Source organism: Mustela lutreola, chromosome 1, assembly GCF_030435805.1.
Source record: "Mustela lutreola isolate mMusLut2 chromosome 1, mMusLut2.pri, whole genome shotgun sequence".
Classification (NCBI taxonomy): domain Eukaryota; kingdom Metazoa; phylum Chordata; class Mammalia; order Carnivora; family Mustelidae; genus Mustela; species Mustela lutreola.
Window position 1 is genome coordinate 281,038,426 of NC_081290.1, and position 121,896 is coordinate 281,160,321.

Sequence of the window (121,896 nt, forward strand, 5' to 3'; positions counted from 1 at the left end):
GAAGAGGGTTGCCTTTGATGTAACATCAGGAAAGAATAAGGAGTTTCAACCCAGTGGGACTGAGGCAAGGACAGTGGCAAGGGGAGGCTACAGGGAGCAAAGTCCTCAGCAGAAAACTGGTGGCCTATGCAGTAATCCACCTGGAATTCACCAAGGACAGTCGTGTGAGTCAAGATCACAAGAATCCAGGTGAGCCATAGATGAAAGTCCGCAAGTGTCAAACAAGGAGATTGATAGTGTTGAGAGTGGTTTCTCAGCCAGAACATTTGGGTCCTTACCCTGCCTGCCACCCACAAACATGGTCTGAGGGTCGACTTACTTGACCTCTCTTGTCCCATTGTCTGCATCTGGGAAGAAATGATATGCCCATCTCATGGGGAGGTGCTGGGAGAGAGGACGTGACCAGTTGACCGTGAGCTGAACCCACGCAATTGGGTTCACCTTCCCTGTCCTTGGAGTGCAGGTTCCTCTTGCCGGCTCCACTCCCAGAAGCAGCCCCAAGCACAGTGCCCTGAGGTTAAGACCACCTGAACTGAGAATGTGACTGAACAAACTTGAGGCCCCTCTGTACACTTTCTAATTCTGGCACGTTGGTGTGGAGATTTACCCATCTTTTTTCTTACTCAAGACAAACTTCTTATGTAAGACCCCTTGCTCATTAAAACTGCCACATACCACCTGGAGGGGCCGGCCTTTTCTTCGGTTTCTCCCTACTTTCTGTATACAGGGGCTGCCTTCAGATTACACCCAGGAAGCTGCAGAGGAGGTTGCCAACCAAGGGAGTGCGACCACACATCTCAGATTTCTCAGGAGAATCCTGGTTTATGCTGCTCTCCTGGCAGTCCACTCATTTTGGGAACTCTTTCACACTCTAAATTACCCACTTCAGGCCAATAACTGTTATTATCACCTCACACACTGGGTTGTTGTTGACAAGATTAGAGGAGGTTTGACCAATGCCTTGCCTCCAGTGACCGCTCTACTATTGTGTGCCATTCATATTTTATTGCATTTTGAAAACAGATAAACATCCATGGCTGCTGGGCTTTGAAAAGATTAACAAACCAACAGTGTGTGGAATGTGTTTGACAGAGAAGTGCTATGTAAATTATACCTCAATAAAAACTCTTCCAAAAAGAAGTCAGAACAGTATAAGTAAGCAAGGATCAAAATATAGTGCTGTATATCACACACAGAACTTTTGCCTCAGATCTCAATGTGACTTTCTCTAGATCATTTAGAGAATGTAAAGTTCAACCAAGTTTGCTGTGGTCTCTGACAGTCCCAGTAGTCCCTCAAGGTATATTAGAAGAGCTTTCTCAATTGTATAAAGTGAGTCACAGGCGGCTGCCATGGACACAGCACCTGATCTGTGCCCAACCCAGTCCTAAGGACTTGTGACAATCCCAGGACTATTCCCAGGGTACAAAGAAATGCAATCTTGAAATCTCCATAGCTGGCTGGCCCAAGGCTGGTAGTGAGCCTGGTCTAGGGATGGCCTAGATACTGTGAACAACCAACATCTCACTGCCTTCGAGATGTCTCCAAGGCCAGGTCCTTTCTTAACACCGCCGGCCTGGGTAACTAACTCCCTCCCTTCCCAAGTTCTTTGACATGATCATAATGAGGAAGAGGTTCACTTCCAAAGAATATACCTGAGGTTAATGTACCAACAGCCCTGCAGGTAAGGGCGGAACTGGTTTTCCAGAATGAGTAAAAAAAAAATGTGGGGTATTTTGTCCCCAAATGTCCCCAATTCATATCAGTAACTTACAACTTAGGAATGTTTAAAGATCATCTAAATTTCCAAAAGAAAAAAAAAAAACTTCATAGGCTTTTGTGTCAATGCATGAATCATTGAGAAAAGATGGTTCTGACTGACTGTTATTACTTTTATGCAATACGGCAAGGGCTCAATGACCAAAGTCTTGATGTAAGTATATCTCAGGTCTTCTGTGAGACTGAGGGCAGTCCAAATATAACTCACTCTTGCTGCATTTTTTCTTTCTCCTAAGACACAAGTTGTTCGGGGCAAAACCTGTACAAATTCACCCATACACCATGGTCTGTCATAGTACGGGATCAATAAGTGTCACACCAACACCCAGACTGAAGACTCCTTCATTCCTCTACTTTCTGAGCATCATCTGGGGACCTGACTTAGAACCCCTTTTGGGGAAAGAAAACATCATGCTAGCTACACGTGCATCCTGACATTGGTTTCTTCTCTTTCTCCCTGTCAACACTGGCTTGACAATGTGTCATTTGCAGGCTGAGTGTACTGCTTGTTCATTCACCTGAGAATGATCATCATCTGCTCTGGAGAAAACATGAAAATAAAAAAATATATACAACTCTCTGTTGTGGGCACCATGTACATCATGTGGGATATTATTTTATTTTATTTTATTTTATTTTATTTCTTGATGAGGAAGAAACTTATGTCCCCACAGATCCTAGGGAAAGTCCATAGTATCTGAGGCACCAGGAATAGTCCCCATTAAGATCTAGCCAAAAAGTCTCTCATTTCATCACTAAAGTCCTTTGTTTGCCTTTGGAATGGAGATTGACAGCAATGGTCAAGTGGGGGAAAGTACACACATAAGAACATCACCTTCTTCCCTATCTCTAGCCTCTTCCTAAATTAGTATTGTTCTTAGCAACTTATGCCCCCAGCTGAATGATGGAGGGAAATGGGTCGCTAATAATCCAAACAGCAAATACTGCATTCGTGAGTAATTAACTCATCTCTCTGACTCTCTCATCAATTTCTTTTTCTTTTTCTTAACTTGAGTCAATATTGTTTTTCTTGTTGCTATTACCTCCTATTGTCCCTGCTTAAGCTGATGTGGTTTTTCTATTTCTGTAGTCTGAGGCTGTCCTGTGTCTCTCTTGACAGCCAGAGGCAACATGGTGTGTGCTTTCCTTATCTTGCCAAATAAAGTGCTCCAGAGCCTCTGTACCTACTGTTCTTTCTGCCAAGAACGCTCCTTCCCACACTTTCCCCTTCATATCATTGTCCACTCATCCAGGCTTTAAAGTCCGTCCTCCTGGAGCTGGCCTGGACCTCTGTACAGGACACGGCCCACCATGGTTGTTTTGTGGTTCTGTGCAGCAAACTCTTTCTGATGTCATTCATTCTGTTATGGGATTGTTTGTTGTCTCCCCTGTGAGAAGTAAGCTCCACAGGGTCAAAGTCCTGGTTGAACACCTGAATCTGGTTCACACAGCACAGCCCCAGTCATGGGGGAAGCTCATGGTTACTGTGGAACAGAGGATGGATGGATGGATGGTGGATGGATGAAACCTCCCATTTATTCCTAATTACCTTGTTTGAAGCCTGAATAAGCTCTTCACAGAATGTCTGTCATTCTTGCAAAACCAGGGGTGGTATTATTCCTGCTCATTTTAGAAATGAGGAAAAAGAAACTTGAAATGAACAGCACTTTCACTTGCCCGAGGACACTTCCTGATTAGGTGTTGCCTCCAAGATTTGAATTCACATCTGTTTATGCCCAAACCTGGTCACATTTCATCCACTCACACTGCCTTCTGCTGACCAACCACTTGCTCTATAGTTTGCATCATCCTTTGAATCGGTGGGAAAAAAATCCTGAACAGCTAAAAAAAATTCATAGATTTATAATAGACTGAATTTATGAAATTGAGTAAATTAGATGAGATACTCTTTTTTAAGTATTTTATTTCTTTATTTGAGAGAGAGAAAGACAGAACAAGCAGACCGGAAGAGAAGAGCAAAGGGGAGGAGAGGCAGAGTGAGAAGCAGGCTCCCCACTGATCAGGGAACATGCGGCAGAGCTCGATCCTGGGACCCTGAGATCATGACCTGAGCTGAAGGCAGACGCTTAACTGACTGAGCCAACCAGGCATCCCCAAATGAGATATTCTTTATAAAAACAGCCTCAGTGAAAATAAGGCACTCTGAGTATTCTCAAAGGTCAAGTGCCTTACTGAAGTCTGTGGATGAGGGAAGTCTGCCCTCTAGAGGAGGTACGTGGTATTCTTCTTTATACCGATGTGGTTTTATGATGTTTAATTGGGTTTTTACCCACATAGGCCAAAAGTACATAAGGCTCACAAAAGCCATAAGGACTCCCTCCCCTCTCCTTCTCCCAAACACCTCAGTGTCTGTGACGCCAAAGGGACCCTTGCCCAAGACCCACTTTTTTTTTTTTTTTTTTTTTAGTAGCATATAATGTATTATTTGCTTCAGGAGTACAGGTCTTACACAATTCACAGCACTCCCCATAACACATACCCTCCCAAGACCCACATCTTAAAAGATCCCAACTATTACACACACACACACACACACACACACACATTTATTGATTGATTGATTGATTGATTGATTGATTGTAATTTCCTTAACCCTTTTATTTTAAAATATAGTTTCACAGGAAGTTGCCACAAACATGTGCAGAGATGTTCTGTGCCTCCTTCAGCCTTGGTCTCTCAATGGTAACACGTTAAATACTTAGAGTACAATATTAAAGCCCAGAAATCGTCATTGATACAAAGCACTTACTCAGATTTCCACAGTTTCACTCCTGTTCATTTGCATGTCTGTATAGTTTTATGCAACTTTATTACATGTGTAGCTTCATGAAATCATCACCATAACCAAGATACAGAATCATTTCTTCACCGAAAGTCTACCTCGAGCCATTTCTCTTATAGTCACACCGGCTCTGTCAAACCCATTCCTAATCCCTGGCAAGCATTATAATTTTGAGATTTCTAGAATATTCTAGAACCTTATATTACCATTTTATAGTCTCTAATCGTTTGAAATTGACTTTTTTCATTCAGTAGAATTCCTTTCATGTGTGTGTATCAATAGTTAGCTCCTTTTTCTTACTGAGTAGTAGTTCTGAATGCACTGCAAATTGTTTAACTTTTTACCCATTGAAGGACACTGGGTTGTTTCCAGTGTATGGCGAATTTGAATGAAACTACTCTGAACATTCACGAACAGGCTTTCCCACAATTATTTGGTAAGACCACATGGACCATACTCAGTTCTCAGTGCTCTGGGTATATCCTCACTTGGGAGGGAAGTCGTACCATCTCTCTCTGTCTCTCAAAAATGGGGACCTCAGTCCACCCTCTCTCACTTTTGGACCATAAGAGAAGAGGAAAAGGAAGACATTCAGCTGCAGAACTGGAGATGGTCACACAGATTTGCAGGAATTTGCATCTGTAGAGATGAACACTGACCCATTTGTTGAAGGTGTCTACATAGGGAGGGGAGCAATTTTCAAGCAAGAATTGATAATAAAGGTAATTGAAGGAATGGAGCAATAAAAAGGGAAGATGAAGGATGTCCAATGATTGATTCTTTGAGAAGACAGGGCTGAGGGGAAAAAAAGAAAGAAAGGAAATTGTAGTGAAGTAAATGGAATAGCACATCAACAGAAGTTCCTACAGGTAAAAGTACGTGGGTGTTCTATCCAGTGCACATATCACTGCATCATTTCTGTAACTTTGAAGTTATTTTCAAGTACAAAGTTAAAAACTGTCTTCCTGAGGCAAAAAATGCATTGTGATGAACACAGCTTCTTTGTTCATCTCCGTGGTAATAAGAATACCGAGCACATTTTCATGTATCTGTTGGTCATCTGAACGTCTTCTGCCCATTGTTCAATTGGATTATTTGTTTTCTGCGTGGTGCCCCCAGAGAATATTCTCAATGTGTTTTCCTTCCTTTTTGTCTTTGATGAGTTTTTTAAGAGTAATTTTAGGTATATAGCAAAACCGAGCAGAAAGCGCAGAGAGTTCCCACAGATCTCCTACTCAACACGCACGCAGCCTCCCTCACAACAACATGCCCCACCAGGTAGTATGTAACTGTCCCTCAGAACAATGTATTACTTGCAATATAACCCATGGGAAATTTTACTAGTTACCAAGCACGTTTAGATATAACCTTAAAAAAAAACACATCCTGGGAACAGGCCTCTGGGGGAGAGGACGATAAACGGCCTTGAAGCTAAGCAACAGGAAATGCCGCCTGCTTCATTTTTCCCTTATCGCCCCCTGCCCCCTCGGAGAGCACCTGTGGCTAATTAGATAAGTCCTTTGAGTGTGCTTGTTCGACTATAAACTTTATACTGCTTGTCCAGACAGATTTCGCCTTCCTTCTTTTTATCTACAAGGCATATGACTAACGTTTGGCCTTCTTCGGCTCTTCTGTTGATTACTGTTTCTATCTAATAAAAGTGAGACTGAGGAGCTGTTCGGGGCAACAGTCTTTTCTACTGTTGTCCCCTGCTTCCTTTCTCTTGTAGCTGACTTGTTTGTGCCTCATTCGTCTCCCGTGCACCATCAGGAAGCGGCAGTAGTCCATCAGTTACACAGGATGAACCTCTGTGGACACACTCTTATCACACAAAGCCCATAGTTCACCTTAGGGTTCATTCTTGGTGTTTTACAGTCTACACCTTTTGTGAAATCTATGTGATGACCATCTTCCCCCCTCCCGTAGTACTGAGAGTTTCACCATCCTTAAAAATCATCTAAGCTCTATTCCTTCCCTCCTCTCCCAAGCTCTTAACAGCCACTGATTTTTTTAATGTCCCCATAGTTTTTACTTTTCCAGAATGTCTGCTACAGAATGCAGAGATCCAGCAGAGCCCTAAGCCCCTTAGACACAGGAGCCACTCAGTGGGAGGAGCCTGGACTCCTGAATGACCGGATATGGTCAGGATGTGTCATGGACAGGCCACCAGGAGCACCCTGTTCCAGGTCAATGTAACAATTATTTAGAATGTCCAGCCCAGGGGCGCCTGGGTGTCACAGTCAGTTAAATATCTGACTCTTCACTATTTGTTATGCTCCACAAATAAGAGAAATCATATGATGATTGACTCTCTCTGCTTGACTTATTTCACTCAGCATAATCTCTTCCAGTCCCATCCATGTTGCTACAAAAGTTGGGTATTGATCCTTTCTGATGGAGGCATCATACTCCATAATGTATATGGACCACATGCTTGCTCTCTCAAATAAATAAATAAAATCTTTAAAAAAAAAAAATCTAGAATGTCAAACAAGGATGGGGCATGTTATCCTTGATACTGTCTAGGAAAACTAGCTCATGATGATCAGTAAAGGCAGTTGACTTTTATTCCATTTCACTGTTGTTCTTAAATCCTCCACACACAGGCACCCATTCATTCTCCATACACTGTGGGAACACTCCCCCCACACCACCCTCCACCACCAGCATGTCACAGAGCTTCTCCCCTATACTGGCCAAGTGTGTTGCACTGAGATATTCTAATAATTATGAGCCATTATTTTTTTTAATTTTTTATTTTTTATAAACATATATTTTTATCACCAGGGGTACAGGTCTGTGAATCACCAGGTTTACACACTTCACAGCACTCACCAAAGCACATACCCTCCCCAGTGTCCATAATCCCACCCCCTTCTCCCAAACCCCCTCCCCCCAGCAACCCTCAGTTTGTTTTGTGAGATTAAGAGTCACTTATGGTTTGTCTCCCTCCCAATTCCATCTTGTTTCATTGATTCTTCTTCTACCCACTTAAGCCCCCATGTTGCATCACCACTTCCTCATATCAGGGAGATCATATGATAGTTTAATCCACTGAGATAATAAAAAAATAAGTAGAACTGGGTGTGGTGCATAAAAAATGAATTTTGGAACATTGAAAAAAATAAAATAAAATAAATTATGCTGACTTTGAATAGCATGGATTAGCTTTGCCAATTTTTATGCTTTATATTAATGCACTCATACAGTTTGCATTCTCTGAGTGTCTGGCTTTTTTCACTTAATATAAAGTTTGTGAGATTCATCTATACTCTGGCAAGTAATAGCAGGTCTTTTCATTGCTGTATAGCATGCTATTATGTGAATATACCAAAATTTATCTTTCTATTCTAATGTTAGGGGCATTTGAGGAGTTTTCATTTGGGGGCTACTATAATTGTATTACTGTGAACATTACACGCCTGTAAAATTACAATGAACTACCACATAAAACAATGATCCTTGGGAAATAATATGTTCACATTTTCAACTTAATAAATGTTTATGTGTTATTTTCTATGACGAAAAATAAGTAGAAAATGGAGATATATATATGTATTTTGGGGATAAAGGAAGAAGATCAGGAACTCAGAAAAGACTTCTGCAACCAAATGGAATCAATTGCCATTGGCCCTTCTCTGAGCAGTGTATTTTCCAAAAATACACAGTCCAACCACTGAATAATTGTTTTTTAAAAATTACTTTTAATTGCATTTTAAGGATTATTTGGAATTTTTTATATTTTTTTATTATGTTATGTTAGCTAACAAATAGAAATACGTAGTGTGCAGCAATTCTCTCTTTTTTGAGAGAGAGAAAGAGGCAGGGGAGGAGCAAAGAGAGAAGGAGAAAGAGAATCCTAACCAGGCTCCATCCCCTGCAGGGAGCCCAACGTAGAGCGAGCCCAATATGGGACTCAGTCTCACAACCCTGAGATTATGACCTGAGCAAAAACCAAGAGCTGGATGCTTAGCCGACTGAGCCACCCAGGTGCCGTATTGTGTGCAGCAATTCTTAAATCCTGTTTTTCTGGGGCACCTGGGTGGCTCAGTGGGTTAAAGCTTCTGCCTTCAGCTCAGGTCATGATCTCAGGATCCTGGGATCGAGCCCCGCATCAGACTCTCTGCTCCGCAGGGGGAGTCTGCTTCCTCCTCTCTCTCTCTGCCTGTCTCTCTGCCTACGTGTGATCTCTCTCTCTCTCTGTGTTCAAATAAATCAATAAAATATTTTTTTTAAATCCTGTTTTTCTTTCTCTTCAGTTCCTCTCCCCTCTTTGGTCTTTACTCAAATGTCTCTTTCTCAGAGAGAAGAATAGCATTTTTAGATTTTTCCTAGTCTCAATAGAAGACAGCCGGTTTTACATATTTACTTCAGTCTTAAATGTTGCCACATCACATGCCTGGAAGCCAGATTACATAGGGGTGAGGAGTAAATGGAAGGTTAAAAAGAGAAGTCAGTCACCCTCCAGGGCCTTGTGATGGTTGTTCCATATGTTGGTCAACAGAACCTAAATGTGCTATTTTCGGGAATGTGTTCTCTAGAATAATCGAGGACAACACATGTTTATATAAAAACGAAGAGAACTGTCTGACCAGACTCTGGAGAGTCCTTCCACCAAGAATGGTCATTCCTAGACACCTCACCCTCTCTCCCGCACCTCCCTCAGAGCTGGGCTGAAGCGTTATGCCCTCGGTGAGTCCTTCCTGGTCCTCCAGCTTTGTGTTTGTCTGAGCTTATCAATAGTGATGGTATCAGCTAGCAATGCCTTGGAGACTCCCTGAGCCAGTACCACCTGTATTGATCCCCCACATTCCAACTGGAGCTTACGTGGTGGCTAGACCAAGCCTGAGGTTCTTGTTATGACCGCAAGAAGCAGCTCAGCAACAACCATACGGGAGCTTCAAAAAACAAGGTTGATTACTCACAAGTCCTGGGAGGAATACTGCATGCAGGGGTCGCACTTGGAAGTAACCGGGAGAGAGAGATTGAGTTCTGACCTGGGCTTCTGCCTTTTTTGGAGCTGAGGGTGGGGTGCCTTAGGGTTTCCTAGCTTCACTCTTTGGTGGTGAATTGAAAACATACAGTGACAACTAGGGCGCAGGAGGGAAAAGCAGGGTCCGTCAAGCAGTCATCTTCCTTTCTGTGGTCTTGGCCTTAGGCTGATGCTGAAATTATCTATGTGCCCTGATTTGCGCTATCAAACTGGGCCCCCAAGAGGTATGCCAGCCATAAGGGAATGTTGGCTGGGATTCAAAGTCGTTGCAGATAAGCCACAGCATATGATACACTGATTCAACTACATGAATAAGAGGTAGGAAAATGTTTCTAGAATGCCTTTTGTGTACAATAGTCCAGTGAAAAAGCCTCCGTAGTTCTCTAAGGGAAATTTCATAACTAATATTCGCCAGGTGTGGGGCTATGTTAGCCAGAGTGGTCGAAAGTAAATAAAACTATTTTAGTTGCTGATACCATCCAGACCCTATCTCCATGGTCTAGACTCTAAGAAAAGGCAGCAGGGAAATGTGGTTCTCTCTATGCAATGCCTAATGCTTGTTTTGTCTCTGGATTCAAAGCTTCATGAGATGAGCTTCCAACAGAAGTAAAACATTGCAGTGTGGCAGTTCATGACTCCTGGAAAGGCAACATGAGAAGCTTCTATAAGATCTCCCAGCCCTGTACTGACAAGGAGCCCACCTGGATCCCAAGAGTGCAGAATCAGATGAGAGCTAGGTGGTTGTATTAGTGTCCTAGAGCTGCTGACGCAAAGTGTCACAACTCAGCCAGCTTAAATCAGTAGAAAGATAGTCCCTCCTATTTCTGGAGGCTAGAAGTCCAAAATCAAGATGTTGGTAGAGCCAGGTTCTCTCTGAAGACTCTAGGGGAAAACCCTCCCTTGCCTCCTCCTAGTTTTTGGACATTGCTGATAACCCTTGGGTTTCTTGGCTTGTAAATGCATCACTCCAACCTCCACCTCCACATGGTTTTCTCCCTCTTTGCATCCAAATTTCCTTCTAAAATCACATTGTTAGACCAGTTGTTGTGGCCCGAGTCCCCCAGATAAACAAAGACACCGTTATCAGATAGGATATGCCAGTGCTCCCAGAAGCAAAGGGCAAAGGCCAGATCCTTCTTCAAGTAAAATTAATTCTTTATTACACAGCTTCATTCCATAAACAGACTCTCCGCGTGGGAAAAATGACCACCAACAGCCCCGAATCAACAGTCTCTCTAATTAGCTACTGCAGGAGAAAAAACTTCTTTCTTTTTGTGTCCAAACTTCAATTCTAGAGAAGTTATATAATTGACCCTGCTTGGATCACACAGTTACTTTCTAGCCAACTGCTGTTGCCAAACAAATGGAATAACGTGATTGACCAGGTTGGGTTTTTGTGTCCATGTCTATGGTTATGGATTGAGGGTCCATAACCAGAAAAAAAGGGGATGGAAACGGCCAGGATTTGATCAATAAATGCCAGCCTCCCCAACAACTGTCCCAACTTCCAGCTTAGGACCAACCAGAGAAGACCAAATGTATCCCCCTAACTGATGACATAGGATGTCCACTTCTGATCAGCTAGCCCCCAGCTTTCCCACACCGATAAGTTCCAGTCAGAGCACACCTGAAGTTTCCTCCCTTCCTGTCATTGAGTCTCTCCCTTGTGCATTCATTTCCTGTACAGTGACTTTCAAACTTTTTCACTAAGAAATTCCTAATGATGAAAGAGAGGGAGCTAGTTATTCTCCTTCTCTGGGGCAGTGGAGGTAAGTGAACAATAAGTATATTAAAAATAATAATAGCATAAACAACATCAACCCTGTATTATGCATTTACTATGCACCAAGTTAGTGCTAAGGACTTTGCACACATTTTCTCATTTAATCTGTGCAACTAACATGGTTTTCTGGACTGGTTGCTGCAGAAGTTGTGGTTCAGAGTTCTATTTTTGTATAAGGTCTGGCCATTGCCCTTTTGAATTCAGTCTTTCAGGAAGAAGTTGTTATGGGTGGAAGAGTATGTGTTGTGTGGACAGAGGTCTCTGTTCTTGGATTCCCCAGGAAAGATTTATGTGAGGATCCATACTGGAATAAAGATAGAAGGAAAGTAGCCAGCACCAAGCAGTTTATTAAGCACAGTACACTCTCAAGAAGGGGGAGTGGGGGGGGGCGCCTGAGTGGCTCAGTGGGTTAAGCCTCTGCTTTATGCTCGGGTCATGATCTCAGGGTCCTGGGGTCGAGCCCCATATCGGACTCTCTGCTTGGCAGGGACCCTACTCCCCCCCCCCCCCCGCCGCCTGCCTCTCTGCCTACTTGTGATCTCTGCCTGTCAAATAAATTTAAAAAAAAAAAAAAAAGAAGAAGAAGAAGAAGAAGGAGAGTGGGCAGAACCAGATTTGGCAATTGCACTATGGTTAGAGAATGTCTCTTCTTTTTATGTTTGCAGAAGCAATGAGTCGTGGCTAGGGTAATCTCCCACAGAGGTTGTTTCCAATCACCTAGGGCACTCCTACTGGTTGGGAGGGAGAGTTTTGGGACCTATCAGGCTCTTGCTAGATTGTCAAGGCCATCTTCCTCCAGGGAGTGTGGGAATGGGGGGTGGGAGTGTTGAAGCCACCATATAAATATATTACAATGAAGTTATGGTTACCCTGGGGCAGAGGTTGATGAGGAGAGTGTTAAAAGCCACAGAGAGGGAGCAAACCAGGAGACAATTTTGACTCCAGGAAACAAACTGAGGGTTGTGGAAGGAGAGGTGGGTGGAAGGATGGGGTACCTAGGTGATAGACATTAAGGAGGGCATGCATAAACAATGAATCTTGGAACATTGAAAAAATAAAATAAAGTTTTTAAAAAAAAAGAAAAGAAAAACCAAAAGTGGGGGGCATGTGATGTGATGAGCACTGGTTGTTATATGCAACTAATGAGTCATTGAATAGTACATCGTTTTTGGTGTACTATATGTTGGCTAATTTAAATTTTTAAAAAGCCACAGTCAGACTTCAAATGTGTCATCTATTTATCACCACCTTTGTCTCCAGCTCTTAACTAAGAGTCTGCTCTCAGAATCAGGTCCTGCATTATCAGTGTCTTAAATTGGGGAGGCTGTGTGATGCTATTTGTTGGACACAGTGAAAACTTATTTTTGACATTGGCTCATCCAACCAACTAAACGTTTAAAGCAAATTACTATTGAAAATAAAATTATAATTCAAAAGGCTACTTTGCATATTAGAATAATGTATCCTTTGGTTCATGCCACTAATCTAGTATCAGATAGTTGTTTTACTGGATAGAAATTAAACTCCTCCCATTGGAAGGACACCATGACAATGAGAATGGGGGTTATGCAGATACAGGTGATTGGTCCAAGTCCAAGAGGGTCAGAGCCTTAAGGGAACTCTCTAGGGCAGGTTGAAAAAAATGTTCAACAACAACAACAAAAACTAAGGGCACAGTGGTTTAAAGAATTTAGAGGTGGGTTCCTGGAAACTCAGAGGAGTAGCCTAGGGTTTCAGATCCTTCAGAGCACTCCCGGCTCTGAAGAACCAGACCAATTAAGTTTATCTTTCTGTTCTTTACAAAAGGTTAAGGGAAAAGACGATTAAAAGGGAAAGATTTGAATTTAAACAATTACAAGAATGACAAATATTTCGAGCAGAGGAAATATATTAGTGCGCACAGCGTTGGGTTTTTTTTTTTTCTTTTTTTTTTTTTTTAAGATTTATTTATTCGACAGAAAGAGACACAGGGAAAGCGAGAACACAAGCAAGGGGAGTGGGAGAGGGAGAAGCAGGCCTCCCGCTGAGCAGGGAGCCATATTCGAGGCTCAATCCCAGAACCCTGGAATTCAACGACTGAGCCACCCAGGCACCCAGTCTTTCAAATTTTCAGTTACAAAACCTTGGCACATCACGCATTTCGTCCCCAAAGCCAACACCCCAGCCTCATAAAGAGGAAGAGGAAGTTCCCCCTTCCGCCAAGAAGCTCGGGTGAGTGGAGGAGCGGCACAGGGAGACAGCCTGCTGGGGTAAGGCCGGAGCTGACACGCCCGCAAAGGTGTGAGGTGTTGCTCGGCGGCCGGGACTTTACGGTAACTGAGCTGCGCGCCGGCCCCGCCCTCGTGCGCAAGCGCGGAGCCGTTGTCCGCGGAGCGGTTGCGAGCCCAGCGGTTTCCCGCACAGGCTCGCCCAGGCGCTGAACCGCGCAGGCTCGGAGGCCGGCTGGGCGGCTCGGCCCAGCCTGAATCCCCAGTGTCTGCCTCCCGCGGCGTCCTCAGTAAGTCGAGGGTCCAGCCGGAACAACCGCCGGAGACCGGGAAGCACCCTGCCCGGTGGCGGGGGTCCAGGATGGGGTGGGGGCCGGGGGTGGGGGTGGGGGGCCGCCGACGAACTGGCACTGCCTGAGAATGTCAAGGCTAAGGGATTCCAGTGAGATGTGGCACATCTCTTTTTGGGGGGCGGGAGAGGGGGACCTGGACCTCTGCAACTCGGGGTATCCCCCAGAAATCCGTGTGCGTGGCACAGTATGTCCCCACACGGCCTGGACTGGACGATCCCAGGGAGTTAGATACTGTCACTGGCAAGTGTATGCGCAGTTCACACCGGAGCACCTTCCCCTGGTTCTGCAGCCCTCCCGGCCTGTTAGGGGCCTGTTGGATAGGGCCTGTCTTTCCCCACCAGGAATAATCCCGAAGCCAGAGTTTCCTCCCACTGAGGTCGTGATGAGGAGGTTGGAATTGGTGGTTACCCTCAGACCCTCAGACTCTTCTTCCTTGCCTGGCGTTCATGATTCCCAGCTGTCTCCCATCCCTAAACTCTGACAGCCCCAGAATGGCTTCTGAGGTCCTGCGAGATCCGGCTTTAGAGGATTTAGTAACTTTGCTTTGAAGCGGGATGACCCTCAGCAGCCTGGTATCCTTCCCAGAGGCTCCACCTGTGTCCCTAACTATCCCTACATGGTCCAGACTCCAGACCAATCTCAGGGCTCTTGGTTGCCTAGTCGGTGTGGTACCTGCCTTCAAATATCCAGGACTTACAGGCTTGGAAAAGGGGCCATCATCCTAGGGGAAACCCAAGACCAGAAAGAGCCCAGGAGTAGGGCTCAAGCTCTGTCTCTGTCCTCCAATCCCAGACCCTCGGTCTCAGGAAAAATTTTGTGGCTGTAAACCTGGCCTCCCTCCCGGGGTAGAAACTGGACCTAGTCTCCGGTGGAATCTCCTCCAGGAGATTATGCCCAGGGTAGTTTTCTTGGACCTGTTCGAAGTGACACTTCCATCTTCCTGATCCCTAGGATCCGTCAACATGAATCCCGTCATCGTGGTCCACGGTGGCGGAGCCAGCAGTATCTCTAAGGACCGGAAAGAGCGGGTGCGCCAGGGCATCATCAAAGCCGCCGAGGTGGGTTACAAAATCCTGACGGAGGGAGGGAGCGCAGTTGACGCTGTGGAAGGAGCTGTGGCGTTCCTGGAAGATCATCCTGAGTTCAACGCAGGTATGTTTGCGGTGCAGTTAGTAACTGATGCCAAGTGAGGTTAAGCTTTCCCCCGAAACAAATAGAATCTAAAGTGCCAATGAATCTAGTAAGCTTTTTGGTAAAATGTGCTAAAATATTTAATTTTTCTCTTTTTACGTGTTGACCAAATTGCTTTAAGAATTTTTAAATCCATCAGTTCACTTTTTTTAACTTGCTTCAGAGAATTCACATACTGAGACGCTTTTTTAGTAGATCTTTTCATGAGGGTATGGGAATAGACTATATACTATAAAGCATACCCATATTGAGTTTTGAAAAATATATACATCTGTGTAACCACACCACAAGATTTAAAACATTGCCATCAGGGCACCTGGGTGGCTCAGTCGGTCAAGTGTCTGCCTTCCGCTCAGATCATGGCCCCAGGAACCCCGCATCCCGGGAGCCAATGCTTCTCCCTCTCTCTCTGCCTGCTGCTCCCCCTGCCTGTGCACTCTCGCTTTTTCTCTCTCTCTGTCAAATAAATAAATAAAATCCTTTTAAAAAAAATAAAAATAAAGCATTACCATCGTAACCCAGAATTTCCTTCATGCTGCTTTGCATTTAATCTGCCCTCATCCCCACTACCAGTTATCCACTGCTCTTCTGTCATTATAGATTAATTTGCCTTCTCCAGAATTCCATATAAATGGAATCATGCAGAGTGTAATCCTCTCTGTTTGGCTTCTTCTCTAAGTTGATCCCTTTCTAGTAATCATCGTAATTACTACAAGTATCTACTATGTATCAGCCAATGGTCTGAGAAATTTGCATGATTAACTCATTTAATCTGCATTATGAGTTAGGTATAATTCTTATGCTCATTGATCTTAAAATAGAGAACCTAAAATCTAGGGATTAAAATACTGCTTGGGGGTGCCTGGGTGGCTCAGTGGGTTAGGCCGCTGCCTCCTCTCTCTCTCTCTCTGCCTGCCTCTCTGCCTACTTGTGATCTCTCTCTGTCAAATAAATAAATAAAATCTTTTAAAAAAAATACTGCTTGGGATGATACCACCCACCCAACATCTGTCAGAGAAAAGAATTTCAGGACATCTGAACCAATTAGTTATGAAATACTGAGTATTTGTTCCAGCCTCTCACGTCTGAGACAACAACAACACAAAACTTTTGACCTGTAACTTAAAGATCATAAACTTCAGGCAATAATATTTTCTGTGTAAGCTTTTAAAATTATTTTGGGGGATCATAGCTTGTTTTATTTTGTGCTATAAAATTAACAGTATTAAATGACTTATATTCTTAGAACATCGAGTGTCTTTTCTTAACAGATTAGTGCCTTTTTATTTTTGTATTCATTTTACGTTACTGGTCCCGGCATCAGAACCCTTGTTTTCTTGGCCTGTTTGTACATTGTCTCAATAAAACTTGCTCAATAAAGCACTCTTTAACACTTAAATGCAAGATTTCATAGTCAGCCTGAACATAGAATAAGGCATAAGTGCATTGTTATGGCTATGTTGGTTGAGTTGGAATTTACTAGATGCTCCCCCACCATTGTGACCTGCCTCCCCTGTTGCCAGCAGAGGGAGGGGCCTGCTGTTTCAAGGGAGTCTTGTTCAAGGACATGCCATTAGCAGTTGGGACCCTCTGGCTGACAAACACCCACTTATTCCCAAAGGACTTTGATTTGGAACAGGTCTCCTGGTCTGCCACTCTCTAAACTACTGGGATCAGTCATTTGCATGACCTGGGGAGTATTGATTCAGAACTGGAGTGGCTAGTTCTCATCTTTGCTCTATACCAGAGCCTGCCTTCTAAGTGACCCACTTCTTCTGTCCCAGGTGTCTACTATGCAGCACATTGAGGGAGAAGAGAGTAGAATCGTACAATCTGTAGCTTTTCTGGATTCTTCATTTAGCATAATGCGTTGGAGGGCCACCCATGTTGACATGAGTATTAATAGTCCATCCGTGGGGCGCCTGGGTGGCTCAGTGGGTTAAAGTCTCTGCTTTCGGCTCAGGTCATGATCCTAGGGTCCTGGGATCAAGCCCCGCCTCGGGCTCTCTGCTCCGCAGGGAGCCTGCTTCCCTTCCTCTCTCTCTGCCTGCCTCTCTGCCTTACTTGTGATCTCTGTCTGTCAAATAAATAACAAAAATCTAAAAAAAAAAAAAAATAGTCCATCCGTTCCTACTGTTAAGTAGCATTCCATTGTATGAATATACTAATTCTTGGTCATTCACCAACCAGAAGACATGGCCAGTTGGGGGCCATTACAGATCACTAGAAACAATTGCATACAGGTTTTTGTGTAAACATAAGTTTTTCTTTCTCTTGGGTGAATACAAAGGTGTGGGATTGCTGGTTGTAGGGCAAGTGTGTATATCACTTTATTTGAAACTGCCGAACTGTCTTCCACAGTGACTCCCACTTTCCCTTCCCACCAGCAGTGTATGAAAGCTCTAGTTTCTCCACATCCTCACCAGCTCTTGGTGTTGTCAGTATTTGTGTTTTAGCCATTCTAACAGCTGTGTGGTGGGATCTCGTTCTAGTGTTAATTTGCATTTCCCTAACAGCAAATGTTTATTGTAATATCTTTTCAAGTATTTTGTCAATTTCGGTATTGTGATTTTATTTATTACTGAGTTTTAAGAATTCTTCATAAATTCTAGATGTTGGCCTTTTATCAGATATGTGATTTGCAAATAATTTCTTTCGGTCTGTGGCTTGTCTTTCTTTCTCTTAAGAGTGTCTTTCAATGCTTGACTTATTTCACTAAGCATGATACGCTCTAGTTCCATCCATGTTGTCGCAAATGGCAAGATTTCATTTCTTTTGATGGCTGCATAGTATTCCATTGTGTATATATACCACATCTTCTTGATCCATTCATCTGTTGATGGACATCTAGGTTCTTTCCATAGTTTGGCTATTGTGGACATTGCTGCTATAAACATTCGGGTACACGTGCCCCTTTGGATCACTACGTTTGTATCTTTAGGGTAAATACCCAATATCTCCCTGATATGAGGAAGTGGTGATGCAACATGGGGGCTTAAGTGGGTAGGAGAAGAACAAATGAAACAAGATGGGATTGGGAGGGAGACAAACCATAAGTGACTCTTAATCTCACAAAACAAACTGAGGGTTGCTGGGGGGAGGGGAGTTGGGAGAAGGGGGTGGGATTATGGACATTGGGGAGGGTATGTGCTTTGGTGAGTGCTGTGAAGTGTGTAAACCTGGTGATTCACAGACCTGTACCCCTGGGGATAAAAATATATGTTTATAAAAAATAAAAAATTTTTAAAAAAAGAGTGTCTTTCAATGAACAGAAGTTCTTAACTTTGTAGGAGTCCAATTTTATAATGGACTGTGCTTTTTGTGTCATACCTTAAGACCTATCTGTCTATGCTGAGTGGTTCAGTCATGTAAGCATCTGCCTTCAGCTGATGTACTGGAATTGAGCCCCAAGTTGGGCTCCTTGCTCAATGGGGAGTCTGCTTCTGCCTCTGCTCATACTCTCTGTCTCTCTCTTTTGCTCTCTCTCTCTTTTTCTCTCTCTCTCAAATAAATGAAATCTTTTAAATATATATATATATATTGATATCTATATCTATATATATCTCTGCCTAACGCAGGGTCACATATGTTTTCTTTTATGTGTTTTCTAGAAATTTTATAGTTTCGGGTTTTGTATTTACATCTCTGATCCATTGTTAATAATTTTTTGTATATGATGTGAGGTGTTTATCAAGGTTGTTTTTGCATAATTGTTCCAGCACCAATTATTGAAAAAGCAATTCTTTCTTCATGGAATGCCTTTCCACCTTTGTGAAAAATCACTTGACTTTGTATATATGGGTCTATTTCTGGACTCTAATCCATTGGCCTATGTGTGTAACCTTTCACCAATACCACACTGTCTGGATGACTGTAGTTTTATATTAAGTCTTAAAATCAGGTAGTAAGAGTCCTGCAACTCTTGGTGCATATGTGGGTAATTGTTTCGGCTATCCTAGTCCCTTTGTCTTTCCCACCAATTTGAGAATCAGCATGTCAGTTTCTACCAAAAAAAGTCCTGCTAGGATTTTGACTAGGGCTGTATTAACTCTATAGATCAGTTTGGGCGAATTGAAATCTGAGCAGTACTGAGTCTTTCAATCCAGTACTTCCAAAGCATGGTATATACTTGCATTTTTCTAAATCTTTGATCTCTCTCATCAGTGTTTTGTGGTTTTTAGCATGCATATCTTATAAATATTTTGTTAGATTTATACTTAGTTATTTCATGTCTTTTGGTACTATTTTAAATGTTACTTTTTACGATTGTCGCCAGTATAAAAGTACAATTGATCTTTTTCATACTTGCCATCTGTAGATCTTCTTTGGTAAGGTGTCTGTTCAGGTCTTTGTCTCATTTTGTTGTTATTTTTTGTTTTTTGTTTTTCCTTCTTTATCTCATTTTTTAATCAGATTTTTTGTTTTCTTATTGTTGAGTTATAAGAGTTCTTTGTGTATTTTAAATAATAGTCCTCTATCAGATGTGTCTTTTAAGAATGCTTTTTCCTAGTCTCTGGCTTGTCTTCGCATTCTCTTGACAGTGTCTTTCATATGGCAGAAATTTTTTGTTTTAATGACGTCTAGCATAACAATTTTTTTCTTTCACGGATCATGCCTTTGGTGTCGTATTTTAAAAGCCAATCCCAAGGTCATCTGGATTTTCTCCTATGTTATCTTCTAGGGGTTTTATAATTTCACATTTTACATTTAGGTGTGTGTTCCATTTTGAGTTAATTCTATGAAGAGGGTCTGATATGGGTTTAGATTTGGTTTTTTTGCCTATGGATATCCAATTGTTCCAGAACTGTTGTTGTAAAGACTTACCTTTGCTCCCCTGGATTGCCTTTGTCTGAAGATTCTGAACCCAATTCCAGTGCATGTGTAGGTTTTCCCACACCAAGCACTTTTCCTACACCAGCTGGGTATCCTATAATTTAGCTCATTTCTGACACTGTCCCCCTGGAGGTAACATCAGATTCCACAGGTGAGGGGGCCTCAGTGGCTCAATTGCTTAAGTGTCAGCTCAGGTCATGATTCCTGGGTGAGGGGTTCAGGTCTGGCATCAGGCTCCCTGCTCAGCAGGGAGCCTGCTTCTTCCTCTGTCCCTCCCCTTCCCTGACTTATGTGCCCGTGCTCGCTCTCTCTCTCTCTCTCTCTCTCTCTCAAATAAATAAATAAATAAAATCTTAAAGGTGAAGGGCTCAGTCCCACAAGACTACCCTCCACTTCAGATGCCAACTGTGAATCTAGGTTGTTCCTTGTGCTTCTGACCTACTGGCTGTAAATTAAGTAATTAATAAAGTCCTTTTTTTTTTTAAGATGTTACATTTATAGGGGCACCTGGATGGTACAGTCAGTTGGGCATCTAATCCTTGGTTTTGGCTGAGGGTCATGAGATCGAGCCCCACCTCAGGCTCCATGCTTAGCACAGAGTCTGCTTGTGTTTCTCTCTCCCTCTCCCTCTGCCTCTCCCCGCCTTGCTTGTGCTCTCTCATGCACATGAGTTCTCTCTCTAAAATAAATTAGTCTTGTTTTTTAAAGATTTTATTTATTGATTTGAGAATAAGAGAGAGTGTGCAAGAGAAAAAGCACAAGCAGGGGGTGCAGGAGAGGAAGGGAGAAACAGACTCCTCACCCAGCAGGGAGCCTGACATGGGGCTCCATCTCTGCACCATGAGATTGTGACCTGAGCTGAAGGCAGCCACTTAACCAACTGAGCAACCCAGGTGCCCCCAAAATAAATCTTTAAAAAAAAAAAAGAAAAGAAAAGATGTTGAATTAATTGGCGTAAGAGTTATTTACAATGTAGTTTATTATTTTTTTGATGTCTGTAAGGTCTCTAGAGAGGTCCCATCTTTCATTCTTGATATTTGAATTTTTGTCTTTTTTTCTTGGTTAGTCTAGCTAGAGTTTATCAAGTTTGGTTTTTGGGGTTTTTTGGTTTTTTGTTTTCAGAAAAACAGTAGCTTTTGGTTTGGGGAGGGTTTTGTGGATTTTTTTATTGTTTTTTTCTTTTACTATTTTTCTCTTCTGAATTTCATTGATTTATCTGTATTATTTCCTTTCTTCAACTTACTTTAGGAATAATTTACTATTATTTTTAGATCATTAATTTGAGACCAGTCTTTTCTAATACAAGCATTTAATACTTTAAATTTTCCTCTAAGCCCTGCTTTGATTATATCCTATAAGTTTTCATATGTTGTCTTCTCATTTTCATTCTGTTCAGAACATGTTATAATTTCATTTGTGACTTCCGCATTGAACAGTGGGTTATTTAAAAGTGGGATAATGTCCAAATATTTGTGGATTTGCCAAATATCTGTATGATTTTTATTTTAATTCTGTTAACAATCAAAGGACATACTCTGTGTTATTTATATTCTTTTGAACTTTGTAAGGTTTGAGTTTTGACCCAGAATATAGTGTCTCTTAGTATATATCCTACTTGCATTTAAAAATTTAGAATATATACTCTGCTATTGTTGTATGGAAGATTCTGTAAATCTCAGTAAGGTCAAGTTAGTTGATAGTGTTGTTCAGATCTTTTATCCCTTCATTTTCTGTCTATTTCTGTTGATTACTGAGAGAGGAGTGTTGAAGTCTTTCACTTTAATTGTGGATTTCTCTATTTCTCCTTTGACTTCTATCAGTTTTGCTTCATATGTTTAGAAGTTGTTGTTAGGTACATAGGCTGCTGTCTTTGTGTGAACTGACCCCTTTTATCAGTTCAAAGTGTCATTATTATTTAACATTCCTTGTTCTGAAGTCTACTTTGCTGGATGTTAATATAGCTTCTCCAGCTTTCATTTAATTCATTTTAGCATGGTATAACTTTTTCCATCCTTTTATTTTTAACCTATCTATATCTTTATGTTTAAAGTGGATTTCTTTTAGGTAGCACATAGTTGTAGCCTACCTTTTTATACAGTCTGACCATCTCTGCTTTTTATTGGGATGTTTATGCCATTTTCATTTAAGGTGATTATTGATATGGTCAGGTATTAATCTGTCATCTTGCTATTTGTCTTATATTTGTCCAATCCATTCATTGTTCCTTTTTTCTCTTTTTCTGTCATCTTTTGAGTTGAGTGTTGTTTATGATTCTGTCTTACCTCTTTTGTTGGCATAATAGCTAGACTTCTTTTTTTAGGGTTATTTTAGAGTTTATAGTATACGTCTCTCACTTGTCACAGTTTACCTTCAAGTCGTACTTCATACATAATGTCAGAACCTTGTAATGGCATACGTGTTTCACCTTTCCTTGCCTTTGTGCTATTGCTGTCATAAATTTCACTTCTGTGTATGTTATAAATTGCCCAATATGTTGCTATTATTTTTGCCTTAAATAGTTTTATAGAGAGATATAGATATACACACACATATATATACATTTTTTTTGAGAGAGAGAGATTGAGCATGAGTAGAAGGGAAGGGCAAAGGGAGAGGGAAAAGGCAAGAATCTTAAGCAGAACTTGCCGAGTGTAGAGCCCTACGTGGGGTTTGAACTCACAACCCTGAGATCATGACCTGAGCTGAAATCAAGAGTTGGACGCTTAGCCAACTGAACCATCCAGGCACCCCTAAACATTTATATTTTAAAGATATTGTTAAAATGAAGGGAAAAAATATTTCTGCTTATCCATTTACCAGCCACTTCCTGTGCTTTTCCTTCCTTTGTGTGGCTTATGATTGCTGTCCACTGTCCTTTGCCTTCTTCCTGAGAGACTTCCTGTACATTTTTTGTAATGCACATCTGCTATTGGCCATTTCTTTCAGCTTTTATGTAACTGACAAAGACTTTGTTTTCAGTTTTTGAAAGATACTTTCACTGGTTATTGAACTTACAAAGACTTTGTTTTCAGTTTTTGAAAGATACTTTCACTGGTTATTGAACTTCCAACTCGACAGGCTTTTGTGCTTATGTGTGTGTGCGTTGTCATTGTTGTTTTTAATTTCAGGGCTTTAAAGACATTGCTCCACTATCTTCCAGGCTGCATCATTTCTGACAAGAAACATATTCTCATTCTCATTTCTTTTCCTCTCTTCCTAATGCTTCTCTCTGGCTACTTTTAAGATTTTCTGTCTCATTAGCACCAAGCTGTTGGATCAAGATGTCCTTGCATGTAATTTTCTTCATGTTTCTTTTGCTTGGAGTTTACTGAGCTTCTCAGATCTGTGAATTTGTAGTTTTAATCAAATGTGAAAATTTTTTCTTGGTTTTTCTTTAAACATTTTGTTGCCCCTCTGTCTCACCTCTCCTTTTAGAGATTCTAATTACACATAGATTGGGTTGCTTGAAATTGTCCCTGAGCTCAATGGTCCTCTGTTAATTTGAGGTTTTTTAATCCTTTTTTATTTTTCATTTTGGATGGTTTCTATTGCTGTGTCATCGTGTTCATTAGTCTTTCCTGCTGCAGTGTCTAACCTTGTTTTAATCCCATCCAGCGTACTTTCCACTTCAGATGTTTTTTTTTTTCATCTCTAGAAGTTCTGTTTGGGTCCTTTTTATATTTTCCTGCATGTTCTGGTACATACAGAATATAGTTTTAACAGCTATTTTATTAACATCCTTGTCTACTTTCTATCATTATGTCATTTATGATCTGTTACTATTAAGGAATTGTCTATTATCTAATAGATAATTATCTAATAGATATCTAATAGATATCTATTATCTAATATATAATGTATCTATTATACATTATCTATTATGTCATTTATGATCTGTTACTATTAAGGTTTTTTTCCCCCTTCTCGTTATGGATCATATTTTCTTGCTTCTTTGTGTGCCTGGAAATTTCTTATTGCATGCCAAACATTGTGAATTTTATCTTATTAGGTACTGGGCAATTTTATAATCCTTTAAATATTCTTGAGCTTTGTTCTTATCCCATTTTACAGATGAGGAAACAGGCACAAAGAGGTTAAGCGTAGCTAGCCTTACAGCCATTATCTGGGCAAAAGCAGTTGGAGGAAGGATGCTGGTGGTAAAGAGAGCAGCATGCACAAGGGCACTGAGCAATGAGAACTCATGGTGCTTTCATGGAAACCTAATATCTCAGTAAAATGCAGCCAAGGAAGGGGGATACAGCTGGTAAAGGAGATCAGAAGCCAGATCGAGAAGGGCTTCATATTTTATATTTTGTAGGTCATGGGGTGCCGAGCTAGATGTGTGTTTCCAATTTTAGTATATGTGCTGCCGAAACGAGCACTAGATGTGTGTTTCCAAACCTATTTGTCTGGCAATGGAGTAGAGGATGAATTAAAGTCAGTGGCTTAAAGGAAACTTGGGAGCCATTTCTAAGTTCTGAATTCTTGCTTTTCAACTTCTCTTTGGTTTTAGGTTGTGGATCTGTCTTGAATGTAAATGGTGATGTTGAAATGGATGCCAGTATCATGAGTGGAAAAGATCTGTCTGCAGGAGCTGTGTCTGCAGTCCGCTGTATAGCAAATCCCATTAAACTTGCACGGCTTGTTATGGAAAAGGTATGTGACGAAAGCATCCTCTTCGTAAGAAATTATTACCGATGTACTTTAGCAACTAAAAGTTGTCTAACTGTAGGGAAATACTTGTGAGCACTGTCCTCCTAAAACCATATAAAAGAACAGAAGCAATGTTATTTAAATTTCTCAAATAAGCCGAGACTCACCGCTGTTGACTAGTGGAATTTGACTAGTAACCCCTTGTCCAGCAATTACTTTGTTTTCACGTTGTCTTCCTGTATTTTTTTAAGTCTTTTTCAACACGTATGACATAAGAGATACAAACTGAACAGACCAACTATTTAATAGCTTGTGTAAAATAAAGATGAATTATGTTCTCTAAACTTAAGATCGTACATGAATACCTTCCTAGTACCATTCCATCACTTTGGGAGTTTTTTAAAAATACAAGGTCTCAAGAGTGCCAGGCCCTGTTCAACATTCAGAAAAGCAAGCCAGTGGAATTTGCATCTTTGAGGCTTTGTACCCAGAGAGAAGTAATTATATCCACACAGTTGGAACGGTTAAAAAGATTTTAACTATTTCAAAAGACTAACCATGTTTCTGTTTCTTTCTGGCTCAAGACAACTCACTGCTTTCTGACTGACCAGGGCGCAGCAAAATTTGCAGCAGCCATGGGAGTTCCCACGATTCCTAAAGAGCAGCTGGTGACAGAGAGAAACATAAAACGTCTAGAAAAAGAGAAAAATGAGAAAGGTGCTCTGAAGCTAGGCTTCCAACAGTAAGTGTCACCTATGGCTCGCAGTTTGCGGACTTACTCAGATATATCAGACAAGGATCTGATTATCTACATTTCGTAGATAAGTCAGGAGTCACTTGGTAGTTTCCGTTTTTGTACAGAGCAATTGACACTATATCATGGAAAAACTGCTCTTTTGATTCTTACATTTAACCTCATTTATTAGTCCTATAATAGCAACTCAAATTCGGCCAAGAGTTCCTTCTCCAGTAGTAGAGTGCCTTATGTTATGGGATTAACTGCCGATGCCTCTTGATCAGTTTGTACCATAAGCAGACAAAACAAGCTGTCTGGGATCTCGTGTACCCTCTGAAGTTACTTGAGTGTGCTGCCCTAGTGCAGAGAAATCCGTACAGTTCGTAGAAGTTTGAATTAATCATTTGTTCTGAATTACGGTTTTCTGTGTTACAGATTTTAGAAGCCCAAAATAAAAGCCCCCTTATTCAAAGCAAAATTTGAAAAATAAAATTGGAATATGGGCTAGGAGTTTATAGTGGGATATAATTATTAACTCTGCACACTCCTTCTAAGATCTGTCATTTTGAACCAGCAGTATACTTTAATATTACCTAGGGAGCTTTTTCTAAATACACATGCCTGGTCCCCTTCCCTGAAGAATTTAATAGATTTGAGGTGAAGAGGCCAGGCAGATGTATCAGGAGAAAGTTTCCCAGGTAGTTCTGATGTGTCCCCAGATTAAGAATCTGTTTTACAAAATCAGCCATGTACTGGTAGCTTTTGATAAGCTTACCAAGTGTGTAGGCTAGAGTCACAGGAATGGGGCTGCTTTATCGATGGTTCTTGGGTGTTTTACCAGATGTTACCACATCACTTTCCAGAAATTCTGCAACAGCTCACATCTCTACCAGCCAGTATTCCCCTTAGATATAAGCGAGAGGGCCCCCGTCCTGGGTCCTGCGCTTCAGAGGAACACCACCCCCATCACAAATATACAAAACAGTTGGCTTATTACCGACACCTGGGGCACCTCTGTCACTCAGCAGTGGCATAGCATGACCCTTAACCCTCACCATCCACTCTTGTGATTAATACCACTCAGCCCCCAGGGAAATGCTTCTCTGCATCTCTTGCTCTATGTCTTGAAAGCGAAGGCCACCTAAATCTAAAGATTTATGGATTGTGCCACTGCTGATACCGGAAATGAACACTGCTTCGGAGTGGGGGGAAGAATTGAATAGCAGAAGGACTTAGGTAAGAGGAAAAGACAAGACAAATTAATAACTTGTCAAATAAATTCTTATATAACAAAGTAATTGTTTCCCAGTAGTGCCAAGTATCCATTTTCTTGCCTCCTTACATGTTCTATGCTATGGTTCTGGTGGGATTCGTGGATTAGTACAATATCTGCAAGACTTGCATATGAGGACAGATGCCCATGAGTCTAAAATATGTACATGCGTAGGTCTAGACCAGCACTGTCCAACAGGAAGACGAAATGCATTTGCAATTTAAAATATTTCTAGTGGCCACAGTAAAAAAGTAAAAAGAAACAGGTATGGGGCACCTGGGTGGCTCAGTCAGTTAAACATCTGACTCTTGATTTTGGCTCAGGTCATGATCCCAGGGTCATGAGATCAAGCCCCACATCAGGCTCCACACTCAGTGCTGGTCTGCTTGAGATTCTCTCCCACTGCTCCTCCCCACCCCACCTCACACTCTCTCTGTCTCTAACAAAAAATAATAATAATAATAATACACAGATGAAATTAATATATTTATCCCAATATAACCAAAATATTTTCATTTCACCATGTAATCAATATAAGAAATTATTTGAGATATTTTACAGTCTTCTTTCACACTAAATCTTCAGAAATCTGACCCATGTGCTAGGCTTGCAGCACACCTCCCCACCTCACCCTGGGGGCTGCCCACACTTCCAGTGGCCAGTGGTGCGGGTAGCTCATGCCAGCCATATTGGACAGTGTGGGTCTAGACAGAACCAGCTCTATGTTGGCAACTAAATGGACATTGTATGTTAGCTATGATTTTATTTGTAAAAATATGTTAAAATTTTTAGCTTTTAAGGAATTTTAAAATGTTATATTCACTAATTATAATTCATGTTTTACCTGTACTATTAATAGGTAATTCGGTATATTTTAGTAAAAAGCCTAACTTTTTGAATTTATATCTGCAATTCATTTGTATTTACTCAGTTATATTTGCTGTTCATTTTTGATGAAAATAATCCTAATTTTGTACACTTTCAAGACAATTACATCTTTTTAATCCCTAGATTATTGAAAAATGCATGTTAAGTCAAGATTTTGATAGAAAAAGAATACAAAAGTGAACAAAAGAAAACAAAAAACTGAGAGGTAAAAAGGAAAATAATCTTCCAGGATACAGTCCACATTCATTTTAAAAAGGAACGTAGTAAAGAGGCGTCTTTCAGGATGGTCCACCTAATGTTCACAAGCAGGACATTCCAAATTCTTGGTCCAGTGAAGATTTAATTACCTTTTGGAATGGTGGAAATTATTAAGAATATTATTCTTGCCACATCCTCAGTTTGTACAGTTCCAATGAAATCCCAGCGGTTCTCCGTCCTTTACTGCAGGAAGAGCTAATTGCTCATCACAAAGAATCACACACCAAAAGGACATGTGCAGGCAGTAGGATTGGGCAGTAGGATAGAGGAAAAAGAAAAAGACCATCTGAAACAAGGATGTAATGTTCTTGAAAGAATAATACAGTGTGCCCGATATTTAGCCATGGCAGTCCGTCATCAGCACTGTGTTTACAAAACACAGTGGGACATTTCTAGGCTTAATAAAAATTATTTCAGAATTCAATAATACATGTAATTAAGACAAAAAATAATAAAACCGACGATCGCTATCTAGGATAGAGAATTCAGACATTAATTTACTGGGTGATAAGCGAGAGAGGAAATCAAATACCTAAAATGTTTTAACAAAATATTCAGTTCAACTGGAAGGTACCATGGTCAGAAGACACGTAAAGCAACTAACATTTATTGAATGTATTGCTGTGTCACCCTGAGAAGAAAAACAAGTCTAACTCACCTGCTTTTTGGAAGTAGACATTTTGGATTTAGAGAAGAAGTGGGGAGAACTTTCCATCTTAGGCATCAATTTAAAAGACCCATCAAAGGTCATGTGGCACCTGGGTAGCTCAGTCGATTAAGTGACTAACTCTTGATTTTGATGCAGGTCATGATCTCAGGGCTGTGAGATCAAGCCCCGCATCAGGCTCCACACTCAGTGCAGAGTCTGCTTGAGATCCTCCCTCTGCCTCTCCCCTTTACCCATCTGCACATGCTCACTTTCTCTAAAATAAAGCTTTAAAAAAGTAAAAGACTGTCAAAGGCAAGCCTGGGATAATGGAGTGAACATGGTTGGTAAATAAAAGATAGATAAACATGAAGTTTAGCCAAGAGCCCAGAAGTCTTTGATGTAATGTGTAGTCTCACAGTTTGAAACTACTTCTAGGAGGTGTGCCCCCAGTGTGCACCAGCGCTGACGTGGTGGACAGAAGAAGGTCCAACATAGGATTCTCTAGACAGGCCCAAAATGGAACGGCGTGCTCAAACTCCTATCTGACCTTGGAACAAATCTCTGACAGATGGTGGCAATGACCAACTCAGTTCTGTTAAAGTAATTACATTGAATTTAGATTTTAAAATTCCATGAAATCACAGAAGATTCTCAAAGAGTAAATTACGGACTTAGTAAAATTAATTTTGTTGCTACCTACAGTCACTTAATATGAACTCTTAATTTCTATTGATAAGCTTAATAAAAGCTTTAAAAATATTTTTGGCTATTTCACTTTTAAAAAGATTGAAAACATATCATAAATATATTATTGAATATATATTATTGAATATATATTATTAAAATAAGTTTAGAGAAAAACAAAATCACACTGCATGGAAAATATGCAAGAAGAATACATTCCAGGGGCTCCTGGGTGGCTCAGTCTGTTACTTAAGTGTGTCCAACTCTTGATTTCAGCTCAGGTCATGATTCAGGGCCATGAGATCAAGCCCCAGGCTTCCGCACTGGGTGTGGCGCCTGATTGGGATTCTCTTTCCCTCTCCCTCTCTGCCTACCAGCCACTTGAGCACTCTGCACTCTCTAAAAAAAGAAGAAGGAAGAAGAAGAAGAATAGCATTCCGTAAAATAAAAGGAACCTGAAAGAAGTCAACAAAAATCCTTGCCTACCTTGAAGGAGAAGATTCACGTTCAAATAACCCCCAAATCAGCTCCCATAGAGGCTATCCTTCTGTCTGTTGTGTATCAAGAGTGTACTGCCACTTGAAGAGAGACTTGGCCAAAAACAACACAGCTGCTACTTTCAGTCTTTATAATACACTGGCAGTGAAATGTGAAAGAGCTGCATGGATCTAGGTGCCGCTGAAGAGATGGTATAAATGACTACATGTATGATCAAATTATGAAATAGTGTCTTCTGTTACAGAAATGTATCCTGCATGCCTGGTAGCATTTGAGCTGGTAATGTTCAAATCAGGAGTTCCTTTCCAAATCTGAGGATTGCGTTAAGAATTTTGTTGCGCATCCCAGTTGCTGCTGCCTCAGCAGAGGGAAGCTTCTCCAAATTAAAAACCTGCAAAGAACTACACAGACTCAAAAAAGATCTGTCTTATGTGGCAGTTTGTCAAGAGAATGCATGTTGTACAGACATACTATTATAAGAACTTACTGCTTCCTGAAATGAAAGCAGGAAAATCAACCTCATGGAGTAAACACTTAATAATTTATAGGGTGTGTGTGTGTGTGTGTGTGTCCCACTCATCCAGCCATCAATAGCTGATCAACAAAAGACCCAGATGGGCACAATAATAATTACATTAAGTCATTATTGGTAGTTTGTCCACTTTTGGTCATGTAAAAACCATGGCTTTACAATATTTTTGAAGACATATGCACCACACTAAGATAAAAGAACGTATCTACAGCTTCTAAAAAGTGAACAGATGGTGTAATGGCTACCGTTTGTACCTTGTAGCCCACACCTTATGAATGTTAGGGGTGCGCCTGCCACCAGCAGAGTCTGGGGGTGTCCCCCGCATGAGGAGGGTAACACTGTCACTTTAAGTTGTATCCCCTATCAACACATGTGAGCTTTTGGCATTTGTTGGTGGGCCATTTGTTTCTATGGATTTGCCTATTTTTGTCCTATGATCATTTTTTTCTCTTTCACTGTTAGGTCCCTTCTTCTCAGTCTTAAGGCTGTCTACTCTGTTTAAAAAAAAAAAAAATTCCAAATCTGTTATTTTTAGTCTTACTTTTGCTTTGCTTATGGTATTTTTGCCATACACAAGTTGTTAATTTTTTGTAATCAAATACACAGTCCACCTCTCTCGTATAGTTTGTAGGACTAGAAACATAGAAGGTATTTCCTACCCTGAGATGTCTGTAGTCCCCTAGACTTTCCTGAAGAATTCTGTTTTATGTTTTATATTCAGGCCTTGAACTCTCTGGAGTTGATTTTTGTGAATGCAGGAAGACAGGGTTCCTGTTTTCTTCCTAGTAGACTGCCAAATTTCTCTTTGTAGCCCCCTGAATGCCAGCCCACACCCAGCTGCAATTTGCTCCCTCCGTGTGATTGCCCAATAGGTACCTCAAGCTTGTGTCCACAACTGAGCCCAGCATTTCCCCCACCTAACCTTGCTCCCCATGCACTGTGAACCAACAGACACCAAAAAACCTATTCCTAATAGTCTGCATTTCAGTGAATGGCTCTGTACCCTTTTGGTTCTGGAAGCCAAAGCCTTAGAGCCATCCCTAATCTCTTTCTTACCCAGCACGCCCGCAAAGTCCGTCAGCTCTGCCTTGAGTGTCCTAAGCCAAGCCCACTTCTCTGTGTCCCAGGGGCACCCTAATGAGGCCAATGACCCTTCAAGCCTCCTGACAGTCTCTAGTTCCACTCTGGTCTCCCTCAGTCCACACACAATTGCCAGAGTAATTATTCTAAGAGAAACTTTTCGTATATGTACAGCCTACCTCTGGAAGTGCACAAGTCTTACATCACCTCTGATGACTTTTCACAGTGGACCCATATAACCAGCCTCCAGGTGGGGAAACAGATCATCACCCGATGCCCTCCCCACCCCTCACCCCCCAACCCCACCATGCTCCCTTCCATTCCCAGTCCTGCTCTAAAGGCAGCCACTTACCTGGCTTCTAACACTGTAGACGGCCATTGCCAGTTTTTGAACTTGATTTAAGTGCAATCATATAGTATGTACTTTATTTGGGCCTTCTTTCCTCATTGTATTTCTGAGACCCTTCCATGTGTCACATCCACAGTAGCTCATTCTCATGGCCATAGAGGATTCTGTTCCATGCCTACATCTCAGCCCACCCCCTCTGCCTTTGCTGGACATTTACATCACTTTCAGGTTTCTGTTACTACAAACAGTCCTGCTGTGAACATTTTGCTGTATGTTTTTTGGTGAATGGAGCTCCACATTTATGTTGGGAGAATGCAGAAATGTGGGAGTGTGATTGCCAAGTCAGCGTTGGTAGATTGTGCCAGATGGTTTTCCAAAGAATTGACCCAGTTTATGTTTCTAGCAGTAGTGACTGAGCGTTCCAGTTCTGCATATCCTGACCCACACCTGCTACTGGGTAGCAGTTTTCATTTTTAGCCATCCTGATGGATGGGTGTAGTGGTAAAGAATGATATTTTTAAAACTGAACTCATCTTGTGACACATCTCGGCTCAGGTTTGGCAATGTCTTCTCATCTCACTCAGGGCCTGTGTGTAGGAGGACCCTATAATTTAGTGTTCAGATCAGAACTTGACTTTGAGAGTGAAGGGGAAACTGTTACACAGGGATAAATCAGGACCGTTCTGGGTCACCAGGGTACAGTCACCCCACCCATCAGAGCCTCCATGGTCTGGCTGCTGGCCATTCCCTGAGGCCCCCTATCCTCTGTCCCTCACTTTATTCACTGCAACCACAGTGACCTCCAAATTCCATGAGTTTCACAACCATGTTCCAGCTTCAGGAGCATCCTCCCCAGCAAGCCTGGGGATTGCCCTCACCTCCTTCAGAGAGGCCCTGCATAAAGCCCTCTCCACACTGCTGGAGTCATCATTTTTACTGTTGTTCCATAAAAAATTTTTTATCACCCTGTTGGCCTCTGCCCCCAAATGCAAGCTGCACAGGAGAAGGGACTTTGTCCGTTCACTTCACTGCCATGCCCAGCACTTACTACATGCCTCGAATATAGTTCATTATAGAATCTGGGTGGTGGGTATTATAGCTGTTGTTCAGTTTCTTCCAATTCTTTTTACGTGAAATGTATAATACGTTACAGAAAACAGTCGCGTATTACATCTTTACAGCAAGCCCTGTGACACAGGCAAAGTGGGGTGTGACAGGCAGCATCAGCATTACCTGGGAGGCTCTGAGAAATGGAAGGTCTTGGGTCCCCCGTACTCACCAATTCAGGATCTCGGGGTGGGCCCAGGGATCCAAGGGATTTTTATGCACACAACATTTGAGATGCACTCAATTGTTTTTACCCCTGTTTTATAGGAGGGGAAAATGAGACACAGAAAAGAAAACTTAGTAATTAAGTCACACGGCTAGAGGACGGTGGTGCTGGGATGGGATGTGCTCTCAAGGCTGAGATCTAAAGGAATGTCTAGCAACCTATCTGACCTGCAGAATAAAAAGCTAACATGAGCTGTAAATGTTGGAATCAAAGCGTGTCCCGTTTGCCCTTAGCACCTAACGTGGGAACTTAAGGGCCGTTCAGCTACAATGTTAACTTGTGATGGTGTGTCTCGTCTCAGTCTGTCACTTTTTTCTTTATTCTTGGCAGAGACTTGGGAACAGTGGGGGCCGTCGCCTTGGACTGCAAAGGAAACGTAGCCTACGCAACCTCGACGGGTGGCATCGTTAATAAAATGGTCGGCCGGGTTGGGGACACTCCATGCGTAGGTAGGCTTCCTGGCTGGCTGCTGCCCCGCCCCTTCTGCTACCGTCCACTGGTCTCTCTTCCCTCCCCGCCTCTTCCGGCCGCTCCGGCATTTCCGGGAGTGCGGGGGTGGGGGTAGGGGGCACCTGTATCTAGCAAGGGAGGGCTTCTCCGAGGCTGGTGGCTCTGGGGACGACGTGGGGAGGCTCAGGTGGCCCCTAGCAAGCCCCCAAGGGCCTCTTTCTTCTCTCTACCTCCAGGTTCAGACTCTGCGGTCCTAGTCCGGAAGAGTTACATACACAAAGCCTCTTTGAGCCCAGGCATGGGCTCAAATTAACACACTGAGAAAAAGCTGAGAATTTAGGTTGATTTCATACCACTAGATTTGAGTGGTATGGAAGTGACGTAGTGCTGCTACAAATGGAAGTGTTTGCGTTGACATTGAAGTACATCCTCTAGTTCCCCGGGCGTGGGTCCGTGGCCTGGCTGGGAGTGGCGGAATGGGCTCTGAGGAGGAGAAGGAGCCTTCCTGGAGGAGCTGCTCCCTGAGAGCTCAGGCCAACCCCTTCCCCCCACCACCACCACCACTGATTTCAGGGTCATTACCTGGCCATTTCTACTCCACCTTTGCATCTCAAGGTCACGGCTACTGACCTTCCTTCATACTTTGGCACTCTGGGATTTAGCATTTAGGTAGCATTAGATTTGATACGTGTTTGAATTTCTTCACTGTTGCTGCTCAGTTAGAACCAGTCCACCTTTTTTGAGCAGGATCCGGAGGTTATGCTGACAATGACATTGGTGCCATTTCAACAACGGGGCACGGGGAGAGCATCCTGAAAGTGAATCTGGCCAGACTGACTCTCTTCCACGTAGAACAAGGTACATAGAGCAAGTTCATATGGTCTGAAGACAAGTGAATGGAAGCGCTTTATAAATAGGCTGTGAAGTATCTGAAACCCTTTCCCATTTGCTTTAGATGTTCCTTTCAGGTTGTTAACACTACTTTGACTTCTTCCCACCTTGTGTTAGGATCTGGAAAGAAGTGCACTTAGACTGCTGTCATGTTGGGCATCTCAGGGGCAGTAGAGAGACTTTGAGTCTGGGTGTGGAAGAGAAGGCAGCTCCACTTAGGCTGATGCTAAGTTCCATCTCCATGCAAAGAGGGCCTCTGTGGTGAGGACCCTTCTTTGAAGCATTCAAATAGAAATCATTTCCCCGGGGCACCTGGGTGGCTCAGTAGGTTAAGCCTTTGCCTTTGGCTCGGGTCGTGATCCCAGGGTCCTGCATCGGGCTCTCTGCTCAGCAGGGAGCCTGCTTCTTCCTCTCTCTCTCTCTCTACCTGCCTCTCTGCCTACTTGTGATTCCTGTCTGTCAAATAAATAAATAAAAATCTTAAAAAAATAAATTCTATTTTTAAAAAAAGAAAGAAAAAGAAATCATTTGCCCAAAACCTTTTGTTAACTCATTTGGGTTTTCAAACTGCAACTGATTCTCCCACCAGATTCCTTTCATTACAATGCGTGTTGTTTCTCAACCTTTCCTTGTTTTCAGGAAAGACCTTGGAAGAGGCAGCCGACATGTCGTTGGGTTATATGAAGTCAAAGCTGAAGGGTTTAGGCGGTGTCATCTTGGTCAGCAAAGCAGGAGACTGGGCGGTAAAGTGGACCTCCACCTCCATGCCCTGGGCAGCTGCCAAGGATGGCAAGCTGCACTCTGGAATCGATCTCCATGAGACCAGTGTCGCTGATCTGCCCTAGGGCCCCGAAGATTGTATTGTAGAAGCTAGCTTGGAGGGAGAGGCCGGTTTCCTGGTGTGGAGACTTGGCTTAATCAATTAGATCTAGAAATGGAAAATTCTGCAGTCTGTCACTCGTTTTGTCGCCTTGATCAATGAGTATCTGAGTGTTTGGTTGAGGGGCGGATCGGGAAGTGCCAAGAGAAACGCCCAACTAAGGTCAAAGTAAGACCAGTGTAGATGACCACGTCCTGAGTCTTTCTTATGAATTGTCCCCAGTATCTTAGATTAGAAAGGAGAAACGACATGATCTGAGCAGAACAGCAGCCACCTCAGTGCAGGGAGTTCCATATGGGATCAGAAGACCCGCCGCAGGGACAGAACTGCAGGCTCAAAAGTTGGGGAGAGGCCAACACCTCCCAGGGCTGTCTTGGTTGCAGAGTTCATGTTAAGTCAGAAGAATATCAGGGAAAAGAACCCATGAGAGGAGAAGCTGATTTTTCTTTCTAAGAAGGTTCATATCTCCTCTGACTTACTAATGTAGACATGTTTCTAGATCCTTTAAAAGTAGCCTCTGGTAACCCATAGCCCCCAGTCTGGAGGTGAAGGGTGTAACGGAGACTCTGCGGGGCTCCTGCAGGTCTCGTGGGCTCCCAGGTGAGTCTGCTAGCCTAGCATTTCCCACCAGCCTCTGCCTGCTGCAGGCCCTCCTGGTGCTCGTGCTGAGGAAGGGGGCTCATGAGCTCTCTCTCAGCCGCTGCTCTAACCAGAGCCCATGGGGATGCCCCTCGACCTACTGCATTCCCTCGCTGTCCAGGGCCGTGGGCCCCCACGTGACTGCAGGTGCCGCGTGTTCAGCATGGTCAGCGTGACAGAAAACGTAATTTCCTTGGCGGAAACTGTTCCTACCCATCTCTCTTTACACTGGAAATGATATTTCTGCTGTGACGGTTTTTTAGTCTGTCAGGTCTTACCTTCTCTCTGGAAAGAAATTGCTTAACTTTAAATTCCATGTGCTACTAATAAAATATATTTTGAAAGAATAACAGTGTGGTTAGGAGTCACTGTTGACAAAGACCAGAGTGTCCACAAGCTCCTGTTGTTTCAGTCAGTTCAGACGGGCGTACTAACTCCAGAGGACTTTCGAGTGGAGGGTGGTGTGGGGGTGTCCATACGTCCTGCCCCATGGAGTAGATTGGACAGGTTTTCAGAGAAATGGAGCTTTTCCTTGGTGGGTTAAAAGAGAAACCAGACCACCGTTTGCAAGGATCAGCAGGGAAAATGGTCAATGTTCTCGAAGTTTACCCAACAGCCAGCCCCTTCCTGATCCCTACCCATGACCTTCCCAGGCTGGCTGTCCGCTCTGAGCTACGGACAAGGAGGTGGCACTCAGGGGCCCAGCTGAGTCTGAATCCTGACTGTCCGCACCATTTGGGTGACCCTGGGCAAGTTAACTTCTAGGAATGTTTTCATCTGTGGAATGGATTGCCATAAAGACTAAACGAGATTAAAGGAAAACTGCTCCGAGTTTATCTTAAGGATCCTCTGGACAGATGGAGAAACTGTGGCTGGGCCCACAAGGGACTGGGTGTATTTCTATCCTTGAAAACCTCAAAATGTTGGGGCACCTGGGTGGCTCAGTCGGTTAAGCGTCCAACTCAGGGTCATGAGCTCAAGCCCTGCGCTGACCACACTCAGCAGGGAGTCGGCTTGAGATTCTCTTTCTCCCTCTCCCTCTGCCCCCTTCGGCGCTCGCCCGCTCTCTCTCTCTCTCTCTCTAAATTAAAGAAAAAGAGGGGGAAAAAAACTCAAAAATACAACCACTTCCCTGTAGAAATAAGTATTATGTTAGGGCTGTATTCGTTTGCTAGGGCTGTGCCAAGAACGAACACCACGGACATGGGCTTCAGCAATGGCCAGTTACGTTCTCACAGCTCTGGAGGCTGGAAGCCACGGTGTCTCCTGAGGCCTCTCCTTGGCTGGCCGATGGCCGCCTTCTCACTGGGTCCTCACGTGGTCTTTACACACGTCTGTAGCCAACTTCCCTCTTCTGATGGGGTCACCGGTCCGACTGGGTGAGGGCTCACCCTAGTGGCCCCATTAACTCGACCCCCTCTTCCAAGGCCCTGTCTCCAAATACGGTCACGTGTGGAAGTGACTTTCACATACCAGTTAGGACTTTCACATACCAGTTTTGAGGGGATACAATTCAGCCCCAAAAGGAGGCAAAGCAGGATGACATGAGAGGTTGGGGAAGGAGAAATGGAAGAAGGTAGCCGTCACTCAGAGGATAAGGGGCGGGGGGGGGGGCTGAGGCAGGAGGAAGCCCAGCTGAAGCTTCTCGTGCTGTGCCCATCACTTCCACCATTCCGAAGGAAAGCAACTCTAGTTGTCAAAGACCGCTGGAGGCTCTGGGGGCCTCTGACCTCTTGGGCCGGGCGCCCCAGTTAGGGAAGGGTATGTATGTCAGCCCCCTGTACAGCCCAAGGCGTGGACTGTTGCCCTCGGACCATGGTTCACCTCCACTAGCCTGGAAAATCCCTCAGCAGAGAACTCGTATAGGGGTTTTGTCCCGCACATTCTCCCCGGGGCCAGATGCTGTGGGAAAGAGGAGACTCTTGTCACCATTTCTGCACCACAAGAGGGCAGCAAACCATAAAACGTCCAGCGTTGCCCGGGGCGCACAAGGGAGACCAACTGATTTTTTTTTTTTTTAATTTTTTATTTCTTTTCAGCGCAACAGTATTCATTGTTTTTGCACCGCACCCAGTGCTCCATGCATCCGTGCCCTCTCTAATACCCACCACCTGGTTCCCCGAACATTCCACCCCCCACCCCTTCAAACCCCTCAGATGGTTTTTCAGAGTCCATAGTCTCTCATGGTTCACCTCCCCTTCCAATTTACCCCAACTCCCTTGTCCTCTGCATCTCCCCATGTCATCCATGCTATTTGTTATGCTCCACAAATAAGTGAAACCATATGATAATTGACTCTCTCTGCTTGACTTATTTCACTCAGCATCATCTCTGACCAACCGATCTTTGATTGCATCAGTATAACCTAGTCAGAAAATTTGGGACGAAAAGAGGGCTCCTGTCCCTGACCTTCATTTTCATCCAAACACTACAGTTTATTTTAGAGCAGCATTGTCCAGTGACCCATCAAGATCAATCATGTCTCTGACTCTTAAACCACATCTCTGACTCTTAAAACAACAGAAGCACATTCCACACCTGACGCCCAATGCCAGCAACCCCCGGGTGAGCACACTCAGACAGCCCCAGCCTCTGCCCTCGGTTGCTCCTTCCAGCCAGGAAGACTCTCTTTGGACTAAACTTGCTAAAATGGTGAGGTGAGAAGGAGCACAAGAGGGGCCCAGAGTCCAGAGCGGGCGTCTGCTCCAGCAGATGCCCTGGTCAGCAGTGGGCTGGAAGGAGCCTTAACCTCGTAGCTATGGCACAATAATTGTTTTTTTTTTTTTTTTTTCCCAAATGACATCCTTCCCGAACGTGTTCCTTTCTGGCATGAGAGATTACAGACTCTGAGTGCGAAGGAAGGTAGAATGAGACGTGTGCTTTGGTCCTTGTCGGGATTCCTCTCATTCGAAGTGGGTGGTGTTCGGAGAAGTTGGCAGGAGACATGGCCCTTCAGCCCCACACCTGCCCTGTGGTCCTCGGGCAGCCTCGATCTTGGCATAGACCAGCACTGCTTTCAGACTTCATACCAACCAGGGAGTAAGGAGGTGCCCAGAGAAGCTGGTCCAGCTTGGAGAAACCCAGGCGTCCTCCTCCTCCTCCTTGTGTAGCTCCCCAAGGCCATAGGGGCCAGACTGAAGGACGGAGGCGCACCAGGCCCGGGAAAGGGGTTAGGAGATCTGGGCCTGGACCACAGGTAGGCTTGGGGCCGGGAGTGGAGGTGGGTGCCCAGAGTGGTCCCAACCAGGGTGCGGGCTCCATTCAGTGGGCAAGTGCCTTTCTCCCATACCCTACCTCACTTCCATCCACCCCAGAACAACTGCCACGGTCATACATAGCTTGTGTCCTGCAGGGACCTAAAGATGGGGGGGACTCCCACAGGGACACCTTTTGAAAGATGACAAAAGGGCCGGAAAACTGGAGTTTCCTCAGATTAAACTGAGGTTGATCTCAGCCTCTCTGTTCCCTGCCCATCCTCGTGATCTCTCTCACGGCTCCCAGCGCTTTCCAAGACCCGCACAGAGCGTAGGGGCCGTCCCAAGAGCCTACAGGTGAGAACCAGGAGAGAACACCACGTTTTAACAACTTTATCCTTCGAACTCTGCTTTTCCTCCTAACCCTCTATTAGAGCGAAGTTGCGGGCGGGGGACACCTGCGTGGCTCAGTCCTTAAGTGTCTGACTTCTGCTCAGGTCATAATCCCAGGGTCCTGGGATCAAGCCCTGAATTGGGCTCCCTGCTCAGCAGGAAGCCTGCTTCTCTCTCTCCCACTCTGGCTTGTTTTTTCTCTCACCGTGTCTCTATCAAATAAATAAAATCTTTGAAAAAAAATAATAAAGTGAAGTTGGATTTTTCAAGCAGTGAGCAAGAAGGAGCAGGCATGTGTGGGGCTGACAGAGGACAGCAGACTGGGATTCTCAGTCTTTTTGCTTTTCCATTTCCTTTTTTTTTTTTTTTTTTTTAATCACTGATCATCTCAGAGTTAACTGTTTTTTGTTCCGCAAATATCACCACTTTCTGGATTCTGTGCAGAACTTGGACGGGGTTTTGGCTCTAAACTATAACTAGCAGAAAAGCAGAAAAGAGGTCAGTTCTTCCCAGTCTCTGAGGTGAGACTGAGGGTCCACCACCCAATGCTCTGGTTCAAACAGCCCCTGGATTGTTCCCTTCCAGGGTAGCAATTTTTAATCAACATTTTTAAGTTAAAAATAACCTTGTAATTAAGTAAAATAGCTATGTGTGCATTGTAAGACTTGGAAGAAATAGCAATTCTTAAATAAGTTACAAGAAAACATAGATCCTGCAAAACAAAAAAAATAGAGGGAACATTTCCTACCACCCGGTGACTACGCTATTAACACCTGTTGTATATTCGTGAGTCTATCTTCCAAAATGAAATCATACCATCCATGCTTTTTAAAACCTTTCTTCCGGAGTGCCTGGGTGGCTCAGTGGGTTAAAGCCTCTGCCTTTGGCTCAGGTCATGGTCTCAGGGTCCTGGGATCAAGCCCCGCATCGGGCTCTCTGCTCAGCGCCAGGCTCCCTGCCTCCCCTTCTCTCTCTGCCTGCCTCACTGCCTACTTGTGATCTCTAGCTCTGTCAAATAAATAAAATCTTTTTAAAAATTTTTAAATAATTTTAAAAACAATTTAAAAAAATAATAAAACCTTTTTTCAGTTAACAATCCACCTTTCCATGTCAATAAACTTTCACCAAATGTCTGCAGTTTTCTCAAGAAAAAACACCGCCAACAACAGGTGTATCCAAATCCCACAGTCAGTCTGGATGAGTGACGGGCCCCCGTGGCTATTCTCCGGAGTTCGGCCCCCGTGACTTGGCGAGGCACTCAGGACCTGGGGCCAGGCGGTGTCATACCTCCGCAGGAGGCCAGGTTGCCTCCTCATGACATCGGGTGAGCATTTGGCTAGAACGCATGACTGGGATGCTGGGGGCCGGGCTGGCCATTCCGAACACACACGTGGCCGTCCCTTCTGCACCAGAAGCCTCCAGAGCCGGGCTGTGGGAACAGGACTGGGCTCCAGGTTTGGGAAAGGGAAATGCAGGTTGTGCCAAGAGCACAAGGCCCCACCCAGAAGTTTGGCAAAGAACGACTTGGCGTCAGAAGAACAGGTGGGGATCGAGTTCCCCCTGTGTGGCCACCAGAAACCGTGGCCCCTTCCCAGGTCACTTTCCCTTCCCAGCTGTGCTCACCCTTCAACCTTTCCCAAGGCCAGCCCTGCCAGACAAGAGCTACCCCAAGTGCCTCTCCGGCAAAGAGCCCTTTCCCGAAGTATTTACCGACTAATTAGCACAGGTGGATGCTGGTTTCACCCCAAATCCCGGAATATTTACTGTGGACGTGGAATGAGAACAAAGGCTGGGGTTCTCTCGCCTTCGAGAACAATGTCCCACTGTCCATCCAGCCCCAGATCCCTGGGGGACTGAACTCCTGACCTCTCTCCCGCAACGTTCCATTCAGACACCAAGTACTTAATCTTTTACAAGTAAGAACGGCCAAAGCGAGTTCTTCCCTTCCTCCCTTCCATCTGCCTCCCTCCCTTCCCCTGGGCCCACTCAGCCCACAGTTCACTGTGGGCCCGCATGCTTCCCCAGTGACCTCACCCCGGATCTGGCCTCTCTGCCCCGGGGCCTTCCCAATCTTCCTGGCCATCTCTGTTCATCTCATCTCTGGGTTTTGCACAGATATCACACCCTGGATGCCTCATGGCTAAAAAACTCTGCCGCTTCCCCCAAGCCTCTTCTTACCCTGTCCCTGTCTTGGTTAGAAATTTCAGTGTGCTTGCCGACTGCCTCCAAGCAGAAATGGTCAGGACACAGGGTGAGGCGCCCTGCAGAATGGAATCTCCCCCCATGCACACCCCGCGTTCCCAGCCCCCGGTCCTCGCTCAGAGGTGCTGCAGAAAGCAGGCAGCCCGTCCCTGGGAGGGTGCCACACACCTGCCTTTACTTCCCCAGAGGGTCCTACTGATGTGTGGGCACCCGAATCGTCCGAATGGAAAGCCTCCACCGTGGCCAACTCTGCGGTGGCCTCTCCGGACTGCATTCTATTTGGGAGAAAATGTTCCAGCCCTGCTTCCTGTTTCTAATCACTGAGGCCCCATTGCCCTACCTCTCTGTCCCTAGCTGGCCCAGCCCCCATGACCGGGCGTGTGCAGGGGGCTCCGACCAGGAAGATTCCATTGTCCTGCCAGTGTGAGCAGAAAGCTCTAGGCTCCTCTGTAATCCAGCAGGCAAGGCCGCCTTGCCTTCCTGGGGTCAGACCCGCAATGGGGCGCAGTCTGGCCCGTGTAGGACCCGCTTCAGGCCACTTGGCTGCAAGCCTGGCCTCCCAGGGCTCTGAGAGCTCAGGCCCCCGGGCCTCCCAGCTTCTGAGAAGCCCAGCTTCTGAGCCCGTCTCGAAGTCAAGGCGTTCCCCTGGGGGCTCCCTGGGCGGCAGTTGGGCCTGTCCTCAAGTATGAAGACAGAAGAATGAGGAACCTCTCTCCTTGTTCCTGGACTCTACACCATGAAGCCAGCCCATTAAGGCCCTTGCCCCCCTCCAGGAGCCCCATCCCACCCACCCTCAAGGATTAGGTCACACAAGAGCCTGTAACATTCCCCGGCTTGCCATCTCAAACCTAACCCCCGGGGTGGGCTGCCAGGGCCCCACGAGGCCAACTCCTCCCGGCTGCAGGCAGGCGGCCCACTGCCCCCAGGATGGGAGATGCTCCCCAGACTCTGCACATCCAAAAATGCCTTTTTGCCCTTAACAACACGTTTACAAGACCAGTGCTCTAACCCCTGAGCTATGGAGCCACCTCAACAACACGTTTAAAGAGGGGGGTGATAGAAACCTCCTTCGGAGGGTCGTTGTCAACTACTTTTTCCTTTTTTTTTTTTTTAAGATTTTATTTATGTATTTGACAGAGATCACAAGTAGGCAGAGAGGCAAGCAGAGAGACAGAGAGAGGGAAACAAGCTCCCTGCTGAGCAGAGAGCCTGATTTGGGGCTCGATCCCAGGACCCTGAGATCATAACCTGAGCCGAAGGCAGAGGCTTTAACCCACTGAGCCACCCACGCGCCCCTTGTCAACTATTAAGTGGAAAGTTCTTAGACGTGTGCCTGGCGTATAGTAAGCCCACAGGAAATCTGACTGTCGTGCTCTTTTTCTCCCAAGCCACACCTACCGGAGCGAACTCTTCCTTTTCTGGGCCCGGCCGCTCTTCAAGACCACCAGCCAGCACCTCCTGAAATGTGCTTCTGTTCCAAGGACCCAATAGTTGGCTTTGACCATTCCGGACAAGGGTCTAGGCACTGGGCCTGCAGGCCTGGGGTGAGGTCCCTGGGCAGAGACCTCCATCCCACCCCCAATGGCAGGGGGACCCCCGTGTCATCTTTTCCGTGGTTTACCAAGCACTTTGACATGGATTTCTGCTTTGGGGAGTAGGCAGAGCAGAAATGATTACTCCCGTGTCCCAGTGGGCTCCTCAATGTTCAGAGGCAGTGGGTGCCTCACCCGAGTCTCACAACCAGTAAGTGGCCCAGGTAGCCTTCAGTCCCAGCTGACGGATTCCAAGCCCAGCGCCCGCCCGTGCCTCAGCACCAAGCTGGTCCACAACCGGTTAAGTGCATCTCCCTCCTCCTGACAAGCTGAGATGCCAAAGGAATTAGAGGCAGCCGCCCCCCCGATGAAAAGCAGACGCCCTCCCCCTGGTCTTTGGACCAGCTCCCAGGAAAGAGAGAACAACTGATATGTGGCCCCCGAGGCCCGCCCCACCCGTTGAGCTCAGGTCCTGGCAGAAAGACCTCACTGAGGGGAGCCTCTCACCAGAGCCAGGGCCAGACCGCAGGGCTCAGAACAAGGAGTGGTCAAGGCCAACTGTATTGCCACTAACCTCCTCGAACCCTAACAACCCAGCCAGCCAGGTGCTAGTCTGGTTTTTCAGACAGGAAACCGAGGCTTGGAGAGATGTGACTTGCCCAGCGAGCCAGCAGGGCAGCCCGGGACACCTGGGTCACATACAGCCTGGTCCTCAGCCCCACTCACAAGCCCCTCCCCACCCACAGCCAGAGGTTGGACCCACCAGGATGGCCCCCGGGGCCCCATTATCAGGCCCCCTGAGTTCAGGGTCCCCTTGCTGTTGGGGGAGAGGGATCACCTCCCAGCCACGGCGAAGGCCCTCTTGGCCGAGCCTCCAGCAAGTCAGGGGCCTCCGGATGGGAGTGGGGCAGGGGTGAGGCAGGACTGGCCGGGAGTGGCGATTCCCTGAGGAGGGAAGAGGCAGCTCCGGAGTCTCGGACGCTCCCACTCAGCAGCCCAGGATTCCCCGCTGGGGGCCGTTTTACCAGCCGCCTCTCCCACCTCAATGTCAGGAGGGACTGTGGGGCCCAGGGCAGAGCTGGGCTCAGGCCAAGTGAGGGTGTGAGTGTGGGGTAGTATCCGTCTGATCAAGCCCAAGTTCAGGGGTCCAGCCAAGGGGTCGTTCACACTCTTTTGACAAACATAACTGTGGAAACAGCATGAACATTCCTCAAAAAATACAGGCTTTGGGGATGCCTGGGTGGCTCAGCCAGTTAAGTATCTGCCTTTGGCTCAGGTCATGATCCCAGGGTCCTGGGATCGAGCCCCGCATCGGGCTGAGAAGCCTGCTTCTCCCTCTCCCACTCACCCTGCTGTGTTCTCCTGCTCACTCTCTCTCTGTGTCAGATAAATAAATAAAATCTTTTTTTAAAAAAAGTTCTCAACAAAAGAAAAAGATGTTTGAACTCCGTGCGGTGGCAAACGTTACCTAGACTTCTTGGGGAGATCATTTCACAACAGATACAAATACCGAATCATTTCGTTATATACCTGAATATGTACCATAGGTCAATTATACCTAAATCATCCACATATTTAATAAAAGATGGAGAAACTTAGGGTGCCTCCTCTACCACCACCCCAGGAAAGAGGCTAAAAGAGCAGGTGATTGGCGTGGAGTAAGAAGGGGCGGAATTAGGTTCTATCCCACGAATTAGGTTCGATCCCACCAGCAACGCTGTTGGGACTCACAGTGCACTGAGGTTCCAGGAACAGCCAGGAGGAGGCAGAGCTGCGAGAGAGGACAGTCTGCGAATTCTGGGGTCCCTGCAGACAGGTGATACGCCAGCATGGCAAGCAAGGGGAGAGGCAACTGGACGGGGCGTCAGCAGAGGGATGTACATCAAAGTGGGGTCAGCCTCCCTAGGTGGAGATCCCAACTCCTCCCACTGGCTGACTAGGAGACTTTGGCCTCAGTGTCCCCATCTTTGAAATGGGGATGGAATGAGCACCTACCTGGTGAGAAAGAGAGAACTTTCTTTCTCTCAACGTGAGAAGAGCTCGCGTTGCCTGGAGAAGGGACCTATTTTCCCCGAAGGGGTAAAGGGAGACCAGGGGATTCCAGCCCACGGAGATGGGGGAAGACAGCTGAGTGCATTTCAGGAACGGGAGGAGTTACCGAGGCTAGGCCTCTGGGTGAGCCTGGGATGCCAGTGTTGTCACAGAAAAACACTGAATATTTTCGTTTTGGTATATGTCCGATGTTCCACGTGCTACACACATCCTCCCCACTGGTGCTCGCAGAACACCTCGAAATGGGGCCACAGGCTAAAAGGCTCAGAGTCCCATTCATGCAGCCAACAAATATTTTTAAAGCACCTACTATGTGCTGGGCTGCAGAGACTCGCCGCTGAGCATGGAGCATGCCTTCTAGGGGTGGGGAGATAAGAAACAGATGGCCACAGAGGGTGGCAACAGCTCAGATGCCAGGACCCAGAGTGATGGGGGTGGGGAACTCAGTGATCGGAAGCCTTATCCACAGAGGAGCTGTGTGGGTTGACACCTCTGATGATGATAGAGGGTGTGATCAAGAAATAATTTGGGTGGAGTGTCCTGGCCGAGGAAACGCCAGAGCAAAGGTCGAGCAGTCAGCCGCACTCACTATCCTGTGGGTAAGGAGGCCAGGGTGTCACCAAGGGCTGAGTCACAGGGAAGCAACACACACCGGGATGGGAGGGACACGTGGGAACCAGTCACTCTGGGTCGTATGGACCAGGGGTGATTTGGGATTTCATTCTAAGTGTTGTGTGAAGCCAAGAAGGGTTTACACAGAGATTTAACATGATCCCTGATTGATGTTTTTAAAAGGTCACTCTGGCTGCTCTGGGGAGAATGGGAACAGGCCGCTTGCAACCCGTGCCTCGCCAACTCCAGCCTCCCTCTGGGACCAAGGGATGCATGCGCTCTCTAGTTATCCCATTTCCTGGCATTCGGGATCTACCCTCAAAAGACCTACCAGTGACCAGAGGAAGGTCAGTTACAGCCCATGGTGCTGGTTTGCCAGCATTTTTGCAGAGCCCGAGGGTCCGTGAGATTCAGAGCATAAATGCATGGACCGTGTTTGCCCGTAGGAGCCTGGGTGCATTTACACCTGGAGCCGTGAACTGCAGGGGCCCAGCTCTGCTCTGCAGCCCAGCACATCAAGGCACCCCCTGTCCCACCCCCTCGCAAGCATCACAGGACCTGGGTTCAAGTCCTGCCTCTGCCCCACACTTTTGCAACCTCTCACAACTCACAGCATCTCTCCCGTCCAGAGACCCCCGTCTCCAGAGCACAGAGGGTGGAGCAGAGGTTCCCTGCAGCCCTTCCAGATCCCAGAGGCAAGAACAAGCCAGAGGCAGCTACAGAGAACCATCTGGAATCTCTGAGTCCAGGCCCTGCGCCTCAGCCGGGGCTCACCACCAGGGCAGGGATGCAGCAGCCCTGAGCCCGCCCCGCTCTCCCAGGGCACAAGCCAGCCATTTCGAGGCGGAGAGGTTTGGAAACACTCACCTGTGTTATTTTTCTTATTTTTCTTTCCTTGTTTTCCTTTTTCCCTGATCAGACAACCCCAGGAAAGGCTAAGAAAGAGGAAGGCAGAAGACGGGGGAGTCTTTTTCCTGGCTGTTGAAGTTCAAAAGGCTAGGCCTCCAGAAGAAAGGAAAGACCTCCAGGCACCCATTCCGGGTAAAGAGCCAAGCTTCCAGAGCCCCCACCCAGCACGGATGGCGGCTGCTGAAACCAGAGGCTGTGGCCCGCTCCAGGTTCAGGCAGGAGGAGGATTTATGAACAATGGTAAAGGATGCCTGGGTGGCTCAGTCGGTTAAGGGTCTGCCTTTGGCTCAGGTCACGATCCCAGCATCCTGGGATCCAGCCCCATATCAGGCTCCCTGCTCATTGGAGAGTCTGCTTCTCCCTCTCCCTCTACCCCTCTGCCCCTTTTCCCACGTCTCTCCCCTCCTCTCCCCCTGCTCCTGCTCGGTGCTCGCTCGCTCTCTCTTTCTCAAATAAATAAACACTCTTTTTTAAAATTTTAAAAAATAAAACAACAATAAGCCCACTACAAACAACAGTACCATCACAGGCTGGTGATGGGGGACATCAAGCTCCAGGCGCCCTCGCCAGCACAAAGCCCTCCGCCATCTCGGTCCCGCACAAGCCCCTGGAAGTTAGGCACAACCCTAGGGAGGAGGGATCCCCAACATGACTGTGACTAAATTTTCATCCCTATAACAGAAAGAAAACTTTAGGCTGAAATTACATGCTAATTTAGTTACAGTATAAATATTGTATATTATGTATTATATGCAATATGTATGTTACATACATCTATGAGATAAATATGCATTATATAATATATATTACATAAAATGTATAAACACAAATATAAACCGTAACTATTTTATTTATAAAAATAGAGGGGCGCCTGGGTGGCTCAGTCGGTTAAGCATCTGCTTTCAGCTCAGGTCGTGATCCCAGGGTCCTGGGATCAAGCCCCCAAGACAGTCTCCCTGCTCAGCAGGGAGTCCGCTTCTCCCTCTGCCTGCCGCTCCCCGTGCTTGAGCTCGCTCCCTCTCTCTCTCTCTCTGTCAAATAAAAAAATAAAATCTTTAAAAATAAAAATAGAAAAAGACAATGATGATGGATAGAGAAAGGGAAGCCCCACTGCACTGTGTGGACACCCGGGCTTGAGAGCCTGCCTTGCCCCACTGGAGCAGAAGTGACGTGGTGCCCAGAGGGGACAGCACAGCGCTTGGTCTGGGGGACAGACAGAGACCCAGGGGCCCAGCAGGCTCCTCTTGGGTAGGACACCCCTTGCCTCAGACTAAAAGCCAGAGGGAGCTCGAGGCGGTCTTCCCCACAGCCCGTCATCCCTGTGCATCTAGGACAGCTTCAGCCCTGAAGAGCCACAAGGCCGGCCAACCTGCATCTGCTGACCACGGCGACTCCTGTCCCCAGGACGGCTGAGAGCAGAGCCGTACGACCCACCCAGAGGGTGACCTGCCTGAGAGGTGACCTGCCACGTCTGTGGGTGGAAAGAAGCCCAGGGCAGCGAAGGTGAAAGAGGACAGACACAAAAGGTAGGATCTGGGTGACTCACCACTGAACAAAGAACCTGCAGAGTTAAGCAAGCTTCCTGGGAAAGGGCAAGAAGTGTTATGTCAACCCCCCAGCCTGCTGCCCAAATCCCCAAAGCTGGCCTGTCAAGTGAAGGGGAACCAGTTTCCACTCGCAGAACAGGGACTTCATCAAATGGATTGTCCCCACCCCTCAAGAGAGCTGGTCCCAGGCAAAGAACCAGCGGGCTCTGCCAGGCTCCACGGGGACCTGCCCCGCTTCCCAGGCCTGATCCGCCCTCTCACCCTCCGAGTTTCAGCTCATCCACCTGCCCGGCTGGGGAGCGAAGAAAGGGCTCTGATCCTCTACAGGTCATGGCCTGACTCACCCCCACCCCTCCCTGAAACTCTCAGGTTCAGCCTCCAGAAACAGCTAACACCAGGGTCACTTCCCACCTGGGTTCGACGTCCAGCCCGGGTGGGCAGTGGGTACCAGAGGGTGCTCTCAGCAGCCCCAGAACCATCTCTGCCGGCTCCTGCCCTGGTCTGGGGCTGAGGGACAACTTGCTCTGGGAAAATGACCAAGATCCCCGTGGGAAATCAGAGCAGTGGCCGCGGACATGCCACCTCCTTCTCCCACCTTCCCACCCCCGACCCCCACCCCTGCAGACGGAACAGACAGACTTCAGCCTGGAGAATCAGCACCGCCAGACCGCCGCAGCAGGTCTGAATCCGGGCATCTCTCCTACAGGGCAAGTCCCCAGAGCAAGAGGCACCGTGTGTGGCTTCTAATGGCAGAAAAACTGGGAAAAATACAGACGCCCATCCCTAAGGTACTGGTAACTCCAATTATATGACATCCTACAAGGGATATTCTGGAATTGGAAAAAAAAAAAAAATCAAGTACATCTCTAAGTGCCAAAGTTTCAAAAGATATCCCAGACATAATATAAAGTGAAAAAGGCAAGATCCAGAGCTCTGTGTATCGAATGATACAATTATGTGCGGGTTCTTCTATATTTGACACTCATCCCGCCCGTCTGTTCTCTCCCTTTCTCTGAACTACTCTGTGCCCCCAGGAAGCTGACCTCTACGAAACCCTCCTAATTGATGTTCCCTCCCCACGTCATATCGAACATTGAAATATACCTACTTCTCAGGCGCCTGGGTAGCTCAGTGGATTGAAGCCTCTGCCTTTGGCTCAGGTCATGATCCCAGGGTCCTGGGATCGAGCCCCGCATCGGGCTCTCTGCTCAGCAGGGAGCCTGCTTCCTCCTCTCTCTCTGTCTGCCTCTCTGCCTACTTGTGATCTCTGTCTGTCAAATAAATAAATAGAATATTTTTTTAAAAATTATAAAAAATATATATATACCCACTTCTCACACTATGCATAATTTTGGCTATACATTTTTGAAGGGGCTTATATAAACTTAATAATTCTGATCCTGAAACATATGCATTTTGTTCATACAATTGAAACTTCATGGCTTCTTACAGAAAGCTAGGCCATAGCTGAACCGAGTTGCAGTAAGCAAGGTGAAATGATGTTACCTAGATAAATATTCATTACTTACAATTTTGAGGATTTCTTTTCCTATTCTGGAGCCTGTAAATACATGATCACTAGGGGAGGGGGGCATTCTCAAAAATTCACAGGACCTGGGCCTCATGGCTGGTGGCCCAAATGGCTGGACCGTCCAAAAGTTGCCAGGCGCTCCTGGGTCAGTACAGGGATCAGCCCTAGGAGACGCCAGGGGAGAAGAGAGTAAGCCAAACCCACAGGGGAAAATCCACTCTGCTCAGGGGTTGCTTCCAGAGCAAACACAGAGCCAGAAGCCCAGGGTAGAAGGAGGCTGAATTCTGCAGCTTGCCCAGTGAGCTGACCCCATGAGCTGCTCTCATGAACCTGTGGCCGGACCGCCTGACCAGTCCCTGTTCAGCAACCCAGCCAGATGGGCAGGATCAGAATGGCCCACCCACGCCTCCAGCCTGTTTCCTGGGCCATGCTGGGACTCGCAGCAAGCCGGATGCCCACACTGGCTGCCCCCCAGCTTCCTGCTCACTGGGATACACTGAGCCCTGAGCCCAAGGGCTGAACGTCCGGCCCGAGTCGATAGCTCTGGCCCTAGGGGATGGGAGCTGCTGCTGGCTCATGCCCTCCCGCCCACCATTGCTACCTGACCCTTAAGTGGGTTCTGCAGAGGCTCCCCAAGGGGCAGTGAACGTGACTCACCAACCTGGCACACGTGCCCACACACACACACACACACCTGAATGCTCAGGGGAGACCGGCAGGCCTTAGGCCTTACAGTCCAAGTTCCCAAGGGAGACTTCTGGATCCCCTGGGACCCTCAGGCTCTGGCTGAGGCTCCTTCTCCGGCTCCTCTCATGGGCCAGAACCAGGCATACCCTCCAAGGCAGACTTCCTGGCCACTCCCCCAGCCCAGTCCCTGAAGCTCTAGCAACCCGGGGTCAGGGCTCACACAGACCCTGGCACGGTGAACACAGAGTAGAGTTCTGGTTGGGGGCGGGGGTGGGGGGGCGCTGCTGTCAGGAACCAGGCAAATTCACTGCCGTACCTACAGTGCCAATAACCAAGCAGCTTGTCTTCCCTTGGACAGTTTATCTTTACACAGTGACCGGGTCACTGCCCAGCGTAGCCAGAAATGGTGGCTCCAAGCCCTCCCCCTGTGCTAAGGCAGGCTCGATGGTTCTGGCCTGGAGTTCACAGTGTGTGGGGTTTCAGGATTTGAGAAGCAAGTGTTCGAGTCTAAAAATGTCCCCCAGCCTCATACCTGGAAGGACCCTGCCCCGGGAACAGCAGGGGTTGACTGTCCCTGAGGCTGTCACATCCGAGCCTCCCTAATGGCAGGAGAGATGTTAGATGTCAGGTTCCCCAGTGACCCAAAAGCCAGCTCTTCTGTTCCCAGGACCTCGAACCAGGAAGGTGGGATGGATGCAGGGAACAGGGTCTAAGGCTGTGGGTGACATGCTGGGAGAGCCACAGGCTTCAGCCACTCCCGCCACCAGCTCACAGAGGAACCGACCCACTCGGGGCAACACTGAGAGGGCTTCAGGGTACCCTGGGGTATCCAGCATGCTACTCACACTCCTGAGACTGAGCCCGAAAGATGGGCTGGCCTCAAGAGACCAACCAGGTCACTGGATCGTGGATTCAGACCCAGAAGGAAGAGGGTATTTATATCATGGGGGTTTTGTTTTCTTTTCTTTTAATAATGAAAAGCTTCTTATTTTCAGCTTTCAGTGGGTTTTTTTTTAACCTCTTAGATAAGTAGCCCCTCAAATAAACCTACCATGAATCAGTGATATTCCCAAAGTAGAGGGAAATAATCAGACTAAACCTCAGGGCCTTACTCTGATGCCCAGAGCTGATGGCCCCAGAAGGAGCTGAACAAGGAAGAGAAGGACCTGGGTGGTTGACTGACAGGCCTGGGGTGACCCTCAGAGAACACCAAGGGGGGAGCGCCCTCAGAGTTGTGTCTATGCCCATGCACTTGGTGGTGGGCATGGGGCTGGGTCAAGATGACCCTGGGGAAGGTGAGGCATTAAAGACGTGTCTCCAGTTTATGTAACCAGTTGGTTGGTGAGATCATTTGCTGAGATATGGAATCCTGGGGAAAGATCTACCAGGCATAGGAGCAAAGATCATGAGGTTGACTTTGTACAAAGTGAGTCTGACGGCCTTTGAAAAATTTAGGTGAGGATGTCTAGCGAGCATTGGATGGTCAAGGCTACAGTTCTAAGAACGCTGCGGTGGAGATAAAAAGGAGTTGTCTTATCGTAGGAGGTAACCGAAACTGAGCAGGGATGAGTTGCCCAGGGAGAGAGTACAGAGGAGCGGGGGAAGGGGGAGGAAGAAGGAACATGGAGGAACAGAGGAACCAGAAAAGGAGCCTCCAGAGAGAGATGGTGGGAACAAGAACAGGACATGCACAGTTCCCCCTGCTGCCAACAAACCATGGGGAATATCATAGGTGGCCCTCAATGGCACGGACAGAAGTCTTTCACAAAGGCAGCATTTTTAAGATGCTTGACCTGATGAACTATCTTGCTGACACTCATCGGGCCATTCTCTGCACAGCCACCGGGCTGTGTCCTCAAGTGGTCACGTCGTGTGTCCAGGAAACCCTCCCTGGTTCAGGGAGAACACATGGAGAGACCCTCGCTCTACGAGTCTACAACACAGGGGACATGAAAATACTCCTGGGCATTCCAAGCTTCTTGACACGGCTTACATACAGGTGGACCTCCGAGCTCCTCTTTCTTCGTAGAAGCCCACCTACCACTTCCAGCCCCGGGATCAGGTCAGGAACATGGGTGTCAGCTAAGCTTTCGCTAAGCCATGACAGCTCAGCATGTCGTGGACACAGCATGGGAGCTGGAAAAAAAGAAAAGCTCATCCTGATGGCTTAGGCTAAGTACTGAGCATGGAAGTGGATCCTCTCTGCCCTGGTCATGCACAAGTAGACTTGGACAAATTGAAAGATTTGTAGACTTCCAAATTGAAAGGCCTTCCCAGCAGGGACAGGCAAATACGGTAGTCGGCAAGGTTCATTCACAGAGCACGCTCTCCACCCCAGCACCACTTACGTGCAACAGATCATAGTATCAGGCTCCCTGTACAAACATGGAACTCAAGGCAGAGGGATTACCTGCTTCACACACGATAATACAGCTAGTATTAACCATGGATCCGAGATTCAACTCAGCCCAATTCTAAAACCTATTCCGCACTTAATTATTTTATTATTTATTGTATTTTATTTTATTATTATCTATCCTTTTTATTACATTTTAAATTGTGGTAAAATGCATGTAACAAAATTTATTATCTTAATTATTTTGCAATGCTAAGTTCAGTGGCAGCAAGACTTTCCCCGTGCCGTGTAACCACCATCCTCCTGCAGAACATTCTCACCTCCCCAAGCTGAGACTGTCCCATCAGACAAAGACAACTGCCCATTCTCCTCCCCTGGTAGCCTCCGACAAGCCTATTCGATTCTCTGTCTGCACAAATCTGATACTTCTAAGGACTTCATCTAAGTGGGGTCATGCCACGTTTGTCTTCTGTGACTGGCTTGTCGCTTAGCATAATGTCCCAAGGGGTCATCCATGCTGTGGCAGGTGTCATATCTGTTCTATCTTTAAAAACTTGTTTTGAGGGGTGCCTGGGTGGCTCAGTGGGTTAAACTGCTGCCTTTGGCTCAGGTCATGATCCCAGGGTCCTGGAATCAAGTCCCATATCGTGCTCCATGCTCAGCGGGGAGCCTGCTTCTCTCTCTCTGCCTCTCCCTGCCACTCTGCCTGCTTATGTGCTCGCTCTCTCTCTCTCTCTGACAAATAAATAAATAAAATCTTTTTTAAAAAATTTGTTTTGCCGGGCCTCTGGGTGACCCAGTCATTTAATCCTAGTCACTAGACCACCAGGGAGCTTGACCCAGTCATTTAAGCCTCTGACTCTAGGTTTCAGCTCAGGTCATGATCTTGAGGTGGTGAGATTGAGCCTCGAATCAGTGCTCCATGATCAGTGAGGGTCTCCTTCAGGGTCTCTCTCTCCCTCCCCAGATTGTGCTCGCTTTCTCTCTCTCTCTCTCTCTCTCTCTCTCACAAATAAATAAATAAATATTTTTTAAAAATTCGTTTTGACGAAATCTTGCCATTTGCAACAACATGGATGGAACGAGAGGGTATCATGCTAAGTAAAATCAGTCCATCAGAGAAAGACGATTATCACTGATCTCACTGATATGAGGAATTTGAGAAACAGGACAGAGGATCACAGGGGCAGGGAGGGGAAAATGAAACAAGATGAAACCGGAGAGGAAGATAAACCATAAGAGACTCTTAATCTCAGGAAACAAACCGAGGGTTGCTGGAGGGGAGGGGGTGGGAGGGGAGAGGGATGAGGGACGGCTGAGTGATGGACGTGGGGGAGGGTAGGTGCTATGGGGAGCGCTGTGAATTATGTAAGACTGATGATTCACAGACCTGTACCCCTGAAACAAATAACACATTATATGTTGATTTTTAAAAATTTGTTTTGAAGGGCCCCTGGGTGGCTCAGTCGGTTAAGTATCCCCTTCTTCATTTTGGCTCCGGTCTTCATCTCTGGGTTGTGAGTTCGAACCCTGTGTCAGGCTCCACGCTGGGTGAGGAGCCTACTTTAAAAAAAAAAAAAAAAATGTGTTTCGAATCAAGAGCATATTTACACAATTCCAAATTGCAAGGGCACCAAAGTGTTGAAATTGAAAATCTTCCTTTCTCAGTCTCCCTCCCGTGTGGTTCTTCCTTCTGGAAGCAGCCAGTACCATCAGTTTCAGAGGGCTTTTATGCATACGCAAGCAGTTACCTTCGTGGATTCCTTTTTGCTCTTTTTCATTCTGGTATTTTTTTCCTCTGCTCTGCCTCCTGGTTGTTTCTCTCCCCTCCGCAGTCTGCAGGGAGTCTTTCCACTGTTCGTTCAGAGGCTCTCCCTCTCCTGATCTGTCGGCTGCATTGTCTGGACACACAGCGGCTTGCTCAGCAAGTTCTCTTGGCTGGATAGTTTGGAATTTGCGGTCTGAGTCATGTTTAGGCACCTCTGAGCCTCATCGTGGCCTCCAGAGACCACAGGGCGAGCGGGGCTCCTGTACTACTTCACGCCATGGCTCCCTGTTTAGCGACTATGACATGACAGAGTCAAGTGAACAACCACACAGTTAAAACCCTCTGTGGGGAGCCTGTAGCAGAGGAGTATAGAAATGAGAGATCAGCCACGGGAACTGCAGGTTGAGAAGCTCCATCTCTCCCCATCCTCAACCCTCTCCTACCTGGCATCTTCTCTCGCTCAGGAAATAGCACCCCTGGGTCATCATCTCACCTCCCTCTGCTTCACCCGCCCTGTTCTAGCCAGCACAGAGCCTGTCCCGGTGTCTCTCAGACCCTCACCCCAGTGCCTTCAGTGGCTCCAAAGCCCACAGTCCCTTCTGCCAAGCTGCTCTGCCACCCCCTCCCGCAGAGTAGTCTGGGGCAGCCCATCAAAAGGGAAATCAGACCCCACCTCCCCAGATTAAAACCTTCCAGACTGTGCACCCCTGTCCACAGCAGCCTTGTTCGCAATAGCTAGAAGGCGGACACAACCCAACTGCCCGACAAATGGATAAGCAAAATGTGGTCTGCACATACGATGGAACATTATTTGGCCTTAAAAGTAAAAGAAATTCTGCAACACACCCCATGGATGAAGCTTGAGGACACCACGCTAAGTGAAACGAGCCGGTAGGGAGGACAAAGACGACAGGATTGCACAGAGAGGAGGCACTTAGTGATCAAAATCCTAGGGCCAGATGGTAGAAGGGGGACTGCCAGGGACTGGAGACGGAAGGGAGTTCATGTCTAATGGGGACAGTTTCTGTTTTATATGATAAAAAGAGCCACAGGGAGGGATGGTGGGGACAGCTGCACAACGTGAATGGATTTAACACACTCAGTGGTACTAGTGAAAGTGGTAAAGATGGGAGACTTTGTGTTACCTGTATTTTAGCACATTTTTTAAAGCATTAAAAAGAGAAACTCCTTCCAGGGCTTCCCAGGACTGTGAGCATAGAGACCTTACTTAGCAGGAGGCCGTGCGAGATCCGGGTCCCCGCTTCCTTCCCAGTGCAGGCACTACAGGCCCCCTGTGTCCCTGGGGCACACCCTGGTTCTTCCAATTGGAGGGCCAGGGTGCTGGGCATCCCTGCACCCAGACCCCATGCTGGGGGTCTCAGTAGGAAGTCACCTGCTCAGAGCAACTGCCCACTGATGCCCCCACCTACTTTCTACCCCATGTCCGGCTTCGTGTCCCCCAGCACCTAGGACCCCTTCAGTTAGGTCCCTGGCTTCACGGCCCGCTTGCCGCTCTCTGCCCCCAGCACAAAGCTCCTCAGCATCGGGGACCCAGGCCTGCTTCATCCATCACGGCCAGCTGCCATGGGCCGATGCCGCCAAGGAAGCCCATGCTAAGATGGAGTCTGGAGGGCAAGACCGCCATTACAGGTAGTAACCGTGTGGGGAAGGGGCCTCAGGAGGCTTGGGCAGAGGGAAAGGCAGCTGGCAATGCTGGTCTGGTGAAATCTCAGCCGGCCAAGCCAGAGGTTCTAGAGTAGGCGTCGCCCCCTGGATTGGTTCTGGGCTGGGCAGAAGCACAGTCCTTGCTTGGTTGCCAGAGGGGAGTGGCCCCAGGAAGGGCGCGACCTTGAGCCAAGCAGCGTTCTGCGCCCCGGGCAGACCCCAAAGTGACAGGCATCTAGTGGCTCTCTGTTGACCATGCTCCTTGCTACCAGGTGACAAGCTCTACTTGGGGCTCCAGCCAATGCTTCTGCATATTTACCCCAACCCCCAACCCCTAGTAGGTGCTCAGAATGAATGAAGGAGTGGATGAATGAATGAACGAATAAACGTTTGCTTGGGTCTTGAAGTACAAACAGGATTTGAAGGAGACAACGCGGGAGACACGTATTCCGGGCATGAGGCATCCTTTGTACAAGGGTAGAAAGTCATGAAGAAACACATGGGATGTTCCTGAATCCACAAACACAAAGATAGGGTCAAGTCACTATGTGGGGAAGTCAGGGAACGGGGCTCAAATGATAAGCAAAGGCCAGTGGACAAGAGCCTTGTAGGTCACACTAGAATTTTACCGTCAGCAAAAGGATGCTTTCGAAGGGTTCGAAGAAGAAGAATTGACATGCTCAGCTGGGTTTAGAAAGATCGTTCTGCTGGCCTTCCTGAGGACGGCCAAAGAGGGCAACCGAGGGATGGGAGGCCGTCCAGGAGTTGGCTTTGAGCAGGTGGCCTGTGTCCTGAGGCACAGGTACTGGGGGAGGACAGGAGAAGCCATAGCTGTACTGTGGGGGCTGAGAAGGGGCTACAGCCAAAGCCTGGAACAGCCAACAGGGAGGCACAGTCAGTGAAGAGTAAACATCTGAAGAACAAGGATGGTCGGTCGGCAAGGAAATCAGGAAAGAATGCGGCCATGGGAGCGCAGGAGAGAGAACAGTTCAAGAACGAAAAAGTCAAGAGGGTCAAGGCCGTTAAGAGGTCAAGCGAGATAAGGCCTGAAGTGCCCATGGATTTGGCTACCAGGAGGGCAGGACTCCAGAGCAGCTTCGGGTGGGAGCAGACCCAGCCCAGGCCAGTGCATTCTCCAGTCTGATCTGAGGCTTGTGTTTCTCATGGGCTTTCTAGAGAAAGTCTTTATTTGTCAACATGCCTCGGTCCAGGGTCTCCCTTAAGTCTGGCCACGGAGATGTTCTAGTCCAAGCGGCCTCCGGCTGCCATCTTTGGAAAGGCGATGGGAGGAACCCAATGGAGCATCAGGAGTCCCAAGCCTTCTTCCTGTGACGAGATGTGTAAGGGGCCTTAGGCCTCGGTTTCTCCTGGGGTTATGGGTCCTGGAGGACTCTGCAGTTGCCTCTGTTGATCTGGACTGTCCCAGCGCTCAGGTTCAATGAGAGGGTAGCCAGGTGCCCACACCCTCTAACTTGAGTCCCCTTGTGGCCACCACATAGGACTCTGAGTTTCCCCATCCAAGTGCCCCATTGTGTGAACTCAGTTCCAATGAGGAAAGAAACCGGGTTGCGAAAAGAGAATATTTACTTTTCCCACCAAGCTGATACCCAGGTAAATAGTGTGGTCCCATCAGTGGAGCCCAGCCCTGCCCTCTTCCCTCCCTCCAGGTACAGCCTGGAGCATTTAAGAAGGCACCCCAATGGGCATGTCTCACACAGGACCCCAACCCCAATCCAGAGACAGACCAGCGCCTCACTCGCCAGACTCCTGCCCACCATGAAGCTCGCTGTCATCTTCACCCTGGCCTTCCTCGCTCTCTGCTGCAGCCTTGGTGAGTTCCCAGAGCCCTTCTCCCCCAAGCCAGGCTCAGGAACCCTTCCTGCTCCCCAGTTCTGCTTAGAACAGGGGGCAGCTATTTAGCTGAAATGCAGACCCCCTGGCCGGGAAGCCGGGTCTGTGAACAGACCCATCTTGGGAACTTGGGGAGCACCCTGAGCCTGTGAGGAAACCTAGAAGGGGTCTGATCTTCCATGGCCAACCACCTCAGAATTGCAGCTTTGGAACAGACTAGAGGCAGGGATGGAAGAGATCTCATAATGGATGTGTGTTCCATGACCAACAGAATAGGAACAATGAGCTCCTCAGAGCCCAGTCTTGGAGAGACCCCAAGATGGCAAGAGACCTTGGTACAGTGCCGCCTTCAGGTCTGGGGTCTCCACACCACTCTGCAACCAAGGGGGCTAGAAGGAGCTGCAGAGCATCATGCCTCCAAAAGAAATCCAAGCTAAGGCAAGGTCTCCCATGCTGGATGGAGAGGAATATTCTAGAAAGGGATCTTCCCTTTGGGAGACTGCCAACCCAGAGTGGAGTTTTCTAAACATTTTTGTCCTCTGCCAAAAGGATTAGGAGTCTCTGAATAGTTGCAGCTGTCACTAAAAGGAAAGGAATGAGGGGTGGGGGGAGAGGCAGGGAGGGAAGGAGAGAGGAGGATCCCACCTCGATCCAAGCCCCCTGTTCTTTTGGGAACTGAGTTACGTGGTTTTTACTCTGTATCCACTTCTTCTACTTTTAGCAAGCAAACAAAAAGTTTTTTAGCAAACTTCAATTAGTTCACTTTGAAAGTCTCATGACACCCATGGCCATAAGTCTATGACCCTGGGGAGTGGCAGGGGAGTTGGAAAACCAAAACCAAGAGGCAACGCGGACAACTATTACGTAGAGATATTTGTTTTTAAGGAGAAATAACATCATTTTGGACCGACATCTACAGTTGACATACAATGACCAGCACAGGGCTTGGGAGGGCTGACTGCCCCACACACAGTCAAAAATCTGCCTGTAACTTTTGACTTTTAACTACTCACAGCCTGCTGTTGACCAGAAGCCCTACCGATAATATGAACCACCAGGGAACACACATTTTGTACATCGTGTGTATTATATACTGTGTTCTGACAATCATACCCAACTTTTTCTGAATTCTTTCATTTTCTCTAGGCTACTCAGTTCATCCGTGAGTCTTTTCAAATCGTCACAAATCTCAAAAAAACAAAAAAAAAAATCCAATACATTCATTGAAAACAATGTAAGGAGCCCCACGCAGTTCAGTCCGTGTTGTTCAAAGGTCAACTGTATGTTAATTACACCTCAGCGCCGTCAACAGACAGGGCGGCTCAGCAAGACAGAGCTGAAAGATGGGAAGGGGTGCACCTGGGATGCCTTTGTATATTTGTGCGTGCGCACATGGCATAATAAGAATAGTAATGTCCCCCATTTATTTGGCACTATGTGCCAGTCGCTGTTCTGAACCCCTTTACACCCTTACAATAACCCTATCCAATAGGGATCTTATTCCCATTTTACAGATCAGAAATGGAACTACACAAAGAGAAAGTAACTTGCCAGATGACATAGTAGAACAGGGCCCTACGTTCCGCAGAGGGGTTGACTTGGGGTGGCCACTTTGGGAGTCGCTAGAGTTCAGACAGGGAAGCGGAACTTGCACACAAGGCAAAGAATTCAAGGATGGGGACCAAGACGCAGGGTGTGGAAACCAGTGGCTCTCCCCCATGTTCCTGGGGCAGGGGCTTGAAAGGGGAGCACAGTCTGGGGAGTACTGCGGGTGAAGGGAACATAGTGGGGTCGGGCATGGACATAAGGGGCATGTGGGCAGCTGAGTCCACCACAAGGGTCCAGAGCTTGTGGTGCACACCTCTTCCCGGGGCTTGCACTTGGCCCGGACAAGTCCTTCTTCCCAACAGAGCCTGAATCTGCCACATACCCGTCTCCCGCCCCGTGGCAAGTGGCCTAGACCACCACTAACCATTGGAAGAGGTATGTTTCTGGTGGGACAACATCCAGAAACCCTCGGTAGCCTCTTCCCAAACCCCCACTGTTGCATAAAAGATCAGATCAGCAACAACTTTTATCACTCCCCTGCTTGAAACTCTAACAGAAAGAACAAATAGCAAATGGCCCTGCCCCAACCCAGGAAGCGCAAGGAGGGCTCAGGCAGGCCAGGAAAAGTTGGCTGCAACCCCGGGAAGTCTTCCCACAGTTGACCAAAGAACCAACTGCTTGGAGCACCACCAGATCTCACGTTCAACGCCATCCTATCCACCAAAAGGCAGCTATCTCTTGCTGACAGGCCCGCCCGCTTGCCTCTGGGACAGGCCCAGCCCGGGGAGGGGGGGGGCCAGCCAGCTTGGAAAAGGGCCTGGACACGTGTCCTCTCTCTTTCCTGTGCTTCAGCTTCAGCAGAGATCTGCCCAGCCTTTCTGAATGTCATGAAAACCCTCTTCGTGGGCACACTCTCCAGTTACGAGGCTGCACTTGAGTTTTTCGCCCCAGACGCAGACATGAGAGATGGGATGATCCAGCTGAGGAATCTGGTGGACACCCTCCCCTCAAACACCACACAGAACATCCTAAAGTTCACGGTAAAAAGCTCCTTTCCCCCTGTGCCTCTTAGCAGCGGATCCCCCCAGTCCCTGGCCTACAACCTCGCCCCATTTTTTTGGAGCCGTTTCTAATCCAGGAAGGAAAATCCCAGTGCGAATAGTCCTTCCGGAAGCAGACTCGGTCCTCTTACCCTTTTTAAGAGGTTTCTGAGACATAATCAAAACTCTTACAAGCTTAGTTCTTTCTCGAGCTACTGACCCTCTTAATGGACATTGAGGTCTCTACATGCAGACATCTTGGTCTAACTTGGAGTTTCGCTCACTATTGTCTTGGTTTTTTCTTTTGTTTGTCTTGTTTTGTTTTGTCTGTTTTAGGGCAAAGTCTTAAAAACTCCAGCGTGTGCTTAGGAATTAGAAGCGGAAGATTGCCAACTGCTGGAGCTCCTGCGGCTCCCGGGACATTTCCTTCACTCTGTCCCCAGCCTGGCTCCTTTTAATAAATTTTAAGCATCTCACTTTTGTGCCCTGCACCCCTGCCTCTTTTTTGTTCACCTGCTAGAGTGAGGAGGTCGGCCACTACGAGGGTAAGGTCAGCAGGTGCAGAGAAAGGCCGTGGCCGTGCAAACATGTCTCCAAGGGACCCAGGGGTCTCACTTCCAGACCCCCAACACACACCAGTCTAGCCACACATGGCAAGACATACACTCCTTCTCCTCCGCAGAAAGTCACCCAGGGACCTGCTCAAACTTAACCTATAGGATAACAAAATGGGGTCCGTATAGGGTGGCGGCTGACCTCAGACAGACTCCTCAACCTCCGGCCATTTAGTGATGAAATTAACTAGTCTGTAAATATTTAAGCTGATTATGCTACCCAGACACACCTGCAAGCAAAGACGGAGCCTTCCAGAGAGTCCCATCTCCCAATGATCTACGGAAAAGTCCGTTTCTAGCATGTGGACAGAGCAGTTGGGATCCCTTAAGGGCCGGTAGCTCGGCCTCAGCACACCTCACGTCACACACAGCGCACAATCACTCCCAGAAGGAATCAGATTCCTGTAAGACACTTCAGCAACAAAGGCTTCAGGGGGAATAGGTTCAGTTCCTTGATTAGGGATCCAGGGGGTATGGGATGCCGTTGAGAGTGACAGACCCTGACTCCTTAGGGCCATCAGGGCAGTTTACACGGGGTCGGTCCCCAGAGATGGTAGGTTAAGTATTTTGTTCACTTCATATATGCTACATGAAATTATTTATCAAACTGTTTTTTAAAGGGGGTGAAGAATAGGGGAAAAAAAACCCTCCTTATGCATTTTCTAGATCATTTATCTGTCCCCATTGTTAGGACATTATATTTCCAGGTTGGTTGGTTTGGCTTAAGTAGCCTCCCTAACCTGTGTGGAGCCCAACGCGGGGCTTGAACTCATGACCCTGAGATCAAGACCTGCACTGAGATCAAGAGTAGGACGCTTCAACGACCTTGCCACCCAGGCGCCCCTCTATTTCCAGGTTTAAATCACAAAAGCCTACAAGTCAAACCATCCATTCATATCAGTCTTCCTTTAAGGACGTCTCTGCCCAGAAGAGAATCCGGGGGCGGCGGGGGGCAGTGTCACAGACGCAGGGCAGGTCAGCACTGGGTTACTGCTGTCCACCGTCCATGGGGTAATGCTCTCGCGTTCTGCCTCGCACCCATAACCCATTCCCTGAGTCCCTGTTCAGCCAACTTTCCTGCAGAAAGAGACTGCCTTCTATGATAAAGGAGTCTTCAGGCATGAAGTCAATCCCTAGATGTTTACTGGCACTTTCGATGTGCGCATAGTGGCACTGGGCATGATGAGGACCCGGGAGCAGATTTCATAACCCAACAAGTATGGGTAAAGCACTTGCTCTGGGCCAGGAGCAGGTGGAGGCCCGAGTATGGCGGTGTGAATGGACTGGGGCTCCAGTTCTCCGCGGGCTGTAATCCCACGGGAAAGCTCACTCGCTCTGGCAAATAAATAAATAAATAAGTCGGCAAACAGGTACATGAAACAACGATAAACACCGTAAAAGAAATCCATGGAGTGATGCGACCCGGAGTAGCTTGGAAAGGCCAACTGTAGCTCGGGAGGCCCCCTTCTTAGGATTTGAGAGGAGATTTAAAGGGGGGACAAGAGCCAGCCACCAGGGGAGGACAGAGTGTTCCAGGCAGAGGGTAAAGCAAGGGGTGAGGGGGATGCCTGGGACACCCCACTCCCTTCTCGAAGCCCCCCTGAACCCAGCCCTGGACCCCCAGGAGAAAATTCAGAACCTGTCTAAAGAAACTCTCCTCTAGGTTCTGTTACCTGTCCCCAAAAGAGCCCAGACCTCCTCCCCAGACCATCTACCCCCGCCTCTCAAAGGGCACTTGTCCCACCAAACTCACGCTCCACCCCTCACCCCAGGCTGTGTCTAATCTCAGTCAATTCTGCATCCGGCCTCCCAGCTGCTCCAGCCAGAAGGACGGGTGTCCCTGACCCTGCCCTGGGCTGTGCCCATTGCATCCAGCCAAGCAGGTCAGCCTCCAAAGCCGTCTGGGAACTCCCTCCATGTCCATAGGCCCACCCCTGTCCGGGCCACACCAGCCACCTGTCACTTCACAACCCGGGGGCCTCCTAGCTCACACTCGGTGCCCCTGAAGTCCATTCTCTTCCCAACTAACAAAGTTATTTTAATCACATGAAAACCCCCTTCCACCCCCTCTTCTCCGCGGAGTAAAACCTTCGAAGGTTTTCCAGGGCTCTTAAGAAACTTAAATGCAGAACCTGCCCATCACGGGCTCTCACCTCCTCCGGCTTATTCCTCTGCTGAAGCCACCACCCACCCGCCCTCCCTCCCTGCTTTCAGGTCCCTGCTTTTCTAAGAGCAAAGCCCCTTCCCACCTCAGGGCCTTTGCACGAGCCCCAAGCACCAACAGCTCCGAAGTACTGTTGATTGGTTTACAAAATGGCCCTAGAACAAAATGTGTAAAGTATAGAACTTGTCATAAAGGTTGTGTCCCTTGTGGATATAAAAACCCAAAAAAAATCACCCCCTCCCCGTTCCGTGGCAAGCGGTCCCGGCCTGGCCACACCATCCGCGGACACTGAATGAAAGTGGAGGACGTGCAGAGGGGAGGCGGGCCGGAAAGGGCACCTGTGGAGCACAGGGAGGGAGGGGGCTGTGGAGAGAGAGAGCCCTTCAGTCGGAATTTCCCAGCCAGCACCGCGGGCGGGCGGGGACGCGCCTTCCCCGCCCTTAGCGCCCCGGGGCTGCCGCGGCCTCTAGGGGGCGGTGTCGGCCAAGGTGTCGGGGAGCGGAGCGGGGGTGGGGGGGGAGGTGGCGGGGGGGGGGGCGGTACTCGGACCTTGGGGCTCCCACACCCTGCACACCGCAGCGCTGGACAGATGATGAAACACAGCGCCTTCCTCGGACCCTTTTATCGTCTTTATGACAGCTTTAATTTGATTTCTGAATTTTTTTTTAAATCAGAATTCTGAGAAATCACAGGGACAGTTCCACAAACAAAGCTGCCGCCGGCCCAAGGGTGCCAGCGATGTGTCATCCCTTTGGGAATTAGTATTAATTCCATTCCCAGACGATTCCGAGGGCGAGTCCAACAGAATCTACAACCCGAGAGGGCCAAGGTGGGGAGGGGGGTGCTGGAGCTGACCTTCGACCTCATTCTGCCCCATTTTTCAAGTCTGGCTGCAGAAAGCACAACCTAGTCATTATCTTTCTAGATGGCTTACTTGCTAGGGGGCATTCTTGCCATTTCTGACTTAGTCTTCACACAACCCAGATTCCAGAGCCCAGGCCCCCACCCCTGCATTGCAGAGAAGGAGATTTCAGATGCAGGAATCTGCCAAACCAATGAAGATTGATGAGCATCGTCCTCCCGCCCCCAAACATGTCCATACACACGTCCACACACAGGTCCTAAGGCCACCAGGCCCCACCCTTCATTGTGGGACAATGCTGAGGGACTGTGGGACAATGCTGAGGGACTGTGAGACAAAGGAGGGGCTCCGGTGGTAAAAATTCCAGAGCAGGTCATCAAGATTGGCCGTTCCCAATGAGATTCCTGACAGAAAGTGGGAGCCTGGTGGGGGGCCTCCTGACTCTCCCAGCTCCTACACTCACTCCCTCACGGCTCAGGCCCTGGGTTCTTCGGCATCCAGGCCATCATCAGCTCACATACCTTCACCGCCTCCCGTGAGCCATCCACCTGGGTGAGTATCGTCCAAACGGATAAGAATCCAGGGCCATAAAAGGTTCAGAATTTTAATTACCTATTCGCCAGGGAAGTGTTTACCTAGGGCAGATACGACACAGGTACCTCGAGATGAAAGGAAACACAATTACACTGCAGCAAGTGTCCGCCTCGAGGGGCCTCAAGACGTAGGTGGTCCACGAGGATAGGAGAAGTCAACACGGAAATGTGTGTTCGATTTTAAGAGAGTAGAATGCAAGATGAACTGGCTCCAGCCACAGAAAGAGCACGAGTCTGTGGGGTGCACGTTGCCAGAAGCAGAAGGAAGTGGGAGAATTGCAGGAATGTTCGTTGGGTTCTTTTCTGTCTGCATGTGCTTATGCATAAGTTAGAGCTCAGGTCTGCACACTCTGGCCAGCCGCCCACATTCAAGCCATGGCCTGTTTTGGAAGATCTTATTTATGTATGTATTTATTTGACAGAAAGAGAGAGAGTAAGAGCACAGAGGGTGAGGGAGAAGCAGGATTCCTGCTGAGCAGGGAGCCCGATGTGGGGCTCGATCCCGGGACCCTGGGATCATGACCTGAGTCGAAGGCAGATGCTTCACCGACTGAGCTACCCAGGTGCCCCATCCATGGCCTGTTTTTTGAATGGACCTCAAGCTAAGAACGGTTTCTACATTTGAAGAAGGAAGAGGAGAGGTAGAGGGAAAGTTTGTCCACCCTTGTATCATATAAAAAAAAAAATTATAGAATCAGCCATTTTCACTATAAATATGCCAAACACTAAAACACAGGGAGGCCCGTGAATGACTGTAAGCCTCCTGCATTTGAGAAGCATTACACACAAAGTTTCTAAAGAAAAAACTTATGATGCATCCCAACAAAGCAAAAACACAAAAAATAAATTAAAACCCAAGAAAGTGTATTTTTAGCACTGTGTTCCTTTTGGTCTTCATACCTCTAAGGAGCCCAGAGGAAAGACCACATTCCTCGACCACACTATCCACTACAGTGTGAATGTGGGTGAACGTGGTCTCTGAAAATAGTCTGTCGCCCCCACCATCTGCCAACAAAGGAACATTTACTCTAGAAGGAAAGAAGGCTGAGAGTCTCAGACACCGCCGGCCGTCACATTGCAAAATCCCCACTTGCCATTGCTCTAAGTCAACGTGTCCCCTGAAGTGACTGATCACCAGGCGAGCTAGCTTTCCACCCTCAACACATGAGACAGTTGAGGTTAGGCTGGCAGAAAAAAAAAATCTCTAAATGACTCACAAGGCAGGAAGAGGAAGCAAAACCAGCCCTTATCAACTTTATCAAGATGGTGTGGATAAAATTATGCCTAGTTTATGGCTGAGGCAAGGCCTGCTGTTTGGGAAAGTCAGGGGACGGGTGGGTAGTAATCCTCCGTAGGGTGACCGCCCCTCACAGTGGCTTCAGATGCACGATAAAGCACACCTGGATGGATGCCGGCGGGGCCCCACAAACAATGCACCCCGAAACATGTAATCAGGGAACGCTCCTCCCAAGCACTTACAGAACACACCAATGGGCACATGGGACATCGTGAGAATGAATCATCTGTAGGAAGCCACCCTACATCTTTCCATGAGCAAACTAAAATTATAAAACTATAGTGCACGCAAAGAAAAAAAAAATCTAAAAATAGATTCATGCACAGTAGCCAGTGTCGGGGTTTGGAACTTAGATCTGTTCCCCACCAAATGAAGAGATTCATGGCCCTTCACAAAAGTCTAGTTACTAACTCAACGTATCTGTGGTTGTGGGTCTGCGGTGCCCGACCATCCTGTGTTAACTGAGATGCTCGTAACTACGGCGTGTCCTTTAGGATTCCCTCCCGTGGTTTTAGTGGCCCGAGAGGTATTTCCTCAACCCTGGGACAGGGGGGAGGCTCAGTCAGGGGCTGCCGGGCGGGACAGATGAGATGAGAAGCGAGCCTCCGAGTACTGGGCGGGAGAAGGGTCTTCGGGCTCCCACCCCAACCCCATGTGTCCAATCAGTCTCTAAGTCTGTGTCTTCAGTGTCACTTGACCTTGTCCCCTTCCTGGGGCTCCTTTGCCATGGAACCTAACATAGGCACAGGTTCTGGGGATTCCGACGTGGGCCTCTTTGGGAGTCATTATTCAGCCCCGAAATCGTCTCTGAGATGCCAGTCGTGCTCCCCTTCCACAATACTCTACCCATGACTGCCAGAAATCAAACAGAAATGCCAGGCTTTTGTTTAAAATCCTTCTGGGCTACCGATCTCCTGTAGGATAAAGACTCCTCACCCGGCACCGCAGGCCCTCCTCGGAGACGGGCCCTGCCTGTGGCTCTGGCCTCCAAGGCTTCTGCTTCCCCCACCTATCCTGGGGGTGCAAGCAGTGGACGAGGCTTGGGAATAAGGCTGCCCTCCAAATGAGGCTGGAGAATTCCCAGACCGGGGATGTAGTGAGCCGTCTGCGGGGATGAACCAAGAGACCAACCCTAATGAAGAGAGAAGATTGCTGCTACATCCCGCCCTCCGCCAGGGAGCTGCGGGAGTCACGTGAAGAACCTGGGTGGCATCGAGTAAGCGGAAACCGAACCTGTACCCCCGCTGATCCAACAGAAAGGGCTGGCATGCCGGAGAGGAGGGCTGGACAGTGCCCGAGAGATGAGGTGGTCTTGAGCAGGAAGGAGAAGCACCACAGCATCCATTGGCCGGGAGCCTTGACTGGGTGTCCCCTCAGCCAGGCCCTACAGGTGCTCACCCACCAACCTCCAGGATTTCTCCCTCCAGGGGAGAATATGCTCGTCTAGTCTACTAGACTTTCCTCACAGCAGATTAATAAATGGGCTCCTGGGACCTCGCGGGTGGCGCAGGCGGTTGGGTGTCCAACTCTTGGTTTCTGCTCATGTCATGATCTCAGGTGGTGGCACTGAGCCTCGCTTCTCGGGCTCTGCACTCAGCACAGGATCTGTCTGAGATTCTTTCCCTCCCCTCTCCCTTCTCTCTGCCCCTCCCCAACTCTCTCTCTTAAATAAATAAAACCTTTAAAAATAAAGGTGATCCGGCGGCAGCTACAGGTCTGGAGGCTTAGTGTGCAAACTCCTCTGCAAGATGTCCCCTCACACAGGTTCTCTGGTGACGAAGACCGAGGTCCCACTGCTCATCTGTTCCCCCAGAGAGCCCCAAGTGTGTGGTCTATGGAAGACAGACAGATGGAAGGAAGGGCGAGCAGACAGGAAATCGGATGCCACCAGCGCAGGACAGAGGATCCTCCCGGTGGGCAGACCGCCTTCCTCAGGGGGCACTTACCTGTGTTACTGTGAGACACACAGGTTTACACCCGAAAGAGGCAACACGTCCCTGCTGTCCACATCTCCACACCTTTGCAGGAAGTTCCCACGGACTGAAGGACCCCCTCTTGTCAAAGTCACCTGAAGACCCACACTCCACCCTTCATGATCCGTGCACTATGTGGGATACAGCTACACTTAAAAAAAAAATCCATCTCTGATCTCAAATTCAAATGTAACTAACTGGGCATCCTGTCTATTTATCTGCTACATCTAGCAAAATTTGTAGTTCCTTCAAGACTCAGCTGTTGGGTTCTTCCCACCCTGCCCCGGCAGCCCCAAGAGCCCCGGGGGCTCTCCCTACCACCAACGCGCCTCATCTAGGCTCTGTGGCAAACTTATCTCCCTGGAGCATGTTCCCTTTTATCTGCTTTCCTCTCGAACATGAGCCCCACAAGGATGTGTTCTAAATTTGTGTTATCTTGCCAGTCATTGAAGAAAAGTTAGAAAATCCAGGTAAGCAGGGCACCTGGGTGGCTCAGTGGGTTAAACCTCTGTCTTCAGCTCAGGTCATGGTCTTGGGGTCCTGGGATCGAGCCCTGCATCAGGCTCTCTGCTCAGTGGGGAGCTGTTTCCCCCTCTCTCTCTGCCTACCTCTCTGGCTACTTATGATCTCTGTGTATGTGTGTGTGTCTCTGTCAAATAAGTAAATAAATAAATAAAATATTAAAAAAGAAAATCTGAGTAAGCAAAAGGGGCCGAGGCTGGGGGTGGGGGCTGGTGAGGAAGCCCTCAAAGACAAATCCAGCACAGCGTCCTACTTTTGAGCCTCTGGTGAACAAGTTGAGACCAAAGTGGAAACCAAGACAGTAAACGAAACGTTACACACCCTTTTTATCCCCATCTCTCTTCTTCCAGGCAGGACCACATCAGTCACCAAGTGGTCCCCAGAGAGATAACCCTGACTCCCAAGAAAGATCTGCCCTCACTCTCTGGCCAACCCCTTGAAGGAAGGCACATGTTCCTGGGCAGGAAGTTCTAACCAAAGTCAACGCATTCCAAAAAGTTGGACATTCGCTGTTTCCCCCTTGCTCCTGTCTTTCTTGCTCCCAACAAAAATGAGATCAGCTTATACAGCTGGATTCTCCCTAAACCACAAATTGACCTGAAATGTATTCATTTCACCCTTGATGAGTTTCAAGACCTGATTATTTTGCAATGATAGCAAGGTTGATAAGTGTTAACAATTAACCAGATAACCAAAAAATTACCTTTTGATGTCTCACAGCACAGAACGAGAACTTCTGTATGTAGCCCCATAACGGGAAACCGTGAAAAATCATACACTTAAAGAAACATATTGAGTGACGTGTTAAAAAATAACATTTTTATTTTTGTAGTTGAATAAAGAGGAAAGAGAGAGGAGGAAGAGAAGGTGCTGGGGCTCCGTCTGGTTCCCCAATATAGGGAGGCAGAAGTCATGCATTGATTTCTGAAAATGACAAGTGGTGACTGGAAGCCAACTTTACCTGTGATTTTTTTTAACATTTTTTAAAGGTTTTATTTATTTATTTGACAGAGAGAGAGAGATCACAAGTAGGCAGAGCAACAGGCAGAAAAAAGGGGGAAGCAGGATCCCCATTGAACAGAGAGCCCGATGCGGGGCTCCATCCCAGGACCCCGAGATCACAACCCAACCCAAAGGCAGAGGCTTAACCCACTGAGCCACCCAGGTACACCTTTTTTTTAAACATTTCTATTTGTTTGTTTGCTTGCTTGTTTTAGAGAGGGAGAGAGAGAGAATGGGGGAGGGGTAGAAGGAGAGGGAGAGAATCTTGAGCAGGCTCCTCGACCAGCTCGGAGCCCAACACGGGGTTCGACCTCACCACCCTGACTTCATGACCAGAGTTGAAATCAAGAGCTGGAACCCACTGAGCCACCCACGTGGCCCACTCTCCTGAACTTTGGTGCCAGGGAAGGGAGTAGTGAAAACCAACACAGACCCAGCAGAGATGCTCGATAGATGTTTATTGGATGAAGGAGTAAAAGACAATCACCAGAGCCCGGTAGTTGCCCAAGCCCACCCTGGTTACAAATATAAGCCCACGCCCGATCCCCGTAGAAAAGAAGAGATGCACCAAGTGGAACTCCTGCGGCAGCCCTACACCCAGAACGGGCTGGGCTCTAAAAGCCACCTCGAGGAAGGTATGCCTTTAACTGCAGGTGTTTGTTTCCTTTGGCTCGGCAGTATGTAATTTCCCATTTTTAGAACAATGCTCCAAAGAACAGTCACCAAAACAACTTTCAGAGGGGGCGGTTTTCTTCCTGGCCGCTGCTACAGCCCTGTAAAACAACAATAACAAAGGGAATTTTATTCAAAACACCGTTTGCATCTCTCCATAAAACGGGGAGACCTCTCGTTAGCTTTGCGCCGGCTGAGAGAAGATCCCTGAGAACCCCTTGGTACAGCATCTAAACAAAGTCTTGTCTTGCGGAGGATAGGTCTGGACACTGCTCTGCTGTTGGATCTGTTTTGGTCTTGAAACACCACCCTCTGTGCGGTTCCTAGGCTGTGAGGATGGAAAGGATGTTTGTAGAGAGCCTGTGTCTGTTCTTAGGGTGCCCCGCGCAAGCCCAAAACCGGAAGAGGAGACGGTGCTCTTGAGGACATGCCAATAGCAGACTGAAGGGGAGGACCCAGGAAGGGATGAGGCGTGCCCCCTCCAGTCTTAGCCTTGACGAAATCCCTTTCATGACCATCTCCACACAGACTTTCTCTCTGCTTTGTAAACTCAAGAAATTGACTCCAAGACTTCAGGAGTCCTCCCCCACGCTCCCCAGATCACACCGAACTCCTTCCCACCGGACCCTGCATTTTTTCTCTCCTCGCTGGCTTCCTGGCCCAGTTTCTTTGACGCCCCCATGTGGGTCTGCCCACCCTGGATTCATCTTACCCCCTCCCTGCTCAACCATGGTCAGTGACTCCTCCTCCTGCAGACGGAGTCCAGCATCCTTAGTGGGACCTCATCCGGAGCCAGTCTTCCCTTCTAAGCTTATCTTCCAGTAGTTCCTACATAAATCTTTGGCGCCCTCCAAACCGGTCGGCTTAACCACTCCAGACGCACCCCCTGCGCTCGAGGTACCCCTCCCTCCCTCACCTTCCTGGTCCCTTCTCTGTGACAAGATCTTATCCATTTCTGAAAGTCCTACCCAGCTAATACCTCTGTCGTACCAGTCTAGCTGAAAGGGACCTCCCCCCCCAACCTCTAACTAAAGCACTGAGACTCTGCCCCACCCGAAGTGTCTCCACTCTAGAGAAATCATTCCCGTAACTTTTTTTTAATATGTGTGCTGAACTGTTTGAAGGAGAAAGGTGCTAAGCTTTAAGAGCCCTGGGTGGAACCAACTCAGTATCAGCTCCAACATTTTTTTAAAGATTTTATTTACGTATCTGACAGAGAGAGAGAGACAGAGAGAGGGGGAACACAAGCAGGGGGATGGGAGAGGGAGAAAGAGGCTTCCTGCCGAGCAGGGAGTTCAGTGCGGGACTCGAACCCAGGACCCTGGGATCATGACCTGAGCCGAAGGCAGACGCTTAATGACTGAGCCACCCAGGTGCCCCAGCTCCGACATCTCTATACTACCCTTTACTGAGCACTTGCTATGACCCTGCTGCTGGGCTGAGGGCTTCTTAGGTATGACCTCATTCAACCCTTGCGGTGAAACTATAAGGTAGGTACCAAGTCCCCTCTTCACAGACAAGGAAACAAAGGCTTTGAGAAGCTAAATAACTTCCTGAGAGCCTCGCGGTTTAAGAGGAGTGAACTGGAGCTCAAGCTTGGCTTCCAGTATTGACTTCTGTAGCCAATGCTTTCTCCTCAGAAAATTTACAACACGGAACAGTTAGGATGAGCAGGGCGGGTAGGAAACCACAGGATCTTCTCCCAATTAGAACAAATTCATGGAAAGTTTCCCCATTCAATGCCGGGGGGGTTTTTCTTCTTCTTTTTAAGACAGTAGAGGGATTTAATCCTGGAATGTCAGGAGACATGATGTTTTCTTTAAAAATGCTATCAGGGTGGGCGCCTATGTGGCTCAGTGGGTTAAAGCCTCTGCCTTTGGCTCAGGTCATGATCCCAGGGTTCTGGGACCGAGCCCCGAATTGGGCTCTCTGCTCAGCAGGGAACCTGCTTCCTCCTCTATCTCTGCCTGCCTCTCTGTCTACTTGTGATCTCTGTCTGTCAAATAAATAAATAATCTTTAAAAAAAAAAAAAAACAAATTTTTTTAAAAATGGTATCAGGGTTCCTGGGTGGCTCAGACAGTTGAGCATCCGTCTCTTGGTTTCAGCTCAGGTCATGATCCTGGGGTCGTGAGATCGAGCCCTGCATCAGGCTCCACATTCAGCATGGCGTCTGCTTGAGATTCTCTTTCTCCCTCTCCCTCTGCCCCTCCCCCCCAGACCCTCTCTCTTGCTGTCGCTCGCTCTCTCTCTTTCAAATACAAATAAATAAATCTTTTCATTTTTTTTAATGGTATCAAAGGCTTTGATGCTTGGAGGGGAAGCTTTGATGCAGCACCTACATCACCCTAAGATCCCAAGCCAAGTAGCAAGAACAGAGATTGCGGTGCCCAGGTTCCAGTTCTTCCGTTTCACAGCGGTGAGGCTCTCCAAGCTATTTACCTTCTGAAGTTCCAGTTTCATCTTCTTTAAAATGAGAATAATACCTAGCTGACAGGGTGGTTTGGATAAAGTCAATGAAATAATCTATATAAAACACCTAGCATACATTGAGTGTTCAGTAAATTACTGTTGTCACTACTTCCCTTGGACATAGGGATCTGCATTTCTTTTCATGTTCTTCAATCAAAGTCTACCACATACACGGTCAAGCACACAGGAGTGCACCTGGTGTGAGGAGCACAGAGGGATGTACGGAAGGATTGCATTACACTATTGTACCCCTGAAACTAATATGACACTATACATTAACTAAGTGCTATTAAAATAACATAAAATAATAAAATAAAATTAAATTAATTAAAATAAAATAAAATAATTGGGGCACCTGTGTGGCTCAGTCTGCTGAGCTCTTGATTTCAGCTCAGGTCATGGTCTCAGGACCTTGCGATCAAGCCCGGGGGCCCTCAGCAGGGAGTCTGCTTGAGGATTTCTCTCGCTCTCCCTCTGTGCCTTCCCACCCTCCCAGCACCCCCCACCCCCTCACCCTCTCAAATACATAAATAAATTCTTGAGATAGAATAAAATGCATAAATGGACAGCCTGATCATCATTTACATATATGCACTTATACAAACACCACCCCAGTCCAGACACAGAACATTTCTAGCACCCCAAAAAGTTCTCTCATGTGCCCTCTCAGTCCATTGCTCCACCAGACAGAACTAAGATTTGACCTCTCCTATGTCAGCTTTGCCTCTTCTCGACCTTCATAGTAATGAAATCCTATAACATGTCATCTTTCACTCCCATGTCATACTCTACTGTAGGAATATGCCACCGTTTGTTTACTGCTTCAACCTGCCATTGATGGGAACTTCAAGTTTGGAGACAATGCTTTTGAACATTCTTGTACATATCTCTGTGCGGTCGTATCTCTTAGATACATATACCCGGAGAGGAATGACTGAGTGAAGGAGTAGGCGTATCTTTAACTTGAACAGAAACTACCAAACAAGTTTCCTACGGGATTGTACATTTCTACGGTCCACACAGCGATGTATGCTAGTTCCAGTGGCTCTGTATCACCAGTGACCCCTGGTCTTGTCACTTTTTCATTCTAGCCGCTCTGGTGGGTGTGTAGTGCTATGTCCTCATGGTTAATTTTAACGTGCATCTTCCTCATGAGTAAAGATGTCGAGCACCTTCTCATAGTTCATTTGGCCATCTGGATATGATCTCTTGTGAGTATTTTTTTTTAAGATTTTATTTATTTATTTGATAGACAGAGATCACAAGTAGGCAGAGGGGCAGGTAGAGAGAGAGAGGACGAAGCAGCAGAGAGCCCGATGGGGGACTCGATCCCAGGACCCTGGGATCATGACCTGAGCCGAGGCAGAGGCTTTAACCCCCTGAGCCACCCAGGTGCCCCGATCTCTTGTGAATATTAAGTCTTTTGCCCAATTTCTATTGTGTCATCATCTTTTGCTTACTGATTTATTTTAAGGACTTTTTACAGATTTTATTTATTTACTTATTTATTTATTTGAGAGAGAGTGAGAGACAGAGAAAACCAAGCAGAGGGAAGGGAAGAAGCAGAGGGAGAGGGACAAGCAGATTCACTGCTGAACAGGGAGCCTGATGCAGGGCTCCATCCCAGGACCCTGAGATCACTACCTGAGCCCAAGGCAGACGCTTAACCCACTGAGCCACCCAGGTCCCCTTCTTATTGATTTATGATGGTTCTTCATAGATCCTGAAAGTGAACACTTGGTCGAATGTATGTATTGCAGATTTCTTCTGAGACAGAGGCTTGCCTTTTCATGTTTTGAATGGTGCTTTTTGTTGAGTTATACTTCTGATAAAGCTCAATTTACCAGTTTCTCTTCTATAGTCAGTGTTTTCGGTGTTGTTTTAGAAAATCTTGTCCACCCCCAAGGTCATGAAGACATCCACTCTATGTTAATTTCCTTTAATCTCATTTTCCCTGTATCTTCCTCTGGAGTTGGAGATTAGCAGCTTTTTCAATAAGGAGCGAAGTTCGAACAGAAAACCTCACCATGGGGCACCTGGGTGGCTCAGGGGGTTAAAGCCTCTGCCTTCGGCTCAGGTCATGATCCCAGGCCCACATCCTCTCTCTGCTCAGCGGAAAGCCTGCTTCCTCCTTTCTCTCTGCCTGCCTCTCTGCCTACTTGTGATCTCTATCTGTCAAATAAATAAATAAATAAATTTAATTTTACAAAAAGAAAGAAAGAAAACCTCACCATGACTGGTTTGCCTGGTGTTGCTCACAGGACAATGACTGCTTGTCTTGGGACCCACCAGTCTGTCATCCTAAAGCCAACCTAGAGCATCAAAGAGGACCCCTGCGGACTGGCTATACTTCTGGAATTCCAGAGACCCTAATTTGGGGGTGCTGGGGAACACGTCTTCCAAAATGAGCCAGAAAGGAGCAGGGACATTTGGGGAGGATATCAGTCCCCCTCAGGACTGTTTACACTCTCAGCCCAGCAGCTTACTCCGACACCCTAACTGGGATCACTGGGCAGACACATTCTTCCCATCCTAGCACGCTCGCTGCTCCCCTTTATAAAACTTTTGCCCACACATGTTCCCCCCCCCGGATTTGCCCTTTTATCATCATTCATCTACCCACTTGTCATTTCTAGGGCACTTACAATGTCTTTGCTCTTTCCTCCCTTCAACCCCTCTCCTTTAATGCAAGGTTTCCCAGCCTCCCTTGTCATAGATATTTGGGGCTAGAAACTCCTGTGCTACGGGGCCCGCCCCTTACGCTGTAGGACGCACAGCTCTTCTGGGTCCGCCCATTTCCTTCCCACCTTCCTCTGTCAATCAAGAGGCCTGAGGGAACAGCAAGAGGGTGGGAGGCAAATCATAGCTTTTTCAAGCTGAAGAGAGCCTTAGATACGATCTAGTGCAACCCCCTCATTTTACAGATGAGGAAACGGATCCCGAGAGGGGGAGGGAGAGGATACACCACAGCCAAATATGTGGGGGAACAAAGCCAGGCCAAACAGGAAGTCAAAATTCCAGGGCTGGAGGCAGAATTTCCAGTCCCACCAGGGAACCTGGGACTGCTTCCCACAGCAACTTTCTCCCTCCAAGCCACAGGTCCTGTTCCAGAAACAACCAGGGCTGCTCAGATCGAACAGCAGACTGGGATCGGACAAGCCCCCCGCGTGTGCATGGGAGCGTTGATCCCTGAGAGTCCGTTCCAGAGCCTCCAGTGGGCACCGATGACCACCCATGCCAACGGGAGTGTTTTGAGGTGACTAACGCCATGACCACATCTTAGTTTTAATTCTGTCATCGTGAGGGAAATGACGGACATACCACCTGGGTGCACCTGTCGGAGCCGAGGAGTTGGAGAGGAACAGAGGTGGGTGGAGAGCCGGAGGGAGCCTGGAGATCAGGTCTGTTCTGGCCCTGTCACCAAACAGGCAGGTGATGGGATCACCAGGGCAGCCCCCAAGTTAAGGCTGGAGCCTCCTAAGTTATGGTGGCTATTAACCCCTACTGAGCACTTACTAGACCCTAGACCCTGTTCTGAACACCTTATACATACATGAATTGGGTCCGTCCTCACCCAGCCTCTGAAGGAGACCCTGTCATTCTCCCACATTGAAGATGCTGACATGGAGCCGGTAGCCTCAGGTCAAGCAGCAGGGTGCCTTCCTGAACCATCTTCGATGACTTCTCGCCAGCACCAAGCTCACCCCCAATATCATCATCAGACGCCCTTCTGTGTGAAAGTGCACACCAAGAACTCACACAAGGCTCAAGATCTTAGCAGGTCCATGATGAATATTTTCATTTTAACAGTAATGAACTTGTGCTGACCATTATTAGAAAAATGCCAGATTTTATTTATGATAGTGACAAAGCTTTCTTTGTAATTAAATGTGGGCTTTTAAAAATAAATCTATTTCAAGAGGACCATTAAACAAACAGCATACAGAGTGGGTATGGGGGTGCAGAGGGGATGATGGTGGCCCCCGATGGACTTAAGTGTGGGACCCCCACTTAGAGGCAGTTGCCCAGCTCTAGTCCTTGCGCATCGGGTTCCCCCCTGCCGCTCCCATGGCCTCTCCCTCAGTACAGCCCTGTGGATTTGCAAGACCCTAGCCAGCCCCTTGATCTTCTCCTGCCCTGCTTCCCCTTGAGGGTCACTCATTCTGATTTCCCGTGGTAAAAGAGAAACCCAGCAAAGCTGATGAATGTACAGAGATCCACAAACAAGAGGACAAGTATGAAGACAGAAAGGGGTATGGAAATCGTGCCCTTTCCTTGGTCCCAGTCCTGGGCCTTCTGCTCCCATCAGACTTACAAGACATGGGCTGGGGAAATGCCCAGCCCAAGGCCCTCTGAGGATCCCTCCCGTACTGGTCCGGGCGCTGGCCCTGGCCAGAGCCATGCTGTCAAGGACCCAGCACCACTTCCTCCTGCCGGGGTTATGGTGGCGGGAGAACATGGCGCAACCTAGTGGCTCTAGAATCTAGGTGCCATGGGAGGTCCAGCCTCAGATGAACTTTCCTGTATCAGTACCTGTAGCTGGCAGTACAGGAAAGACTGTCCTTCCTCGGCAAACAGGGACAGTTTATAAATAACACTCATAAATGAGATGGGGGGAGTTGCTCAAAGCCCCAGGGATATAACAGCAAACAATAGGCTGGGATTCGAACCAGCCACCAATCCCGCCCGTCCCCAGCGCTCTCAGAGGACAGGAGTCAAACGCCATCTGCCCTTGGAGTGCCGGCCATTGCATTCTCTCGGGCACCCCCACCCCCACAGCTGGGCGGGTGCCTGGACAAGGAAGCCCGAGCCTTGTTCAGGGCATTGTTCTCCCTCAGAAGAGGATCTCGAAAGCAGAAGGAAATTAGAAACAACCACACAATGAATACCAGATTCTCCTTTCTCCCGGCTTTGGCGGCCAGGAGATGAAGCAGGGCCGGGTGACGGCGCGCCCCACCCAGCAGCTGCTGGCCCTCCAGGAAGTCCTCCATGCCACCGGGAAGGGCTGGTCTTGGAGGCTGCTCTGGTTCTCTATCCATTTCTACAAGGTCCATGTTCTTTCTTCAGCTAGATGCTGACTCCGTGAGGGCAGAGATGCACCTGGGGCTTCCTTCCCACAAGGTGTAACGGACAAGTTGCCGGGCCTCTGTGATGGTGGGTTGAGTAACTGATTCCATCCGGGCACTTTCCTAGACACTGCCCAAGTGTAAACTCATCGAATCCCCATAGCCACCCCATGAGGGCAAAACTATCATTAGTCACGTTTTGGTCATGAGGAAGTGGAGTCCAAGCGATGCAGAGATGAGCAGGACTGATCTGACTGCAGTAGCTTTGATGGGACTCCGGGATCCCAGCCCCCCCACTCCTTACCAACATCGGAATCCCCCAGCGAAGCCATGAGACATGCACAGAACCCTCCTGAGGTCAACGTCCAACCCCACATGCCAGCTAAACAGGGTGACCTAAGAGAAGACATGTCCCCTTTAGAACTCTCACCCCGAGAGATAGCACAGGGTGTGGATGGACATTAACAAGCCCTTGAGAAGAAGACAATCTGACCAACTTAGCATCTGAACATGCCTCCTAAGTATTTTTTCTTAAAAAATAACCTCTTTTTTTCTGTTGGGGCCATTATTCATTTTAACATAATGTTGTGTTTTATGCCTCCTACGTAAGTAGGCACCGGCTTTGAATGTTGTGGAATATTGAGCCCATATATCTAGTCAAACTTCTGTTTGCTTTTTGCTGCATCCATAGCTACGATCTGAATAAATAGAGGAGAAAGGTTTGGCTCCCAATCCCACTAGCTGGGCCTTATGCCATCATTCCCCAAAACAAAGGGGAGAAGATGCCAGAAGTGAGGGACCAGGGTTAATGGTGAAAGAAAACACTGTCCTGTTCCAAGGGGTACTGAGCAGAGTCAAAACTCCCCAGACAGGGATGTGGAGGGGGCAGGAAGGCCCTCCCCTAGCTCCCAGTAAGGAGCATCCACATTTTTAAAGCTGTGGGCAGAGGAGAGAGGAGTGGAGCTGTCAACAGCCCAGCCCCCTGCAGATGAGGTCACAGGCCTGGAGGATAACAGCAAACCCCAGCTTGTAAGTGGTGCATCTGGACCTAGGACCCAAGTCCTCTCTGACCAATTCAGGGCATGCACCCCTCCACCTTGTTGCCCATCGGCGGCAGGATCTGGAAGCTCTTGCTGTCTGTTAAGTGTCCTGCATGCTCTAGACAGTATAACAGCCACGCCCCTGACCATGTGCTGAGAGGCTCTGTTCCGCTGAAACAAGAAAACCCAAGGATCAGTCTTTGTCCTTGGACTTTGGGAGTGCAGCCACGCAGATGGACCTGGGGTGGTTTTGTTGTTGTTGTTGTTAGTCTGTTATATCAGAATGTTAAAACAAATGTTCTAACCTTTGGAAAGGTCAAGGTCACCCATTCACTCTCTGCATGAGCCCATTGTCACACAAAGGAAAGGGAGGGGAATCTTCATCCCTGGGCACCTTCACCATCCTGCGACCCTTCTCCCATCTCAGAAGGCATCTGAGTCTCCAGAAAAGCCTCCCCACCCTGTCCAGTAATAGCCACCCGTCTGGTGCACTTCAGCCCATCCCCATGCCTCTTTCAAGGCGAGGGACTCAACTACCCCATCCTGCTTCCCCCTCTCTCCTGCTGGCTTCTTTGGCTCATCCAGTAAACATCTTCAAGTCTGCCCCAAACTGGAAAGATCTCTTTGCATCTGCCTCCTGCGGCCAGAGATTGCCCCATCTCTCCTCTTACCTTCAACATCAAATTTCCTGGTCATCTACCTTCCTCTCCTAAATCTCTCCCACTAATTCGTAAGCTTGTAGTGGACAGCCCGGCCCAACCACTTTATGGGAACTACTCTCTCAAGAGCCACACACAGTCTACGGGCAGCAACTCCAGCAGCCTCCGCTCTATACCCATCCTATGTGACCAACAGAAAAAACGCTTCCTTGTGCAATGTGCCTAGAGCAAGGACGGTGCATCGCTTACTCAAAAGCCATTCCCCTTCTCCTTAGCTGGCACAATCCCAACTTTGTTCAAAGACAGGAAAGTGATTCTTGTATTTCAGCAAGGTGGGCCCAGTCCCTGGTCCAAGGGCAGGCATGTGTCCTTTCTAACCAGTGGAATATGGAGGAACACCTGTTGGAGTCTTCTGGGGGCAGCACTCTCACCATCTCACCCCCCACCAAGAAGAGAGAAACATGTGAGGAGGATGTCTGCCCCACCCTGCTCCTGGTTTCCTGTCTTTGAACTCAGTTGTGTGACGATGTGATGCTTGAGGCTGAGGGAAGGCTAAGAGCACCTGAGCAACACTGGCCCAGAGCATTGCCACCAAACATTTTGACTACGAGAAGAATCATCTCTTGTCTTCATCACCATGGGACAGGTTTGCCATGACCTGGAGCCAGTAGCATCCCCAACCAATGTCCTTCCCCTCTTGGTTACTGACACTTCTCTCCTGTCCCTCATTCTCAAGTCTCCATGACCCTTTGACAGCCCCTCTGCTCACCCCTTGAATATCGGGGTTCTCCTGGCCCTCCGTGCTGCCTCAGTGTGTTCCCTCTTCATCCACTGGCTACTAACTCAACAAATGTCTTCTATATGCCTGGCTAGCCTCATAGAGTTGACACTCTAGGTGGGGGAGACAAACAATACACAAGATGAACAGGTAACAGATCTCAGCTGGTGATCAGTCCATGCTCTGAATGAAGATAAACTAAAGAGGATGTTGAGAAAGATGTGTTACTTCCTCAGGCTGTAGGCAGTGACCCAAGGGGGAGCATTTAGGCTGGAGTTTGAAGGGTGAGAAGGAAAAGCGATGGCAGTGATGGGGCACTGCATCCCAGACAGTGGGAACAGCATGAACCATGGGTGAGTGCCCCAGGAAGGAAAGACACGGCATGTTATGGGGACTGCCAGGAAACCAGTGAGGATGGAGAAGAGTGAAGGGAAGGGGGGAGTCTGATGAAGCTGAGATCTGTGTAGGACTTTGGAAGTCCCTGGAAGGTGGTGGTTGCTATGCTAAGTGCAGCTGGAATTCATGAGGGAAGATGAAACAGTCCAGTGGAATCTGTGCTCCTACAAGATCACCGTGGCTGGAATTTGGAGCCAAAGTAGAAGAGGGGAGGCAGTGTGGACTCACAGTCACCTCAGTGAGAAATGGGGGTGGCTTGGCCCTGGACAGCGGCAGTGCAGATGGTGACGTGTTTCCCTTGTGATGTATTTCCGAGGAAGCAATTAGGGAACTAGCCGATGAGGGGGAGCCCAGCGGTAAGGAAGCGGGAGGCATCAAGGGTGATCCCCATATTTTCTAGCTTCAACACAAGGAAGAGTTGTACCATTGATTGAAATGGAGAAGCAAGTTTAGGGGTAAGGCAGACAAATCATTTTTGGAGTTCTGTTTTGGAGATGGACTTCATCCAAGTGAAGAGAGCAAGAGACAGCTAGGTACTCAAGGCTGAAGCTCAGGGAATTGGGAATTTGTCTAGATTGTCATCCTAGAAATGTATTAAAAGCCATAGGAATGGATAAGATCCACTGAAGGAAGCACAGAAAGGGAAACACTAGGGTCCTCAGGCCACTGAAGTGAGAGATATTATTTATTTTTCACATCTCCCTTTGTCTTCTCCTTGTGATGTCAGAATGCCACATCTTATCAGTTTAAATCCAAAATATCCCAAAAGCTGTCTTCTCTCTCCATTCCCATGATTGTGCCCTTCCAGCCTTGACCTTGTCTCCTCTGGACACTTTCAACAGCCTCCTGGACTTCGGTCCCTCCAGTGCATCCACCATTCTGCCACCGGTGGGGTGAGCCTCCGCTCAGCTGTAGCAAAACTGAAACCAGAGGGTGCAGCAGGAAGCATCAGAGAAGGAGCTGTGAGAATGGGGTCACCCAGACCAGAGCTGGAGAGGCACCCAGGACAGAGAGAACGAGGTGCCCAAGTCGGAAACCACAGCAACTGGGGTGGGTGCAGGCAGACTCCTGCCGTGCACCCTAGTCAGCACCCTGCTCTGGCAGGATTGGTTTATTAGCACAGTTTACTCCCACCAGCTCATGTGGTTTCAAATTTCAAGGTACCCAACACCTGGCACACCAGCAAGCACTCTCTACAACAGATGACAACAACAATGCTAAAAATAACAGTGACTAACGTTTGTTGGGTGCCAGGCACTGTACCAAGTGCCCAAGTACCCCCCCCCCAAGTTCATAAAACAACCCCATGAGGGAGACGTTCTAGACGGGGCTCTGAGGTGCAGGGAGATGGAGGAGCCGTGGATAGCAAGGACTTTGGTTGTTGGAGAGACGGAGGTTCATCTGCCGCTACACGATTGGGCTCCATGGGCTCTCCCAGCCTCCTCTGTAAGAAGCTTAAATAGGATAACCTGGGGGATGCCTAGGGGGCTCAGTTGGTTAAGCAGGAGGCCCTTGATTTTGGCTCAGGTCATGATCTCAGGAGTCCTGGGATCAAGCCCCACGTTGGGCTCCACACTCAGCAGGGAGACTGCCTCAGGATTCTCTCCCTCTCCCTCTGCCCCTCCCCACCACTCACTTGCCTGCCCACTCACTCTCTAAAATAAATAAATCCTGAAAAAGAAAAAGAGAACTTGGTAAAGCCTTTAGTTAATGCCTATCACAAGAAATGTTCAATACCCATCACTGTGATAACTAAGAAAAACAAAAGCCAGCTGGTGTCATTTCCCCATATTAAAAGCCTCCAGTGGCTCCCACTCCCCAAAGATAAGGACTCCCAGGTGGCACTCTGACCCGCCCACGCGACCTGCTCCTCCATCTGAGGCCACTCACTTCCTGAATGAACCGCATTGTTACACCTCCTCGGAGCCTCTGCTTTTGCTGCCTGCAGGAGGAGAACGCCCTCCTGGCCCTTCTCCAGCAGGGAGGGGACAAGAAGTTGTCAGCAGGGAGCTCCAAGAGCCCCCAGCCCTCGCCTCGCTGGACTTACAGACTGGGATCTCTCTCACCTATTTGCATTCTGGGGGCCTCGCACAGCAGCAGCCATTCAGCAGATGCTGACTGAAGTAAGTATCAAAAACTCATGACATTTTCAAAAAACAGTCATGGGAAGGTTGGTGGAGAGATCAGTTCAGGATTCCAGGAAGGGCCGGCATCTCAGCCAGCCCTTCTATCTGTGGGCCAGCGGTATCACCTCCACATGCCAAGGACAGGTCTCAACTCATCTCTTCTCCACCAAGACTTCAGAACAATCCTGGGGCGAGACTTCAGTTCAAATACCACGGGTGGTTTGGGGAATGCAGCCCAGGGCAAAAGGTCGGGTCAGAGAACGGTTGTCATCTGGTCCAGTGTTCTTCCGGGTCCCTCTGCAACCCCGGACGCTCACCCTGTGCCCATCCCAGGTCCTTGCCCAGCAAGCCACCCGGAAGGCCAATTGCTGGAATGCTTCGAATGACTGCTTACTAAGAAGACTCTCGAGGGGCACCTGGCTGGCCATCGGTGGGGCATGCGACTCTTGATCTTGGGGTTGGGAGTTCAAGACACATTGAGTGTAGAGATTACTTAAAATTAAAATCCTTAAAAAAAAAAAGAAGAAGAAGAAGAGGCCTCTAGAAGACCAAAAGCCTTTAGTCTCAAAATAATAATAATAATGGTCTCAAAGGACAGATAGTACTTCATGACAATTAGCAAAATATTCCCAAGAAGCCTACCGGCAAATCACATATCCCATCCCAAAGAGAGTAATCACAGTAAGAGATAACACTGCTTCCTACATGCCCAGGATTTCACATCTATAGTCTCATTGTATCTGTACAACACAACTATGATGTGCATGGTTACTATCACCCCCTTTTCAGCAAGGGGGAGGCAGAGGCTATTTAAGAACAGCTTGTGAGGCTATTTAAGAACAGTCTCTTAAGCATCAGACTCTCGATTTCAGCTCAGGTCATGATCTCAGGGTCATGAGAACGAGCCCCACATCAGGGTCCACGCTCAGGAGGGAGTCTGCTTGAGATTCTCTCCCTCTCCCTCTGTCCTGCCTGCCTATCTCTCTTTCTCAACTAAATAAATTAATTTCAAAAGAAAAGAAGAACAGCTTGTAAGTGGGGACCCAGACCTGGAGGCACCCCCCACTCTGGAGCCTGGGATTCTACCCACCATGCCCCAGAGCCTGTGCCATTGCACTGTCTGCAAGAAGGAGCTCTGATCCCACGTGACAGTGGATTAGGAGGATCGGTTGAATTCCTGTAGTTTCTTACCAGCTGCTTTCACTTGGAGGGTGGAGAAGGCAGACAAGCACTTCCATGGTTTTATTTGACTTCTGTCTAAAACTTCCCAACTGAAGGGGTGATGGAGATCAAAGCCAGGAAGTGTCTTCCTCAACCCTTGTCCCCTGAGTCTGAGCTCTTCCTGGGCTCACACAAGGGAACCCGTGAAGTTGCAAGAGGGGTTTCTGCAAGTTTTGCAAGGATAATAGGAGGATCCTATGGCCCTCTGCTCCCCGAAACAAAGTCAGATGTCCCAGGAGCATCCCATCTCTGAACCAAATCCATAGCTAGGTGCTGCATTTCCAGAAGGGTAAACAGCATTATCTTGACATGTCAGAAGGCGTACTTCAGATATTTTAAACCTGTCTTGGCTTTCTCCCACAATTGAGGTTGTTCTTCCCCCGAGCAGAATCTTCCAGCTGGCTGTTATCACTCTTGTCCAACTTGTCACTCATCAGCTTCCCTGAGGACCAGCGTGGCTCCAGGGTTATTTCTTCCACCTTATCCTCACTCCAGGGGAAACCACTATACCCAACACCATTTGGGCTGAGGAAGTTGAATTCATGATAACAATAAGAATAAAATCAGGGGACGCCTGGGTGGCTCAGTCAGTTAAGCGTCTGCCTTTGGCTCAGGTTGTGATCTCAGGGTCCTGGGATCATGCCCCAGGTCAGCTTCCTTGCTCAGTGGGGAGTCGGCTTCTCCCTTCCCTCTTCCCCTCCCCCTACTCATTCGCTCTCTCTCAAAGAATTTTTTTTAAAGAAAGAATAAAATCAGCTATGATTTTTTGAGTACTTCATATGTATCACGCATGACTCAGAAATGAGGAAACTAAGACTCAGAAACACCCCAGAAGACCCAACTCGTCAACAGCAGAGCCAGGATTTGAACCCAGAACTTGCATTTGGCACTTCACGACTATCTTCCAAGAAGGTTACAACCTGGTGTCCATAGGAGCTGAGCAAGTTCTCCAGAGTGTTTTGGCTCCCCTAGAAGGAGGGCTGGCTTGAGGAGACCCTCTAAGTAGGAGATATAGTTTGAATTCTAGTCTGGATTTGGGGGTTCTGTCCCAGGAACACATCTCCCCATAAAAGGACTGTGTCTAAATACATTCTGCCATGGGCTCAGTCAGAAACTCTAAGTTAATTCTGACACAGCTCAAGGGTTTGAAAAGAATGCCCTCTTCCATTTCTAGCACCCTCAGAATGACTATGAACAGAAAGACTATCAAATCCCCAAACCGTTTAGCTAACTGATGTGAATAAAAGGCTGAAAAGACAGCCTTGAGATCAAGGTGAGGGAGCTGGAATGTTCGTGGCGACAGCATGTACTGCCCACCCTCACTCCAGCAATAAGAGCCAGGATGCCATCCTTGGGACCCCGCCTTCTGCCAAAAATCAAAGCTGAATGGCAGGTAAAGAGATGCTGAGTCCAGGAACCCAAGCAGGGACAGATCTTCCCGGATGTTGGGGAAGTCCACAAAGTAGCTCAGGAGGACCCTCATGGAAGAGAAGAATGGGAAGGGGAGAAGAGGGCGCTTGACAAGTGACCTTCACGAGCTCATCCTGGGGTTGAAAGTTAGTGGACTGGCACACCTGCTCCCACGCCGGGCTCTAGGCCTGTCCTTGAAAGCCTCCAAGATGTTGAGGACCTATACCCCAGCTACCTGGTTGTCTGCTAAAGCCCAGATTTGCATTTCCTAAAGAAATGCGTGGACCAGAGCCAGGAGAAGGCCCTAAACGGCCAGAACACCCATCACTGTCTTCCTTAAAAGGGTTTCCTGACCCAATGAAAGAAAGCGAGAGTTTTGTGAACCCAAGAGAGCTGGGCTGGGGGCCCAGAGATCCCCAAACTTGCCTTTGTTTTGTCCCCCTAATGGCCAAGGATGCAATCCTCCTGTTTCTTCTAGAGCTACCGTCTGCTCTCCCTTCCGTATCTTGCACACTCACCTCCTCATGCCACCTGTGGAGCTGATGTCAACCCCACGGGCCAGGCTGGGCCCCCTGCAAACCCAGCCATCAACCATAACCCTAGATGTGTGGCAGTTGGCAGCACAGTCCCAAGGGATGGGCCGCCCAGGCAGCCACAGCGTGGCCCCCATGCAAGCTTGTGCCCCACTTTCGCATCAGGCTCCCTATAGGGGGGGCCTCTTCTGTCTGATCCTCAGAGATCCTGGCCCAGAGACCGGCCCCTGTTACAAGCTGACTTGTGTCCCTAAACCCATAAGTGGAGCCCTAACCCTCATCACCTCAAAATGTGACTTTATTTGGAGACAGGATCTATAAAGAAGTGATTAAGTTAAAATAAGCCCATAGGGTGGGTCTTAATCCAGTCTGACGGTGTCTTCAGAAGAAGAGGAAATTTGCAGCCACAAACAGACTCAGGGACACACGTGCGTGCGGAGGACCAATGAGGACAAGGTGGGAAGGCTGCCGTCAACGACAGAGGCCTCAGAGGAAAGCAAACCCGCCAACACCTTTGTCTGGGACTTCCGAACTGTGACGGAATGATTTTCTGGTGTTGAAGCTCCCTGGTCTGTTTTGGTCTATTTTGCTATGGTAGCCTGAGCAAATTAATACAGACCTCATTTCGGGGCTCTGCCATTTTCTGTGACTAATAATAATAAAGTCTAACCTTTATTCTGCATCCAGCACTGTGCTAAAGCAGTTTGCCTGCCTAGCTCATTCAATCTTCTCAACAACATAAGGAACGTTACCCCATTTTACAGATGGGAAAACTGATGCTCAGAGAAGTTACCGCCTTACCCAAGCTGATACATGACTGCGACGGGATTCAACCTGCAGCCATCACAACATGCCCCTGGGGATGCCCAGGGCACCAGTTCCCAGAAGCACCTGCAACATGAATGCTGGTGCCCCCCTAGGATCCATCAGCTGAAATCCCCCCCCACACACTGGTGGTTTCAGGAGGAGGGGCTGATTAGCAGTAAGGGGGGAACCCTAGTGATGGAATTAGTGCTCGTATAGAAGGGACCTCAGAGAATGCCCTCACCTCTTTCCACCATGTGAGGACACAGTGAGAAGTTGGTAGGCCCCAACCCGGAAGAGAACCAGAACCTGACCATGCTGGCTCCCTGACCTCAGACTTCCAGGGCTTCGAGAAATACGTTTCTATCATTAATAAGCCACCCAGGCTTCTTGGCCTTTTCTCTAAGATCAAGTGTTAATAAGCCGCCCAGTCTATGGTACCGTGTCGCAGCAGCCCCAACTAAGACAGCACCCCTAAGTCCAGCTCTCAGACCAGATTGATGAGCCCGATGGGTAGAGCCAACATGGCCAGTGGTGACACATGGCCCCAGAGCGTCTTCCTGGAACCCCACGGGTGGCATGTCCTGCCAGGAGCCCATGAACCTCACGTTCCTCCTCTGAAGTCCTGTGGAGCCGTGACTTCGCTCCTCTCCCCTCTGAGGGATGCCTCTGCCACATTGTTCTTCGGCAGCGGGCGCTGAGCAAGCCCCCTGGAACCACCATAAGCTCACCCTTCACAAGCCGCCTCTTCAAATCATTCCCGTAGCGAAGCGCCCTTGCGCACTCAAGTTCATCGATTGACCTTAGAAAAAGGGATAGCTCAGAAGCAACAGAAATGACAACTACCTACCTAGAATAAGATGAGGACAGTTCCTCGTCCCCTCCCCCCATGCCAGAAGGTCAGAGCTTCAACGGGCCTTAGAGACCGCCCCCTTGTCCTTCACCAGTGGGTCCTCAGATGCAGCAGACCGAGCCGGGGCGGTGGTGAGCCCGGGGAGCCCGACATCTCTTGCCGCTAACTTTAACTCACTGTCCCTGCAGGCCTCCTGCAGAAAAATGCCACAGTCAAACCCTCTTAATGAACAAAGCCAAGCTTTGTAAGCACGAGGAGGAATAAAATCTGTCGGTCCTGGGACTCATGTTACTGCGCTCATGTCAAGGTAAGCGTTATTAGCTCCCCACCGGGCTTCTCCTGAGCAACGTGAGAGCAGGAGTGGGCTCTGACCCCCCCCCATCGCCCCAAGCCCCACGTGTGTCTCTCAAGGTGCAGCACCCAAACCCCCTGCCTCAGACTCACCCAGAGGCCTTGATAAATGCAATTTCGATCTACGGACTCAGGATCTCCAGAGTGGGGCCCAGGAATCTGCATTCCTCAGGCACCCCAGCTGATTCTGAGTCTCACCGCTCTGCCGGCTCCTTAGCCCACTCGGGAAGTGGGCCAGGCCCTGATGTGGGACATCAGGAGGGGAACTGACTGTCCTGGTGTGGTGCAGAGGGTTCCTGGGACATGGGACAGGCACCATCCTAGCCCCCTTCAAATCACACACAAGGACAAGGAGCAGGGGTTCCCAAGCTCCCAGGTGAGATGTCATCTCCAAATGTCTCTTACTTGGTGTTGGAATGCGCTCCAAATGTACTCAGTGTTGAGAGTGGGCGTGGGTGATGTTCTGGGATTTCACAACACTCCGGATGAAAAAATGAAGTCAGGGCATGAGGAGCTGACTCAGGGACTCTAGAAGAGGGGCCGGCTCCCCCAGCGGGTCCCCTGCCCAGAATCTACCATCTCCACCCTGTGCTGAAAGCAGCAAAAACCTGCCCCGAGCCACTGTCCAATTAGGATCAGAGGAGTGACCCTTGGATAGGAGAATCAAGGGGTGTCAGAACCAGAAAGTCTCCTGGAGATCAGACAGTCCTGGTCCCTCACTTCTCAGATGAGGAAACTAGAGTCCCAAAGGGCCACATGATTGGTAGTGTCGCAGAGGGAGCCAGCCAGAAGGTGACTCCAGCTCTCTCATCTCTGCACAGCGACACAAGCCCTTCTGCGGGGCAAAAAAAGAAAATGATAATAGCAGAAAAAGGAACCAGAAATCTCAGTTGAGGGGGAGAAGCCTAGACACATAGATGGGGTAGAGCAACAGGTGCTTAAGGACCATGGTGTCCTAACCCCCCCACACGCATTACAGATAAGAAACAGAGCGACACAGAGGTCACATATATTCCTCAAGGTCATACACAGGAAACGTCCTTTGCAGGTCACTGAAGCACTGTCCACAGTGGGACCTGCCAACGAATCCAAAGATTTACTGTATTTGAAATGAGACACTGTGCCGCAGAAGGGAGGGACCAGTGCTCCAGAAGACAGAACTGGAGCCCTGGGTCCACGGACACAGTCCCGAAGCCTTCATCCTGGGGGACTTTCTCCCAGAGGATAGGGGCTATTCTGGGAAGAGCAATGGGGGTGACTTTCGCTTTTCACTTTGAACAGTTTTGAGGGGGCGCCTGGGTGGCTCAGTCAATTAAGCGTCTGCCTTCTGCTCAGGTCATGATCTCAGGCTCTTGGGATCAAGCCCCCCATCAGGCTCCCCCACTCAGTGGGGAGTCTGCTTCTCCCTCTCCCAGTCCCCCTCCCCCTGCTTGCTCTCTCCTCCCCACAAATAAATAAAATCTTTAAAATAATAAAATAAATAAATAAGATTAAGCAGGGAGGCGGAGCTCTTTGGTGGCTTGAGAGAGAGGAGCGGGAGACCAAGCCCTGAGCCGCAGAAAGCAGAGAGATGAGAACAGGGGATTTTAAGGCAGAGGCTGAAATCAAGGCAAGAAGACCAAAGGACCCCTCGGTAACTGGAGGTAAGGTGGGTTTCCTGGAGGGGAGATGCCAGTGTGGTGGCAGAATTGGACTCCAAGTTGCCTTTTTAAGTACCTTAAAAGTAGCTAATCTGGAGATCGTCAAGCATTTCTACTTGTCATAGTCACAGGAGAAAGAGAGCACCTAAGGATTTTAGAACTAATTTCTTTAAAGTATTTTGAGTTCTCCACAACTGAGCATTCAAAAATATTACCTCCAAGTTATAGTCCATGACAAAATGGAAACAATATTCCAGGAATTGGTGCCTCTGTGGTTGACCCAGTAAAACCCTGGCTATGCGGAACCCTTAGGGAATGAATGAGTCACTTTATAGAGTAGAATTTCCTGAATAGCTTGAAGGCGAAAACCTTAAGTGGCAAACAAGTCAACTTTTAAATAGAGGTTTCTAAACTTTCTAAACTGGCCTCCTCGCCCCCTGCTTTCTAAAACAGAGGACCCAGGACATAACCTCATTTTAAGGCAGTCCTTAGGGGCTCACCAATGCCTGGAAGGACTCCACTCTTAGGTCCAGAATTTTCCCTCTCTTGCCATCATCCCCACCCCACACCGGTGCCTCACTCCCGCCACCCCCGCCCTGCACTCACTTCATCCCTGGTCCCCACTCCAGGGCCTCATTACTGTGGGTCATCCAGGCATCCCGGAGCTCAACAGCCATGCCCAGCGGATCAGCAGTTCTCTCTGTCTCTCTTATTATAGCTGCAGAATTGGAATCTATCAAAGAAAGGCACAGAACCACATGGCCAGCCGCCACAGATATAGGCAGCCTGTGTTTGACACAGGACACTGCCCTTTATAGAGTTTCTAAAGCAGCCACACAGGTAGTTTTAGCTCCATTTCGACGACAAAACTAAGATTTGCAGGTTCTGTGAGCTTCGTAAGGTCCCCAGACCAAACACCAGTGTTCTAACCCCAAATCCTTCCACCTTGCTACCGTTTCAATTACCTACTTTGATCACGTGTCTTAAAATCTGCCAAGAGAACAGGCAGAAGGAGCCAAAATCAGCAACCCAGCTAAACCCCTTTAACTTGAAGATTCTTGGAATCAAGCTGGGCGGTAACTGTTTATTTCCGTTATTGTTATAAAGTGTAGCTTGTGCGAATCATCGAATCATTGAAATTGCAAATGGCAAAGAAGTATTCCAGAGCCAGCCCACCGAGGTGTTTCTGAGAGAGGGGGTATGGACCACGTGACCAGGTCGGCCCTGTAATTGTGAACATCCCCTAAGGGAAGAAATCAAGGGGTTGGGGGGGAGTGAAAGTATCTGTGATTAAACTACTCTCAGGAGAGCTGGCTTCTGCTCTATTTTTATCTGGAAGTCCTACAGACCGGGAATGTGTTTCTAACGATGGATCCATTTCCACCATATCCCAGGACAACACCCTTAGTGCCCTGTGTTATGACGGAATGCCAGCCGTTTGGATTTCTGTGGAAAGTACACCCCACTGTCACTCTGACTGTTATCCCTTTAAGTTTATGACCACAGATCTCAAGTTACCAGCCAGTACTGTTCGGAAAGGCTACTCGGTTTCTTAGCAAGTTCCCTCTGCCCCTGCCCACGACGGCCATTCCGTGCCCTCCGCGCTCCCCTCGAGCCTCTTCCCCGTCTCTGCTCTCCGTCCATGACCTCGCCCCTTATGTCACCCAGAAAAAATAGAAGCCAGGATCAAAGGCTACTTCATCTCCCCTCCATCAAGCCCTCGGCCCCTCAGTATCCAACTCTCCCTTCAGGCCAGTTCTGTTGATACAGTGACCACCTGTCCCAGTCTGCCTGGGCCTGGCAGCGGGGAGTGGCCCTAGGACATGGAACTTTCCGTTTTAAAGCTTTCCCAGGATGTGGGACTTTCGGTGCTAAAACTGGGGGAGTCACTCTAAACACAGATGTGCTCCCCCTCCCCCACTCCTTCCCATCGGAGGCCCACCCTCCGGAGGACATGGGGTGCCATCCCCGAGGGCTCCAGTCCAACATCACTCTCTCTTCTGCCTCAACCACCTCTCCCTGTCCACGGACTCCTTCCCCTGACCATGTAGACAAGGCCTAAGATCTTCCTCCCTAAAGAATAAGGAACATCTCCCTGGACCCCACTCTTCTCTCCTCCTGCCAACTCGATTTGCTGTCCTCCCGAGCAAAGCTCTCCCCATGCTCACTGCCTCCTTTCACACCTGCCATTCTTGGTCAACCGCTTCCACTCGGGCCCCCTCCTCTTCCCTCCAACAAAACCTCCGTGGTCAAGGTCACCCACACGGCCAAATCCAAAGTGAATTCTGAGTTCCCGTCTTATTCAACCTGGTAAGGTTGGTAAGGGATCAAGATTTTTGCATCTTTATTTCCTACTGATTACAGACCAACACTTTTGAGAAGGAGAACACGAAGGAACGGCTAGTTACAAGAATGAGGACGCGCTTGGGTAAAACGGCTATGAACATAGCTGAATGCCTACTCTCAATTTCTAGAACATGTCCCCCTGACCCAGGCTCTGCTCTAGATCCCATACTCTCCAGCTTAGAAAGGGCCAGTGGTTGGGGGCCTTCTAAGAGGGAAATTTGGACAAAGAGACGCAGATGTGTACAGAAGGAAGATGGCCATGGGTGTGAAGAGGCAGAAATGGAGGCTCCAGCCGTAAACCAAGGAATGCCAAGGCTTGCCAGCAACCGGCAGAAGCCAGGAAGAGGCAAGGCAAGAGGCTTAGGCTTCCCTAGAACCTTCAGAGGGCACGTGGCCCCGACAACACTTTCTTTCTGGACTTGCTGTCTCCAGACCGAGAGAGAATAAATTTCTGTTATCTTAAGCCACCTGGAGAAACCAATACGACCCGCAGTTTGGATTTCCAGCCTGGACTGCCTCCCTGAACACCAGAACTCTCTTCGCACATCCGTGTCCTTGACATTGTCCTCTAGCAGTCTCAAACGTGACATGTCCCTAACTGAACTTTGGGGTTTTCTTCCCCAGACCGTTTTCTCCCGGTACACGGCAGAGGCCTTTTGTTAGCTGTTCAGGCCAAAAACGTAGGCGTCATCGTGCATCCCTCTCTCGCCACTGCGCCTACATATCCAGTCCCTCAGCAGTTTCTGTCAGCTCTGCGTTCTAGATGTTTCCTCCCCTTCTGCCAACCATCATCACCTCTTGCCTCACTAGACTGTTCCAAAAGGGCAAGGACTTAGTCTGTTCATGGCTCTCCATGGGACCTGGAACGTAATGGGCATTCCATAAATGCTTGTTAGATCAATGAATGAAATGAAACCTTATTAATTCAAACATTCCCCTGACTAAGAGTTTGGATCGCACGGATTGCATGGAGCACTGGGTGTGGTGCAAAAATAATGAATACTGTTATGCTGAAAATAAATAAAAAATACATTTAAAAAAAAAAAAGAGAGTTTGGATCATGTAAACAAAGGCTACCAAGCCCAGCAACAGTAAAATGAAGATAAGGAAGCATTTTAACTATGTGGGGCAATAAACCGTTTACAAGCAATATGTTAACCCTGAATCATTGCATACTCACAAGGGTCCCCAGGTTTCCCTATTAAATGACCTGGTTTACTTGGTGGTTATACAGAGCCTGGGTCCTTCCTAGTTCAATCCATTCGAAGCATAGCCTTCAAAGTAGTATCAGTACATTTCCTTAAAAGAAAAGGCATTATCTACAACTCAAACTTTTTTTTAAATATGTTATTTATTTATTTGACAAACAGCGATCACAAGTAGGTGGAGAGGCAGGCAGAGAGAGAGGAGGAAGCAAGCTCCCTGCTGAGCAGAGAACCTGACACGGGACTCGATCCCAGGACCCTGGGATCATGCCCTGAGCTGAAGGCAGAGGCTTTAACCCACTGAGCCACCCAGGCGCCCCTACAACTCAAACTTTTGCAGTGACCTTTGAGAGCATACACATGCTAGAAACACCAGAGCTCTTCGATGTTTCTCGTCTCCACCATGGCTCGCCTAGCATTCCAAAAATGCATCTTGAAATACTCAAGCCTTTTGACACTGAGGAAAGCATGCTAGAAGCTGGGATTGGTTTGAAGAAGAGAGATAGCCACTCTCTCAAGCAGTTCTCAGCACACCCCATTGAGCCCGCAGCAGCGCCTTCCTCTCCTAGACGATGTGATCCGTACAATGGGTGGCCCACATTTGGCCATCTTCTCTGTGAAGTTGTTGCATACGGTTCATACCTCTGAAGTTCAATTCAGTTCAGCAAACACTTCCTGCAGCCTGATCTCGGGTCAGACACAGGGCCAGTGCCAAGGGCTCAAAGATGAGTAAACAACACATAGTCCCTAACTTCCAGAATCTTCCACTGGGGGATAAGTATATTAGTTATATTAATTATATTGGGATTATGTTCACATACCCAGACCATAACAAAAGCTTGGTTGAGGCGGGTTTAAGGCGCCTTGTCGAGCAAGGTAAAGGAACAGGTAATTCCCCGAGGGAGAGAGATGGAGGCATGAGGGATGACCTGAGTCCACAAAGTGGACAACACAGGGAAAGCAGGAAGCCCGGCTCATCCACGCCATACGAGTGCTAGATCACAAACCAAAAATTACATGGAAAAAAAAAATCATATAATCTAGAGAATAACTCCTGTAGCTAGAATTCTGACTCCTAGCCACCAAAACCACACAAGTTCCAAGGTTCAAAAACCAACTAATTGTCCCTAGTGCAGAAGATCTCAACAGCGACACCTGAAACATTTTGTGCTGGATAATCCCTTGTCTCAGGGGGCTGTCCTGTGAGCCCTGGGATGTTTGACAGCCCCCCTGGTGTCTTAGCTCAGGCTGTTAGGGCAAAAATACTCGACATGGGTGGCTTAAACTACAGAGATGTATCCCACAGTTCTGGAAGCTGGAAATCTGCCATCAGAGTGACAGAGCACGGGGATTTCTGGTGACAGTCCTCATCCTGGTTTGCCGATAGCCACTCTCTCGCTATATCCTTTTTTTTTTTTAATTTTTTTAATTTCTTTTCAACATTTTTTTTACCAATTTTATTTATATTTATTTATTTTTAAAGATTTTACTTCTTTGAGAGAGAAAGAGCAGATAAGGACAAGCCGACTCCTCCCTGAGCCCAACACTCCAGACCCTGAGATCTAGACGGAGCTGGGCTGGGGGCGGGGCTGCCCTTTGAGCCACTCCCGGGAGCCCCCATGGGGTCACACTGCCCATAAGCTGGCCCGTCCTCAAGAGGAAGTATGAGCAATCTCCTGATTGAGGCAAAGGGTTGGCACCACGTCAGATCTCCCTCCTGGGCCCACAGGCCCGCTTTCCCTCAGCGTATGACCCCACTCGCCTACTCGGACTTCCCTCCATCTGCCTCTAGGCCTCGGGTGGGATCTGCCCCCTGTTTCTCACAGGCGCCCCCACGTGGGCTGACCCCTGTGGCTCTGACACCCCCCAGCCCCCTCCCCCTCCGGTTTATCTCCCCTTCTGTGGCCCTCACCCAGCGGTCATCCACCGGTCCCCACTCCTTCCCTGCGCCGACCTCCACTTGTCCGCACTTCCCCCTGGCCTGTGACCCACAGCTCGTGGACCCTCCCTGGACCGAGTGGGCCACACACTGCTCCCTCCACTGCCCCTCTACCCTGAGCTCCCAGGCTTTGGCCAAGACCCTGCCCTGAGGAGTACTTGTCAGAAACCAGCAGCTGCCCACCCGAGGGCCCCACTGTCGCCGCCACCCTCCCCTCGGCCCCTGGGCCTCTCTGTCCACACTGCCTGACTCCCTCCTGCCTCACCATCCCGGTCAACACAGCCCTCAAACCCTGTGCCAGGCTTTCCCCCCTTCTCCCACTCCCAGCCACTACCAGAATGTCTCAGAGGGATCCAGACCCCTACATGAGGATTACTGGGGGGCCCTTGTTTAAAATGCTGTGACAGAGACAGAAGCCAGACACGCAGGAGGACGGACACACACTGTGTGATTCCGCCTATCAGAGGTCTCCGGAGCGGTCAATCCACAGAGACAGAAATGGAAGGTGGATGCCAGGGCCTGGGGGAGGGGGAGCGGGCCGTGAGGGCTAAATGGGGACAGAGTTTCTGTTCGGAAGAGGTGAAAAAGTTCCAAAGGTGGCTGGAGGTGATGGCTGCACACAGTGTGACTGTCCTTAATGACGCCAGACTGTGCACTGGAAAAATGATTAAAATACTCAAGTCTCGATTATGCATATTTTGCCGCAACAACAGCAACAACAAAAATGCTATGGGGCGCTTGGGGGGCTCAGTGGGTTAAGCATCTGCCTTGGGCTCAGGTCATGATCCCAGGGTCTGGGATCGAACCCTGCATCACATCGGGCTCCCCACTCGGCAGGGAGCCTGCTTCTCCCTCTCCCTCTGCCTGCCGCTCCCCCTGCTTGTCTTCATGTTCTCTCTCTCTCTCTCTCTCTCTCTCTCTCTGACAAATAAATAAATAAAATCTTTAAAAATTAAAAAAAAAAAAAAGCTACGACACAGCATCTTAGGAGTCCTGCAAGGAAGCCCTGTTTTTAAGCAGCTCCCCCCTACCCCGGGAAGATCTTCTGTGAGAACCAGGAGCTGCCACCCCCTCCAGTCCCAGGGCTGCTGAGCTTGGCCTTCCTGATCTGGACCGTCCCTTGGCCCAGGAGAGGTGGCAGGCCTCTGTCGCACCTGCCAAGAGCTGCTTGCCAGGACCAGCCCGAGGGCCACATGAAAGCATGTGAGGAGGCTGCTGACTTCCAAGGGGCTCTCACCTGGTGAAGGAGACAAGTTACGGAGCCGAGGGCAGGGAGCCCACGGAGACCCCGATCCCCGGAGACCCCGATCCCCAGATCCCGGACCCCATCCCTCAAGGCTTTCCTGAGGGGCGAGAGCTGTATCAGACCCTGAGGAATAACTGGCCTGGAGGAGCTTGGGGGTGCTGGGGTGCTGCTGGCCGAGGAATTACACACCCAAAGGCCTCTGGTCCGTGTGAAAAGGACCAGAAGGGAGGGCTGGGGGGTGTGTACCAAGAACAAAGGGAAGCCTGGTCAGAGCCCCCCTCCCCCACCCCCATCCCCCCACCCCTCCCCACCCCTCCCCACCCCCGGGGTGCGGGGGCGCGGGGTGCACAAAGGCCTAGAATCTGGGTTGCTGGGCTGGGAGGAACTCCCCGCCACAGGAGCACAAAGCTCTCGGCCTCCTTATCTCCTCACACTAGTCCCTGTGGTTCTTGGGATGGTCTCCTGCCTCCCACCGCCTCAGCCAGGCAGGTCTGGTCAGCGGGAACATTCCTTTCTTCCAGTTCTTCCAGCTACAGCTGGGGCTGGGGGGGGGGGGGGGGGGGGGGGGACAGGGGCAGGGGGAGGGGGCACCTGGCCCTGAGACCTTCAAACCAAAACTGACTCCCCAGCCCCCTTCCCCCACCCCCATCTCCCGCCCCTGCCACTGCCCCCCTGACTCAACTTCAGATCTGTCGACGGGTTTCCCAGCCTGCTCTCCCCATTTCTAGCGGGAGGGCAGGAGACAGGACTCGGGGAAGCCTCGAGCTCACAGACCCTGCTTCCTGGCAGGCAGGGCAGCCCTTAGCCCACTGCCCGTGACCGCTGGGGGAAGAGTTGGGGGGGGGGGGCCGGCAGGACCCAGTGGACTGTTGTCCTGCACAGTGAGAGCCACGGAACCCTCATCCTTGCTCTGCTTGTCTCTGCCCCTTCCTACGTGTGCCCTCCCTGCCGCTGAGAGCTTAGGGACGGGAGAAAACAAAGCACAAGGGTTAAATTGCATTCGGGACTTGTGTTCCAGTTCATTCTAGATACATCAATTCAGAATCTAATCCAGCAAACTTGGGATCAGCGGAGGAGGGCCTGACCCTTTCTGGAAGGCCCTGAACTCTGAAGGCCTGACCTCTGTCCCCGAACAGGGCCTTCCTTCCCGAGCTCTCCGCTATGCGAGGAATTCTGCATGCAATAAAAATTGAAAAAAAAAAAAAAAAATCCCCCCTGGATTTGCTGCTTTGGGATCTGACCAAGTCGGAATGTGTGTCGCGGAGGAATGCTCGCTGCCTGGGCAAGGTCAGCGACGCGCAGGAAAGCAGATCTCAGAAAATCACGTCCTCCACCTTCCCCAAAAAGCCCAGGAGCTGCCTTCCACGAGAGCCAGACGGAAGAGCGGAGCAGCTGGCAGAAGGCGGGCCTGATCCTTCACCACGAGGTAACGAGGGTGAGAAAGAGTTAAAGGCTGAACCCTGTCCTCGAAGAATTCAGACGGAGAAACCCTAACCTCCAGCACCTCGGAATGGGACTGTGTCTGAAGACAGGTCCTTCAAGAAGTGGCTGAGGTAAAGGAAGGTCATCAGAGGGGGCCGAGTCAGTAGGACTCGTGTCCTACCCGCAAGAGGCCGTAAGGACACAGGCAGAGAAGGAAGATGCTGAGGAGACATTATCCAGAAGCCGAGGAGAGAGGCCTTGACCTTGGGCTTCTGGCCTCCAGAACTGTGAGAAAATAAGATTCTGTTGTTTCAGCCACCTGGTCTGTGGCACCCTGTTAGCACGGCCCTCACAGGTGAAGGCCGAAGACCTGCCGACCACCTCCTGCCACCTGCCTGAAGAGAAGAACAGAAGAGCTAAAGGAAAGTGAACCTGCTGTGAGTGTGAACAGTCGTGATGGCTGGGGGCTGGGTCCACGCAGCTGCATTTCCCAGGATTCCCGTCCTTCTAGGGTCCCGGGTCAGCGAGGGCCCTAGAGGAATGTATGGCATTCGGAAGGTTTGGAAGGCACAGGAGAAGCACTGCCATCTTGTTCTGCTCTGAAGGAGGCTCAGGGCCCACCTTGCTGGCATGGGGCAGCCGCTGGGCCTGCAGCAAACCCAGCTCCCAGGCCAGGTGAATGCGGCTCTGGGATGAGGGCCGCAGCTTGCCCCTCGGGTCTCCCCTCCAGGTCATCGTGGAGAAGGCAGGCAGTGAGGGCCAGACATGGTTCCAGGCTGTCTCCCCACTGTCCCTCCCTGATCCGGCCCAGATGAGACACAGGACGGCACCTTACACAGACCGCAGACTGACCTCCCACTGGCACGGGCGCTCGGACCCAGGGATAGAGCCCCTCTTCTCTCTATAGCTCACGGACATTCCACTTCTCTCATCAAATCTTGACTGATATAATAATCAACAGGAAAAAAAAATCAGTCTTAGCAGCTAGCCGAACAGGTGCGCGTTTAAGACACATAACCTGATGATGTCTTGTATGTTTAATTCCCTGAGATAGCGGTGTCGGCGAGTAAGCCTGATGGAGTCAACATTGGGCCTCTCACCAGACGCAGAATCCCAAAGCCTGTTCTTTTCCCAGCGGCTGTTCCGGGCCATGCATCCTCCCACACGGCTCTTCGCTTCCATTCCTCTTGCGTCATCTAGGCTAGAGCCTCGGGGCTTCCTCCTGCCTCCACACCTCCTTCCCACTACCTGCCACTGGTCCCAAGCCCCTGCTTCTAGAAAGCCACGCTGCAGCACACTTCAAAGTCGAAAGACCAAGACCAAACCCTCTGCCTGGATGTTTAGACCTTTTATAATCTGTCCCCACCCTACTGCCCCCGCCATCCTCCCCCACTGCTCCTCAATGCGTACCCTCTACAGACTGAGGTCAGTCTCACCTTCCCTGCTGGGGGCCTGCCAGGTCTCTCCATCCCTCGGCCACCCCTCGGGTTGTCTCCGTGTTGCAGGACCTCTCATCGTGCGAGGCTCAAATCTTGCCTCCTTCACAAAAGCTTCCTTCAACAAGGCCATCAGGGGTAGCATTCTAGAGAAAGGCCTCTGGAGCTAGCCAGCCTGCATTCAAACCCTGCCTTTGCCGTTACGAGCCCTCCGTCACTCAATCTTTCTGCCCCTCAGATGCCTTCATTGTAAAACAGGCATGTAACTGTACCCGCCTCACAGGGTTTTCCTGAGGATCCATGAGTGAAGTTACCCAAAGCCTTTCCATCATGCCTGACATCTAAAAAGTGCCTGATAAGGGTTAGTCCTTATTTTAGTTTTATTTTCATTATTGTCTGACCCTTCTGCCCATCTCCAACCCTCTTCTCCCCTGAGTTTCTACACCTAGTAATAGCAGAGACCACATCACTCAAGCACATTATGCATAGTTGATCTTGTACCGTTCGGTGCAATTTCGTGTGTAACAAAGAGGAACAAGAACAGTCTATCTGTAATCAGAACATCAAAAAGCAATAGCTTATGCATGAGCATAAAATATTCCTCATTCCTAATGTGCAGAATAAGCAGGAGAACGTTCCCTGCTTCTTCCTGATAGCATTTAACCCCTAAAAAGCCTAGGAGGAAAAAGATGAAAACAACCTTCAGAAACGTAAAGACAGGAGAATGCCTGTCCAACCCCACCCCCCATCCCCTGGCACCACAACGGTCCTGAAACTCATCCTCCTGGTGCATCTGAACACCAAAATGTGACATTTTTGAAGACGTGGTTGTCCCATGAAGAACTACCTGGAAGATGGTCTGATCAGAGGAGGGGACCTCAAGTCTGCATCGGCTCCTCCTGAAATTGAACTGCATTCAAGTTAGGGGAGACCCTAGGGGGCCACTAGATGGTGACAGCATCAGGTGGGGAGGGGGGGCAGTCCCTGGTGCCGTGCAGGCTCTCCGCACTCCCTCCCCAGGACTTCTGGTTTACTGCCCAGACTGATAAAGGTTCATGAATTAGCCAGTTCCTAGTTCAAGATAATGTAGAAGTCACACAACACTCCACTTTTACAGGACTCCCTTCCTTCAGCTTTAAAATGAGGGCATTAGCGGAACCAGAGGGGAGATAACGAAGCACCCAGCTCTGAAATTTTGCACAGTGTTTTCTTTTTTTTTTTTTAAGATTATATTTATTTATTTACTTACTTATTTATTTGAGGGAGTATGGGGAGGAGGAGCAGAGGGAGAGGGACAAGCAGACTCCAAGCTGAGCCCAGAGCCCAGCTGGAAGGGTGGTTCCCACAACCCTGAGATCATGACCTGAGCCAAAATCAAAAATCAGATGCTTAACAAACTAAGCCCCCCAGGCACCCCAGCACGGTGCTTTCTGGACAGTCAGAGCAGGCAAAAGCAGCCAAGGAGGGCTCTAAGGGTTTAGTTTTTGCCCCAGGCAATCTACAGATTCCGTGCAATCCCGATCAAAATTCCAACGGCATTTTTCAGAGAAACGGAAACAATAATCCTAACATTTGTAAAGAGCCACAAAAGAGTCAAAGCAATCTTGAGAAAGGCGAACCATGCTGATTTCACTTCCTGATTTCCAGCTACATTACAAAGCCACAATAATCAGAACGGTAGGATATTGGCTTAACAGCAGACACGCATATCAAAGGGAACAGAACAGAGAGTCCAGAAACAAACCCATGCACTTATGGACAATTTACGACAAAGGAGCCAGGGATATACAACCGGGAAGGTGTAGTCTCTTCCCTAGGTGAGAGTCTGATCTCCCCTTTCCCTGTGAGCAGAGCAGTATCAGAAAGAAGGGAGGAAAAAAAACAAACAAACAGAGCTTTAACTTAGCCTTGAAGCCTCTGGTACCTGAGTTCTCCTGGCTGAAAGGTGCCAAAGCCAAGGATGGATATGGCAAGCTACAGGGCTTACCTGGGTTCAAGGCCCAGCTGTGACACTTAGGGCAAGCCTCTGCTTTCCCAGCCATTGCATAAGGCTAATAATCACGCTTACTTTACACACGTATTGATTAAATTGTAAAGCACTTTGCCCAGAACCCAAAGCGAAGTAGGTGCTCAAATCATTGGGCTATTCAGCAACTGTGGACCGGTGTCTACAAAATGATAGACGATTCCAAGGCACTGGGGCACAATCTTAAAAAAGACTCCACCTGGGGCGCCTGGGTGGCTCAGTGGATTAAGCCGCTGCCTTCGGCTCAGGTCATGATCTCAGGGTCCTGGGATCGAGTCCCGCATCGGGCTCTCTGCTCAGCAGGGAGCTTGCTTCCCTCTCTCTCTCTCTCTGGCTGCCTCTCTGTCTACTTGTGATTTCTCTCTGTCAAATAAATAAATCTTTAAAAAAAAAAAAAAAAAAAGACTCCACCTTACAGACTTGGCCTTTGGGAGGAAAAGACAGATAAGAAGAAATAACCAAAATAAAGTAAGATTTTCTCAAAAGCACAGGAGAAGAATATGAAGAAGAATCAAGCAGGACAAATGAGACAGGAAGGGGGCTGTGGTTTTAGGTAAAGTCCTCGGAAAAGGCCATTTCTCCATTAGAAGAAAGCACCCTGGAAGGGACACCCTAATCCTCATTGCCCGTGCTCTGGACATGGTACCAACAGAGTATTTCTCTTGGTGTTCAAATGGACATTTCTGCTCAACCATACCTCCCAAAATCGAACGTCCTAGCTGGAAGAGAACTTGGAGAGTCTCTATTTCACTTTGTTGATGAAGGACTGAGACCCAGGAAGGTGGGCTGACAAACCCAGGGCCACCCAGTTCAGAGACAGAGGTTGACCCTGCCTCTACGGCCAATGTTCTTGCCTCTCTTGTAGTCCATTGTCTCTGACCATATAAACCTGCCGCCTGGAGCCTGGAAGCCTTTGCTCTAGTTCACAGTTCATTCAGACACGTCCGACAGGGAAAAAAAAAAAAAATTATCATAGATTTGCAAGAAGACATTCATGAACCAGTGACCCTCATTTCAAGAATTAAGAGTGAGGGGCGCCTGAGTGGCTCAGTGGGTTAAGCCTCTGCCTTCAGCTCAGGTCATAATCTTAGGGTCCTGGGATCGAGCCCCGCATCAGGCTCTCTGCTCCGCAGGGAGCCTGCTTCCCCAGGCTCTCTCTCTCTGCCTGCTGCTCTTCCTACTTGTGATCGCTCTCTCTGTGTGTCAAATAAATAAATAAAATATTTTTAAACAATTAGAATTAAGAGTGAGAGGCCATTGCTTCCAGTGATCACTGGGTACCAAGAATCCCATCACAAGCAAAGGCAAACACCACCCGCAAACCACGTATACAGCACTCCTTGGCTGTAAGACCGTCATCAAAAAAACCAAAAACCTGTTTCCATTCTTTTTTTTTCTCCTTAGATTGTCACCAAAATGTGAAAACAAAACTGTGGATTGTGCTGAATCCTTGAACCCCTCAGAAGAGCCCGCAGAGCCCAGTGCTCTCACCGGGACGTTCCTAAAGGGCTGTTTCTCTTAGGAGAGAATTCCTTGCCTCCATCAGGGACATTTCTAAGAGCCACCAAGGCTAACGGGACCAGCGAGAGCTGATCAACCAGTTGTCCCTTGGCAGCCTAGCTGCCCTGGGCTGGAAGGACCACAGCGGGGGCCGAACACGTCGGCGCAGCTGTCGGGGACACGGGAACATCAGTGGGCCCTTAAGGTGGGGACTTCAACTCTCCACCCATCCATTCAGCAGACACGAACTGAGGGCCTGCTATGGGCCAGGCACTGAGGGATGACAGGAAACCAGACAGAGCCCCTGACAACACGGCACTTCTAATGAGGAAGAAGGAAGTGAGGGAATTGGGGAGTTAAGAAGCGTGGGAGAGCGATAAGGAAATGCATAAGAGACAGAGACAGTGCCTGAGGTTGGGGGAAGGAAGCTTCGGTGCTTCAGGTAAGATCTCAGAGACGATCTCTCTGGTCAAGCAACACTGGAGGGCAAAGAGTCCGTCAAGGAAAGAACATTCCAGGCACAGTTCACAGCAAATGCAGAAGCCCTTAGATGGAAGAGCAAGGAGCCCCTGGTGGCCCGAGCTCAGTTGCGGAGGAGAGTTGGGGTCAGAAGAGCAGGGAGGGCCAACAGACCTTTGCAACCCCTTGAGATCTCCCTCGAGTGAGACAGAGAGCCAGGGAAGGTCGTGAGTGAGGCGGGACATGAACTGACTAATGCTTTAAAAGGATGGAGCCTGATGCTGTGCTAAGTGACCAGAGAGTACCCAGGGCAGAAACAGGGAAAGCGGTTTGGAAACAGCTGCCATCCTCCCGATGATGGAGACAAGGCGGCCATGATCAGGGCAGTAAGGACAGAGATGCGGAGAAGGGACTAGATTGCGGATCTGGAAGATGGAGCCGATGGAAATTGGTAATCACCTGTGTACAGGCTGTAAAAGAGTTAGGGGAGTCCACGGGACGCCTGGGTGGCTCAGTCGGTTAAGCATCTGCCTTCAGCTCAGGTCATGATCCCAGAGTCCTGAGACCCATATGGCGCTTCTTGCTCAACAGAGAGCCTGCTTCTCCCTCTGCCTGCTGCTCTCCCTGCTTGTGCTCTCTCTCTCTCTCTCTCTGTCTTGTCTCTCTCTCTGTCTCTCTGACAAATAAATAAATGGAAACTTTAAAAAAAAAAAAAAAAGAAAGAAAGAAAGAAAGAAAAGAAAGGAATTAAAGGAGTCCAGGGTGATGTCCAAGTTTCAGCCTGACCAAGCTGGGGGTAACACTGACGTTCGCAGAGAGAAATACCGTGGGAGGCACCCGGTGGAGGTGGGGAGAAGGGTAAGGAAGAGAGAATTTTCCCAGCAGGTGTTTAAGTTCTGTTTCTTTTTCTTTTTCTTTTTTTAAGATTTTATTCATGTATTTGACACAGAGAGAGAGATCACAAGCAGGCAGAGAGGCAGGCAGAGAGAGAGGGGGAAGCAGGCTCCCCGCTGAGCAGGCAGCTTGATGAGGGACTCGATCCCAGGACCCTGGGATTATGACCTGAGCCGAAGGCAGAGGCTTAACCCACTGAGCCACCCAGGCGCCTCCAGGCTCTGTTTCTAATTGGTAAAGTCAGCCTTGCACAGGAGATGGGCCACATGATCCAGCAGTCCCCCTACTGGCTATACACTCACAAGAATTAAAAGTGGGTACTCGTGCAGGTGCATTGTACACGGTCCACGTTTTGAAAAGCCTCATTCACAACAGCCAAAATGTGGAAGCCACACAAACATCCAGCAACAGATAAATGGGTAACTGGGCGTGTGTATCCAATGGAGTATGCTTCAGCTTGCTACAGCGTGCAGAAACCTTGCAGACCTCACGCTTAGTGAAATCAAGCCAGATCCAAAGGACAAATGTAGGATTCCACTGAGGGACCCAAAGTGGTTAAATTCAGAGAGGCAGAAAATGAAACGGGGGTTGCCAGGGGCTGGAGGGAGGAGGGAAGGGAAAAGTAGTGTTCAGTGGGTCCAGAGTTTCTGTCGGGGAAGATGGAGATGTTCTGGAGATAGACGGTAGCAACGGCTGCACAGCGGTGTGTGTGCCCTTGATGCCACCAACCGAACACCTCCAGTGGTTAAAATGGGAAGCTCTATGTTATGTATACTTTATGATTTAAAAAAAAAAAAAATAGATGGTGATCTCACAGCTTAGTCCACTGACAAGGGCTCTAGAAGGTGTGCACACACACAAACGCAAATGAAAAATGATTCTCGAGTTGTCCCATGGTGAACTGTGGGGCCAGGAGTACCGCATCCATTCCTCCAAGTGGCTTCGGAGTAAGGGGAGGGAGGCCTCGCAGGAGAGGCAGGGGCCGAACGGGAGCTTGTCCCAGGCAGAAAGGACCGTGTGAAAGAAGACAGGACTGGGGCGCCTGGGTGGCTCAGTCAGTTAAGTGTCCGACTTTTGATTTCAACTCAGGTCGTGATCTTAGGATCATGAGACACGAGCCCGGCGTTGGGCTCCTCACTACGCACAGAGCCTGCTTGGGATTCTCTCTCTCTCTCTCCTTCTACCCTCTCCCCTGCTCTCTGCGCGTGCTCTCTCTCTCTCCCACTCTCTCTCTCAAATAAATAAATAAATAAAATCTTTAAAAAAGAAGAAAAAGAAAAAGGAAGAAAGAGGACAGGACTGGAGTAAGACATTCAGAGAAGCAAAGTGAGCAAAGAAGACGAAACAGCAGGAACGGGCATGACCTGGCACGGAGCGCGGGAGACCTGACGACAGCCTTGGTGACCAAGGGCAAGAGCCCGTGGCAAGCAGTCCCACTTGAGGCTGATGAAGGGCCACACCGGCGACAGCTCAGACTGAGCACTTACTATGCGTCTAAGCCGCGGACAGGGACTAAGTGACTCACACAGCCAACGACCCTGTAAGGGGAGTCCCCCAGTCATTCCCAGGTCACAAAGGAGGACACTGGAAACCTCCCAAGGTCAGAGCGGCAGAAACAGGATTCAGTGCAGCCCTGCAGCCGGGCTCTCAGCCTCTAATCTGCGCACCTCCTGATGGCGGGCAGCCCCGAGGTCAGCTTCCCTGGACTCTACCCTTCCAAACTCACTGGAGCATTTAGGACACTGTGTGACTGGGTCGATGTCTTGATTCAAGACCCCCGCTGGGGGGCGCCTGGGGGGCTCAGTCTTTAAGCATCTGTCTTTGGCTCAGGTCATGAGCCTAGGGTTCTGGGATCAAGCCCCACATGGGGCTCCCTGCTCAGTGGGAAGCCTCCCTCTCCCTCTGTGCTCTCGCTCTCTCTCGATCTCAGTCTCTCTCAAGTAAAATAAATAAAATATTTTTAAAAAGAAGACGAAGAAAAAGATTGGGGGGTGGGGAAGAGAGCCCCTTGGTCCAAACTTCACAGTCTTACCTCAAAGTGCAACAACGTCTTTCTGATCAAACCTCCTGATCTGCTTATTTACCAGAACGACTCTCGATGACAACAGCTGACAGCCGTGTTGCCATGACAAATGCGAGTTGTGTGCCGTTCAAACGCGTTTCTAACAATCAAGGGAAATGGCAGAATCCTTCTGAGAAGTTGATGTAGAGATAACTGGAGGTTCGTGGCGGGGGCAGGAAAGGGTCGTTTCTGGCATCCCAGGGAGGTCACGTTGATACAAAACGCAGCCTCAAAGTCCACACAAGTGTGGGACGTGGAAGTGGGTTTGCAAGGAGACGTCAGGGTCAGGGGAGAACCTACGACGCGGTCGGTCAAGGAGTCTCCACCAGGGAGAACCGTGCTCTCCCCTCTAGTGTGAACCGAGACCCACGAAGCCACAGCAAGTCCCTCCCAGCCGCACAGATTTTATCTGAATCCCTGGGCTGGGCAGCTTTGCTTCTGCCTTCAGGGCTGGCTCTCAGTAAAGGCTCCTTGACGGGAAGCAACACCATAATCTCAGAGTGTACCAGGCCCTTTGAGGAAGGGGGTCAAATCCCAAATACCTTTCAGTCTCAAGACATTTAATAAGAGGCCAACAAAGTATATTGCAGAGCAAGACCTGCCGCACTGGGAAGGCAAACACTGCAACAAGCTAGAAGCCGCTTCCAGAAGGCGAGAGATGACTGCCCAGCCCTGTGTGAGTACTAGGAAGCCTGCCAGAGGCTCCTGCCATCATTTGTTTCATGTGCTTGCCACAGTGTGCCCGGGGACCTCCCCGGTCTCCACTGGACGTGAAGCCTAGTAGAACCCCAGCCTCCAGGGAGCTGACGCAGGGAGGCCCAGGCACCCCAAGACAGCAAGGGACACTGAACCCAGACTCAGAGGCTCAGGGGCGGCTGGGGGGCCTGATTCAAACGCTCAGAAAAACTGGGAGCGAGGTGCCTGGGTGGCTCAGCCGGTTAAGCAGTTAAGCGCCTGCCTTCGGCTCAGGTCACGTCAGGGTCGTGGGATGGAGTCCTGCAAACACAGGCTCCCTGCTCGGGGGGAGTCCGCTTCCCTCTCCTTCTGCCCCTCACAGCCATCGCTTTTGGTTTTGCTTTCTCTGTCTCTCAAATAAATTTTAAAAATCTTTGTGGGTTTTTTTTTTTTTTTTTACGATTTTATCTATTTATTTGACAGAGAGAGAGAGACAGCGAGAGAGGGAACACAAGCAGGGGGAGAGGGAGAGGGAAAAGCAGGCTTCTGCTAAGCAGGGAGCCTGATGTGGGGCTCGATCCCAGGATTCTGGGATCGTGACCTGAGCTGAGGCAGCCACCCAACAGCTGAGCCACCCAGGCGCCCTTCAAATAAATAAATAAAATCTTTAAAAGAAAGAAGGAAAGAGGGAGGGAGGAAGAGACCAGGGAGCCCAAGGCACGGGGAAGAGCCCCTCAGATACACCGCAGCAGGGGGACCAGCATCAGGGAAGGGAAGGGAAAGGCGCCCATGGGAAGCTGGGGGGGTCGAAATGGCAGCCGGGTCAGGGCAGCACCCTGGGGTTAAGCCAAAGGTGTGAACCGCACCCTGAGAGAAAAGAGGAGCCACTGCAGAATGTGAAGTGGTAGTAACGTGATCTGGTTTTTATTTTATTTTTTTTTAAGACTTTTATTTATTTGATAGACAGAGAGAGATCACAAGAAGGCAGAGAGGCAGGCAGAGAGAGAGGGGGAAGCAGTCTCCCCGCTGAGCGGAGAGCCCGATGCGGGGCTCGATCCCAGGACCCTGGGATCATGACCTGAGCTGAAAGCAGAGGCTTAAACCACTGAACCACCCAGGTGCCCCTGGTTTTTATTTTATTTTAGACGGGCCTCTACTTACAGCTGCCTCCACCTGCGGCAGAAAAATCCACGCGGGGCAGACGCGTGAGGAGGTGGTTGCCGTCACAAATGAAAATCAGAGTCAGCAGCCGTGGAGCTTGGAAAAGTAGGCTGGAATCCGCAGGCCCCCAGAGGTGACCCCGAGAGAGAGTCTAGTGTCAGAAAAATAAAGACGGCGGGACAGGTCCGTGGGAAATGCTGCAGTTTGTGAGCTTTCGGGAAGAGAAGCACCCACGAAGGGCCTGGGAAGGGAGGGAAGAAGCCTCCCTAAGCACTGTGGACACAAGAGGACAAGAGATGTCACTTGGTGGAGGGCAGGGAAGCTTCCAGGAGGGAGGGTGCACTGCGCCAAGCACCCAGACACTGCCATGGGCGGGGTAAGGATTAACCAGAACGGCATGGGAGTGGGGGGGGGGGAGCCCAGGGGCGATGGGGGGGGCACTAGGGTGAGTGGCAGGCAAGGAAAGAGCCCCCTTTCTAGCATGTTGGCTCCACAGGAACAACCCCACAGATAGCCAGAGGGGGAGGGGTTCTTTAAACTGGGGAAGAAGGGGTGCACAGAGGTATTAGGAAGGGGATGCCAAGGTAGAGGTGGGGTGCTGGCGAGAGAAGGGGTGAGTGAAGGCGACTCACAGAACCCCTGGTGGGATCCCACATGGTGCTGGGATGGGGGAGGGGGTTCCTGGGACAAGGTGAGGGGAGAGCTGATGAGCTCGGACTGCCCAGGGACAGGCTGTCCCCAGGCTCCCGCTGACAGGCTCCACAAAGATTTTCCACATTTCTAGAAAGGCCATACATTCCCTATTTTCCGTGAAATCTCCGGATTTTTTTTTAAAGATTTTATTTATTTATTTAACAGAGAGAGATCACAAGTAGACAGAGAGGCAGGCAGAGAGAGAGGAGGAAGCAGGCTCCCTGCTGAGCAGAGAGCCCGATGCGGGACTCGATCCCAGGACTCTGAGATCATGACCTGAGCCGAAGGCAGTGGCTTAACCCACTGAGCCACCCAGGCACCCCGAAATCTCCGGATTTTTAAATGTGGTGAGCTACCTTAAAAAAAAAAACACAGTTTAAGTCTTATGCAGGCCCAGATCATGGCTAGGGCCTGGACTGAGCCAAGAGCCCCCCACCCCCACCCCCGCGCCGCCCGCTTAGTGCCCTGTGACCCTGTGATCCAGAACCTTCACTCTCCAGTTACTTCTTCCTCTCTCTCACCCTTCACGTGGGTGTCTTCCCTCAGGAAGGCCTCAGGGCGCCTGGAAGACACGGTCCTATGTGGACGCTATCATTGCCCTGGTCTCCAGATGGGATGTGTCCTTACCAAGACCCAAGACCATTCTTTTAGTCCCACCACCTTCTCTCACCTGCATTTGGGGTGGAAACTGAGACTGCTTGGCTCGGTTGGAGGTTTCCTCAGGTTTACTCTGGTCTTTGCATTCCAGGGCTGATGGTTGTGATGTGCTCTAACAACAACGACAAGGATTATTAAAGGGTCAATTTTAAAGTCGTCCAATTGATTAACATTTCTCGACGGGTATATAAACAACCCAGAGGCCCCAACTTTCCCCACCACCACTTCTCAGCCCAGCCCCTCCTCTCTCACTTGGAAGCTCTGCCTGTAGGAGAAAGAGCAGAATCTTAAGAAAGGAGTTGACAAAAACTGAAAGACATCCTGTGGCGAAAGTCTGGTGAACCTTGTACAAGGGGAATGATGCTATCTCAGGTTCATAGATTCAGCAAGCAAGCCCTGTTCCCGTCCTCAAGGATTTTGCAATGGCGGAAGGAGAAAGATAAGGTCCAGTGTAACACTGTGAACAAGGGGCCGTCGAGCAAAGAATGTGTAGAAAGGAGGGTTGTGAGTTACTGTCCACTGAGCATCTCCTCTCTGTCCAGCACTAAGCTGGATGCCATGGGATGGAGTCTGAAGTCTACTGGGAGGAGTTCCTGAAACTTTATGTGAGAGCTCTCCAATCCTGGGTGACCACCATCTTGGATGGGGACTCCCAACAGGAAGGAAAGCCCACCTGGCCATGGGATTCCCTGGTCAAGGCCAAGACTCCGTCTGACAACAACATAGAAACCAGGTCGTAGAGAACATGATTGCAACCAACAGCTCCAGTGAGATGTTCTTTTCATGTGTTTGCACACGTTGAACATCATCCCAAGAAATTACTCTTCTCCAAGACAAAGAAACTTGGAACTTAATCAGTAGAATGAGCCTGGATCTTCAACTTCAAACTGTTGAATTTTCTTATTCATGCTTCCTTCTCACAGTTGGCTGATCTCTCCTGCCCCAAGCTTTCAAAGGGATGTTGGAGGCACTTAAATTTTTCTTCACCATAAAAGTAAGAAAATCCCCTATTAGACCTTCCTAAGGGCTGGACCCATGGATCATTTGTCTCTATGTCCCTGTTTATAGAGCCTCGCAGAGCTTCCCAGGCACTCTGGAAATGTCTGTGGCATGTCTGTGGAAGGAAGAGAGGAAGGAAGGAAGGAGGCAAAGAGGAAGGGGGAAAATAAGATTCTTTTAGCTGAATGATGCTTGTGTTTCTTTAAAAAACCAATGGCGTGAAGACTTCCAAGGCTCCTAAAAGCTGCACATACATTAACCCCATTAATCGAAGCTGATTCTTCTTAGTCCACAGATTTTTAAAATTCTAATAGATTAATCAAGTGTGAATCATTCTAGAGAAACAATCTTGCCTTTTCCAGAAAGGGCTTGGTTGAGTAACTCTCCTCTGTTTCATTTTGTTCAGTTTTCAATTATAAAATGAGACTCAGAAGAAGTTCAAATAACCACAGAAGAAAGGAATGTTTTTTTTCTTTCAGAAAGAACTGAATAATAATAGCAAACACATCAGCACTTACCATGGGCCAAAAGCTATTTTATCTTGTGTGTTAACTCCTTATGGCAACTCTAGAGACAGTAGCTTCACTTATTTTGTTCTACACAACAGAAAACTGAGGCCCAGAGAGTTTGAGTAACTTGCCCAAGATCACACAACTAGGACGTGGCAGTGCTAGGATCTGAAACCAAGCCCTCTGGTTCATGAACCCACACTCTAAACCGTTAAACCAACCACTCAGGTCCAGCAGCATATATTAGAAAATGAGAAAAGTCTGAGCCAAAGTTACTACAATGCCCCAAATAAGAAGTCACCCTGAAGAAAGTATGGCTCTTAGCTACAAGTGTATCTCCTCACAGTGTCCTCTCTTGGAGTAGCTTGTGGCCAAAACTTGAGTGCTTTAAAATAACAAAGTAGGAGCACTTGGGTGGCTCAGTCAGTTAAGCGTCAACTCTTGGTTTCTGCTCAGGTCATGATCTCAGGATAGTGAGATCGAGCCCCACGTTGGAACGCTTGAGAGATTCTCTCTCCTTCTCCCTGTGTCTCCCCACCCCAGTCCATGCTCTCTCTCTTTCTCAAATAAATAAACAAATAAAACCTTTTTTAAAAGTGGGGAGTTGGGGGAGGCACCAGGGTGGTTCAGTGGGTTAAAGCCTCTGCCTTCAGCTCAGGTCATGATCCCAGGGTCCTGGGATCGAGTTCCACATCAGGCTCTCTGCTCAGCAGGGAGCCTGCTTCCTCCTCTCTCTCTGCCTGCCTCTCTGCCTACTTGTGATCTCTGTCAAATAAATAAAATCTTAAAAAGAGAGAGAGAGAAATAACAGAGTAATATTTCTAAAACTAGCAAAACTAACATTCCGTAGTAGCTGGACTGGACAAAGGGGTAGGAAGGGAATTCAGTTCCAAGTCTTTAGAAAACGAAACAATCATGCTTTCAAGCAAATGGCTTTCTGATCCAAATACAAAATTCATCTGAAACCACCAAAACAAGTCACAAGCCTTAAAAATCCTACCTCAACCGGAGGAGGAACCCACTGTTCAATGCAGCCATACTGGAGGCACGAGAGATTAACATTAAGTCCTACATGACCCTAAACTAGATGCTGTCAGTGACAAAGAACCAGACCGAGAGAAAGCTGGCAGTGGGGGGAGGGGCGGGGTAGAATTCTTTCCCAGTGCCATTTTGGTTTTATCCTGAATACCGAGGTTGAAAAACATAGAGGAAGGAAGGAATGGCATCGGGAGGAAAAGAGCCACAAAATTAAACAATGTACGATCCTAAATGCCCTTAAAGCTTTTCCTCTTAAAATGCACTTCTCGGGACGCCTGGGTGGCTCAGTTGGTTAAGCAGCTGCCTTCGGCTCAGGTCATGATCCCAGCGTCCTGGGATCGAGTCCCACATCGGGCTCCTTGCTCTGCAGGGAGCCTGCTTCTCCCTCTGACTCTGCCTTCCACTCTGTCTGCCTGTGCTCGCTCTCGCTCGCTCTCTCTGACAAATAAATAAAATCTTTAAAAAAAATAAAATAAAATAAAATAAAATAAAATAAAATGCACTTCTCAGTGTGGAAAACATTGTCCTAGGTGGCGTGAGGGCTTGGAAAAGATTAAGGCGGGATCCAGCCCATGACATAGCTTCTATTGTGCTCCAAGGTGGGCCTGATGATAACCTCAAAGCCCAGCAAAGGACCAAACACACAAGTTCAGCTGACATGTTCTGAGCTGATCAAAGGAGAACCCCAGGGGCTGGATGGCAGAGAACACACTGTTGGCTTGAGACTGGACAACCTGGCATCGTCATTCCAGGGCACGGCCACTGTGGGACAGGAAGGGATGTGACGGAAGGACAGGCTGCAGCCATGGAGGTCATCCTCCCCCACCTCCACACACTCCAAGACCCCACAGTCCTGTGTTTCACATCTAAAGGTCATGGTGAAATATGTGGAGAAAACAGATTTGTCACTATTCCTGATTATTACTCACTTTGTGCAAAATAATTACCAAGTACAGAACACATAGCCGTTAAATGGGATTATCACTGTACGTGTGGCTATGTCGCTAATGGGAATCACTGACAAGTTCCTGGCCAAGTAGAATGAGCTGAACGTTATTATTCAATCATGAGATCATGGTTTTTGGCCAATAGTAAAAGAGATCTCTAAGAGCCAACAAAGGTGTGGAAAAAGCGGAGGTTTTCACACCCAAAAGTGGGAATGTGTGTGAATACAGCCTTTTGGGAGTGCAATTTAGAGTAGCTTTAAAATGTTCAATGCCCGTGCTCCTTCAGCCAGCAATGACGTCTCTAAGAATTCAGGGGAAGTATTTGAGCGTGTGCTCCAAGAGGTATGTGCAAGGATGTTTGCAGACACTGGAAATAACCTAAAGTTCTGTCTAGAACAATCATTAAACATAGAATTCGTCATCTATGCCGTGCCATATAGTCTGTAACAGTGAAAAAGAATGAACATTGACCTACATACTGTTAAAGGGGATGGGGGAAGCAAATTGCAAAACAAGACGGTGCAATCTTATTTATGGTTTCTTTCATTTTTTTAACCTTTTTTTTTTTTTAAGAGTTAATTTTTTTTAAAGATTTTATTTATTTGACAGAGACTACAAATAGCCAGAGAGGCAGACAGAGAGAGAGAGGAGGAAGCAAGCTCCCTGCTGAGCAGAGAGCCTGATGAGGAGCTTGATCCCAGGACTCTGGGATCATGACCTGAGCCAAAGGCAGAGGCTTTAACCCACTGAGCCACCCAGGCTCCCCTTAAGAGTTAATTTCAAGTGATCTACACCCAACATGGGGCTCGAACTTAGAACCCAGAGATCAAGAGTCGCAGAGTTGAATGCTCTACTGAACGAGGCAGCCAGGGGCCCCATTTATGGTTTCTTTTCACCCACCAAACTGCAGACATCTGCGTTAACACACAGATGCACCGAGCAAAGTCTGCTGGGCTCACGCCGAGAGGACGTCAGCGGGTTACGCTAAGGAGGAACACGCAACAGGGTTTCGGGGATGAGGAGGACTTCTTGGATTGTTTTCAATGTTTCCCAAAACTGAATTGCTATGTGGTGTAATTAGAAATTAAATTCTGAGGGGGGGGGGATGGGCACAATAGAGAAAAAAATTAAATCTCTGCCAACGTTGGTCCTAAAAACGCCCAACTGTGTGTGCGTTGGGGTGCAAAATATTTTACCAGCGTGATTACATCCACAAGAGGAAGTCGGCTCAGCAAATATTTATTGAGCACCTACTGTGGGCCAGGCACTGTTTGCAACTCTGGGGAAATATTAAAAAGATCTGCCTCGATGGAGTTTGTATTCCAGTGGAGTTCACAGCGGCGTATCGGCTTTGAGGGGAGGGCGGTGCTTCTGGGAGAGAAGCGTGGGCTGATACAAGGTGCCCAGGGTAGGGGGGCAAGGCAGAGATAGGCTCTAGTCCTCTCTTCTAGGCCAGGGAAAGAGGAAGAGGCAGGACCCAGAGCACCTGCTGGCCCCTCACTGAACATGGTCTATGTCTGCTCCAACCAGCTGCACAAGTTGGGGTGTCTCTTGTCAGCTGGAAGGCCACCCCCCACTCACAGAACAGGGAATTGCGGAGGGGAGGTGACTCAGGAGAGACCCACCATCTAGAAAGTGCAGCTCAACTTACTGCAGGGGTCACCAGGCAATATTCACAAATATCAAATCATCATGGGGAGGCCCTAAAGCTAACACCAGGTTCTAGGTCAAGTCTCTCTCAATAAAACGAGAAAGAAAAAAAGTGGAACTGAGTGTGTGGGATAGCCAAGAGATTAACAGTAGAATTCAAGGTGAGAAGGTTAAGGGAATCCTCCTTACCCCAGACCAACCTGCATTTCGAGGGATGGCCAGCAGAGCGCTCAGGGTAAATACAAAGGAATGACTCCATAATAGTGAAATTGTTGACATCCTTGATGAGCCAGTAGGGGGAGATTTCAGGAGATTTCAGGTGGGTCTTTCCTGAGGTCTTCAAATCACACCTTACAGGCACTGGGCTGCCCCACCTGAACCCCGCCCCCCCCCCAACCCTCTCCACCACCCCCCCAGCTTCCCTGTCAAGCCAGTTCACACGGGCGCTGGAAGGCTCAGGTAATCTGATTGGCCGGGAGATTCGTGTTTGCTAGGGAAGACTGGCTTTGTTAAGATCAAAGTCAGGTTTCAACCTGTTCCTCCCAAACCTACGTGCAGTCCCTCATAGAGCCCGACCTAGCGCGTGGTGAGCAGCTTTGCATAGCTCTGATGATTTATAAAATCCAAGTGGGTTTTAAAACTTCTCAGTACAAGATAGTGGAAATTAGGCTAAAGAACCACCCCCACGAAGCGCCTGGGTGCCTGGTTAAGCAGTTAAGCATCTGCCTTTGGTTCAGGTCATGCATAGTCTCAGCATCTTGGGATCGAGCCCTGCGCAGCTCCCTGCTCAGGAGGGGATCTGCTTCTCCCTCTCCCTTTGCCCTTTCCCCACTGCTCCTGCAAACGTTCCCTCTGTCAAATAAATAAAAACTTTTCTAAAATATTAAAAAAAAAAAAAAAAAAAAAAAAAAAGAACCACCTCCACTCCATTTCCACTTTGAATTAAGAGAATCAACTGGGGGATTCCTGACCCACCGATTTACGGATGGTCTCTTCCTCAACAGGGAAGTCCTTCCTCCCTCCGGGACCTTGCGATCCGTGGATAAGGAACCAGCACAAACAGCAGGTCAGCCGCCCATGGCCAAGTCTGCACTGGGCTGAGAATGGTATTTCTTTCTAGACCAATGAACGTTGCTCGAACACACTGGCCCCAGATTAAAACACACAATTCCTCACCACTTCCCCAGGAGTGATTTCTGATCTCAATGCCTCAAAATCTGCTTTCTAGAAGGACTTTGCCCAAACCTGAGAAAGACAAACACCTTCACCACACCCCAGCCTGGCTGTCCTCAAAGGAGGCTTGGAAACACTGTGAAAGGCATGCGTGGGAGTGCTTTGCGCTGGGATCCCGCACACACTCTCCTGCGCTCACGGGCCTGTATGTCACAGCCAAGTGCTTCCCAGCAAAGTACACAAGGGCTTTGTCTCATTCTGCAATGGTCGGCACTGGCCATGGGGCTATGGGGGCCACCGCTGTGTTTGTCCCGCTCAAAGAGAACAGCCTGATGGGGGTGGGGTAGCTTGCTGCCACAAAGAGCCGGCCAGCCCCACCTTGCTTCAGGTGGAAAACACAACTCTCCACATCCTGGCTGGGCTTTCCGGTCCAGAATTTCACTAGGAAGGAAGGCAGGGAGGGACAAGAAGGCGGGGGAACAAAAGAAGGCGCTTTCTTTGTATGACTCTCTTAATAAAACAAAGCCTGGTCAGGGCACTCCATGTCTCATCAGAAAGACACACATTTTCGATTAATACAAACAAAAATAATTAATTGGGAAGAGAAAAATCAAGTCACAATCCCAGACCGGAGCAATGGGTGACATTTCAGATGCTAGCCACCGGTTTTGGAGAAAAGTAATCAGATTTGGGGAGCCCTTCCTCCTCCTCGGCCCAGCTTTCTCCCCCTACCCTTTCCCAGCTTCAGTTCATGGCCATGGGCTCTCCCCTGTAGTTCCAGTGGCGGCCATCTTGAATGCCCCCCTCCCCACCCACCAAACCCCCATTCAGCGCCCTTTGCGCTCCACAGTCACCATGTCGACACCCTTCTAGGTCTCTGGGCTTTTCTTTATCTCCTTTTCCACTCCAACAAGGCAATCCCGCATGCTGGCCAAGTGTGGTTTGCTGACCAGGCAGCAAGCGTTCCCTGCTTTCCACCCTTGTTAAATCAGACTCATCCACAGCTCAAGGAGAACAGCCGACCTTCAGACCCTTAGCCATGACATGAGGAAACCAGTTCTGGTGGGTGTTTCTTTTGTTGGTTTTCCTGGGTTGGGTTGGGTTGGGTCACAGTCAGGACTAGGATGGCGAACAAGCAGGCTGCATCCTTCCCTCATAGAGCTGATAGTCTGATGGCGGAGGCAGACACACCCGCAACTAGTAGTCCCTGGTAATCTAGTAGGAATAGTACTGAGAACCGGAAGGTACAGGGCAGCAGGAGCACACAGACAGTTGGGGGATATGGGGGTGGCAAGGAAGAATTATTCCCAGAAGAAATGTCCCCCTAAACCAAAACCCAAAGGATGAGGAAGAGAAGGCTACTTAAAAGCCAGGGGGCCAGAGATGGCAGGGGATGGTCAGGATTGCTGGGAAGAGCTGGGTGTGGCCCAGAGCCCAGCTTGAGGCTGCAGAACTTGACAGTGGCCAGTCACAAGCAGGGGCAAGCTTTCCTGGGGCTTTGGGCTGGAACACAGAAGGGCTGAGACACACAGGGCTCAGGGTTCATGGCCATCTCTTCCCTGCGTGAACCTGTACATGGCTCAGGCTGTCTTAATACAGCATCCTGATTCCACTCTTCACACTCCGTTAGCAAGAGCTCATTGAATGCCCATGAACACAGAGCAACGGGAACCCAATCCAGCCCGAAGAGAGTCAGCAGATGACACGCCCCACTCCCCATGTTTTTTCCTGTACTTGGTCCTACACCCAGAAGCGCCCTCTCAAAGTTTCTCCAGGATGACGTCACGATAACAGGGCAGGCAAAGCTTTGTGGGACACACAGGAACTGACCATTTCCCCTTCAGAAATCATCAAATGCCGAAAGTGAATGGGGTGCAGGACGTGCTGGGCGGGCTTCTCACCCAGCTCGCGTTGGCAAGGTCTGCAACCACCATCCCGTGGCAAGAACCCTATTAATCCAAGGTGTTTATTTCCTTTTGATAAACAGTAATTTGTAATTTCCCATTTCTAAGGACAATAATGACTTCAAACAAAGGGCAGGCACCAAAAGCAGTATTTAGAGGGAGCAGTTCTAATCCATAGCTGGATGGCGGCTCAGTGAAAAAATAAATTTTTATCCAAAAAAAAACAGCCCTTGGTTAAAAGTATGAATTTGTCTCTTCGATCTGATTTGGAAGACAAGTCATTTTTGGAGATACAGGGTGCTCAAATAGAGAAAGAAAAGGAAAAAGCCACCTCCTCCAAGCAGGCCCCCAGGACTACCAGCTCTTGCCCCTGCCTATGCATGGCACTAAGTAGGCTCACCTGCTACTCTTCCCTCCCACAGTGAAATTCCTAGAATTTATTTTCTAGGAATTTAGACAATCCACCAAGGCTGCCTCCACTCTCTCACTTAACCTCCCTAATCTGCCTAAAGGGCCCACTTGAAATTCAAATCGTGAGCCCAACTTGCAGTGTTACAAGTAGAAAATGCCCTGTCATTAGTCAGTCCTGCCTGTTCACATTCCAGCGCTCTCTGCTGCCTGGCCCCTGGAGGCCGAAGACACAGAACCCAGGCCATAGGGTGCTGAATGGAAAGGCCTTCCAAAGCCTTCTTTGTCACCTGGGCCACAGTAGGGACCTCAAGACAGGGAGGGGTCAAGTGCCCCTGCTATGGCCCAGGGTTGTGTCACACCCAGAGAGAAAAGCAAGACAGGGAACTACCCATGCTGTGCGTGAGGCTTTGCTAAAAGGCTCTCCTGTCCCAAAATACCTGGAGCTGGCCAGCCCCGGGTCCATCCCTGGGACCATCCCTGGGACCAAAAAGCCCTCTTTTTTTTTTTTTTAAGATTTTATTTATTTGATGGGACGCCTGGGTGGCTCAGTTGGTTAAGCAGCTGCCTTCGGCTCAGGTCATGATCCCAGCGTCCTGGGATCGAGTCCCACATCGGGCTCCTTGCTCAGTGGGGAGCCTGCTTCTCCCTCTGCCTCTGCCTGCCATTCTGTCTGCCTGTGCTCACTCTCTCCCCTTCTCTCTCTCTCTGATAAATAAATAAAATTTTAAAAAAAGAAGAAAAAAAAAAAGATTTTATTTATTTGGGGCGCCTGGGTGGCTCAGTTGGTTGAGCAACTGCCTTCGGCTCAGGTCACAATCCTGGAGTCCCGGGATCGAGTCCCGCATCGGGCTCCCAGCTCCATGGGGAGTCTGCTTCTCCCTCTGACCTTCTCGCCTCTCATGTTCTCTCTCACTGTCTCTCTCTCAAATGAATAAATAAAATCTTTTAAAAAAAATAAAATAAATTAAAAAAATTTAAAAAAAAGATTTTATTTATTTATTTGACAGACCACAGAGAAGCAGGCAGAGAGAGGAGGAAGCAGGCTCCCTGCTGAGCAGAGAGCCCGATTGGGGTGGGGGGGGCGCTCCATCCCAGGACCCTGGGATCATGCATGGCCTGAGACAAAGGCAGAGGCTTTAGCCCACTGAGCCTCCCAGGCACCCCCCAAAAAAGCCCTCTTTTTAATGCAAATGTCCCAAAGTGTTCACATATATGGCTCAGTGGAGTACAAAGCTGTGGGCTGAGGAAAGTTTGGCCTAAGGGAAGAGTTAGGTCCCTGCACTATTTGGAGCTTGGGGGCCTCCCAGGGTCAGGAGGCTAGCTCTCCCAGCAGCCACTGGGGAGTCTGGACTTGGCCTCGAGCAACTTCCCAACAACCCCCCAGGGTCTTCTTTCCCCAATTTCCTATCAACATTGCCCCTCTCAAAGTCCCTGCCGGCCCCCGCAGGGCCCATGGCTTGCAGCAGCCCCGAGGTGGGTAAAAATCAGCCCAGCAAAGGATCCCGGGACCCAAGGATGGCCTGTTGATCAGCAACCCTCACCGCTCGGCTTTCCCTCCCAACCTCTCTCCCTCCTACTCCTCTGGGGCCAAGAGTCTCTTTGGGAGGCTCATACACTCCCTGGACCCTGGTGGCCCCATGGTTACAGTATGGAGGGCTTCAGGGTATTAACCGGTTTTGGGCTAGAGCAAAAACCAGAGTTCTGGCTGGAGTTTGGAGGCAAGTGGACATTGCAAGCATGCTGCTTTACTTAGGTTAGAAGCTCCTTTGGGGTGCCAGGAGATAGGGGAACAGGGCTAACATGGCCCAGAGCCCTTCCCCCACTCCCTGCTCCCTGTGGGTCCTCTCTTCCTGCCTTCCCACCCTTGCAGCTCCCACCCCCGCCCCCACCCCTACCCCCCCACCCACCCCCCCACTCCCAGCAGCTCATTCCAGGCTTCCCCTCCCTCTCCTGCTCCTCCCAGCAGCCTTGTCCGTCCGGCCCGCCCCCCACCCCACACTCTTCTGCTTTCCCTGTAGATTTCTGCTTCCTTCTTCCCTCATACACCCCCCATCTCCAGAATAAAGGGCCAGTGGCTCCCCTTGGTGGAGGTCTCAGCTCCTTCCTCTTGGGCGGAGTGCAGGCGACAGGTGGGGGTGGGTGGGGCTACTATGTCCCCCCCTAGGAAGCTCGAGGTGAGGACTGTTAGTTAGCAAGTCCCAGGTAGGTACTAGTTGGCCACAGCCCTGGAGCCATCGGGACCGGCAGGCACAGAATAAAAGGGGAAGCTCTCTCCACAGTTGAGAAGGACTCTGTTCTGCCCCCAGACTCTTCTCACACAAAGCCAGGCCCACCCCCAGAGAGGGAGCCAGCTGGCCCGAGGGAGGGATGCGTGCAGGCCCTGGGCTGTGGAGAGTTCCAGGCTGCTTGGCCAGCAGTTGCGGGGTGGGGGGTGGGGGGGGTATAACGCAAACGCTTTGATGACAGCTACTCCCTTGTTGACCATCAGAGTGGAAAAAGACCCAGGGTGACACTGAGCAGGAGGGGCTGGCGGCAAGGGGGGGCGCTGAACCTGGGCCAAGGGTTCCCTTTACTGGAGGCCTGGAATCTATCTCCTACCTCCAGAATGGGCAAACGGGTGAGAGCCTTTTCCTTTCCTTCCTGAGCACGATCAGACACCAGCCTGCGCGGTCTCGTGTGTCATTCTAAGTTCGTCTTACTCCTTCTCTTCCCCCTCCCACTCCGCCCTGCCTTGCTGAACTTCTCCACCCGCTTCACGTCCACACCTTCCCCTGCTCTTCCCCTCTGCCTGGAGTGCGGCCCCACACTCCGCTCCAAACCTGGAAACAGTCGTGTGTTACTAACACAGAAGAATGCCCGGAGTATTTAACGCATAAGCTTCCCAGTCAGACCTGGCCCCGTTGGAATGCTACCCTATCCTAGCTGTGGGACCCTGAACCTGTGGCTTAACCTCTCTGAGCTTCAGCTTGTCCATAAGTAAGAAAAAGAAAACCCACTTCGTGGGATTGTTGTAGAAGCCAAGAAAGTTAAAGCACATAGGATACACAGGGAAGGCCTCTTACAAAGTACTCTGGAGTACTTGCGGTCGCTCACAGTGTTTACCGTACCCCGCCCACACCGTGTGTGTTCACTCATGCCGTCCTCACAACGGCACTAGGACACAGGAACTGTATCACCCCCGTTTTACGGATAAGGGAAGTGAGGCACCAGAGCGGTTCAACCACTTGCCCAGGATCACGTAGCTATGAAGTGGGAAAGCTGATAACTACTATTATTTTATCATTATTATTCCCCTCCTAGACAATAGGCTCATTGAGGAAAGAGGCTTTGCACATACATATTTAATGACTACTTCAGGGCTGTTGTTGAAAGGCAAGGCCCTACCCATTTCAAAAGACTTCTTCCATTTCCTAAAACCTCCCCAGAAAAAGGACCCCAAGTTCCTCAGGGAAGCAACAATGGCACTGTGGAAAAGAAAGAAAAAAAAAAAAAATATATATATATATATATATATACATATACATATATATATTTGTACATTTTTTAAAAGATTTTACTTATTTATTTGACAGAGAGATCACAAGTAGGCAGAGAGGCAGGCAGAGAGGAGGGGAAGCAGGCTCCCTGCCGAGCAGAGAGCCGATGAGGGGGCTCGATCCTAGGACCCTGAGATCATGACCTGAGCTGAAGTGATGCTGAGAGCAGAGGTTTAACCCACCGAGCCACCCAGGCGTCCCCCCCCCCCTTTTTTTTAAATCACAAGGTTTCGCTCACCCTAGCAGAGTCACCCCTTCCCAGCTCTGTGAGTCACCCTCCTCCCCCTGCAGGGCACCGTCTACCCCATAGAGCGGGGACCAGCGTCCCCCGGGAGGAGC

General features: G+C 48.7%; 2 protein-coding genes and 3 long non-coding RNA genes across 8 annotated transcripts; 3 read left to right on the top strand and 2 right to left on the bottom strand.

Annotated features, from left to right (window-relative positions):
• Positions 1–13,564: 13,564 nt before the first annotated feature.
• On the top strand, positions 13,565–36,085 carry ASRGL1 (asparaginase and isoaspartyl peptidase 1). Of its 2 annotated transcripts, none has more exons than XM_059144402.1 (7): positions 13,565–13,670; positions 14,870–15,070; positions 24,456–24,598; positions 25,180–25,337; positions 33,206–33,324; positions 34,073–34,183; positions 34,856–36,085. In XM_059144402.1, the coding sequence occupies exons 2-7, from the start codon at positions 14,881–14,883 to the stop codon at positions 35,059–35,061; spliced, it is 927 nt and encodes a 308-aa protein (XP_059000385.1). In that variant the 5' UTR covers positions 13,565–13,670; positions 14,870–14,880; the 3' UTR covers positions 35,062–36,085. The 2 variants fall into 2 exon arrangements, with proteins under 2 accessions (XP_059000385.1, XP_059000377.1); XM_059144394.1 differs by lacking the exon at positions 13,565–13,670 and adding an exon at positions 13,700–13,855.
• Positions 36,086–47,462: 11,377 nt separating this feature from the next.
• On the bottom strand, positions 47,463–48,602 carry LOC131822728 (uncharacterized). Its single transcript, XR_009350299.1, has 2 exons — positions 48,172–48,602; positions 47,463–47,658 (listed from the first exon to the last, which is right to left on the bottom strand). It is a non-coding gene; the product is annotated as an uncharacterized LOC131822728 (long non-coding RNA).
• Positions 48,603–57,854: 9,252 nt separating this feature from the next.
• SCGB1A1 (secretoglobin family 1A member 1) lies at positions 57,855–61,098 on the top strand. Its single transcript, XM_059144417.1, has 3 exons — positions 57,855–58,014; positions 60,435–60,622; positions 60,959–61,098. The coding sequence occupies exons 1-3, from the start codon at positions 57,960–57,962 to the stop codon at positions 60,989–60,991; spliced, it is 276 nt and encodes a 91-aa protein (XP_059000400.1). The 5' UTR covers positions 57,855–57,959; the 3' UTR covers positions 60,992–61,098.
• An 8,992-nt stretch (positions 61,099–70,090) lies between these two features.
• On the bottom strand, positions 70,091–121,490 carry LOC131813988 (uncharacterized). Of its 2 annotated transcripts, XR_009347071.1 has the most exons (3): positions 120,620–121,490; positions 109,404–109,502; positions 70,394–70,422 (listed from the first exon to the last, which is right to left on the bottom strand). It is a non-coding gene; the product is annotated as an uncharacterized LOC131813988 (long non-coding RNA). The 2 variants fall into 2 exon arrangements; XR_009347072.1 differs by lacking the exons at positions 109,404–109,502; positions 120,620–121,490 and adding an exon at positions 88,123–89,378 and having other exon boundaries at positions 70,091–70,422.
• LOC131813971 (uncharacterized) lies at positions 105,759–116,244 on the top strand. 2 transcript variants are annotated; one of them, XR_009347068.1, is made up of 4 exons: positions 105,759–105,833; positions 106,230–106,880; positions 109,482–110,384; positions 115,538–116,244. It is a non-coding gene; the product is annotated as an uncharacterized LOC131813971 (long non-coding RNA). The 2 variants fall into 2 exon arrangements; XR_009347066.1 differs by lacking the exon at positions 115,538–116,244 and having other exon boundaries at positions 109,482–110,575.
• Positions 121,491–121,896: the final 406 nt, after the last annotated feature.

Bases quoted from the DNA above. Each gene is read 5' to 3' on its own strand.
- ASRGL1 (XM_059144402.1), top strand. From the start codon at position 14,881: ATGAATCCCGTCATCGTGGTCCACGGTGGCGGAGCCAGCAGTATCTCT. The intron at 25,338-33,205 runs GTAAGTGTCACC...TATTCTTGGCAG, and splicing joins CTGAAGCTAGGCTTCCAACA to AGACTTGGGAACAGTGGGGG. The intron at 33,325-34,072 runs GTAGGCTTCCTG...TTTTTTGAGCAG, and splicing joins TGGGGACACTCCATGCGTAG to GATCCGGAGGTTATGCTGAC.
- SCGB1A1 (XM_059144417.1), top strand. From the start codon at position 57,960: ATGAAGCTCGCTGTCATCTTCACCCTGGCCTTCCTCGCTCTCTGCTGC. The intron at 58,015-60,434 runs GTGAGTTCCCAG...CCTGTGCTTCAG, and splicing joins CGCTCTCTGCTGCAGCCTTG to CTTCAGCAGAGATCTGCCCA. The intron at 60,623-60,958 runs GTAAAAAGCTCC...TGTCTGTTTTAG, and splicing joins AGAACATCCTAAAGTTCACG to GGCAAAGTCTTAAAAACTCC.